Source organism: Oncorhynchus tshawytscha, linkage group LG08, assembly GCF_018296145.1.
Source record: "Oncorhynchus tshawytscha isolate Ot180627B linkage group LG08, Otsh_v2.0, whole genome shotgun sequence".
Classification (NCBI taxonomy): Eukaryota; Metazoa; Chordata; class Actinopteri; order Salmoniformes; family Salmonidae; genus Oncorhynchus; species Oncorhynchus tshawytscha.
The window spans coordinates 26,236,199-26,357,168 of NC_056436.1; the positions used below are offsets into that span (position 1 = coordinate 26,236,199).

Sequence of the window (120,970 nt, forward strand, 5' to 3'; positions counted from 1 at the left end):
CTCCAACCTATCAGAGCTCTTGCAGTATGAACTGACATGTTATCCATCTAATCAAACGATCAGAGAATGAATCTAGTACTGAAAGTATAAGCTACAGCTAGCTAGCACTGCAAAAAGAGAGAAAGACAATAGTTGAACAGTTTTGAACAAATACATTTGTGAAATTGAGGAGAAGCAGCAGAGAGGGAGAGCAAGAGCGAGATATATCTCTAGCCTAATCAACAACCTGACTCATAGAGGAAGGCTTTTAGCTAGCTGGCTAAGGCTATCCAACACTGCAACTCTTCCAAGTCAAGGTAAGCTTTCAATTTTATTCATTTATTGCCACTGGGGCCCACTTAGCTGCTAAACTGTTTGCTGTACACTACTTCTTGATTATACACATGACTTGGATTATGGGTTTACTAAAGTGTTGGTTCTAGTTTTTAACTATAACGTTAATATCATTAAAACAATGTAGGCTGTGTAGCAGTTAGTGGTAATGGTATGAAGGTTTGGCTTGGAGAGTTTTTGAGCATGGTCACAGAAAGCTGTTTTGGTGTGCAATCAAGTCCACAAGTGAAGGGAAAAGGTGAGAGAAGGAGAGCGCGTAGATGGGAGAAGGAATTATACAAGAAGCAAAGTGATGATGCTGTATGTGGCTGCAACGAAAGTAAACTGTGTGTGTGGGTGATCAGAGGTATTCATTCTGCCAATTCTCTTGCAGAACATTTCTTAAACGGAGGCAAACGGAACGAAACGAGGAGGGACCGACCTGAATTTGTCCAACAGAAACTCTTGTTTTAGTTGTAAAATGGTTTTACAACTGTTTGGACCAACAATCACACCCCAGATCTGCTAGATGCAGGCAAGAGTGTGTAAGGCGGTATTGAATGTATCACTGTCTGTCACCTTGACTACTACAATTTATCTCTCGACTTGTGCACCTACATTATAAACTTTAAGGTGTAGCTAGGTTGTAGCAACCTCATGATTAGTAAAGGGCAAATTCTAGTATCATGTAGTACCCTAAACCTATTGATGTTACAATGAACTGGCTGAATGGAATATGAATGAGTCATCCAATATGCTGTAATAGAAATCCCTAATTTTAAAATGGCACCGGCTGCCATTGCTACAGAAGGTTAAGGGCACCGACAGTAGGCCTTGCCGGGGCTCGAACCCCAGTCACCAAGGGAACATGTGTTGTCTGGGAGATTAGACAGCTACACCAGACTAATAAAATCAAATCACTAATATTGGCCTGCTGGTGTTACAGGACTCTTATCATACTTGGCCTCACGCCTTGTCTCCGGATGTTGCCCTCCATGTCTCGGATGCTGGTGGTTGGGGACAGCCTCTGCAGCCTCTCTATCTCTGGCAACACTAGCTCTGGCAAGACTCCGACATGAATCGTTTACTAATAAAATAAAATCACAAATGTTGGCCTGCTGGTGTTACAGGACTCCTATCATACTTGGCCTCTCACCTTGTCTCCAGATGTTGCCCTCCATGTCTCGGATGCTGGTGGTTGGGGACAGCCTCTGCAGCCTCTCTAGCTCTGGCAACATGTGGCCCAGCCAAGAAGTGATCTCATTGAAGTCATAGTTCAGCTTCTGCCACTGCTGCAGGTCCTGTTTGAAGCACAGCTCGTCACTGAGTGCCTTGGCCTGCAGAAGCTTCCAGTGCTCAATCACACATGCACAACAACAGGTTAATACAGGTTATTAACAGGTCACAATGGTTAAAAAATAATAATAACAATAATTTCACCTTTATTTAACCAGGTAGGCCAGTTGAGAACAAGTTCTCATTTACAACTGCGACCTGGCCAAGAAAAAGCAAAGCAGTGCAACAAAACAACAACACAGAGTTACATGGGATAAACAAATGTACAGTCAATAACACAATAGAAAAATCGATATATAGTGTGTGCAAATGTACAGTCGTGTCCAAAAGTTTTGAGAATGACACAAATATTAATTATCACAGTCTGCATGATGGCAATTTGCATATACTCCAGAATGTTACAAAGAGTGATCAGATGAATTGCAATTAATTGCAAAGTCCCTCTTTGGCATGCAAATTAACTGAATCCCCCAAAAACATTTCCGCTGCATTTCAGACCTGCCACAAAAGGACCAGCTGACATCATGCCAGTGATTCTCTTGTTAGTGTTGATGAGGACAAGGCTGGAGATCACTCTGTCATGTTGATTGAGTTTGAATAACAGACTGGAAGATTCAAAAGGAGGGTGGTGCATTGAATCATTGTTCTTCCTCTGTCAACCATGGTTACCTGCAAGGTAATACGTGCCGTCATCATTGCTTTGCACAAAAAGGGCTTCTCAGGCAAGGATATTGCGGCCAGTAAGATTGCACCTAAATCAACCATTTATCGGATCATCAAGAACTTCAAGGAGAGCGGTTCAATTGTTGTGAAGAAGGCTTCAGGCGCCCAAGAAAGTCCAGCAAGTGCCAGGACCGTCTCCTAAAGTTGATTCAGCTGCGGGATCGGGGCACCACCAGTACAGAGCTTGCTCAGGAATGGCAGCAGGCAGGTGTGAGTGTATCTGCAAGCCTTTTGGAGGATGGCCTGGTGTCAAGAAGGGCAGCAAAGAAGCCACTTCTCTCCAGGAAAAACATCAGGGACAGATTGATATTCTGCTAAATGTACAGGGATTGGACTGCTGAGGACTGGGGTAAAGTCATTTTCTCTGATGAATCCCCTTTCCGATTGTTTGGGGCATCCGGAAAGAAGCCGGAAAAGACAAGGTGAGCGCTACCATCAGTCCATCAGTACCATCATGCCAACAGGAAAGCATCCTGAGACCATTCATGTGTGGGGTTGCTTCTCAGCCAAGGGAGTGGGCTCACTCACAATTTTGCCTAAGAACACAGCCATGAATAAAGAATAGTACCAACACATCCTCCGAGAGCAACTTCTCCCAACCATCCAGGAACAGTTTAGTGACGACCAATGCCTTTTTCAGCATGATGGAGCACCTTGCCATAAGGCAAAAGTGATAACTAAGTGGCTCGGGGGAAAAAACATCGATATTTTGGGTCCATGGCCAGGAAACTCCCCAGACCTTAATCCCATTGAGAACTTGTGGTCAATCCTCAAGAGGCAGGTGGACAAACAAAAATCCACAAATTCTGACAAACTCCAAGCATTGATTATGCAAGAATGGGCTGCCATTAGTCAGGATGTGGCCCAGAAGGTAATTAACAGAATGCCAGGACGGATTGCAGAGGTCTTGAAAAAGAAGGGTCAACAGTGCAAATATTGACTCTTTGCATCAACTTCATGTAATTGTCAATAAAAGCCTTTGACACTTATGAAATGCTTGTAATTACACTTCAGTATTCCATAGTAACATCTGACAAAAATATCTAAAGACACTGAAGCAGCAAACTTTGTGGAAATTAATATTTGTGTCATTCTCAAAACGTTTGGCCACAACTGTAGTAAGATTAGGGAGGTAAGGCAATACATAGGCCACAGTAGCGAAATAATTACAATTTGGCATTAAAAATGTTGTCACGACTTCCGCCGAAGTTGGCTCTCCTGCCTGTTCGGGTGGTGCTCGGCGGTCGTCGTCACCGTCCTACTAGCCACTACCGATCCCTTTTTCGTTTGTCTGTTGGTTTTGTCTTATTAGTTTCACCTGTGTGTATTTTAGTTTAATTAACGTCCTTATATGTAGTAGGTTGTCCCGCCCTTGTTTTGTGCGGGATTGTTTTTGTATTCATGTCATTTGGTGTAGTACTTGTGTTTTATTCTCCGGTCTATTTTGATCCTGTGTTGGATTATTCACCCTGTGTGTTGGGTTGACCGTGTTTTTTGTGCGCTGGAGAATAAACTGTCGAATCACTGAAACCTGCTCTCTGCGCCTGATTCCACCCACCTTGATAAAACATGACAGAATCCCGCACCACCATGGAATCAGCAGGAGCAGCTGCGTCTCCTCTCCCATCGATGGAAGAGAGGGTCCTCCATCACACCAGCGTGCTTCACCGGATTGGTTCTGCCATGGACCAAATGATGGAGAGGATGGATCAATGGGAGAGGAGGGGCCCTCCCACCTCATCTCTAGCACCCCCTTCTCCAGCACCTCCTGTTCCTGCGACCACATCTGGCTCCGGGGCTCTTCGGCTGACACTCCCACGGGAGTATGACGGAACGGCGGCTGGGTGCCAGGGTTTCCTCCTTCAACTGGAACTATACCTGGCTACCGTGCGTCCTGCTCCCTCCGGAGAGGAGAGCGTGAGCGCCCTCGTCTCCTGCTTGACTGGGCGAGCCCTCGAGTGGGCCAACGCAGTGTGGAATGGTCCGGACTCGGCGAGGGATAATTACCCAGAGTTCACCCGCCGATTCCGAGCTGTTTTTGACCATCCACCAGAGGGTCGGGTGGCGGGTGAACGGCTGTTCCACCTGCGTCAGGAGACGAGGAGCGTGCAGGACTTTGCTCTGGAGTTCAGGACCTTGGCCGCAGGAGCAGGATGGAATGACAGGGCCTTGATCGATCATTTCAGATGCAGACTCAGGGAGGACGTCCGCAGGGAGCTGGCATGTCGGGACACCACATTCACACTGGATTAACTCATTGACTTGGCTATCCGTCTCGACAACCTGTTGGCTGCCCGCGGGCGTTCGGATCAGGCCCTGTCGTTTCCACTTCCCAGCCCTCCTGCCCCTATCCCTATGGAATTAGGAGGGGCGGCTTCGAGGGGGACCGGAGGAGGAGTGTCCTCCTGCACCAGTTGTGGTCGACGAGGGCACACGTCCGACCGGTGCTGGAGGAACTCGTCTGGGAGTCGGGAGGGCAGGCAGAGCACTGCTCGATCACCCCAGGTGAGTAAGCACCAGACTCACCCAGAGCTTCCTGTCGGTCATGTGTATGTGTTGACTTCTTTCCCTGGGTTTTTTCCCTCTCTACAGCATAAGGTGCTAGTCGATTCAGGCGCAGCTGGGAATTTCATGGATCGTGGGCTTGCGTTAAGGCTAGGGATTCCCCTGGTGTCGTTAGACCTACCTTTCCCCGTGCACTCCTTAGATAGCCGACCATTAGAGTCAGGAGTAATTAGGGAGGCTACGGTGCCGCTGGACATGGTAACGCAGGGGGTTCATAAGGAGCAGATTAGTCTGTTCCTTATAGATTCACCTGCGTTTCCAGTGGTGTTGGGGGTTCCCTGGTTAGCTCAACACAACCCGGTGATTTCCTGGAACAGGGGGCTCTTAAGGGGTGGTCAGAGGAGTGTTCAGGTAGGTGTATAGGAGTTGCCGTTGGTGCGACTACGGTGGAGAGTCCAGACCAAGTTTCCACCGTGCGCATTCCCTCTGAATATGCTGATTTGGCTATCGCCTTCAGTAAAAGGAGGGCGACCCAATTACCACCTCATCGTCGAGAGGACTGCGCGATAAACCTTCTGGAGAACGCTACACTTCCTAGGAGTCACGTGTATCCATTGTCCCAGGAGGAGACGGTAGCGATGGAAACATATGTTGCTGAATCGCTGGGACAGGGGTACATTCAGCCCTCCGCATCACCCGTCTCCTCGAGCTTCTTTTTTGTGAAGAAGAAGGATGGAGGTCTGCGTCCGTGCATTGATTATAGAGGTCTAAATTCCATCACAGTGGGGTTTAGTTACCCACTACCTCTCATCGCTACGGTGGTGGAATCATTTCAAGGGGCGCGCTTCTTCACAAAACTGGACCTGAGGAGCGCGTATAATCTGGTGCGTATCCGGGGAGGAGATGAGTGGAAAACCGCATTTAGTACTACATCTGGTCATTATGAGTACCGCGTCATGCCATACGGGTTGAAGAATGCTCCAGCCGTCTTCCAATCCTTCGTAGATGAGATTCTCCGAGACCTGCTCGGGCAGGGAGTGGTAGTGTACATCGATGACATCTTGATCTATTCTGCCACACGCGCGGCGCATGTGTCTCTGGTGCGTAAGGTACTTGGGCGACTGCTGGAGCATGACCTGTATTGCAAGGCGGAGAAATGTGACTTTTTCAAACAGTCTGTTTCCTTCCTGGGGTATCGTATTTCCACCTCCGGGGTGGTGATGGAGGATGAACGCGTTACAGCCGTGCGTAATTGGCCGACTCCGACCACAGTGAAAGAAGTGCAGCGTTTTTTAGGGTTTGCCAATTACTACCGGAGGTTTATCCGGGGTTTTGGTCAGGTGGCTGCTCCCATCACCTCACAGCTGAAGGGAGGACCGGTGCGCTTGCGCTGGTCAGCAGAGGCGGGCAGAGCCTTCAGTCGTTTGAAGGAGCTGTTCACCAATGCGCCCGTGTTGGCGCATCCGGACCCCTCTTTAGCGTTCATAGTGGAGGTGGATGCGTCCGAGTCTGGGGTCGGAGCCGTGCTGTCCCAACGCTCGGGCGTGCCACCCAAGCTCCGCCCGTGTGCTTTCTTTTCGAGCAAGCTCAGCCCAGCGGAGCGAAACTATGATGTGGGGGACCGGGAGTTGTTAGCTGTAGTCAAGGCTCTGATGGTGTGGAGACATTGGCTTGAGTGGTCTAAACACCCTTTTCTCATCTGGACTGACCATCGTAATCTCGAGTATATCCGGGCAGCGAGGAGACTAAATCCACGTCAGGCTAGATGGGCCATGTTTTTTACCAGGTTCCGGTTTACCCTCTCATACCGACCAGGCTCCCAAAACACCAAAGCCGACGCGCTGTCCCGCCTCTATGATACCGAGGAGCGGTCCGTTGAGCCAACTCCCATCATTTCACCGTCATGTCTCGTGGCACCGGTGGTATGGGAGGTGGACTCGGAGATAGAGGAGGCCTCACGGTCAGAGCCGGCCCTCCCTAACTGTCCAGTGGGGACTCAGTACGTGCCGAGGGGGGTCCAGGACAAGCTGATCCGGTGGGCTCATACTCTCCCTCCTTGGGTCATCCTGGCATCAAGAGGACAGTGCGGAGTCTGAGAGGGAGATACTGGTGGCCCACGCTGGCTAAAGACGTGAGATTTTATGTCTCCTCTTGCTCAGTGTGTGCTCAGAGCAAGGCTCCTCGGCACCTGCCTAGAGGGAAATTACAACCCCTCCCCGTTCCACAATGGCCGTGGACACACTTTTCGGTGGACTTTCTTACCGACCTTCCCCCGTCCCAGGGAAGTACTACGATCCTGGTCATTGTGGATCGGTTTTCTAAGTCCTGTTGTCTCATCCCATTGCCCGGTCTCCCTAAGGCCCTGCAGACTGCGGAGGCCTTGTTTACCCATGTCTTCCGGCACTATGGGGTGCCTGAGGACATCTTTTCTGATTGGGGTCCTCAATTCACGTCCAGAGTGTGGAGAGCGTTTATGGAGAGACTGGGGGTCTCGGTCAGCTTAACCTCAGGTTTTCACCCCGAGAGTAATGGGCAGGTGGATTGCGTAAACCAGGATGTGGGCAGGTTTCTGCGGTCCTATTGCCGGGACCAGCCTGGTGAGTGGGAAAGGTATGTTCCCTGGGCTGAACTAGCTCAGAACTCCCTACGCCACTCCTCAACTAACTTGTCCCCTTTTGAGTGTGTGTTAGGTTACCAGCCGGTCCTGGCCCCATGGCATCAGAGCCAGACGGAGGCTCCTGCGGTGGAGGAATGGGTACAGCGCTCCAAGGACACCTGGAAAGCCGTTCAGGACTCACTACGGTTAGCGGGAGAACGGCAGAAGAGGAGCGCTGACCAGCACCGCAGCGAGGCCCCCATGTTTGCACCGGGGGACAGGGTCTGGCTCTCGACCCGAAACCTGCCCCTCCGCCTGCCCTGTCGGAAGCTGGGGCCGCAGTGTGTGGGGCCGTTCAAAGTCCTGAGGAGAATAAACGAGGTGTGTTACAGGTTACAACTTCCTAGGTATTACCGTATTAACCCCTCGTTTCATGTGTCTCTCCTCAGGCCGGTGGTGGCTGGTCCCCTGCAAGAAGGTGAGGTGCCTGAGGTCCCTCCGCCCCCTCTGGACATTGAGGGGTCCCCGGCGTACACAGTTCGGGGCATTCTGGATTCGAGACGCCGGGTGGGGGGCCTACAGTACCTCGTGGACTGGGAGGGGTACGGTCTGGAGGAGAGATGCTGGGTTCCGGTGGGGGACAGTTTGGACCCTTCTCTCCTGCGCGCTGCGGGGGCTGCGTGTCAGAGGGGGGGTACTGTCACGACTTCCGCCGAAGTTGGCTCTCCTGCCTGTTCGGGTGGTGCTCGGCGGTCGTCGTCACCGTCCTACTAGCCACTACCGATCCCTTTTTCGTTTGTCTGTTGGTTTTGTCTTATTAGTTTCACCTGTGTGTATTTTAGTTTAATTAACGTCCTTATATGTAGTAGGTTGTCCCGCCCTTGTTTTGTGCGGGATTGTTTTTGTATTCATGTAATTTGGTGTAGTACTTGTGTTTTATTCTCCGGTCTATTTTGATCCTGTGTTGGATTATTCACCCTGTGTGTTGGGTTGACCGTGTTTTTTGTGCGCTGGAGAATAAACTGTCGAATCACTGAAACCTGCTCTCTGCGCCTGATTCCACCCACCTTGATAAAACATGACAGAATCCCGCACCACCATGGAATCAGCAGGAGCAGCTGCGTCTCCTCTCCCATCGATGGAAGAGAGGGTCCTCCATCACACCAGCGTGCTTCACCGGATTGGTTCTGCCATGGACCAAATGATGGAGAGGATGGATCAATGGGAGAGGAGGGGCCCTCCCACCTCATCTCTAGCACCCCTTCTCCAGCACCTCCTGTTCCTGCGACCACATCTGGCTCCGGGGCTCTTCGGCTGACACTCCCACGGGAGTATGACGGAACGGCGGCTGGGTGCCAGGGTTTCCTCCTTCAACTGGAACTATACCTGGCTACCGTGCGTCCTGCTCCCTCCGGAGAGGAGAGCATGAGCGCCCTCGTCTCCTGCTTGACTGGGCGAGCCCTCGAGTGGGCCAACGCAGTGTGGAATGGTCCGGACTCGGCGAGGGATAATTACCCAGAGTTCACCCGCCGATTCCGAGCTGTTTTGACCATCCACCAGAGGGTCGGGTGGCGGGTGAACGGCTGTTCCACCTGCGTCAGGAGACGAGGAGCGTGCAGGACTTTGCTCTGGAGTTCAGGACCTTGGCCGCAGGAGCAGGATGGAATGACAGGGCCTTGATCGATCATTTCAGATGCAGACTCAGGGAGGACGTCCGCAGGGAGCTGGCATGTCGGGACACCACATTCACACTGGATTAACTCATTGACTTGGCTATCCGTCTCGACAACCTGTTGGCTGCCCGCGGGCGTTCGGATCAGGCCCTGTCGTTTCCACTTCCCAGCCCTCCTGCCCCTATCCCTATGGAATTAGGAGGGGCGGCTTCGAGGGGGACCGGAGGAGGAGTGTCCTCCTGCACCAGTTGTGGTCGACGAGGGCACACGTCCGACCGGTGCTGGAGGAACTCGTCTGGGAGTCGGGAGGGCAGGCAGAGCACTGCTCGATCACCCCAGGTGAGTAAGCACCAGACTCACCCAGAGCTTCCTGTCGGTCATGTGTATGTGTTGACTTCTTTCCCTGGGTTTTTTCCCTCTCTACAGCATAAGGTGCTAGTCGATTCAGGCGCAGCTGGGAATTTCATGGATCGTGGGCTTGCGTTAAGGCTAGGGATTCCCCTGGTGTCGTTAGACCTACCTTTCCCCGTGCACTCCTTAGATAGCCGACCATTAGAGTCAGGAGTAATTAGGGAGGCTACGGTGCCGCTGGACATGGTAACGCAGGGGGTTCATAAGGAGCAGATTAGTCTGTTCCTTATAGATTCACCTGCGTTTCCAGTGGTGTTGGGGGTTCCCTGGTTAGCTCAACACAACCCGGTGATTTCCTGGCAACAGGGGGCTCTTAAGGGGTGGTCAGAGGAGTGTTCAGGTAGGTGTATAGGAGTTGCCGTTGGTGCGACTACGGTGGAGAGTCCAGACCAAGTTTCCACCGTGCGCATTCCCTCTGAATATGCTGATTTGGCTATCGCCTTCAGTAAAAGGAGGGCGACCCAATTACCACCTCATCGTCGAGAGGACTGCGCGATAAACCTTCTGGAGAACGCTACACTTCCTAGGAGTCACGTGTATCCATTGTCCCAGGAGGAGACGGTAGCGATGGAAACATATGTTGCTGAATCGCTGGGACAGGGGTACATTCAGCCCTCCGCATCACCCGTCTCCTCGAGCTTCTTTTTTGTGAAGAAGAAGGATGGAGGTCTGCGTCCGTGCATTGATTATAGAGGTCTAAATTCCATCACAGTGGGGTTTAGTTACCCACTACCTCTCATCGCTACGGTGGTGGAATCATTTCAAGGGGCGCGCTTCTTCACAAAACTGGACCTGGGGAGCGCGTATAATCTGGTGCGTATCCGGGGAGGAGATGAGTGGAAAACCGCATTTAGTACTACATCTGGTCATTATGAGTACCGCGTCATGCCATACGGGTTGAAGAATGCTCCAGCCGTCTTCCAATCCTTCGTAGATGAGATTCTCCGAGACCTGCTCGGGCAGGGAGTGGTAGTGTACATCGATGACATCTTGATCTATTCTGCCACACGCGCGGCGCATGTGTCTCTGGTGCGTAAGGTACTTGGGCGACTGCTGGAGCATGACCTGTATTGCAAGGCGGAGAAATGTGACTTTTTCAAACAGTCTGTTTCCTTCCTGGGGTATCGTATTTCCACCTCCGGGGTGGTGATGAAGGATGAACGCGTTACAGCCGTGCGTAATTGGCCGACTCCGACCACAGTGAAAGAAGTGCAGCGTTTTTTAGGGTTTGCCAATTACTACCGGAGGTTTATCCGGGGTTTTGGTCAGGTGGCTGCTCCCATCACCTCACAGCTGAAGGGAGGACCGGTGCGCTTGCGCTGGTCAGCAGAGGCGGGCAGAGCCTTCAGTCGTTTGAAGGAGCTGTTCACCAATGCGCCCGTGTTGGCGCATCCGGACCCCTCTTTAGCGTTCATAGTGGAGGTGGATGCGTCCGAGTCTGGGGTCGGAGCCGTGCTGTCCCAACGCTCGGGCGTGCCACCCAAGCTCCGCCCGTGTGCTTTCTTTTCGAGCAAGCTCAGCCCAGCGGAGCGAAACTATGATGTGGGGGACCGGGAGTTGTTAGCTGTAGTCAAGGCTCTGAAGGTGTGGAGACATTGGCTTGAGTGGTCTAAACACCCTTTTCTCATCTGGACTGACCATCGTAATCTCGAGTATATCCGGGCAGCGAGGAGACTAAATCCACGTCAGGCTAGATGGGCCATGTTTTTTACCAGGTTCCGGTTTACCCTCTCATACCGACCAGGCTCCCAAAACACCAAAGCCGACGCGCTGTCCCGCCTCTATGATACCGAGGAGCGGTCCGTTGAGCCAACTCCCATCATTTCACCGTCATGTCTCGTGGCACCGGTGGTATGGGAGGTGGACTCGGAGATAGAGGAGGCCTCACGGTCAGAGCCGGCCCTCCCTAACTGTCCAGTGGGGACTCAGTACGTGCCGAGGGGGGTCCAGGACAAGCTGATCCGGTGGGCTCATACTCTCCCTCCTTGGGTCATCCTGGCATCAAGAGGACAGTGCGGAGTCTGAGAGGGAGATACTGGTGGCCCACGCTGGCTAAAGACGTGAGATTTTATGTCTCCTCTTGCTCAGTGTGTGCTCAGAGCAAGGCTCCTCGGCACCTGCCTAGAGGGAAATTACAACCCCTCCCCGTTCCACAACGGCCGTGGACACACTTTTCGGTGGACTTTCTTACCGACCTTCCCCCGTCCCAGGGAAGTACTACGATCCTGGTCATTGTGGATCGGTTTTCTAAGTCCTGTTGTCTCATCCCATTGCCCGGTCTCCCTAAGGCCCTGCAGACTGCGGAGGCCTTGTTTACCCATGTCTTCCGGCACTATGGGGTGCCTGAGGACATCTTTTCTGATTGGGGTCCTCAATTCACGTCCAGAGTGTGGAGAGCGTTTATGGAGAGACTGGGAGTCTCGGTCAGCTTAACCTCAGGTTTTCACCCCGAGAGTAATGGGCAGGTGGATTGCGTAAACCAGGATGTGGGCAGGTTTCTGCGGTCCTATTGCCGGGACCAGCCTGGTGAGTGGGAAAGGTATGTTCCCTGGGCTGAACTAGCTCAGAACTCCCTACGCCACTCCTCAACTAACTTGTCCCCTTTTGAGTGTGTGTTAGGTTACCAGCCGGTCCTGGCCCCATGGCATCAGAGCCAGACGGAGGCTCCTGCGGTGGAGGAATGGGTACAGCGCTCCAAGGACACCTGGAAAGCCGTTCAGGACTCACTACGGTTAGCGGGAGAACGGCAGAAGAGGAGCGCTGACCAGCACCGCAGCGAAGCCCCCATGTTTGCACCGGGGGACAGGGTCTGGCTCTCGACCCGAAACCTGCCCCTCCGCCTGCCCTGTCGGAAGCTGGGGCCGCAGTGTGTGGGGCCGTTCAAAGTCCTGAGGAGAATAAACGAGGTGTGTTACAGGTTACAACTTCCTAGGTATTACCGTATTAACCCCTCGTTTCATGTGTCTCTCCTCAGGCCGGTGGTGGCTGGTCCCCTGCAAGAAGGTGAGGTGCCTGAGGTCCCTCCGCCCCTCTGGACATTGAGGGTCCCCGGCGTACACAGTTCGGGGCATTCTGGATTCGAGACGCCGGGTGGGGGGCCTACAGTACCTCGTGGACTGGGAGGGGTACGGTCTGGAGGAGAGATGCTGGGTTCCGGTGGGGGACAGTTTGGACCCTTCTCTCCTGCGCGCTGCGGGGGCCGCGTGTCAGAGGGGGGGTACTGTCACGACTTCCGCCGAAGTTGGCTCTTCTGCCTGTTCGGGCGGTGCTCGGCGGTCGTCGTCACCATCCTACTAGCCACTACCGATCCCTTTTTCGTTTGTCTGTTGGTTTTGTCTTTTTAGTTTCACCTGTGTGTATTTTAGTTTAATTAACGTCCTTATATGTAGTAGGTTGTCCCGCCCTTGTTTTGTGCGGGATTGTTTTTGTATTCATGTCATTTGGTGTAATACTTGTGTTTTATTCTCCGGTCTATTTTGATCCTGTGTTGGATTATTCACCCTGTGTGTTGGGTTGACCGTGTTTTTTGTGCGCCGGAGAATAAACTGTTGAATCACTGAAACCTGCTCTCTGCGCCTGATTCCACCCACCTTGATAAAACGTGACAAATGTAGTGACAGATGTGCAGATGATGTGCAAGTAGAGATACTGGGGTGCAAAAGAGCAAAAAAAAATACACAATGAGGATGAGGTAATTGGGAGGGCTATTTACAGATGGGCTGTGTATAGGTGCAGTGATTGGTAAGCTGCTCTTACAGCTGATGCTTAGAGTTAGTGAGGGAGATATGAGTCTCCAGCTTCAGTGAATTTTGCAATTTGGTCCAGTCATTGGCAGCAGAGAACTGGAAGGAAAGGCGGCCAAAGTAGGAATTGGCTCTGAGGGTGACCAGTGAAATATACCTGCTGGAGCGCGTTCTACGGGTGGGTGTTGCAATGGTGGCCAGTGAGCTGAGATAAGGTGGGGATTTACCTAACAGAGACTTGTAGATTACCTGGAACCAGTTGGTTTGGCGACGGATATGTAGCGATGGCCAGCCAACGAGAGCATACAGGTCGCAGTGGTGGGTAGTATATGGGGCATTAGTGACAAAATGGTTGGCACTGTGATAGACTACTCAGAAAATTGGATGTAGAGTGTTGGAGGCTATTTTGTAAATGACATCGCAGAAGTCAAGGATCGGTAGGATAGTCGGTTTTACGAGGGTATGTTTGGCAGTGTGAGTGACGGAAGCTTTGTTGCGAAATAGGAAGACGATTCCAGATTTAATTTTGGATTGGAGATTTAGCTAAATGTGAGTCTGGAAGGAGAGTTTACAGTCTAACCAGACACCTAGGTATTTGTAGTTGTCCACATATTCTAAGTCAGAACCGTCCAGAGTAGTGATGCTAGTCGGGCGGGCAGGTGCAGGCAGCGATCGGTTGAAAAGCATGCATTTAGTTTTACTAGCATTTAAGAGCAGTTGGAGGCCACAGAAGGAGTGTTGTATGGCATTTAAGCTCGTTTGGAGGTTAGTTAACACAGTGTCCAAAGAAGGGCCAGATGTGTACAGAATGGTGTGCTCTGCGTAGCAGCAAGTGAGACATCACTGATATACACAGAGAAAAGAGTCGGCCCGAGAATTGAACCCTGTGGCACCCCATAGAGACTGCCAGAGGTCCGGACAACAGGCCCTCCGATTTGACACATTGAAATCTGAGACGTAGTTGGTGAACCAGGCAAGGCAGTCATTTTAGAAACCAAGGCTATTGAGTCTGCTGATAAGAATGCAGTGATTGACAGAGTCGAAAGCCTTAGCCAGGTCAATGAAGACGGCTGCACAGTACTGTCTCTTATCGATGGCGGTTATGATATCGTTTAGGAACTTGAGTGTGGCTGAGGTGCACCCTTGACCAGTTTGGAAACCAGATTGCATAGCGGAGAAGGTACGGTGGGATTCGAAATGGTCGGTGATCTGTTTGTTAACATGGCTTTCAATAACTTTAGAAAGGCAGGGCAGGATTGATATAGGTCTATAACAGTTTGGGTCTAGAGTGTCTCCCCCTTTGAAGAGGGGGATGACCGTGGCAGCTTTCCAATCTTCAGGGATCTCAGACAATACGAAAGAGAGATTGAACAGGCTAGTAATAGGGGTTGCAACAATTGCGGCGGATAATTTTAGAAAGTGAGGGTCCAGATTGTCTAGCCCAGCTGATTTGTAGGGGTCCAGATTTTGCAGAACTTTCAGAACATCAGCCATTTGGATTTGGGTGAAGGAGAAGTGGGGGGGGGGGCTTGGGCAGGTTGCTGCAGGGGGTGCTGTTGGCCTGCGTAGGGGTAGCAGGTGGAAAGCATGGCCAGCCGTAGAAAAATGCATATTGAAATTCTTGATTATCGTAGGTTTATCGGTGGTGACAGTGTTTCCTAGCCTCAGTACAGTGGGCAGCTGGGAGGAGGTGCTCTTATTCTCCATGGACTTTAGTGTCCCAGAACATTTTGGAATTAGTGCTACAGGATGCAAATTTCTGTTTGAAAAAGCTAGCCTTTGCTTTCCTAACTGACTGTGTATATTGGTTCCTGACTTCCCTGAAAAGTTGTATATCGCAGGGACTATTTGATGCTAGTGCAGTCTGCCACAGGATGTTTTTGTGCTGGTCAAGGGCAGTCAGGAGTGAACCTGGGGCTATATCTGTTCTTAGTTCTACATTTTTTTGAAAGGGGCATGCTTATTTAACATGGTGAGGAAAGCACTTTTAAAGAACAACCAGGCATCCTCTACCGACGGGATGATGTCAATATCCTTCCAGAATACCTGGGCCAAGTCGATTAGAAAGGCATGCTTGCAGAAGTTTTTTAGGGAGCTTTTGACAGTGATGAGGGGTGGTCGTTTGACTGCGAACCCATAGCGGATGCGGGCAATGAGGCACGGATCACTGAGATCCTGATTGAAAACAGCAGAAGTGTATTTGGAGGGCAAGTTGGTCAGGATAATATCTATGAGGGTGCCCATGTTTATGGATTTAGGGTTGTACCTGGTGGGTTCCTTGATGATTTGTGAGATTGAGGGCATCTATATTAGATTGTAGGACTGCCGGGGTGTAAAGCATATCCCAATTTAGATCACTTAACAGAATGAACTCTGAAGATAGATGGGGGGCAATCAATTAAAATATGGTGTCCAGGGCACAGCTGGGAGGTAGAGGTTCTATAACAGGCGGCAACAGAGAGAGACTTATTTCTGGAGAGATTGGTGTCTATAGTCAAACCGTGTGTTTAGACAAATGAGAGTGATGGGTTCTGACTTCTAAACTTGAAAATATGAAATATCCTTATTCATGTCATTGAGGGAGAGAGGGGAATGTAGAACGTTTACATTCTTTCAGAATATGTTATTGTTAGAAATCAGGGATCCAATGAGAAGGAGAAGGGCCACAGTCTGCTACAAGCCAACAGGACAGCTGTGAGTTGGTGAGAAATTTGGGCCGAGGTCAGGTCAGATGAAGTGAGGAAGAACAGATATCACTAAAGTTCTGTCTAGCAACATAGGTGTATTGGCTGTTCAGCTGTGGCGGCAGGGTAGCCTAGTGGTTAGAGCGTTGGACCGGTAACCGAAAGGTTGCAAGTTCGAATCCCCAAGCTGGTGAGGTGCAAATCTGTCGTTCATTGAAAATAAGAATTTGTTCTTAATTGACTTGCCTAGTTAAATAAATAAAACAAAGGAGGAGACTCAGGAGGAAGGGTTAAATATCAGTGCTTGTGTGAAATGTCATTGTCTGGAGGGCTGGATATGGCCTGCAGGCTGTACTTTGCCAACCCCTTATTCTAGAGGGTAAATCCAGAGTGGGTTGGTTCCTGTGAGTACCATAGAGAATAGGTTAAGTCCCGGTAGGTAAGCATGAGCAGGGTGGTACCTGCATATGGTAAATTCAGAGTGGGGTTGGTTCCCTACTAGACCTGTAAAGGGGGGGTGAAAGTCCCAGCCGCGGTGGCCGTAAGGTGTGTATGGATAAATTGTTATGCTTCTGTACTAGTACAGTAGGTTGAATGAAGTAGTCCATGGAGAAGGACAACAGGAGGGAATGTGGATGGTGATAAGAAGGTTGCCTATAAGTTCTGGAGAGAAGCCACATTCATGGTTAAAAAAAAGCAAAAAGAGATTCAAATGTGCGAATATGTTGTGTGTATAAGGAGAGAGGTTGGTTTATGCCCTATCGGGGCAGGGACCCATGACAGACTATGTGGAAATAGGAAGACAGCTGTGAATAATTTTGTTAATGTGTGTTATCAACAACAATGTTATTTGAGGCGTAACACTAGAATAAGACATTAGGACACCCATATTCTCCTGTAATAAATTGGCAGACACTTTGTGATATCAGGTCCCGTGACCAAATTACTAGGCACCTATGCCATAAGTACTCTCCAGGAAATGGATATCACTACCTGAAAAATAGTTACATTTTTAAAATAGCAGCAGTCAACAGGATTCCCAACACAGACTGACGAACTCAAATAATCATCTTGATAAAAAAATATGCTTTACATTCAAACGGCTCTCCTGTGAAGTCATGACTAGCGACACACGTCTAGTTTCCTGAATCGGGTCACAAATGTACTCAGCTGCAAAAAGCCTGGGTATGTGAGTACATTGATGGAATTTGTACGTCTTCTTTGATGGCAGGTTTGAAACCTGTTATCAAAACCGCAACTGCGGGGGTAGTGGTTGAAAAAGTGCAGGATGCTTTGAAAGTGGAATCTAACTCTGCTCACTCCGCAGTCATGCGAGGGATTAATACAGCCACTGTGAAAGTCACTAACAGTAGTTTCAATGACCAAGGTAAGACAAAGAAACAGGAAGGGAAACGTAGTGGAAAAGCATCATAGCATAGAGCAATAGATCCCGGTGTTAGATGTGGAGCCATTGGTCATTGGAAGAATGAGTGCAGAGTGGTAATGGAGCCTACTGCACCCGCTGCATTCAGGGGGGAATGCTGCGATGCAAGCCTTTGCATTTTTTAAAATAAAAGAACCAGCAGCGAACACTCTTGAAAGCAGCGTGGCAGGAAACTCTCACATAGCCTTGGTTCGATCGACAGTGGTTCATAGATATGACAGTTTAAATGTGAAGGGAGACACATAGGAGGCCACGTTTCACACAACTTTCTAATAGATGCATGGGATCAAATATCGCTGATTCCTTATGATGAGAAATATGCTAAATTTAGGACAGGGGAAAGTGTTACATTCAGCAAGGTAACAGGGGCAGCATTGAAAGCAATACGATTACTACTCCTTGCAAACTCAGTAAACCTTGGGGGTTTTAATCTTGTGAGACATTTTATTTTGTCTTATTCAGAAAAATATTTATAGAATTGACACGAGAAATTAGAGTTGGGGTTACCAAACCTAAAATTTTCTTTTAAATGTTTGTTCATGAACATGAAGTGAATTGTGGTGCGGTGAATATGGAAAATCATGGGGAAAAGAGAGACCAGTCATATACAGGAGTAAATTGTTAGACTCGGTGGTGAGATAAATGTTGTCGTGTCTACATGCTAAATAAAGGGTACATAAACGTTGGGGTGGATTAAAACAAACAATTAATGATTGGAGGGAGGGAGGAAGTGGACTTACCATTATCATGTTTGGTTTGTTATTAAAACTTTTGGGTTGCTGTTTAAGATGTAGCATAGTGAATACTAACGAAAGGTACACTTTATCTTCCAGGAGAGGAGTGGGTGTCATTATCTCTCTGAAATGTTTGAAATGTTTCCCATGACAGTTGTCTTGGGAGAGCAGTTAGTGAAATTCCGCAGTTTTATAAGTATTGTTGGGTTCTGAGAATATGAAATACACATATGTCACTGAGGTGAGAGGGTAATGTATAACATACAGAGTGGGGAGAACAAGTATTTGATACACTGCCGATTTTGCAGGTTTTCCTACTTACAAAGCATGTAGAAGTCTAATTTTTAGCATAGGTACACTTCAACTGTGAGAGATGGAATCTTAAACAAAAATACTGAAAATCAAATTGTATGATTTTTAAGTAATTAATTAGCATTTTATTGCATGACATAAGTATATGATCACCTACCAACCAGTAAGAATTCCGGCTCTCACAGACCTGTTAGTTTTTATTTAAGAATCCCTCCTGTTCTCCACTCATTACCTGTATTAACTGCACCTGTTTGAACTCGTTACCTGTATAAAAGACACCTATCCACACACTCAATCAAACAGACTCCAACCTCTCCACAATGGCCAAGACCAGAGAGCTGTGTAAGGACATCAGGGTTAAAATTGTAGACCTGCACAAGGCTGGGATGGGCTACAGGACAATAGGTAAGCAGCTTGGTGAGAAGGCAACAACTGTTGGCGCAATTATTAGAAAATGGAAGAAGTTCAAGATGACGGTCAATCACCCTCGGTCTGGGGCTCCATGCAAGATCTCACCTCGTGGGGCATCAATGTTCATGAGGAAGGTGAGGGATCAGCCCAGAACTACACGGGACTACACGGCAGGACCTGGTCAATGACCTGAAGAGAGCAGGGACCACAGTCTCAAAGAAAACCATTAGTGACCATCTGGATGATCCAGAGGAGGAATGGGAGAAGGTCATGTGGTCTGATGAGACAAAAATAGAGCTTTTTGGTCTAAACTCCACTCGCGTGTTTGGAGGAAGAAGAAGGATGAGTACAACCCCAAGAATACCATCCCAACTGTGAAGCATGGAGGTGGAAACATCATTCTTTGGGGATGCTTTTCTGCAAAGGGGACAGGACGACTGCACCGTATTGAGGGGAGGATGGATGGGGCCATGTATCGCGAGATCTTGGCCAACAACCTCCTTCACTCAGTAAGAGCATTGAAGATGGGTCGTGGCTGGGTCTTCCAGCATGACAACGACCCGAAAAACACAGCCAGGGCAATAAAGGAGTGGCTCCGTAGGAAGCATCTCAAGGTCCTGGAGTGGCCTAGCCAGTCTCCAGACCTGAACCCAATAGAACATCTTTGGAGGGAGCTGAACGTCCCTTATGCCCAGCGACAGCCCCGAAACCTGAAGGGTCTGGAGAAGGTCTGTATGGAAGAGTGGGCCAAAATCCCTGCTGCAGTGTGTGCAAACCTGGTCAAGAACTACAGGAAACGTGTGATCTCTGTAATTGCAAACAAAGGTTTCTGTATCAAATATTAAGTTCTGCTTTTCTGATGTATTAAATACTTATGTCATGCAATAAAATGCAAATTAATTACAAAAAAATCATACAATGTGATTTTCTGGATTTTTGTTTTCTCTCACAGTTGAAGTGTTCCTATGATAAAAAAAGAAGGATGAGTACAACCCCAAGAATACCATCCCAACTGTGAAGCATGGAGGTGGAAACATCATTCTTTGGGGATGCTTTTCTGCAAAGGGGACAGGACGACTGCACCGTATTGAGGGGAGGATGGATGGGGCCATGTATCGCGAGATCTTGGCCAACAACCTCCTTCACTCAGTAAGAGCATTGAAGATGGGTCGTGGCTGGGTCTTCCAGCATGACAACGACCCGAAAAACACAGCCAGGGCAATAAAGGAGTGGCTCCGTAGGAAGCATCTCAAGGTCCTGGAGTGGCCTAGCCAGTCTCCAGACCTGAACCCAATAGAACATCTTTGGAGGGAGCTGAACGTCCCTTATGCCCAGCGACAGCCCCGAAACCTGAAGGATCTGGAGAAGGTCTGTATGGAAGAGTGGGCCAAAATCCCTGCTGCAGTGTGTGCAAACCTGGTCAAGAACTACAGGAAACGTGTGATCTCTGTAATTGCAAACAAAGGTTTCTGTATCAAATATTAAGTTCTGCTTTTCTGATGTATTAAATACTTATGTCATGCAATAAAATGCAAATTAATTACAAAAAAATCATACAATGTGATTTTCTGGATTTTTGTTTTCTCTCACAGTTGAAGTGTTCCTATGATAAAAAATTACAGACCTCTACATGCTTTGTAAGTTGAAAACCTGCAAAATCGACAGTGTATCAAATACGTTCTCCCCACTGTACATTAGGTCAGGATGTGTTATTGTTAGCCATCAGGGATCCTATGGGAGGGATCCTCTGGGAGGAGAAGAGACACAGTCTGGTACCAGGCGTCATGACCGCTGTGAGTTGGGGAGGAGTGAGCATTTTGTGGTAAAGGTCAGGTCAGATGAAGTGAGGAAGAACAGATATCACTACACATAAAGTCCTGAGCAGGATAGTTCCCATGGAGCGTAAAATTCAGAGAGAGGGGAAGTCCTGAACAGGGTAGCCCTGTGGAGGGTAAAAACCTAGTGTAACGGTATATTGGCCAGACCCGTAAGAAGGGTGAACGTCCCAGCCACAATGGCCGTGAAGCCAGAGGTGTGTGTGGGTGTACGAATGTTTGGACAACCATAGTCTGTAGTAACAATATCAGGAAAGAGAGAAGGTGGTTCAAGGACAAAGAGTGACCAAATTCCTAATAGGCTTAACGCCATTGGGGGGTGACACCTAGTCAATAATAACTGAGAAGGCTTCTAGAGGCAAGGATACTCCCGGGAAGGGATGAGTAAAAAAGGAAAATGCATATGACCAACACCAAGAACCAAATAAATGGTGGGGATAATTAGCCAAATTGGACAAAATTGGTACACATTTTCCGGTAGATAGAAAGTTCAAAACCAGCCAAGAATGTATGGATGCAATCGTAATGTGGAACACTGAGATCAGAGAACAGTCCAAACCACAATACACAGGCATCCTAATCACAGGATTTTATCAGCAGCAGATGAAACTAGAAAAAGAGAAAAATAGAGATCTGTGAGGTCAAATGGAGCAAGCAGTAGACAAGAATGAGGCATGCGCATAGATTAGATGAACAGAAACAGGAACTGGCTAATGTGCTAGAAAAGAGTCAAAACCTAAATCAAGAGTTAGAGAAAGTCCTTGAGGATAGGCAAAACCAAATTAAAACAACTCAGAGTTAACCTCTCTTGGGTAGGGGCAGCATTCGGAATTTTGGATGAAAATCATGCCCAACTTAAACGGCATGCTATTCAGGCCCAGAAGATATCATATGCATATACCTGGTAGATTTGGATAGAAGACACTCTGAAGTTTTCCAAACTGTTAAAATAGTGTCTGTGAGTATAACAGAACTAATATGGCAGGCGAAAACCTGAGAAAAATCCATTCAGGGAGTTTTTTGGGGGGTTTTGTAGTTCAATGCCATGACAGTATCCATTGACTTAGGACTCTGCGCAGTTCCTATGCCTTCCACTAGATGTCAAGTCTTTAGACATTGTTTATTAACCTCTGGGGCTAGGGGGCAGAATTTTCACTTTTGGATAAATAGCTTGCCCAATTTCAACTTCCTGCTACTCATGCCAAGAATATAACATATGCATATTATTCATAGATTTGGATAGAAAACACTCTGAAGTTTCTAAAACTGTTTGAATCATGTCTGAGTATAACAGAACTTATGTAGCAGGCAAAACCCCGAGGACTAACTGTTCAGAATTATTATTTTTGCCTCTGTTCCCTGAGTTGTCATTGCCAAGGGATATCAAATCAAATCAAATGTATTTGTCACATACACATGGTTAGCAGATGTTAATGCGAGTGTAGCGAAATGCTTGTGCTTCTAGTTCCGACAATGCAGTAATAACCAACGAGTAATCTAACCTAACAATTCCAAAACTACTACCTTATACACAAAAGTGTAAAGGGATAAATACTATGTACATAAAGATATGAATGAGTGATGGTACAGAACGGCATAGGCAAGATGCAGTAGATGGTATCGAGTATGTAAACAGGTTCCTAGTTATTAGGAACCTGTTTTCAGTTCCTACCGCTTCCACCAGTCTTTGGAATTTGGTTGAGGTTATTCCTTTGTGCAATGAAGAAGTAGGCCAACTAGGAACTGGGTACACTGTTGAGAGTTGCGCAAGATGTGAAAAGTATCGCTGGTTTGTTTTTATTCCTGTATTGAACACAGAAAGACCAGTCTACAATTTGATCGATTATTAACGTTTAAAAATACCTAAAGTTGTATTACAAAAGTAGTTTGAAATATTTTGTAGTGACGTTGTGTTTTTTGTAAGCTGTTTTTTTCTTGATTAAATGTGCTTTATAAATGTAAATGGACTTAATTAATTAACATCCATGGTTGGATGATATCCTTTGCTTTATGGGAATATTCAGTACTGCCAGCAGGCAGAAGATGTTACTGTATCATAATCCTACACAGATGCGCTGAGTTTAGAAAACCTGTCTTGAGATGTATTTATTTTACCTGTTTACCTGTTCAGGGGCAGAACGACAGATTTGCACCTTGTCAGCTCGGGATTTGAACTTGCAACCTTCCGGTCACTAGTCCAACGCTCTAACCACTAGGCTACCCTGCCGCACTTTAGGAGTGTGATGTCAAGGAAGGGAGGAGGGTGCTTAGATGACTGAGATCAGGTGGAGACCTAAACTCCTAGGGAAAAAGGTGGTATCTAGAACCAAAAAGGGTTCTCTGGCTTTCCCAATAGAATAACCTTTTGAATAATCCTTTTTGGTTTTAGGCAGAACCCTTTTGGTTCCAGGTAGAACTCTTGAATTCCATGTAGAACCCTTTCCACAGAGGGTTCTACATGGAACCCAAAATAGTTCTACATGGAACCAAAAAGGGTCCTCCTATGGGGACAGCTGAATAACCCTTTTGAAGCCCTTTTTTCTAAGAGTGTATCCCAGACTCATCCTCCCTTCCTGCTATTCTAATCTAACTATAATTGGTTGGAGGTTGAGGTTAATCTCCTAAAGTACTTGAGTTACTCTGCTTCAATCCCCAGTATCCCGAGGGCTTTGGGAAATGGTAATTTAATGATGAGTGAAGTGCTTACTCACCCAAATAAACTCAGCCCTCTTCTCGCTCTACCCCTGCTCTCATCTCCCCTACTGTGACCTCCACACATCAGACCAGACGTGAATTATTCCTCTGTCTCCATGGGCTCCACACAACAAACATATTAGAGCTACAGTAAGTGCTCTGTGAAAGTGTGATAGCAGAAAAAAACATCTAAATTATAACAGACTTGCACTGAACTGAATAGTACAAGTTAACGCTCCAGGGCAAGGTTCTCACCTGTAAGAACAGTTCCTGAGGTCAATCAGCTAAATGTGTCTAATCTACAGGTATGAGGGTTTTCTCCCCTCTTCCATGTGGATTGCTATGAACAAAGGAGCAGTCTCAATCCCTAATCAGGCTAATGGTCTGTAGTTGATTGGTGACTGGGCTGATGGGTGAGATAGAGTAGACAGGCCTAAGGGGGATCAGACAGGAGCCTGACTCTCTGGCAGGAGCTAGAGACATGGTGGATAGTAAGGCCTTAAATGGCTCCTGATTGACATGAGATGCTGAGTTAAATAGCTGGGAGTTCCTCACTGGGATCCATTATCAGGTGATTCTGCTGTCAGAGACATCACAGCTACTGGAGTTACTGTAGCTCCTGATTCAGAGGTTCAGTAGTTGCAGTTTTCTCCAGTGGAGAACCACTGCAGTGAGACCAGTTGTGAGCCCAGATGACCCAGAGGAGAGGTACTCAGTGGTGAGTTATAACACTTTAGTTAGATCAGTACTCTGTATGAAGTTAGGGTCAGGAATCACTGAGATCTCTGGAATATTTCATGTTTTAGTTGTTGTTTTTAGTTTCATCAACAATCTATGTTTTCTTAATTTGATTGTTTTCATTACAAATGCCAAAAATATTGTCTAAAAATACTAATGACACTAACTTGCCATACTCTAACTATTTGAAGACTTTGCTAAAAGTGAGATATAGAAAGAGCATAATATGTTAGGCATTAGAGATAACCATGTGATGTGTGGTGTCTGTGTGGAGGTGGTGTGCTGTGCTGCTGTGCTGTACAGGGCTGTGGTCATGGCTTCACCCAGAGACACTGAGCCAGGCTTCAGCCGTCAACCTGCGCCGCTTCATTGGCTGTGCCGTCCGGGAGTTCACCTTCCTGGCCAGGAAACCAGGCTGTGGAGGGCTGCACATCACCACTGACGCCTGCTGGGGACGCTGTGAGACCTGGGAGGTGAGGGCAGAGAGAGGGAGAGAGTGTTAGAAATCAGTAGATGTTAACAAAATCAATCAATTGGAAAATATAACAGTAACTAAACTATGACGATTATTGAAGAAAAATGCATCACTGTAGCATGGCTAAAAGCTAAATCTACCCCTGACATAATAACGTAATAAGTCAGTAATAAAGTACTTTACTATAAAGTCATAATTGTGGAACTTATTGAAATAAATGAACAGATGTTAATGTAAATGAACCCTGTTCTGTGTGTCTTTTCAGAAGCCTGTCCTGGACCCTCCCTACATAGAGTCATACCAGCGTGTGTGTACCTACAACGAGACCCGCCTGGTGACGGTGCGGCTGCCTAACTGCTCATCCAACGTGGACCCCATGTACACCTACCCTGTGGCCCTGAGGTGTGATTGTGGAGTGTGCCTGACCAGTACCACTGAGTGCATCACCTCTGTCTGACTGCAGCACCATCACTGGCACTGGACAGGGAGAGCAGCAGCGCTGGACGTTTACTCTGTGGAGAGAATGGAAATCCCCTTTCTATTTCAAGTCATTATACAGCTTGGAAAAACTTGAAACATGTTAATAAATAATGTCATCTGAATCTGAATATTTTATTTAAATTAGATATAGATCCCTCAGCTCTCTTCAGTAAAAAAGAAGATGAGAAGAAAGAATAGTCAAGACATTCAGAGCATAGTGGTTGATGATGAACTTAAAATCATTCATAAAAAGCATATAAACGTGTTTTTCTCAGCGTTATGAATATGCATGACAAGGAGTATTATATAATATATGCCTTCTCAACTGTCACTAAGGTGCTTCAGGGCTGTTTGAGCTCTCATGCTTCAGGCAACTTCACTGTGCGGGTGGGGTTAGGGAGACTGTGGAGCACTCCCTAGACACTGTCACACACACTCGCTCACTTTGTCACACGCATGCAAAGACGCACGCACACAAACGCACACGGGCACACACCTACTCCCTATGGTGTCAGTGGTGTCATACTCCCTTATGGTTCATCACAAAATATTCAAGCCTGGGAACATAAACACACATCACCCCCTCCCCCCAGATATTAATCGTACAATCTTCCTTGATTCATGCTTTTTTTGGAGGTTTCATGTTGTGGCACCAGGATCATTCAAAATGTCACATTCAGGGGTCAACCGAGTTCCACCATCTTAGGATGGGAGACGTTACGGAGAGGGAATGTAAAATGTTGTTAAATATGGAAAAGCAACCAACTGTTCTTCCATCTTCAGTTCCTGTTTGACTACTCCTGACATCAGTAAAACCGGACAAAGTTGCCTTACTTAAAAAATACATAGTGCAAACACGTTCGACCCAGTACACCTAACTTGAAGCAGTGACCAGACCTGGGCCTCTGTGCACTGTCAGCTGGCCCGGTCTCCTGAGTCTCCCTCTCAAACACATTGACCATCTACAACGCTGCCACTGTCAAAGAAAGAGGTGAGGTAAGAAGACTTACAATAGTTGTGTGTCTCAAGAGAGTACAGTTTTGTGGACCTGTCAAGAGCTGCTGTAACAGCCCCTGTTGTTGTAATTGTTTGCGCCACTTCCTCCTTGGGCTGGGGGAGGAGGGGGGGGTGTAATAGCTCCTGGCATGAGGACTGAGGGGGACACTGCAACATCCTAATGGAAAAAGAGGTAGCAGGATCTGAGAGGAAGGTGCAGATGATGATAATGATGTTGATAAGTATGATGATGAAGATGATGACAACCTGGTCCTCCAGACCTCAGTCACAACAGTGAACCCCTCCTCTGTCACACCTGCTGAGAGCCTCCATGATGAAACCACTGAAACACAAGATGTACAATTTTCACTCAAAAGGAAAATTCTAACCAAAAACATAAACATGGTTACCCTAAGCAGATAACATGCTAAACCCAAATCCACCTCTAACTGACTGCTGTGAAAGAATGACCACATAATGTAGCTGGTAGTTTTGCTGGAAAATCTATAGTGGTCTATATTGAGTGTAAGGGGTTCCTGGTGTCTTGGTTTGTCGATCTAAGAAGTCTGATCATCTATGTGCTAATACGAGAGTATGCCAAAGATAAGAAACCCCGCTCAGTTTTTAAGAGCACTTAACCAAGGGTATTAGGGTTGAATTCTGTGGCCAAAAACAATAACGACAAATAGGAATAGTCATAACGTCTTACATTTTCACACTCCCAGGAGTGATCAAGTCAATGACTTTATAAAGCTTTATTTTTAGTAGCTCTTGACAAGCTAATTTATCTCGACTGTTCTCTTTGGCGTGGTGTCAGTATACACAAATGATGGTAAATTAACTATAATAATTTTTCTGTCAACCTGCTCAGTCTTAATTGGTGAACATCTGATTCCAAAATCATGGGCATTGATAAGGACTTGTTCCCCCATTTGCTACAATAACAGCCTCCACTCTTCTGGGAAGGCTTTCCACTAGATGTTGGAACATTGCTGCGGTGACTTGCTTCCATTCAGCCACAAGAGCATTAGTGAGGTCGGGCACTGAAGGTAGTGTGCTCCTGGCATCCTCCAAAGCCAGATTCGGCTGTCGGACTACCAGATGGTGAAGCGTGATTCATCACTCCAGAGAACGTGTTTAAACTGCTCCAGAAACCAATGGCGATGAGCTTTACACCACTCCAGCCGATGCTGGCATTGCTAATGGTGATTTTGTGCTGACGTTGCTTCCAGAGGCAGTTTGGAACTCGGTACTGAGTGTTTCAACTGAGGACAGATCATTTTTAGGTGCTACTCTCATCTGCACTCGGCGGTCCCATTCTGTGAGCTTGTGTGGCCTACCTCTTTGCGGCTGAGCCGTTGTTGCTCCTAGACGTTTCCACTTCACAATAACAGCACTTGCAGTTGACTGGGCAGCTCAAGCAGGGCAAAAATGTTACGAACTGATTTGTTGTAAAGGTGGCATCCTATGACAGTGCCACACTGAGCTCTTCAGTAGAGCCATTCTACTGTCAATGTTTGTCTGCGATTTCATGGCTGTGTGCTCGATTTTATACACCTGACAGCAACGGGTGTGGCTTCAAATAGCAGAATCCACTAATTTGAAGGGGTGTCCACATACTTTTGTATTTATAGTCTATCTCAATTTCTAAATACAACGTAAAAACAAAAATATTTTTTAAATACCTAAAAACAATTTATGTTAATGTACTAAAATGGGTTAAACTCTACCATTTCAGACTGCTCATAATCAGAACCATGTACCCGGCCATTTGTATTCCAATCACACATCAGAGACATGAAGATGTTGGGGGATAGGGCTAATAGCAGACAGATAGTATCAGTTTTGCAAATCACATTTCTGGGAGTTCCGATGTAACTACTATACGGTATCATAAATTTAACTTTGAGGTGAAACTTTGGCTTCTTAGTCATTTGAAAGTATAAAGAGAGAATACATTGAATGATTGATTCTGACATCCTGCAGGTATCCCAGTAATAATGCATTCCCATTCCTGTAGAGAAGCACATTTTCAAGATGACAATTACACTAGACAGTACTGTCCCAGACAGTAGTTTATTTAGCTGACGCTACAGTCAAGGTGTGCAACTGTAAAACAATACATGAACCATAGTAGGAATGATCAGTGTTTGCCATTGCTTTACCAAACATTTGAAAGCCATATTCCAGTAGAAAAGGATTGGACCTTAAAGTCCAGGTGTAAAGAAATGCTTCCCAATAAGTCTGTCCTGTACCTATGGGGAGAGGTATCCAGCTAGCACACCAACAGAGAGATAGAGGCTAGATATTAGTATGCTCAGGAAACAGTCAGAGTTTCAATAGAAGTTATTTAGAGAGAGGAGAGAAGAGAGAGGTAGAGAGAGAGAGAGTATGCGAGAGAGAGAAGAAGAAATGAGGGATTGAGAGAAAGCGAGAGGCCAGTGTGAGGTGTGAGAGAGAGAGAAGAGAGGAGAGAGCAGTGTCAGGTGAGACAGGGATGGAGGATGCAGCAATACATTCAGGTGACTGAGACTGAGCTAAGACGTGATTAGTTCTCTCCCTGTAATTAAGGGAAGACTGGACATGCTCTCTCTTTCTCTCTCTCCTGCTGTGGACCACAGTCGATTGTCAAATAAAAACACTGCTCCCAGTCGCTCCATCCCTTTATGAACTTCAGAAGTACATTTGAGAGATACTTTCAAGAAATGTGTTACTGCATATGTTACAGCATAGATGACTTATATGCACACAGATCCCTTGACTGAATGCTACCACTGCATCCTAATGTATCTCTGTATTATTACATTGTAGTAGGCCAGGTTCCCTTTGTAGCAGACAGGTATTCATACCTGAATAAATCTGTTCACATTCACCAGAAAATCACAGGTTGCATAGCTTGCAATATTCAAAACATCTTCATAACCATAAACGTGGCCATAAAATGGACAGAAGACATCCACATTGGTACTTCACAAACCAGGCATGTATCTCTATTGGAATAGCTGTGCCACAGTGGGTTTTATACAGCCCAGCCCAGTGCTTCAGTGCAGTTGAGTTGAACTGGGGAGAGGCTAAGTGGCAGGCAGGCACCCACAACATAATGAGAGATAAGCTGGTGAAGGTGCTCTCAACAAATTAATCTTCAATAATAGAATTTGGAGCAGGCTTTGTGATACACCATGTAACTGTGTGGCTCGTGTCAAGAGTAGGGACAGTGGGACTGTGTGTCACTGGATGGGACTCTATGTCCCAGAAGCCATGATATCAGTCTGTTTCAGACTTCCCTACTTTATTTACCATAGTGCAGTCGATCTGCACATCTAGTTCATGCTGCAGGGTGAACATAAAAAGCCTTCTTTAGACATCATGGCAACATAAAGTCGATACACAACATGTATCTAAATTATGCATAGACATGAGGAAAATCAACTGTTATGCTATTAACACTAAAATATCTCTGGAAATAATATTTTTCTCTACAGGAAATCAGACAGTGATAGGAGATATATAGGGTGATCATAAAAAATATAAATCATTATAAGTAGCAACAACTAACTGGAACAGACCAAGGCTTGGGAGAAAAAAAAGGACGAATGCCTTCAAATCATGACATTGCTCAATAATTAATATCAGTTGTCACTTACTTGCATGGACACTCATATCATCAAGAAAGGGCCAGATAATAGTATAGACTACAGCTTCTGGACTTTCTTTCTGTGGGAAAACCTTAACCTCCCGGATTTCCCAACACACCAAGTATCAATGCAGTTTCGGAATCCATTGGTAACTCATGGTTAATAGTGTTACCTCTATGCATACCCTGAATGTCAACATTGGAAATTGTCAATACTTAAAACATAATTATATACAGAGTAGATCCATAAAATCTTGGTTCTCTTTAAGAACTGACTTTCAGCACGCTTATAAAAAAGAGCACTCAACATTTACGGCACTTACACAAATGACTGATGATTGGCTGAAAATAAATGTATAATAGCAAGATTGTTGGAGCTGGTTTGTTAGACTTCAGTGTAGCTTTTGACATTACCGATCATAATCTGCTTCTGGAAAAACCATTTTTTATGGCTTTACGTCCTCTGCTATATCATGGCTCGAGAGTTGTGTGTCTAACAGAAAGCAGAGGGCGTTTTTTAACGGAAGCCTCCAACATAATCCAGGTAGAGTTGGGCATTCCCCAGGGAAGCTGTCTAGGCTTGACCTGCCACTGGCTCTGAGTAAAGCCTGTGTGTCTATCTATGCTGATGACTCAACATTATACACTTCAACTACTGCAGCGTAGTGTACCTGCCCGCACCCAACCCTAACCTGCAAATATCGAAAATGCGCTATAGGCTACAGTCAAACAAATTTGACAAGGGGTGCAGGATTTTGTTTTGCATGACTTAGATATGTTTCTACTTATAATTTCAGACATTTTGGTAGGCTATTTGTTAGTCAACTTGTCTATAATTAGATACATGTAACTTCTCTTTTGTCATTAGAATAATGTAATAGATTGATAGAATAAATGCTTTAATCTAGTTGACATCGGCAAAGTTCTCTGTCATCTTTTGCGGAGCAAAGACGTTTAGGGACTGGGGAGAAAATACAAACGGGAAAGTGTTTTTTGTGCAAAATGTCCAAATGACATCACTTTGACAGGTTGTAAGGAAAAAGAAAGCTGTGAAAACCATCCATCGTTTTTCTGATAAGATTTCAGTTCAGCTTTGATGCATATTTTATGTGGTTGAAATACTGTCAGCTTTTATGATGCTTTTATGTTGAAGACAGCACCTCTACAGATCATATCTAACTGAGCATTGCATTCAATCAAGATGAAGAAAGAAAGAAATCATATTTCTCCACTCCTGTTCCCAAGACCAAATGTTGCCTACATTTGGTGTATAATTTTACTGCAAGAAATGATTAATTCTACAGGAGTTAAGGCTATAGGCCTATTCGCACGGGACTAGTATTACTAGAGCACGTTGGTTGTGTATTTATTACGCCATAATGTCCGTTATTCCAGAGGACAATTTGGACGGGATTCGTTTTTTCCAAATGTCCCCTGTAATTATATAACATTTTTAAGAAGACAGTTTTGAAGGAAGCCTGGGGGTTTGTTTTCTAGTTGTTAAGATATTTCAACAAGTCCAGGTGAAAACAGGCTACACTGATAACTCAAGCTTGGTTCCCAAGTTTCTAAAACACACCAAATCATCTATAGTATACTGTAGTGTCGCTATTATATTTGAATTGGGGAAGTGTTATCATAATCATTAGGATATTTTAACGATCCGCAGTAGAAGACATCCTAAATAACCTCCAGCCTTCAGATGTGAGCTAAACATCTACCTTGCACTTGATATGCGTTTTCAGGATATGGATGAGAAAGCGAATTTGTTCCAAACGTTTAGCTCAGTTGTATGTTGCTTTGTGATCTATTAACAGCAAAGGTTGCAAAACAAATGTGCTATATTTTTTAATGATGCATTTGGTGACGCTCAATTAATTAGCACAAAATGTATAAACAATAACATTCCCTGTGAAAGTTGATACATGCAGGCCCTTCATATACAGGATAGACTATGTGCAGCACTTCCTTCAATTTATCGAATCAGGTATTGTTTTCTTGCTCAAACCACATGCAACACCTGTAAAACTCAGACATTTATCTCAAAACACAGGGATATCGATTCACACAGGACTAGTGTTATCAAAGGACATTGGAGTTAGCCGGCCCTGCTTTCATGCTCTTTTATCACTTCACCAAATATTTTCCAAACAATGCTTTTCTGGCCCTCTCTCGTCTTTATTTTCAACTTTTCTTTCGCAGCATTTGTCTTATTGAGATAAACTTCGACAATGTCCTTTTTGCCTTGCAAAACATTATTTGGCGATTGGCTGTGTAGGCAATTTTGCACGCTTCCAGTTAAGCCCTAAAGTTTAGGATTATGCACTAATACCAGATAGCCTAAAATAATGAAAGAAAAACCTCAGTGTAGACTATATAAATTCCACCATAATTAGACATTTCTGGATTTTTTTTAGGCATTCTTTCTCTTTATTTACCCACCACCCAACTGCCCAAATGCGGGGACTGCGGGTTAGGAGTCAACCTGCACATCATAATAGCACACAGCTCAGACACCCATGCATACCCCACTAGACATGCCACCAGGGGTCCCTTCACAGTCCCTAAGTCCATAACAGACTCTGGAAAACGCACAGTACTACAAAGAGCTGTGAAGAGACACACATATACAGGCACACACACTCTACACACACGCATGTATGGTGGTAATTTAAAGGTTGTTGTCACGTTCTGACCTTTATTTCCTTTGTTTTGTCGTTATTTAGTATGGTCAGGGCATGAGTTGGGGTGGGCAGTCTATGTTTATTTTTCTATGATTTTGCGATTTCTATGTTTCGGCCTAGTATGGTTCTCAATCAGAGGCAGGTGTCGTTAGTTGTCTCTGATTGAGAATCATACTTAGGTAGCCTGGGTTTCACTGTTTGTTTGTGGGTGTTTGTTTCCATGTCTGTGTTTTTCACCACACGGTACTGTTTCGGTTTTCGTTCGTTTCACGTTTATTGTTTTTGTATTCATAGTGTTCAGTTTATGTTTTTTAAATAAACAACCATGGACACTTACCACGCTACGCATTGGTCCTCCGATCCTTCTTGCTTTGGTCCTCCGACCCTTACAGTTGTAGTGTGTGCGTATTCAATGTAGTGGTGTAATAATGTTATGTACTGTTTTATTTTATTATTTGCCTTATTTTGTTTGGACCTTAATACATAAAAATACAAATATACAGTGCCTTCGGAAAGTATTCAGACCCTTGACTTTTTTTAAAATGTTGTTATTTGAACATATTCAGACCCCTTGACCTTTCGCAGCCTTATTCTAAAATGTATTAAATTATGTTTTTCGTCATCAATATACACACAATACATATAGATTCAATGGTTGTAACGATGGGGAGAGGTCAAGATATGCAGGTTCTAGTTTAGTCTAATCTTGATTATTGTCCAGTCGTGTGGTCCAGTGCTGCAAGGAATGACCCAGCTGCAGCTGGCCCAGAACAGAGCGGCACGTTTTGCTCTTCATTGTAATCAGAGGGCGGATATAAATACAATGCATGCCAGTCTCTATTGGCTAAGAGTTGAGGAAAGACTGACTGCATCACTTCTTCTTATAAGAAACGTGTTGAAAATCCCAAATTGTTTGCATAGTCAACTTACACACAACTCTGACACACACACTTATCCCACCAGACATGCCACCAGGGGTCTTTTCACAGTCCCCAAATCCAGAACAAATGAAAGAAAGCGTACCGTATAATATAGAGCCCTTATTGAATGGAACTTCCTTCCATCTCATATTGCTCAAATAAACAGCAAACATATCACAGCACAACGCCTCTCCCCTATTTGACCTAGATAGTTTGCGTGTATGCATTGATATGTAGGCTGTGTGCCTTTATAAAACAAAATGTATGTAGTTCTGTTCTTGTCTATTGATGTTCTGCATTGTCATTCTCTATGTTTCATGTTATGTGTGGACCCCAGGAAGAGTAGCTGCTACTTCTGCAACAGCTAATGGAATCCTAATAAAATACCAAATACCCCATGGTAATACAAATAAACTGATAAGTATTACATAAGTATTCAGACCCTTTACTCAGTACTTTGTTGAAGCACCTCTCGCAGCGATTACAGCACTGAGTCTTCTTCGGTATGACGCTACAAGCTTGGCACACATTCGGGGAGTTTCTCCCATTCTTCTCTGTAGATCCTCTCAAGCTCTGTCAGTTTGGATGTACATTTTTGGGTACCCTTTCCCAGATCTGTGCCTTGACACAATCCACAATCCTGTCACAATTCTTTCGACCTCATGGCTTGGTTTTTGCTCTGACATGCACTGTCAACTGTGGGACCTTATATAGACAGGTGTGTGCCTTTCCAAATCATGTCCAATCAATTGAATTTACCACAGGTGGACTCCAATGAAGTTGTAGAAACATCTCAAGGATGATCAATGGAGACAGGATACACCTGAGCTCAATTTCGAGTCTCATAAATGGTCTGAATAAATATATATATATCTATATATATATATATATATATATATATATATATATATATATATATATATAGATATATATATATATATATATGCATATATATATTTTTTTTAACATTTGCTATAGGTAAAAAAATAAACAGTTTTTGCTTTGTCATTATGGGGTATTGTTTGTAGATTACTGAGGAAATGTTTTTATTTAATCCATTTTAGAATAAGGCTGTAACGTAACAAAATGTGGAAAAAATCAAGGGGTCTGAATACTTCCCGAGGGCACCGTAGACCGTTTCAGAAAAATCTTTAATTGTATTCTCATGAATAGTCACTGCCTCCCCATTAACCCACAGGCTAACCTGACTGACAATTCCTCTCTGTCCCCGTCCTTGTCCCCACACTAGCCCACTGACCCAGCAGGGGACTTGATACAATGACATTAAGTGATGATATGCAGCCTCTTCCAACAGAGGTGCCGGGTACAGAGGAGAAGGGGGCATGTCCTGACAAGGCTGGCAGAAAGAATGTGAGGGAATAATATAATAATATACTGTATTTCCACCATGCTAAAAAGCCACATGCCTAGACTGTCAGCTGCAGAGGGACCATTATTATTTTAACTAATAATAACACTTTGGTCTTCTGACTGAGATCCTTGTTATTCCTTATGTAATTAGTGTCTAAGGAGCGCCAGGAGAGACCAGGCTGGCAGCGCCAGGCAACACAGGTTGAATAATAGAGGAAGACACAGTTAGGAGCACTGATAGATAATTTAACAGAGATCCTCCCTAAAGCCAGCTGCAGTAGAGGGCCTGCAGTGTCAATGGGGCAATGGGGCACATGACAAGTGGATGGATAGATGGACAGATACGCAGGCCGACAGGTGATTTAAAAAAAATACGAATATAAGACTTGTCATGTGCCCCATTGACACTGCAGTTTTGGGGGGGGTATGATATTTGTGTGTCTAACTTTCTCACTTGTCATTATTCATGATTCATTCAGGATTATCCGTAATCATGGTAGCATCCACATGAATGTAGAAGTGTTTATGGGGCACATGACAAGAGGATGGATAGATGGACAGATACGCATGCTACCATGATTACGGATAATCCTGAATGAATCATGAATAATGACGAGTGAGAAAGTCATACCCCCAAAAAAAATGCTTACCTCCCCTGTATTGTAATGGTGAGAGGTTAGCATGTCTTGGGGGTATGATATTTGGGCGTCTGTAACTTTCTCACTCATCATTATTCACGATTCATCAGGATTAATTTAATCATGGTAGCAGCCACATGGATAGGAGTCAACTTCCGGTGAAACTGGAGGGCGCGGAATTCAAATAAATAATCATAAATATTATGGATTTTAAACATTTATGTTCATATGTGTCTTATATCGACTGAAACCATAAATTCTTGTTAATCTAACTGCAATAGGAAACTAATTTTAGCAGATGTGTAATGTCTTCATGGTGTGCACAAACACACATTTATAAGACAGTGTCCCACTATTAAAAGTGATATTTCTTATTATTTTTTAAAATTACAAGCCTGACTCCATGAACATAGACTGCTGACATCCTGTGGAAGCCATAGGAATTTCATCCAGGGAGCTAATGTTCAATATGCATTTCTAAGAGGATGGTCATTCTCTCAAAAACAATTCTGGTTGGTTTTTCTTTTGATTTTCTCCTACCATATATATTGTGCTATACTTTCCTACATTATTTTAACATTTCTACAAACTTCAAAGTGTTTTCTTTCCAATGGTACAAATTATATGCATATCCTGGCTTCAGGGCCTGAACTTTGGGCATGTCATTCAGACAGGAAGTGGAGAAAAAAGTGGCCTAGCCCTAAGCAGTTGTAGAAGTGTTTAGAAATATATTCTATTCTTACTTACAATAAAAGTGTAGAGTGACAGGCTTGATGTAGTTATTGTGTGCTATGAATATGGGACAGAATACTTCACTTTAATACACATATACAGTATAATGATATAAAAAGCATGGGGTCTCAGGGATGCCTTTGATGCTGTGAGAGAAGAGGGGATGAGAGGAGAGATGAGAAGAGAAGAGGAGGGACGGAGGTGAGGCGATGATGGGGATGGTGGCATGTTAGTTAGAGCTGCCCACAGTTACAGTACAGCTCCTCCACTGACTTTTTGAATGTCATATTAGTGGATAGAAAGTTTGTCTTTTATGTACTTTCATGTCGCTGTAATACTTAATTCGACAAAAGCAGCATATGGAGATTCATGTTTGTAAACATTTGTAAACATTTCACTATCTCTGGATGTTGTTTTGTTGTTGCCTTGTGGAGACTCCCCTGCCTTCCACCTGTGCTTCAGTTTGTGCACAGATAATGTTAGATACAGTAGCACAATTTACTTCGTTTTTTCCCCTCTTTTCCATATTAACAGAATCCTTTTGTTTGTTGTCTGCTTGTTTTCTCAGCCATCTGCTTTTGTGTCCTCTCTCTGGGAAAGTTGTGTTATTACAGAGACAGTACACAAGTACTTTGGAGAACATGTGTTGCTTACATCAGAAGAGAGAACTTAAGGCGAGCTGTTTGATTCAGAGACATCAATTTTGTGTGAATTGAGATATGAAGGCTAAATGACATCTGCATTCAGTTTTTTGAGGCATTATATTCTGTTTTATATAGTGGGAAAGCTGCAATTATGACTACTTATACCCTATTCAGCTCCACCCATCCCTGAAAACCCCATCCACCCCTCCTACCTCCCACCCCCTTCAAATATCCCCTCTTGTCCTCCCTACTACCCTTAGAAGCCATCCCTTCCACCTCAAATACCCCCACCCCTCCACGCACCGTTCTGTTCTATGCATCCCATAACATTTAAACATGGAAATAGCTGTTCTGTCATTCAGCCTACAGTAGCAGCCAATGTGTGGTGTTTAATATAGGCCAACATTCTATTAGACTTTTGAAATAAACATGCAGGACTTGACATTAACTTGTTTATGCACTTGTCTGTCAGATAAGGAGGTGACTGAAAATGTTGTTGTTTGATGCAAGAAAGCAAAGAAAAATGCATTATCATACCATTATTATAGAGAATCAGTCAAATTATGCTACTTAGCTTATTAAAGCCTGTCTCAAAATACAACACTGCCCCTTTAAGACAAAAAAAGCTCTTTACCTGACTCACTTTTCAAAGATGTCTAAACATGTACACATTTTGTGCTCTTGTAGTTAGCAATCACTCCCCCATTAATGACTACACATGATCTATAACTGGGATAATAACTCAGTAACTAGCAAAGGATATGAAAAAATGTTCACACCTGGCTAGATAAAACTCTCACTTTGATCTCAAATCAAGCTCATCTACTCACAACCGCTGATGCTGTAAAAACAGTCCAGTTCAATGTTAATGGTACAGATCCATATATGGCAATGGTCTATTTGCATATAGACCTACTGCAGCTCTGATTGGATATGGCACACAGGTGTGTGTAGAGTAGGTGACTGAGTCGTGTCTGTCAAACCTCACATATCCAAGCTTCAGATATTCAGGTAGAGTCTCCTCAAACAACAATAATACTGATAGGCTTTTCTCCTTCCTTCCTATTATACAATGTAGAAAATATTAAAAATAAAGAAAAACCCTGGAACGAGTAGGTGTGTCCAAACTTTTGACTTTTGACTGGTACTGTATATCCAACGAGACTGGATATAACGAGACAGCTTTAACTCCTTTGGCAGGTGCCCTGCTCCGAAGATCAATACATGTTACTTCTGACGTGGACAATTTTGCCAGATCCAGTGCACACTTCTGTTTTTCATCAACACAATGAACCAAAACAAGGCTGCTTCTAGTCACCTTGAGTCAATTCACAGATGTTGCCATGGTGAAAGTGTGGCTTAGAACCTCACCCTCTGCTTCCTTTGGAAATGAACCTACAGCACCAGGTGATAAGGGACTTTCTGACTCCTAGCTGAATCAAGCTTTTTTGTTACCACTGTAAGGTCAACATTGTTGAAGGCTTTGGCACAATATTATGTTATTATAGTACGTTTATAATGGTCTTACTTGCATCAGTGGATTTGACATCATATCTAGGAGGCTGACCAACACATCTGTCATCGACCTGCCCTTTTTACATTCAAGCTGTCGTTGGTCAAGCTTGTGGACGATGTCTTCCAGCATACAATTGGTGGCAATGCTGTCAGCCACCTTAGCTCCAGTATTCCAGAATTGTTCCAGTGTTCAACAGCTGTAATGCCTGTAGAACCATTCAGACTGTGTTCATGATGTTTCTTAATTATGGTTCTTAATTATATTTACTTATATCTCCAAGAAACCCAAGTTCTGACCGAGAAAAGAGGACCTGAAAAGTGGAGATTTAATTTCTCAACTGGCAGTCTATTGAAAAAAAGGTAAATGTAATTATGTCCATTTCAATTCCACAGTAGCCTTTAAGTTCAATATTATAGTGACAATGTAGGTCTGTAAAGAAAAAGTATAAATGAAGGCTAACAGAACATCAGTGGTGTAAAGTACCTAAGTAAAAATACTTGAAAATACTACATAAATATTTTTTTGTGGTATCTGTACTTTGCTATTTATACTTTTGACAACTTTTACTTTTTCCTCACTATATTCCTAATGACACCCAAAAGTACTCATTACATTATTTTGAATGCTTAGCAGGATAGGAAAATTGTCCAATTAACATCCCTACTGCCTCTGATCTAGCGGACTCACAAAACACACATTATTTGTTTGTAAATTATGTCTCAGTGTTGGAGTGTATCCCTGGCTATCTGTAAATAAATAAATAAAATAAACTGGTGCTGCTTGGTTTCCTTAATATAAGGAATTTGAAATAATGTATACTTTTACTTTTGATACTTAAAGAAGAAGTTACAGGTCTGTGAGAGCCAGAAATCTTGCTTGTTTGTAGGTGACCAAATACTTATTTTCCACCATAATTTGCAAATTAATTAATTAAAAATCCTACAATGTGATTTTCTGGATTTTTTTTTCTGATTTTGTCTGTCAAAGTTGAAGTGTACCTATGATGAAAATTACAGGTCTCATCTTTTTAAGTTGGAGAACTTGCACAGTTGTGGGCTGACTAAATACTTTTTTGCCCCACTGTATGTAAACATCATTATTAAAATGGCATTAATAAAGTAACTAGTGGCCAATGATTTCAAGTCATTATGTAGGCAGCAGCCTCCCTGTGTTTGTGATGTCAGTTTAACAGTCTGATGGCCTTGAGAAAGAAGCTATTGTTCAGTCTCTCAGCCCCAGCTTTGATGCACCTGTACTGACCTCGCCTTATCGATGGTAGCGGGGTGAACAGTCAGTACTTAAACCAGGGGTAGTGATGGGGGAAAATACCGATACAGTTACACATCGGGATATTATCACAATATTGTTTTTGCACTAGTTTGATGTACCTGCACCAAAACTCCAGTATTTTTTCTTCGTAGCTTGTTCTCCATCTTCTTTTTAAATAGGGAGACAATTAGTTTTCAGCACTATTATTTCCATGACTGAACAAAACTTGTATTCTCATGGCTCTCTCTTGTCCTTCTGCAAGAGATAGAAGAAAAAGAGAGCGAGATAGAGTGATAGAGAAGGTGTAGTACCCTTGACACTATAGTCCACACTGGTCTCATGGCCAGCATCACAGTGAGGCAGTAATCCATCAGACGGAAGTTCTGCAGAGATTAGACAATATAAACAGACTGAAGGAATGAGTGTGTGTGTGTGAGTTTCTCACCTGAGAGGTAGAGGCAGCAGGTGGTTGTGTGTGTGTGACTGCGTGCAGGTGTGTGTGTCTATATTATTATTATTAACCAGAGATGTTGAGGCTGCTGGATGACTATAGGGTTACCACAACATAGTCCTTCATATATCAATGTACTGTGTGTCTGTCTACTACAACCCACCAGAGATATGGAGGTGGCAGGATGACTGCAAGGGTACCACCACACGGTACTTTAGATGTTGTTGTACTAAATGAACACCATCACTGGGGCGGCAGGTAGCCTAGCAGTTAAGAGCCTTGGGCCAGTAAGCGAAAGGTTGCTGGTTCAAATCCCAGAGCTGGTAAGGTGGAACAAAAATCTGCTGTTCTGCCCTTGAGCAAGGCAGTTAAACCCCCAACCACACCTGGGTGCTGATGACATGGACGGTGATTAAAGGCAACCCCCCTGCACCTCTCTGTTTCAGAGGGGTTGGCCTAAATGCAAAAGACACATTTTGGTTGAATGCATTCAGTTGTGCAACTGACTCGGTTTTCCATTTCCCCACCAGCAGGTAGAGGAAGAGCAGGAACTCAAACAGCAGGCTGCTGTTCAAATAGGAGATCTGGGAGTGACGGACCGGTTCTGGTGTGATGAGGGCCGACAGACCCACATAGTTATTGCTCCGAGACGGAGGGGTACATAGTAGGGTTAGTGTTTGTGGTGCAGTGTGAGTTGGCTACAGGAATTAGCCTAGGTGTCTGTAGCCTAGTCATAGATTTGTGCTCTTGCCAACTCCACAAAAAGCCTTTCATGGCTACAAATGAGTGCTACGGGGCGATAGTCATTTAGACAGGTGACCTTGGCATTCTTGGGCATAGGGACACCATTTCAAATGCCAAAGCAGCAGCTACTCTTCCTGGGGTCCAGCAAAAATTAAGGGAGTAATATACATTATAATAAAAATGTTCAATGTTAAAATACATTTTACAACAGATTTCACAATACTTTAAGTATTTGCCCTCCAGCCACTACAACACACAATCCAGATTAACGTGTGTATATTGTGTATGTTATGTGAGTTTGTATGTGTGTGTTTGTACCTGTGTATGTGACTCTTCACAGTCCTCGCTTTTCCATAAGGTGTATTTGTGTCTGTTTTTCAAATCTGATTTTACTGCTTGTGTGAGTTACTTGATGTGGAATAGAGTTCCATGTTGTAATTGCTCTATGTAGTACTGTGTGCCTCCCATTATCTGTTCTGGACTTGGGGATTGTGAAGAGATCTTTGGTGGCATATCTTGTGGGGTATGTGTGGATGTCCGAGCATTGTGCTAGTAGTTTAAACAGACAGCTCGGTGAATTCAACATGTTTATGTAAGAAGTTTTGACAAGTAGTGATGAGGTCAATCTCTCCTCTACTTTGAGCCATGAGAGATTGACATGTATATACACTGCTCAAAAAAATAAAGGGAACACAAACAACACAATGTAACTCCAAGTCAATCACAATTCTGTGAAATCCAACTGTCCACTTAGGAAGCAACACTGATTGACAATAAATTTCACATGCTGTTGTGCAAATGGAAGACAACAGGCGGAAATTATAGGCAATTAGCAAGACACCCCCAATAAAGGAGTGGTTCTGCAGGTGGTGACCACAGACCACTTCTCAGTTCCTATGCTTCCTGGCTGATGTTTTGGTCACTTTTGAATGCTGGCGGTGCTTTCACTCTAGTGGTAGATTGAGACGGAGTCTACAACCAACACAAGTGGCTCAGGTAGTGCAGCTCAAACAGGATGGCACATCAATGTGAGCTGTGGCAAGAAGGTTTGCTGTGTCTGTCAGCGTAGAGTCCAGAGCATGGAGGCGCTACCAGGAGACAGGCCAGTACATCAGGAGATGTGGAGGAGGCCGTAGGAGGGCAACCCAGCAGCAGGACCGCTACCTCCGCATTTGAGCAAGGAGGAGCAGGAGGAGCACTGCCAGAGCCCTGCAAAATGACCCTCGCCACTGGCGCCCTGTGCTCTTCACAGATGAAAGCAAGTTCACACTGAGCACATGTGACAGACGTGACAGAGTCTGGAGACGAAGTGGAGAACGTTCTGCTGCCTGCAACATCCTCCGGCATGACCGGTTTGGCGGTGGGTCAGTCATGGTGTGGGGTGGCATTTCTTTGGGGGGCCGCACAGCCCCCCCATGTGCTCGCCAGATGTAGCCTGACTGCCATTAGGTACCGAGATGAGATCCTCAGACCCCTTGTGAGACCATATGCTGGTGCGGTTGGCCCTGGGTTCCTCCTAATGCAAGACAATGCTAGACCTCATGTGGCTGGAGTGTGTCAGCAGTTCCTGCAAGAGGAAGGCATTGATGCTATGGACTGGCCCGCCCGTTCCCCAGACCTGAATCCAATTGAGCACATCTGGGACATCATGTCTCGCTCCATCCACCAACACCACGTTGCACCACAGACTGTCCAGGAGTTGGCGGATGCTTTAGTCCAGGTCTGGGAGGAGATCCCTCAGGAGACCATCCGCCACCTCATCAGGAGCATGCCCAGGCGTTGTAGGGAGGTCATACAGGCACATGGAGGCCACACACACTACTGAGCCTCATTTTGACTTGTTTTAAGGACATTAAATAAAAAAAGTTGGATCAGCCTGTAGTGTGGTTTTCCACTTTAATTTTGAGTGTGACTCCAAATCCAGACCTCCATGGGTTGATAAATTAGATTCCCATTGATAATTTTTGTGCGATTTTGTTGTCAGCACATTCAACTATGTAAAGAAAAAAGTATTTAATAAGAATATTTAATTCATTCAGATCTAGGATGTGTTATTTTAGTGTTCCCTTTATTTTTTTGAGCAGTGTATTAATCTTAGCTCTACCTGTACATTTAAGGGCCAGCCATGCTGCCCTGTTCTGGGCCAGTTGTAAAGTCCCTCTTTGTGGTACCTAACCACACGACAGTAGTCCAGGTGCGACAAAACTAGGGCCTGTAGGATCTACCTTGTTGATATTGTTAAGAATGCAGAGCAGCACTTTATTATGGACAGACATCTCCCCATCTTAGATACTGTTGCATCAATATGTTTAGACCATAGCAGCATAATTTAGGTCGGACTGTGTCTTGAACGTACTGAAGTCGAAAACTTCAGAGTACCCAGTTCCGAGTTCCCAGTTGTTTTGAAAAAGGCATTAGTCTCAGCGGCGGGAGAGAGAGAGCAACTGAGTGTCCGTCACTCATGGTCCCTGCTCTCTCCTTCCTTTCCTCCGTTGAGACGGACCAGAGAGAGGGGACATCGTCTCCACATCGTCGCGTAACTCGTATCGCATCTGCCTCATGCACAAATTAATCTTGTTACTATGACCTGAGAAAGAGAAATATTCCTCGATATTAAAATTGACACAACCAGCTGCTAATAATAATAAAAACGCAGGGCTATCTACATCACCGGTCAAAAGTAAGAACACCTACTCAATCCAGGGTTTTTCTTTATTTCTACATTGTAGAATAGTGAAGACATCAAACTATGAAATAACACATGTAGTCATGAATCATGTAGTAACTAAAAAAAAGTGTTAAACAAATCATAATATATTATATATTTGAGATCTTTAAATATCCACCCTTTGCCTTGATGACAGCTTTGCACACTCTTGGCATTCTCTCAACCGGCTTCATGAGGTAGTCACCTGGAATGGATTTTAATTAACAGGTGTGCCTTCTTAAAAGTGAATTTCTGTCATTTCTTTCCTTCTTAATGCATTTGAGCCAATCAGTTGTGTTGTGACAAGGGAGCCCTATTTGGTAAAAGACGAAGTCCATATTATGGCAAGAACAGCTCAAATAAGTGAAGAGCTACAACAGTCCATCATTACTTGAAGACATGATGGTCAGTCAATACGGAACATTTCAAGACCTTTGAAAGTTTCTTCAAGTGCAGTCGCAAAAACCATCAAACGCTATGATGGAACTGGCTCTCTTGAGGACCGTCACATGAATGGAAGACCCAGGGTTACAGTACCTCTGCTGCAGAGGATAAGTTAATTAGAGTCACAATGAGCTGAAACAAAACAAGTACTAAAGGACACCAATAAGAAGAAGAGACTTGCTTGGGCCAAGAAACACGAGCTATGGACACTGGAGCGGTGGAAATTTGTCCTTTGGTCTGGAGTCGAAATTGGAGATTTTTGGTTTCAACCGCCGTGTCTTTGTGAGATGCAGTGTGGGTGAACCGATGATCTCTGCATGTGTATTTCCCACCATAAAGCATGGAGGATGTGGTGTTAATGGTGCCTTGCTGGTGACACGGTCTGTGATTTATTTAGAATTCAAGGCACACTTAAATAGCATGGCTACCACAGAATTCTGCAGCGATACACCATACCATCTGTTTTGGACTTAGTGGGACAACAGGACAATGACCCAACACACCACCAAGGAGAGTGATGGAGCGCTGTATCAGATATCCTGGCCTCCACAATCCCTCGACCTCAACCAAATTGAGAGTCGAACTGCAGAGTGAAGGAAAAGCAGCCAACAAGCGCTCAGCATATGTGGGAATTCCAAGACTGTTGGAAAAGCATTCCAGGTGAAGCTGGTTGAGAGAATGTCAAGCGTGTGCAAAGCTGCCATAGGCAAAGGGTGGCTATTTGAAGAATCTCAAATATAAAATACTTTTAGCTTTAACACTTTTTTAGTTTCTACATGATTCCATGTGTTATTTCATTGTTTTGATGTCGTCACTATTATTCTACAATTTAGAAAATTGTATAAAAAAATAAAATAAAAACCCTTGAATGAGTAGGTGTTCTAAAACTTTTGACCGGTAGTGTATACACTTTGCTATTTATTCATTGCAATGTGAGTGGAATAAGGAGAAGATTTTTTAAATGTTTTGTAAGTGTTGAATAAAAACAGTGACAGGGATGAATTAAAAAAAAGTAGGGTACTGGGAGGTAACTGCCCTCCCACCTCCAACTGAAATTCACATCAAGACCACAAGATGTCACCAAATTATTTCCCCAACACGTTCCCTGGCTGCCACTGATCTTGCTCATCAAAAAAGTAATCTGTGTCTTCACAACTTTGAGATATTTCAACAAAACGATTTTGTGGTGAATTGAAAAAGTTGACAAAATATTTTGATGAAGTTAGATCTATAATTGTTTTTTAAATATGCAAGTAGGTAAGATAAATAATCCACTTGTTTAGAGAGCAATTTACATACTTTCTTTATAAAGTGTTGTAAACTGTACAGTACAGTGGAATATCCCATCCCTGCATTTAGGTACGTTTTCCGACTCCACGGTGTCTTAATGTACCCAATGTACCCTACAACAGTGCAGCTCGGTGTAAACAAGCGTAACTGTAGGGTCAGTATCTTCTGGGAAAAGTGTGTGTGTCAGGTCAACATTAAACCCACCTTCAAAGGGGTCACACACAGGTCAGATCACATCACACCCTGAGTAACAAATCGAATACAGATCTCGTAAAGGAAGGGTTTTCATAAACTTGGTCCAGAAATATTCTTCATTGATATTGGAACAGTACTGAATAAAAGCTCACAAATAACATCAGATACAAATCAACTACATGGTGACTCAATGGCTGCTTTGGGGTCCGTCAGATTTGAAGTCTTGCTGCCCTCCTGTGGCACTTCAAGGTAGCATTATATTTGTGGTATTGTAAATTAGCTTTACTTAAAATTTCTTTGGGAACAGGGGGCAGTATTGAGTAGCTTGGATGAATAAGGTGCCCAGAGTAAACTACCTTTTACTCAGGCCCAGAAGCCTGGATATGCATATAATTAGTAGATTTGGATAGAAAACAATCTAAAGTTGCCAAAACTGTTAAAATAATGTCTGAGTATAACATTAGTCATATGGCAGGCAAAAAACCTGAGAAAAATCCAAACAGGAAGTGGGAAATCAGATTTGTAGTTTTTTTAAAAGTGATTGCCTATCCAATATCCTGTGTCTATGGGGTCAGATTGCACTTCCTAAGGCTTCCAGTAGATTTAGTTTAGTCTCGCACGAGGTTCTTTCCCTTTCTAATGAAAACAGTATTGTCCGCTTGGAATATTATTGAAGATTTATCATAAAGACATCCTAGATTGATTATATACACATCGTTTGACATGTTTCTACGAACTTTAATGGAACTTTTTGGACTTTTCGTCTGGGCTTTGTGCATTTGGAATACTGGACTAAACGCGCAAACAAAAAAAGGAGGTATTTGGACATAAAGATTAACTTTATCAAACAAAACTAACTTTTACTGTCTAACATGGAGACCTGGGAGTTTCATCAGATCATCAAAGTTAAGTGATTAATTTTAACACTATTTCGGACTTTTGTGACACCTCTTCATGGTTGGAAAATGACTATGGTTTTCTGTGGCTAGGCGCTGACCTAACAATCGCATTGTGTGCTATCACCGTAAAGCTTTTTTGAAATCGGACACAGCGGCTGCATTAACAAGAAGTTTCTTTAATCCTATGTATAACACTTGTATCTTTCATCAATGTTTATGATGATTATTTCGGTAATTTGATGTGGCTCTCTGCAATTTCACCGGATGTTTGTTTGAGAATGCATTTCTGAACATAACACGCCAATTTCAAATGAGGTTTTTGCTTTCGCCGTAAAGCCTTTTTGAAATCAGACACTGTGGCTGGATTAACAAGAAGTTTCTTTAAAATGGTGTAAAATACTTGTATGTTTTAGGAATTTTAATAATGAGATTTCTGTTTGAATTTGGTACCCTGCAATTTCACTGGCTGTTGGCGAGGTGGGACACTAGCATCCCAGAGAGGTTTTAAAAACTGAAAAACAAAACTCACATTCTGCTAATTATTGGTGAACCAAAGCAATTTAACAAACAGTGAGTAAACTCCTGTAATCGATCATTCATCATACCAAAGGATATTGAGACGGTCTATGTTGACTGCAGACTACTTTAGTTGTTGCTGACTTGCTTGAGTAGCCAAGTGACAAGCAGAATCAATTAGTCATGAAATTCATAGCGGAGTAGCTAAGCAACAATCAAAAACCCATGACGCCTTCATGTGTTTTTCACCTCTCCATCACATACACAAAGTAAACAGTGGTATGCTGTCTGAAAATAAAGTAATCCAGCATCTGAGCTTTCATCACAAAACAGGTTTAATTATTATTATTTTTTTTTAAATAAACGTGTATTTCTTCAACCCTTTTTTTCTTATTTTCATTCATATTATATCTGGGCCACCCTAAAGCACAAATTCTTTAAGGGGGCAACAATGCTGAACTTAATGTAAATTTAAACGGGATATGAACTGGGCCAAGCCATCCCTCTCTGCAATTCCCTCTTCCACTCCACAATAAAAATATCTGATGGTCAAAGAAACAATAAAAATCCCCAAATGAGAGATTAAAAACCAAGAAGGAAACAGAAAAAACTAAATCATAAATACCAGATAGTCTTGTTCCATATTAACTCATATACAGAATACTTATTGGCTGTTCCTAAGCAAAAATATATGCAAAATTACTACAAGATACAATATATCAGTGTACTGCGTTTAATAACAATATACAGGTTTGTAATACTGTGTAAAGCACACTTGGGAGTGACACTCCTTTTCACAATAGGCGAGTTTGGTGCTCCTCTATAGCTCGCAATCGTTTTTTATTTTTTTATCCCATTTTCTGTGTGGCTGGAGGGTACCAGTACCAGACTGATACCAGGCTACCTGGTACTGCAGGGTCAAAGTCCATAAAACCAAAGAGAAAACTGAACTGACAGAAACCAATCAAATCATTGGGGAGACACACACACACACAAGTGAAAAGAAACAAATGTGGAAGTGGGGAGAAAAATGGTGCGAGAGAATGAATGTAAGTATGTGTATGGAGATCTTCCCTTGTTTTTTAAAATTTTAGTCCCTGTACATACAGGACCTTAACATGTTCGCCTCTTGGAGGAGGGGTTGAGAGGGACGAGGGGTTATTTCATTTCCTCATGGCTAATGGGTCCATATAATATAATACCAGCATGGCTTCATCATGAGTCAGGTCAGGAGGGGTCAGAGGGTGGTCCTTACAGAGAGAAGGGGTGCCCTCTTGGTCAGGGCGGGGCCTCCCAGGTATCTCATTCAGTCAGGACGTCCCACAAAAGGGAGAGAGGTACAGAAGCACCAAAGTGTGAGAGGGACAGAGAGGAGAGAGAAAGAGCAAAGAGTAGAACCAGATGGAAAATGGGTTTGTATTCAAGGACAGTGGGTAGGGTTCTCAAATAGGAGGGAAGTTAACAGATTGTTTTAACTTTGCTGTTCATTTCAAGTCTTAATGTCCAAAGTATATTTTTACCCCCACACAAGTTCCTTATCGCGTTTTATTTTATTTTTTTTACAATTTTTATTTCGCAATAATAGCAGTTTAAGGATAAAAGTTATTTACAGTGCTGTTGAAATAATGAAACAACGTGTGAATCTACCATAAAGTAAGTCGCACAATACAGAAAAAAAAACAACAAAAAAAACACGGTCGCTCCATGCCGTTCCAGATGGCCATACAGGATCCACGGGGCGTGCTCCGGTGGACATGGATGGGAGAGGAGCGTGGCGCTTCGTTAAGTGGGAATTATCCCGTCACGCCTAAGGCTCCTCTTCAGCTCCAGGTCCTCTAACTTCTTCCAAAGCTCCTCCCTCTCCTTCTCCTTCTTCTTCTCACTGCAGACAGTACGGGGGGAGGCAGGACTAGCTGCAGATTACTGAGATATTACTACTGGGTTTTCCACCACTAAGTACATATCCTTATCCTGCTAGAGTCAAGAATCACAATATTACACACACCAGACAGTGTATGAGGAAAAAAAAGTGTTATTCTGCATAAAAACAAACAGTAATTTTTCTGTACAGTAATTTTCCGTGTAGTGAGCATGGGCCTATTTGAATAGGTGTCTAAAACTATACACGCTTAATTCAACAGCACTATGCAGGACCACACCACAGAGCCACCATTAATGATGCAGCATATCTTACCGCTGGCGATCTGACTTGTAAGTAGCTGTGAGCTCATCAAACAAGGTACTGTTCATCTCCATGAAGGCTTTCAGTACGTTGTACACCAACGCCACTATCGCCCTTCAAGGCAAAATAAAAAATATGTAAAAAAACAGCCAATTTCAACTCTTTCACAACTTATGTTCTCTCTAATGAAAACAAATACAATCAAGTTTTTTGATAGGACCAATCTGTGAGGGTGTTGAGGTGGACTCACGGGTTCCAGTGTTCTTTGGAGATCCTGTACAGGCTGGCGAACATGATGGGTAAGACAACGCTGGAGTTCTCCTCAATCAGACTCATGATGTACTCGTTGTTCCAGTAGTACAGGGCCCTCTCTGCCACCTGCCAGGGACACAGACATTTAATACACAATACCTACACCCATACGCACTAGCCTCTTTTCAGATTTATTTTGTGATCCTATGGTTGTTGTCATTACAACGACCCTAGAAGTTAGCTATACAGAACAAACAAATCTGGGACAAGGCTAAACCCTCCAACAACAACCATGTACTTATAAGAGCACCATAGATATGCTGTGACTACCACTAAAAACCAGGGTCCGTGCTAGCCGGGACCCTTGGGACTTCCCTAACCCTTTGAAGATTAAATAAGGGAAGTGGTAGGTCAGGGACAGGTTATGGTAAGAGTATGGGTTAAGATTAGGGTTTAGGGTAGGGTCAGACAGCATTGACATCCTTCTCTATAGACTGACCTGGAAGTGTGGGCTGGATACGCATCTGGAGATCTGTTTGAAAAGCGGCTCCTGGATCTTGACGAACTGTGTCGGTTCAATCACGTCTAGGATCTCCTCCAGCTCCCCCAGGTACATAACCTGAGAATACACACAGTTACAAACACACCTGAGGTACATCACCTGACAACGTTTGACATTCAGGTAAATTAGATTGTGGAACACCAGGCCAGTAACAAGTAAAAACTACTGTCCCGAATGAGAAAATGACTGGCCTGGGCCAGATCACAGGAAAGCAAGTCATGCATGCAGAATTTCAATCATGGGGGGGGTTTCATTTGCAGTCTGGGCAAGTACCTTATAGGCAATTATAGCCAACCATACAATCTGATATTTATACTGATTGGAAAACAAAAATAAAACCATGCCAACTCTCAATGAGGACATACAAATCTGTTGTTCTGCCCCTGAACAAGGCAGTTAATACACTGTTCCTAGGCAGTCAGTGAAAAGAAGAATTTGTTCTTAACTGACTTGCCTAGTTAAATAAAAGTAAAATACAATTACTATTTTTTAAACACTGAGCGCACAACACATTAGGAACACCTCTTTCCATGACAGACTGACCAGCTACGCCACCTGTTAAATCCACTTCAGTATAGATGAAGGGGAGACACAAGTTAAAGAATCATTTTTAAGCTTTGTGACATGAATAGTGCATGTTTGCCATTCAGAGGGTGAATTTTTATTTAATTTAACTAGGCAAGTCAGTTAAAACAAATTCTTATTTTACAATGATGGCCAAACCTGGACAACGCTGGGCCAATTGTGCGCCACCCTATGGGACCCCCGATCACGGCCGGTTGTGATATAGCCCGGGATCGTACCAGGGTCTGTAGTGACACCTCTAGCACTGAGATGCGGTGCCTTGCGCCACTCAGGAGCCAAAAGATTTAAGTGCCTTCGAACGGAGTATGGTAGTAGGTGCCAAGCGAACCGGTTTGAGTGGGTCAAGAACTGCCAAGCTGCTGGGTTTTTCCACTCTCAACAGTTTCCCGTGTGTATAAAGAATGGTCCACCACCCAAAGGACATCCTACCAACTTGACAACTGTGGGAAGCATTGGAATCAACATGGTCCAGCATCCCTGTGGAACGCTTGACACATTTTAGTCCATGCCCCGACAAATTGAGGCAGTTCTGAGGGCAAAAAGAGGGTGCAACTCAATATTAGGAAGCCGTTACTAATGTTTTGTACACTCAGCCTTAACATATGACACTTCATAAAATGTAATATTCCTCCCTAGAAAGGAGCCCAATAGCATATTGAAGGTAAATTTATTTATTTAGGGCCTATACATGGTCCATATTCCAGGCAGGTGTGCTTTTTTAACAATAAACATCATCACATGTAGCCTGATGCAGCATCGTGGCTACATGGCTGAATGCTGCATCTGCATTGTTTACCCCAACGGGATAATCATTAGGTAGATCATAGACTTGATATGTCCTTGCTGCTTGTTTAATGTCCTAAAAACTGCCACTAGCCTAATAAAATTGTGATTTGTACAGTGTTTATAAATACAGAGATATTCTGTGAATTTCAGTGAATATAGGCCTACTGTTTATGCACTCGAATGGTAGTTATGTAAATGTAAACAAAATGCTCATTTTTTTGTCATGCTAGACACTCAGATTGTAAAACTGAATCTTATTATTTACACAAGTGACGTGTAAATTATGTTTTAACAAGCAAGCGGCTACATAGTGTAGGCCTATGTAAACCTTTCTTTGCAATTATGGCATTGCTGTGTAGGATGTCTGATATGAGAAACGGCAGGTGGAGGTCTTTTATTCTGCGATTGTGAAACGCCAATGCCAATCTCTAACTCTGCTTCCACTAAGATGGGTCTGGGGCAAGTACTGTGGCAAGAAAAAGTATGTGAACCCTTCGGAAATACCTGGAGTTCTGCATAAATTGGTCATAAAGTTTGATCTGATCTTCATCTAGGTCACAACAATTTGTTTGTCTAGTCTGCTTAAACTAATAACACACAATTATAATGTTTTCATGTCTTTATTGAACACATTGTGTAAAAATTAACAGTGCAGGGTGGGAAAAGTATTTGAACCCTTGGATTTAATAACTGGTTGACCCTCCCCTTTGGCAGCAACAACCTCAACCAAACGTTTTTTTGTAGTTGCGGATCAGACCTGCAAAACGGTCAGAAGGAATTTTAGACAATTCGTCTTTACAAAACTGTTTCAGTTCAGCAATATTCTTGGGATGTCTGGTGTGAACTGCTCTCGAGGTTATGCCACAACATCTCAAATCGGGTTAAGGTCAGGGCTCTGATTGGGCCACTCCAGGTGGTGTATTTTCTTCTGTTGAAGCCATTCTGTTGTTGATTTACTTCTGTGTTTTAGGTCATTGTCCTGTTGCATCACCCAACTTCTGTTGAGCTTTAATTGGCGGACAAAGAACCTAATATTCTCCTGCAAAATGTCTTGATAAACTTGAGAATTAATTTTTCTGGTCGATGATCGCAAGCTGTCCAGGCACTGAGGCAGCCCCAAACCATGATGCTCCCTTCACCATACTTTACAGTTGGGATGAGGTTTTGATGTTGGTGTGCTGTGCCTTTTTTTCTCTACACAGTGTTGTGTGTTTCTTCCAAACAACTCAACTGTAGTTTCATCTGTCCACAGACTATTTTGCCAGTAGCGCTGTGGAACATCCAGGTACTCTTTTGCGAACTTCAGACGTGCAGCAATGATTTTTTGGACAGCAGTGGCTTCTTCTGTGGTGTCTTCCCTGAGCCCCATTCTTGTTAAGTTTGTTAGGTATCGTAGACTCGTTAACAGAGATGTTAGCATGTTCCAGAGATTTTTGTAAGTCTTTAGCTGACACTCTAGGATTCTTCTTAAACTCATTGAGCATTCTGCACTGTGCTCTTGCAGTCATCTTTGCAGGAAGGCCATTCCTAGGGAGAGTAGCAACAGTGCTGAACTTTCTCCATTTATAGACAATTTGTCTTACCGTGGACTGATCAACATCAAGGCTTTTAGAGATACTTTTCTAACCCTTTCCAGCTTTATGCAAGTCAACCATTCTTAATCTTAGTTCTTCTGAGAGCTCTTTTGTTCGAGGCATGGTTCACATCAGGCAATGCCTCTTGTGAATAGCAAACTCAAATTTTGTGAGTGATTTTTTTTATAGGGCAAGGCAGCTCTAACCAACATCTCCAATCTCGTCTCATTGATTGGACTCCTAATTCAATTTAGCTTTTTGGACAAGTCATTATCCTAGGGGTTCATAAAATATATTGATTTGTGTGTTATTAGTTGAAAAACACTGTCTATTGTTGTGACTTAGATGAAGATCAGATCAAATTTGACAAGCAATTTATGCAGAAATCCAGGTAATTCCAAAGAGTTCACATACTTGTTCTTGGCACTGTATGCTGACCATACTGAGGCTTTGACATTCTTGCCCCAGCTTGGAAACCGAATGCTGGTTGATAGCAAGAGTGAAGCGTCAGACATCGGTTAGATTGTGAAAGATGAAATATAAATAATAATTAGTCTGTTTTGGAGTTTGAAAATGTACTGACCCAAGCGGGCCATGTGAAAGCTTGATTAACTGGCCAGGTTAGCTTGGCAGAAGTTGCCGGGCAAGCGGGCAGCCCTGAATTAGTTACTAACACACCCTAACCCAGGTACACCACCTGAGAACACACCGGAGGTACATCACCTGAGAACACAGTTACAAACACCTGAGCAGGACAACACATCAGGTCGTTACTATCTAGATAACAGATCTAAACTCCCATTAACATTAGCAGCTCAGTGCTCCAGACCAAGGAAGGGAAACTTCCAGTGCTCTTACCTCTTTTTGACTGCAGGTTTTTGGCCAGAACTTCAGTAAGCCCCTGATGACCTATAGATAGATTAGATTAATAGATGTGAGAGCGATAGATGCAAGAGAGAAATGTGTGACTGAAGGGAGACGGTGACTGATTAAAAGACCCTTCTGATTACAAGGTGGTGTGACCATGGGGGAGATAACACTTACTGGTTCTGTTAACGCTGGGTCTTTCTCTAGGAACTGTACAATGCAATACGCCAACTGGAAAAATAAGTCGCAATAACGAAAAACATAACACATTGTCAATGTCATAGTTGGAAAATGTGGAATACCAATTAGGATCGACTCACTGGAGAGACTCAATCATGTAGACCAGGGCTCTCCAACCCTGTTTCTGGAGAGCTACCATTCTGTCAGTTTTCTCCAACCCTAATCTAGTGCACCCAATTCTAATATTTAGCTGGTTGATAAGTTCCAATTGGGGTTGGAGAAAAAACCAACAGGAGGGTAGTTTTCCAGGAACAGGGTTGGAGAACCAAACTCGGATGTTGAACATCAACAAAATTATGATTGCACACAGTCATACACACAGTACCTGTGCGTGGAAGAGGGACAGACTCCTGACAGTGTGGAGGGGGATCAACACTTTGACCAGAAACTGTTTGTGCTCTGCTTTGAGCGGCAGGGCAAAACCATTGATTATGCTGCAAGAGAGAGAAACGCATCGCTAAGCCAGGATGGCAAATTACACGTCAGTACAAAGAGACAAGAATTTAGTATAAAGCTTACTGGAGAATCAATGTTAACAAGACTGAGGCAAAGATACATTAAGGATCAATAGCTTTTACATGGGCCAATGGAAATTACACAGGTACTGTAGCTACTTTATGCAAAGTTACCAACAAGTTTTAGCCTGGGCTACAGAACTAAGACCCACCGATGATGAAATGGTAAATCCTAACCCTTTACACTTGGACACTAATAAGCACCTAAATAGGATCGCAGTGGCTGTACAGTAAAATGCTATAAAACTACAGAGCTCAGGCTCTGCGCTTCACATGGCTGTATGGGTTTTTGACTGACAGAGTTTCGGAAGTTGAGCACCGCACGTGGCAAGATGTTGCTCTCAACCCTCCTCCTGCTAATTGGGCAAATTGCGCACTTTTTTGTTGTCCGAGTGAGGAAAATGCTGTAAATTAAGAGGAATCAATCCATTTTGAATGATGCGACATTGAGGATTATAATAAATAGTGCTTTGGATGTCATACAAGCATGTCAAACACCCGTAAGTCTAACGTTGTCTGTCCCCAACTCCAAAAAATCTTGGTCGACCAAGAATTGTCTGTTCTTTAGACCAATCGATTGGTCAAAATGTTTAAACATGTCATTTTCCATAGACACATCCTACGTGTTTTAATCAAATCAACTATATTCACTGAGCTTGACTGATGCTTTAAGCACACGGTTTGATTAAATAATTAAGACACACAAATGAGAAGAGGGAGTGCGACCAGCAATTGATTTGATTGTACCAGCCTCAGACTTGCTACTTTGTGTTAAAAGAAAAAGACTGAGTAATTGTGTGACTAGCACCGCTCTCTCTTCCATGCTGTAGCGCCTACCAGTGTTTATCGCACAGTTCGTGTTGCTGAAACTGCAATATAATTACAGAATACTGACAGAAAAGTAGTGTTAACGAAAGCCCCCATTTGTTTAGAAAAAAAACATTCCCTATTCCCTCAACCCTTGATCTCTTTACGTGACACATGTATGCATTAAATGCACTTGACCAATAGGGCCTGACCAATAGCATAAGCACATCAATAAATTGGTTATAACAAACTCCGAACATTAACAGCAAAATGGATGCAGAGGACGTGACAAAAACTCAAAATGGGGGAATGTTTACTGGTTGCTCATGAGGTAAAGGGGAAGTCAGATGTGTGAAATTTGATTAATTGTGGAAAAGACTGGAACTCAAGAAAAATAAGGTAAGGAGCAAGCACTGCGTGCATATTATGTGTGCCAAACAGGTGCAGTTAAATTACAATATAATTTTTCTGACCATTGGGAACAATGTAAACACTAAATAAATTCTAAGCGTACCAGAGTCTGTTGTAACTTTTTTGTTAAGCCTTTATTACAGCAAAGACTAAAAACAGCTGCATTGTGAATGCAATTTCCATAATAGAACGGTTTATTTATTATTTAAGCTAATTATTCAAGGCTAGCTTTATTTTAAACTAAAATGCTTGATTGCATTTCAACTCTTGAATGACTCGTATACGATGTGATGACATGAACAAATTAATGACTGATTGATACAGTAGCCTATAAAAATATTGAAATATAGGCAGGCCTAAGTAAGTTACAGTATAAAGACTAAACAGGATGCGCTCTTAGGCCTACAGCTCAATGGTGGTTGTACAAGGCTGCTATACTAAGCCTACTAATGATGACATTACTTATTACGATAATGATCATAAAAGTAATAATAACAATAATTAGATCAAGAAAAAAATAGCATTATTATGAATATAATCTTTTGGACAATATGGAACAGGGTCAACACTAAATACATTGTATAATACCAGAGGCTCTTCTAATGAAATAAAGTACAACGCCTTTATTACAGCAAAGCAAAGATAAAAACAGCAGAATGTCAAATGTTTTACTTAACATGTTGCGAGGCTTGATGCTCACAGAATCAGTAGGCTATTAAACACTCAAAACAGCAACAGAAGCAGGACCTGTCTTATTTATGTAGATATACAGTGCATCCGTAAAGTATTCAGACCCCTTGACTTTTTCCACATTTGTTAAGTTACAGCCATATTCTGAAATGGATTAAATTGGTGGTGTCAGAGGAAGGCCCTAAAAATTGTCAAAGACTCCAGCCACCCTAGTCATAGACTGTTCTCTCTGCTACCGCACGGCAAGCGGTACCGGAGCGCCAAGTCTAGGTCCAAGAGGCTTCTAAACAGCTTCCACCCCCAAGCCATAAGACTCCTGAACATCTAATCAAATGGATACCCAGAATATTTGCATTGCCCCCCCCTCTTCAACGCTGCTGCTACTCTCTTATTATCTATGCATAGTCACTTAAATAGCTCTACCTACATGTACATATTACCTCAACTAACCGGTGCCCCCATATTACCTCGACTAACCGGTGCCCCTGCACATTGACTCTGTACCGGTACCCCCTTTATATAGCCTTGCGATTGTTATTTACTGCTGCTCTTGAATTATTTTGGACTTTATTATTTTTCTTAAAACTGCATTGTTGGTTAAGGGCTTGTAAGTATTTCACTAAGTTCTTCACCTGTTGTATTCGGCACATGACAAATACAATTAGAAAGTTTTTCCCCTTTGCCCAGTCTACACACAACATCCCATAATGACAAAGCAAAAACAGGTTTTTAGACATGTTTGCTAATTTATCAAAAATGTTAAACGGAAATATCATATTTACATAAGTATTCAGACCCTTTATTCAGTACTTTGTTGAAACACCTTTGGCAGCGATTACAGCCATGAGTCTCCTTGGGTATGACGCTACAAGCTCGACACACCTGTATTTGGGTAGTTTCTCCCATTTTTCTCTGCAGATCCTCTCAAGCTCTGCCATGTTGGATGGGGAGCGCTGCAGCAAAGCTATTTTCAGGTCTCTCCAGACATGTTTAAATCAGGTTCAAGTTCGGCTGGTCCACTCAAGGACATTTAGAGACTTGTCCCGAAGCCACTCCTGCGTTGCCTTGGTTGTATGCTTAGGGTCGTTGTCCTGTTGTAAGGTGAACCTTCACCCCAGTCTGAGGTCCTGTTTTCATCAAGGCTCTCGCTGAACTTTACTCCATTCATCTTTAACTCAATCCTGACTAGTCTCTCAGTCCCTGCTATTGAAAAAAAAAGTCCCTGAAACACTTCAGCGAGCAGGCCTTTCTAATCGACCTGGCCCGGGTTTCCTGGAAGGATATTTACCTCATCCCATCAGTAGAGAATGCCTGGTTATTTTTTTAAAATGCCTTCCTCACCATCTTAAATAAGCATGCCCCATTCAATAAATTTAGAACCAGGAACACATATAGCCATTGGTTCTCTCCAGACCTGACTGCCCTTAACCAACACAAAAACATCCTTTGGCATTCTGCATTAGCATCGAACAGCCCCCATGATATGCAACTTTTCAGGAAAGTTAGAAACCAATATACACAGGCAGTTAGAAAAGCCAAGGCTAGCTTTCTCAAGCAGAAATTTGCTTCCTGCAACACAAACTCAAAAAAGTTCTGGGACACTAAAGCCCATGGAGAATAAGAACACCTCCTCCCAGCTGCCCACTGCACTGAGGATAGGAAACTCTGTCGCCACCGATAAATCCACTACAATTGAGAATTTCAATAAGCATTTTTCTACGGCTGGCCATGCTTTCCACCTGGCTATCCCTACCCCGGTCAACTGCACTGTACCCCCCACAGCAACTCGCCCAAGCCATCCCAATTTCTCCTCATCCCAAATCCAGTCAGCTGATGTTCTGAAAGAGCTGCAAAATCTGGACCCCTACAAATCAGCCAGGCCAGACAATATGGACCCTTTCTCTCTAAAATGATCTGCCAAAATAGTTGCAACCCCTATTACTAGCCTGTTCAACCTCTCGTGTCGTCTGAGATTCCCACAGATTGGAAAGCAGCTGCGGACATCCCACTCATCCCACGATATCTTAACCGCCATCGATAAGAGACAATACTGTGCAGCCGTACTCATTGACCTGGTCAAAGCTTTCGACTCTGTCAATCACCACATCCTCATTGGCAGACTCTATAGCCTTGGTTTCTCAAATGATTGCCTCGCCTGGTTCACCAAGTACTTCTCTGATAGAGTTCAGTGTGTTCACCCCCAAAACCATTTCTTCCTTTGGACCCTCTCCTTCCAGTTCTCTGCTGCCAATGACTGGAACATACTACAAAAATCTCTGAAACTGGAAACACTTATCTCCCTCACTAGCTTTAAAAACCAGCTGTCAGAGCAGCTCACAGATTACTGCACCTGTACATAGCACATCTATAATTTAGCCCAAACAACTACCTCTTCCCCTACTGTATTTATTTATTTAGCTCCTTTGCAGCCCATTATTTTTATTTCTACTTTGCACATTCTTCCACTGCAAATCTACCATTCAAGTGTTTTACTTGCTATATTGTATTTACTTCACCACCATGGTCTTTTTTGCCTTTACCTCCCTTACCTCATTTGCACACATTGTATAGAGACTTATATTTCTACTGTATTATTGACTGTGTGTTTGTTTTACTCCATGTGTAACTGTGTTGTTATATATGTTGAACTGCTTTGCTTTATCTTGGCCAGGTCACAATTGTAAATGAGAACTTGTTCTCAACTTGCCTACCTGGTTAAATAAAGGTGAAAAAAAAGAAACTTACAGCATGATGCTGCCACTGCCATGTTTCACCATAGGGATGGTGCCAGGTTTCCTCCATACGTGACGTTTGGCATTCAGACCAGATAGTTCAATCTTGGTTTCATCAGACCGGAGAATCTTGTTTTTGGGTGCCTTTTGGCAAATTATAAAAAACACCATGTGTTTTTTTTTTTACTGAGGAGTGGCTTCCATCTGGCCACTACCATAAAGGCCTGATTGCTGGAGTGCTGCAGAGATGGGAGAACCTTCCAAAAAGACAACCATCTCCACAGAAGAAATCTAGAGCTCTGTCAGAGTGAACATCGGGTTCTTGGTCACCTCCCTGACCAAGGCCCTTCTCCCACGATTGCTCAGTTTGGCCAAGCGGCCAGCTCTAGGAAGAGTCTTGGTGGTTCCAAACTTCAATTTAAAAACGACGGAGGCCACTGTGTTCTTGGGGGACTTCAATGCTGCAGACATTTTTGGTACCCTTCCCCATCCTGTCCTGGAGCTCTATGGACAATTCCTTCGACCTCATGGCTTGGTCTTTACTCTGACATGCACTGTCAACTGTGGGACCTTATATAGACAGGTGTGTGCCTTTCCAAATCATGTCCAAACAATTGAATTTACCACAGGTGGACTCCCCTCAAGTTGTAGAAACATCTCAAGGATGATCAATGGAAACAGGATCCACCTGAGCTCAATTGAGTCTCACAGCAAAGGGTCTGAATAATGGTCTGAATAATTATGTAAATATTTTTAACACAATTGTAAACATTTCTAAAATCCTGTTTTCGCTTTGTCATTATAGGGTATTGTGTGTAGATTGCTGAGGGGGAAAATGTATTTAATCCATTTTAGAATAAGGCTGTAAAGTAACAAAATGTGTAGGGGTCCGAATAGTTTTACGAAGGCACTGCATATTATTTATAAAGCCAGCAACATTTAACAGTTAGTCTGTTGATTATAGACCTAATTAAGTTGGGGTTTCCTTCCTCCTCACTTTTCATAGACAATAAGGCAAGGGCTCCACTACACCAATAAGCTGGTTAACTTTGCTATTGTGCACATAGCAATATAGTCTAGGAAAAGGCACTAATTCAACAGCGCACTGATGTGTTTCAGAACCATGGACAGCGACTACTATTCAACGTGGGAAAAGTGCATTTTTTATTTAAAAAAAAGATGTATTAGTGTATGTGCCCATAGGTAACGTTGTTGTCGGTGATGTCTGGTGAGGACCGGCCTTATAACAGGCCTACAAGCCCAGTCCAGCCTCTCTCAGCCTATTGCGGCCAGTCTGAGCACTGATGGAGGGATTGTGCGTTCCTGGTGTAACTCGGGCAGTTGTTGCCATCCTGTACCTGTCCCGCAGGTGAGATGTTCGGATGTACCGATCCTGTACAGGCGTTGTTACACGTGGTCTGCCACTGTGAGGACGATCAGCCGTCCGTCCTGTCTCCCTGTAGCGCTGTCTTAGGCATCTCACAGTACGGACATTGCAATTTATTGCCCTGGCCACATCTGCAGTCCTCATGCCTCCTTGCAGCATGCCTAAGGCACATTCACGCAGATGAGCAGGGACCCTGGGCATCTTTCTTTTGGTGTTTTTCAAAGTCAGTAGTAAGGCCTCTTTAGTGTCCAAAGTTCTCATAACTGTGACCTTAATTGCCTACCGTCTGTAAGCTGTTAGTGTCTTAACAACCGTTCCACAGGTGCATGTTCATTAATTGTTTTCAAAAGGCCTTCAGGGCCGACAGAGAAGTTCTCCAATTTTTCTCCCTTCCATTTATTCCCAAAGTAATTCATTATGGTTTGCATTGCAAATGAAGACATAAACTGGGTCAAGACACCAGCAGAGTAAGTAGACCGTTAATTGGTAGAACAACTAAAATGTAGTAGAAATAATCTGCATGTTTGCCTGGCATGGATTGTGACTCCATCTTGTTCTTCGCCCTCTCCAACTCCGCCAATGCTGCCCGACTCTCCGCCAACGATGTGACTCTCCGCCAATAACAACATTTGGAGGATTGGAGGAGTCTAAATAAAAATCTAATCTGTGAGAATATCTAAGGGGCTTTTATATAATTATAATGCAGGGTTAATAATAATAATAATAATATTTTGGAGATGGTTGTTTCAAATAACCAAAAGTGAACACTTAAAGGGTAAAAGGCCATTCTTGAACATGGGGTGAGACATTCTTAATAATTTGTAAATAAAGCCAGTTTGTTACTTAGAATGATTTCTGTTTTTAGCGGGAGAGAAACTAAAAGCTCACCACGCCTATTTTTTCGGAAAATCGTTAGTCCAAATGTCAAGTGAAATACCCCCATGTTATTTACCCAAGTTCTCTCTTAGCTCCAGGACCAAAGATAGTTTTTGTTATTGACTCTAGTGCAAGAGGAGAGACTCTCAGATGGAAAACGCCTCCATTAATTGCCACAGTTTAGACTTCCGATAGAGCAGAGTTTTAACTCCCCCTTGTGATAGTGTGGTGCAATGACAGAATGCCACCGTCTACCACAAACGGTCACGGCATAAACTCGTAACTTTTAAAGGAAGAACCACTATAGGAGAGCAAAATAAAAAATAAAAATCACCTTAATTGAATACTGAGTCATAAAATGCATTGAAAATACTTAGGAACTGTGCACATTTGAGAGTTGTGTGACCACTGAGACACCAGTTAGTCCTCTCACTCAAACCCTTGTCATGTATTTGTCTTGTGTTACACCTATTCTTATAATGTTAGTGAATGTATCCAGAATATTTCTAGATTTCGTATTATCGACAAATGCGACAAAAAGTACAGTAAATGTAAAATACACAGTGTAATGTTTGGATTCAGTCTTGTGTCAGGTGAACCTGTTACGTCCTCAACTTTGGTCTAATACGTTTCCCATAATCTCCAAACTGTTCCTTTTCAATTGCTACCATGCTTAGGCATATTCCTTTCATATTTATTTTGTAAGAAACACTTCAATTTATCCCTATAGTCCAATTCCCACAAGTGTAAAGGGTTAAGACAGCGCCTGAGAACAAAGGCATCAGAACAAAGCATAAATTAATCCAGGGTCACATACCTTCCCAAGATCTCCAGTAACTCAGCAACCCCGTTAAAGTGCTCAGTCTCATAAACAAAACTTCACGAGAGAGGAGAGAGTGGATAAACGTTAGTGAAACATCAGTGAAAGTACCACAACGGTCTGAGTAGAGGAGAATGAGGAGCGCCGTCTTACCGTAGAAAAATATTATTGATCTGTTTTCGTATAAAAGCCCTCAGCCCCAGGAATTTCCCATAGATTCTGTGTAAGACTGTTTTCAGGTAGTCTCTCTCCCGAGGATCCTCACTGTCAAATAGCTCCAAGAGCTACAGAGAGCCAGGGAGAAAGAACAAAAAGGGAAAGAAAAACATATGAAACAACTACAAACTCCTCAAACTTGACCAACACTAGTCTACATTTTTTAAAGTGCAGCCTCAATGTAACAGTCTCACTCACCTGTAGAACAAATTTCTGGTCTATGTACTTTTTGGCAATGCTGGGCTGGAATTCTTGACTCTCCAAGAATCGTATGAAGAACTCATACACCAGCTATGATACAGTGAAAGAAAGAGCGAGATGGAGATGTTAAGGGATGGAGATTCATAAAACAAAGGTAAGGCTATGGAGCAGAGGAGGTCAAAGGTCACAGAGGCAAAACATGGGTAGGGTCACTAATACCTTAAGTGGTAACCATGGTTACAAGAAGGCCTAGGGGAGGGGCTTATGACTAGGCGGGTTAATCTCAAAATGTGGTCAAATTAACTTGGCTGTTGCTTTGGAAATGTAATAAAGAAAATAAAACTTTTACCAGGAAGAATTTCCTTGAGATAGGCATCGAATTTCTTAACATTTCTTATGGCTTGGGGGCAGTATTTTGACGTCTGGATGACAAGCGTGCCCAAAGTAAACTGCCTGTTACTCAGGCCCAGAAGCTAGGATATGCATATAATTGGTAGATTTTGATAGAAAACACTAAAGTTTCCAAAACTGTTAAAATAATGTCTGTGAGTATAACAGAACTGATATGGTAGGCGAAAACCTGAGGAAAATCCATCCAGGAAGTGGATTTTTTTTTTATGTGGGTGGTTTTCAATTGAATGCCCATTGAGTATCTAATGGGTTAGGACCCAGATTGCAGTTCCTATGGCTTCCACTAGATGTCAACAGTCTTCAGACATTGTTTCAGGCTTGTTTTCTGAAAAATTAAGAAGAATGAGACCTTTGTCAGTGGACTGAGGAAGCATGCAGTACTGGTTTGCGCGCGTGACCATGTGCGCGCCCTTTGTTGTTTTTCCTTTCTATTGAATACGCTATTGTCCGGTTGAAATATGATTGATTATTTAGACAATTGACAACATGAGGAGTAATTATCAACATCGTTTGACATGTTTTGACAAACTTTACCAGGACTATTAGGATGTATTCGTCTGCATGCTTTGTCAGCCTTTGAGCCAGTGGATTACTGAACAAAACGTGCCAACAAAACTGAGTTTTTGGGATATAAAGAGGGACTTTATCGAACAAAACAAACATTTGTGTAGCTGGGACTCTTGTGACTGCAACCAGATGAAGCTATTCAAAGGTGAGCGATTCATTTTATCGCCATTTCTGACTTTCGTGACTCCTTTACTTGGTTGGAAAATGTTTGTATGCTTTTGTAAGCAGGGTGCTGTCCTCAGATAATCACATGGTATGCTTTTGCCGTAAAGCCTTTTTGAAATCTGACAAAGCGGCTGGATTAACAGGAAGTTCATCTTTAAGCTGTTGTATAACACTTGTATTTTTATGAATGTATATTATGACTATTTCTGTATTTTGAATTTGGCGCTCTGCAATTTCACCGGATATTGTCGAGGTGGGTGGCTAGCGGCACGTCTGCGCCAGAGGGTTTAAGGAGGCAGAGCAGCAGTTCCAAAGAAACGGTGGTGAGAGAATGAGCCCCTGACAATAGACCCGTAATAAAATCTTACTAAATCAGGGACCGAGAAACAGAACACGCTCAACACCAGCTCAAATGTCCACATACAAAAGAACATTATATCTATGACACCAGGAAGGTTCTCAAGGGGGGGAGACGAAACTCAGTCTCCAATTGAAGACAGAACGAATACTCACAGAAACTTATACATCAATTCTAGCCTATGCTGTTACCTGTAAGTGCGGCCATGAGGCCTCGAGTGTGGGTTCATCTTCCTCTGGGTCAAACTCATTACTGTCGGTGGGCGGAAGGGTCCGGAATATGTTGTAAGACACCTGGACGACAGGGTAAAGGGGTAAATCAACAGATTTCAAAATCAACTGATTTCACTGGAAAGTAAGGCAATTGACACAGAGTAATATAACAATCCGTTTTATAGCCAACTCAGGCACTTCAATACTGATGTGAAACAAAAATGTTGACTAATGAGCATTGTTCTTGTCAACTAGCTAAATGAAATTAAATACCAACAGCAGAAAATTCCCCACCCTCTTCCTCTCCACCTACCATCCGTCACTCCTACTTCCTGAAGATCGGGACTTCCTTCCCCCACACCTTAAGTAGGCTCACCTGATTCCAATCAAGGTGGTTACCTGATTGAATTGTTTTGAGAAGTTTTTAAAATTAAGTTTATAGTCCTCTCCTTTGAAGTACATCTCCCTTCAATGGATGTGTTATTGATTAAGTTTATCCTCTCTCCTTTATACCTACGCATTTGGTGTCGACTTTCTATAGAGTTTTACATGGTTTGACATGTGTTAGCCACTAGCCGAGTCTTATCTTTTTTTGTAGTCCTTGGTTCTTGAGACATAACTGATCAAAAATATGAACGCAACATGCAAAGTGTTGGTCCCAAGTTTCTTGAGCTCAAATAAAATATCCCGGAAATGTTCCATATGCACAACTTATTTCTCAAAAATCTTTGTTTACATCCCTGTTAGTGAGCATTTCTCCTTTGCCAAGATATTCCATCCGATTAAACAGCATGATCATTACACAGGTGCACCTTGTGCTGGGAACAATAAAAGGTCACTAAAATGTGCAGTTTTGTCACAAAATACAATGTCACAGATGTGTCAAGTTAAAGGCTCCAATTGGCATGCTGACTGCAGGAATGTCCACCAGAATTGTTGCCAGAGAATGGAATGTTAAATTCTCTACATAAGCCGCCTCCAAAATTGTTTTAGAGCCTTGCATACTCACCAGACATGCTACGCATTGAGGAGTGGTACAATATTCCACAGGCCACAATCAACAGCCTGATCAACTATGCGAAGAAGATGTCGCACTGAACGAGGCAAATGCTCATCACACCAGATACGGACAAGTTCTGCTACACCCCCCTGCCTTTAAAAAAAAAAAGGTATCCGTGACCAACAGAAACATATCTGTATTCCCAGTGATGTGAAATACATAGATTAGAGCATAATGAAAAATCAAATCCAAATAACATTTTATTGGTCACATACACATGGTTAGCAGATGTTATTTGAGTGTAGCGAAATGCTTGTACTTCTAGTTCCGACAGTGCAGCAATATCAACAAGTAATCTAACAATTCCACAACTACCTAATACACACACATCTAAGTAAAAGGATGGAATAAGAATATGTACATATAGAAATATGGATGAGCAATGACCGAGCAGCATAGGCAAGACGCAATAGATGGTATAAAATACAGTATATAAATATGGGATAAGTAATGCAAGATACATAAACATAATTAAAGTGGCATTAATGAAGTGACTAGTGATCCATTTGTTAGAGTGGCTAATCATTTCAAGTCTATGTAGGAAGCAGCCTCTCTGTGTTAGTAATGGCTGTTTAACAGTCTGATGGCCTTCAGATAGAAGCTGTTTCTCAGTCTCTTTGATGCACCTGCACTGACCTCGCCTTCTGGATGATAGCGGGGTGAACAGGCAGTGGCTCAGGTGGTTGTTGTCCTTGATGATCTTTATGCCCTTCATCTGACATCAGGTGCTATAGGTGTCCTGGAGGGCAGGTAGTTTGCCCCTGGTGATGCCTTGTGCAGACCGCACCACCCTCTGGAGAGCAATAAGATAGTGGGCGGTGCAGTTGCCATACAGGAAGCTCTCAATTGTGCATCTGTAAAAGTTAGTGAGGGTTTTTGGGTGTCAAGACATTTCTTCAGCCTCCTGAGGTTGTATGTGTGGGTGGACTATTTCAGTTTGTCCGTGATGTGTACGCTGAGGAACTTAACTTTCCACTGCTGTCCCTTCGATGTGGATAGGGGGGTGCTCCCTCTGCTGTTTCCTGAAGTCCACAACCTTTGTTTTGTTGACGTTGAGTGAGGTTGTTTTCCTGACACCACACTCCGAGTGACCTCACCTCCTCCCTACAGTCTGTCTCGTCGTTGTTGGTGTTGAAGCCTTGTCACGAGAATGTTCAATCCCAATGATAATAACAATCAATCAAAAGCTTTGACCAATCCCCGAGGTCTGTAAAACCATGGGTTTAATAATAATTAGTCAAAGACTCAGCTTATGCAAAAGGTCAGTACAATTTATTCACGAGAACGTTCTGAAGTCCACAATACAAAGACATCCATTTTATAGCGGCGCACATACTTCCACAAACAGTAGATATCATACACACATACATACACATCCTACGCACATACTGTATCACTACCCAGCCGACAAAGATTATGGAGACCGTGAGAAGCACTCCCTGTCATAGCCCAAGATTAGGGAGGCCGTGAGAAGTACTCCCTGCCCTCTCCCAAATCTGTGGCCCCTAGCCAAGGTCGGCACTGAATTTTTCTCAGACAGTCTGTGTTTAAGATACTATTAACAATATATTGTACAGATATATTGTTTTACCGTAATTCTGACTAAAACTACACACATTATTAATTACAATTTTACTGACTATAATCAATTTCGTACAATTATATGGTTTCAGGGTGGAATATTCGAATCATTAATTTAAACAAATTCTATTATCAAGCCTACTACTGTGTCTGCAAACTTGATAATTGAGTTGGAGGCGTGCATGGCCACGCAGTCATGGGTGAACAGGGAGTACAGGAAAGGGCTTTAGCACACACCGTTGTGGGGCCTCAGTTGAGGGTCAGCGAAGTGGAGATGTTGTTTCCTACCTTCACCACCTGGGGGCGGCCCGTCATGAAGTCCAGGACCGAATCGCACAGGGCGGGGTTGAGACCCAGGGCCTCCAGCTTAATGATGAGCTTGGAGGGTACTATGGTGTTGAATGCTGAGCTGTAGTCAATGAACAGCTTTCTTACATAGGTATTCCTCTTGTCCAGATGGGATAGGGCAGTGTGATGGCGATTGCATCGTCTGTGGACCTATTGGGGTGGTATGCAAATTGCAGTGGGTCTAGGGTGGCAGGTAAGGTGTGAGCTGACGTCAATGAACAGCATTCCTACATAGGTATTGCTCTTGTCCAGATGGGATAGGACGGCGTGCAGTGTGATGGCTATTGCATCGTCTGTGGACCTATTGGGTTAGTGGGTCTAGGGTGGCAGGTAAGGTGGAGTTGAAATGATCCTTGACTAGTCTCTCAAAGCAATTTGTGATAACAGAAGTTAGTGCTACGAGGCAATAGTCATTCAGTTCAGTTACCTTTGCCTCCTTGGGTACATGAACAATGTTGGCCATCTTGAAGCATGTGGGGACAGCAGACTGGAATAGGGAGAGATTGAATGTCCATAAACACACCAGCCAGCTGGTCTGCGCATGCTCTGAGGACGCAGCTAGGGATGCCGTCTGGGCAGGCAGCCTTGCGAGAGTTAACATGTTTAAATGTCTTATTCACATCGGCCACGAAGGAGGAGAGCCCACAGTCCTTGGTAGCGGACCACTTCGGTGGCATGGTGTTATCCTCAAAGTGGGCAAAGTTGTTTAGTTTGTCTGGAAGCATGGCGGTGTCCGTGACGTGACTGATTTTCTTTTTGTAGTCCGTGATTGTCTGTAGACCCTGCCGTATACGTGTCTGAACCATTGAATTGCGACTCCACTTTGTCCCTATACTGACATTTCACTTGTTTGATTGCCTTGCGGAATGAATAACCACATTGTTTGTATTCGGCCATATTCCTGGTCGTCTTTCTTTTACATTTTTTCTTTTTACCCCTTTTTCTCCCCAATTTCGTGGTATCCAATTGTTTTTAGTAGCTACTATCTTGTCTCATCGCTACAACTCCCGTACGGGCTCGGGAGAGACGAAGGTTGAAAGTCATGCGTCCTCCGATACACAACCCAACCAAGCCGCACTGCTTCTTAACACAGCGCGAATCCAACCCGGAAGCCAGCCGCACCAATGTGTCGGAGGAAACACTGTGCACCTGGCAACCTTGGTTCGCGCGCACTGCGCCCGGCCCGCCACAGGAGTCGCTGGTGCGCGATGAGACAAGGACATCCCTACCAGCCAAGCCCTCCCTAACCCGGACGACGCTAGGCCAATTGTGCGTCGCCCCACGGACCTCCCGGTCACGGCCGGTTACGACAGAGCCTGGTCGCGAACCCAGAGTCTCTGATGGCACAGCTGGCGCTGCAGTACAGCGCCCTTAACCACTGCGCCACCTGGGAGGCCCTGGTCATCTTTCCATGGTTAAATGCGGTGGTTTGCCAATGCCACCATCTGTCCATGGTTTCTGGTTAGGGTAGATTTACTAGTCACAGTGGGTACAACATCTGATGCACTTCCTTAAACTCACTCACAGAATCAGCGTATAAATCTATTATTCTCTGAGGCTACCCGGGAACATATCCCAGTCCACGTGATCAAAACATTCTTGAAGCGTGGATTCTGATTGGTCAGACCAGCGTTGAATGGTCCTGGTCACAGGTGTGCATCCTGTTTGAGTTTCTGACTATAGGAGGGGAGAAGCAAAATGGAGTTGTGGTCAGATTTGCTGAACGGAGGGCGGGGGGAGGGCCTTGTATGCATCGCAGAAGTTAGAGTAGCATTGATCGTGTTTTGCCAGCCTGGGTACTACAATCAATATGCTGATAGAATTTAGGTAGCCTTGATCTCAAATTTTCTTTGTTAAAATCCCCAACTACAATAAATTAAACCTCAGGGTACATGGTTTCCAGTTTGCAGAGTCCAGTGGAGTTCCTTGAGGGCCGTCGTGGTATCGGCTTGAGGGGGATATACACGTCTGTGACAATAACCGACGAGAATTGTCTTGGGAGATAATGCGGTCGGCATTTGAGCGTAAGGAATTCTTGGTCAGGTGAACAAAAGGACTTGAGTTCCTGTATGTTACAATTACACCATGAGTCGTTAATTATCCCGGTGGCTGTACAGACTCCCGACAGCATGTCCCCAGAAAGTATGTTACAGAGTATGTTACAATCCCGGATGTCTTTCTGGAAAGCAACCCTTGCCCTAATTTCCACTACCTTGTTATCTAGAGAGGGTACATTAGCGAGTAATATACTCGGAAGCGGTGGGTGGTGTGCGCGCCTCCGAAGTCTGACCAGAAGGACGCTCCGTCTACCTCTTCTGCGGCGACGTTGTTTTGGGTCAGCCTCTGGAATCAGTTAGAATGCTGTGGGTGGTTTGAACAAAAGATACGTTTTGGGAAAGTTGTATTCCTGGTATGTTGACGTCGCTCTGATATCCAATAGTTCTTCCCGGCTGTATGTAATAACACTTAAGATTATCTGGGCTAACAATTTAAGAAATACATAAACTAAATACTGCATAGTTTCCCAAGGACTAGAAGCGAGGTGACCCTCTCTGTCGGCACCATCTTCCCTTATAAGAGTCAACTGACTGATTTCCTTATGAACTAACTCAGTAAAATCTTTGAAATTGTTGCATGTTGCGTTTATTTTTCTTCGGTGTAGTTATCCTTTGTATATATTTGATGTTGAACTGACATCTATTCCGTATTATTTACTCCCAGAATCCTAGGCTAGCAACCATCATACCCGATTACATCCCTTTTCTAAATAAATGGTAAACTAGGAGATGGGTCCTAGTGTTCTTACAGACTACTCAGCTTCAGAGTAGTCTGTAAGAACCAGAAACCCTCCAGTATTTTACAAACTAAGATTGTAGCGTGGCTAGGAGTTAGTTTACTTTAAGGCACAATGTGTTGTGGCCTCACCATTTTGACAACCTCCGGGTAGGCCTGTTCTGTCAGGTAGCCCCTGCTGACGGTGACATAGTCCACCAGTTCGTTGAGCGTGGAGCGCTTGTACTCTTTCATCTTTAGGTCAGACAGCGTGTCCATGAAGTCAAAAACAGTACAGCACTGTTGCAGCTTCTTCAGGAACAGCTCCGGCTGCTCCGGCGCTGGCACGTCTACACACATAGGGAGAGAACGAGAAACGGTCAGTAGAGGCCTACTAGTATAGGGAGACTTCCAGTGGAGAGGGGGAGGACAACATTGGAGTAGAGATGGAGAGTGAATGAGGAAAGGAAAATGTGAATTTAAGGACCTTCACTTGTTAATTTTTTATATATTCACCCTGATGAACCAATCCAACTAACTCAGTCTTCCATGATTACGTAAGAGATGAGCTGCTATAGAGGCAACGGACCACACGCCACACGAACCTACAGGTCCCTCATTACTGCAGCATGTCACTGTAGTCAGATTACTGTGGATGTTGCTCACGCTGTTAACAGCGTAGTACAGGTAGAAGCGCAAAGACCATACATACAATACAAATCAGAGGAACCTGATCCAGACATGAAATCGCTTCCATCAGGGACCAGTTTGCACAAGATCTTAAATCCAGGCTATATGTACTTGTACTTACGGTATATCTATATAGTCAGTCAGTGCCTGCAGTTTAAACAGGTGGTATAAAAAGTGGATAAAAGTGACCTCACAGGCCATCCCTAAGACTAAGTATCTACACTAAACTATCTATGGTCTTCTCAGCCAAGCATCTGTCAACATGGCATAACACAGGGCAATACAGGTAACTGCCAAAATAAAGGCAAACCCAACATAGTGCCTGAATAGGGTGTTGGGCCACCACAAGCCACCAGAACAGCTTCAATGTGCCTTGGCATAGATTCTAAGAGTGTCTGGAACTCTATTGGAGGGATGTGACACCATTATTCAATGGGAAATTCCATAATTTGGTGTTTTGTTGATGGTGGTGGACGCTCCAGAATCTCCCATGTGTTCAATTGGGTTGATCTGGTGACTAACACACCCCTTTAAAGCCCCTATGCTCCTTTCAAGACCCCTCTTTCAAAGTCACGAGATCTCTTCTAGACACGGTTGCCAAAATAATGGGCAACTGGGCATTTTTTACATGGCCCTAAACATGATGGGATGTTACTTGCTTAATTAACTCAGGAACCACACCAACTGCACCATGCTGCAGCTCCTTACCAAGAAGGGCCGAGAGCCCAGGGACCAAGATGTGGCCATCATAGAGGAAGGCCACACGCCCATCAAGACTGTGCGTTAGTGTGCACGAGCATTCTTATAACCCTAACATTTCTCCTATTATTGATCCTTTGCTCTCTCATGATTGGCTCACGGTCTGCTTCACTCGGTCTGATTGGTCTAGAGAAGGTCCAGTTGGTCCTGATTGACACGCTGATGTCACTGGCTGCCATAGAGACTGTTGGCAAGGTGAAGAGGGCAACGGAGGCAGAGCAGATGGGGGGGGGGGCTCCATGGAATAACACCCTCTTTTGGGTTAACCAGGTAAGACCAGAGCACAACCAGGTTATTCTAGAACACAACTAGAACATTCTAGTACATGAACTGGTCATTGTAAATTACGACCATCGTACTGTTAACAACGTGATCGTCTCACTCTCTATCTGCAGTTAAATCAGAAGTTGAGAGCGAGCACTGAGGATGAGGCGGCTCCAACCTGCACAGACCTACAGCCTGTTAAACCAACAGTTACGAGTACACACACACACACACACTAAAGGTTGAATAGCAAAAACCCGGATACTGAGATTTACCGGTCAAAACCAGTCCCTTTTCCCAGGATAAATAACTGCGAGAAACCCATAAATAATTAGTCATACCGAGCAAAAATAAATGCAAGAACTAACTTTAGAGTTACAGTTCATATAAGGAAATCAATTGAAATAAATTAATTAGACCCTTATCTATGGATGTCACATGACCCCCCAAAAGGGCTTTATTACAAGCAGAAATACTCCTCAGTTTCATAAGCTGCCCGGGTGGCTGGTCTCAGACAATCCCGCAGGTGAAGAAGTCGGATGTGGAGGTCCCTGGGCTGGTGTGGTTACACATGGTCTGCAATTGTGAGGCCGGTTGGAAGTACTGACACATTCTCTAATAAGACGTTGGACGCGGCTTATGGAAAATAAATTACCATTAAATTCTCTGGTAAGAGCTGTGGTGGACATTCCTGTAATCAGCATGCCAACTGCACGCTCTCTCAAAACTTTAAACATCTGTGGCATTGTGTTGTGTAACAAAACTGCACATTTTAGAGTGGCCTTTTATTGTCCCCTGTGCAATGATCCTGCTGTCAAATCAAGCTTCTTGATATGTCTCACTTGTCAGGTGGATGGATTATCTTGACAAAGGAGAAACGCTCACTAACAGGGATGTAAACAAATTTGCAAAAAATGAAATACTTTTTCTGCATATGGAACATTTTGAGCTCTTATTTCAGCTCATGAAACCAACACTTATGTTGCGTTTATATTTTTGTTCAGGATATAAGAACAGCATGGCGTGAAATGATATGAAATGTTTAAATATGGCTTCTCTGCGGCCTTTGTATGATGAACCATCAAAGCTCAGGGTGGGAACAGACAGCCCATCTCAAATTGGAGCGCAGTTCACAGTGCATGTAGATCTATCATATCATGGTAACTTTTTTTTCTTGTCATAGTTAGGCCTACATTTGCTGCAGCATAGTCTATAATATAAAGACCGAATGCGTGTCTAATTTACCCATCTCAATCTGGCTTGAGCAGTCACTTTATTTTTGAACACAGCCTCACTCGAATATCGTTGCTTTAAAATCGGTGCACGCACAAGCACTCCCCCTCAATTCCATTCAGACAACAAAATAGACAATCCTGCTCTAGATTCAGTGTCAAACGTTTAGACACTACTCATTCAAGGGTTTCTTTATTTGTATTTTTTAACATATGGAATGTAGTAACTAAAAAAGTGGTAAACAAATCTAAAAATATTTTATATTTGAGATTCTTCAAAGTAGCCACCCTTTGCCTTAATGATAGCTTTTCACACACTTTGCATTCTCCCAACCAGCTTCATGAGGAATGCTTTTCCAACCTTATTGAAGGACTTCATACATATGCTGAGCACTTGTTGGCTTCTTTTCCTTCACTCTGCAGTCCAACTCATCACAAACCAAAGCACCCCCACACTTCTTCATCCATGCTTCACAGTGGGAACCACATATGCGGCGATCATCCATTCACCTACTCTGCATCAAAGACACAGCAGTTGGAAACAAATAGCTCTCAAATTTGGATTCATCAGACCAAAAGACAGATTTCCACCAGTCTAATGTCCATTGCTCGTGTTTCTTGGCCCAAGCAAGTCTTCTCATTATTGGTGTCCTTTTGTTTTTTTTTGCAGCAATTCGACCATGAAGGCCTGATTCACGCAGTCTCTTCTGAACAGTTGATGTTGAGATGTCTGTTACTTGAACTCTGAAGGATTTATTTGGCCTGCAATTAATTCTAATGAACTTGTCCTCTGCAGCAGGGGTAACGCTGGGTGTTCCTTTCCTGTGGCAGTCCTCATGAGAGCCAGTTTCATCATTGCGCTTCGTTTTTTCGACTGCACTTGAAGAAAATGTCACATTTTCTGGATTGACTAACCTTCATGTCTTAAAGTAAAGGACTGTTGTTTCTCTTTGCTTATTTGAGCTGTTCTTGCCATAATATAGACTTGGTCTTTTACCAAATAGGGCCATCTTCTATATACCACCCCTACATTCTTACAACACAACTGATTGGCTCAAACGCTTTAAGGAAAGAAAGAAATCCCAAATTAACAAGGCACACCTGTTAATTGAATGCCAAGAGTGTGCAAAGCTGTCATCAAGGCAAAGGGCAGCTACTTTGAAGAATCTCAAATATAAAATATATTTAGATTTGTTTAACACGTTGTTACTACATGATTCCATGTTTTATTTCATAGTTGATGTCTTCACTATTATAATTTAAAAAATGAATGAGTAGGTGTGTCCAAACTTTTGACTGGCACTGTGTGTATATAGAATATTTTTAGATTGATGTCCTGGCCTACCTCTTTCAGGTAATACATTCAACGCAGTATAAGCCTCATATTTAGCTAATTAAAGATGGGGTATGCATAAAAATCAAACATTGCCTCTTGCGTAATACGCCCATACCTGTGCTCCACTGGCCTCTCTCCTTAAAAAAAACACTCCTTAGCTTTTGGAGTCCCATGCATGAAAAGTTAGACTAGAATAGCATCTCTGGACATAAAAAAAAAAAAAAAAAGTATTTCTTAGACTATTTGAAGAGGTACCCAAGCTCTTGTTTGTGGAATTTTAAATATAGCAGCCAATAGAAATCACGGGCAGTTTGAAAGAAGAGCGAACTCGCACTGGCAGTAGGCTATAGCAGTTAATTTCAGACCCATAACCATTCAATCTTCGTGAAGAGAAGTGAAAGCCTTCTGCATCTAATTCTAGTACTATAATATGGATGTCATTAGAATGATTAAGGACAAACTTGATATAATTTAACAGTTGAAAGCGAGGAAGGAATGAAGCAACAAGAGAGAGCAAAAGAGCCAAATAGGCTTAACATTTGGAAAATATATCAGCCTATCAATTATACAAATAGGCCATATACTTCAACATGTCAATGTAATTCACTAGCCTATACTTGTAACTTTGTAGGCTGCATGTGCTGCATCAGAATCCCATGTTCTCTCCCTGCTTTATCATGGTTTCAACGCTGTGCGTAATTCCAGCCCATATAATTTAATGCAGTATTACAGTTCATGTGCAGTAGCCTATATCATATATGTATTGGATAACGGCAATCAGTTGGGCTTGGGCTCATTCAATATAGGGCTCAGGTCGCATCAGTTTTGAATTTACGATCAAAGTTCTAATCGAATCCAGACATAGGTCTATATATATGCTTTAGAATGACACTACTGGTTTTGGCGGGAAATACAGGGTTACCCGGGAGAAAGGTGATTTACTCTTGGGAGGGAACATTGTTTGTGAATATTTTACCACACACACTTCTAAAACATTTCTAAAACTCCCGCTTCTCCTCTCTCACAACCCTCGCTTCTGTATGGCAGTGTTCCATCCGCTGTTACTGGAAACTGGTCCCGGTAAGTGTGCCCCTTTTACCTGCATCTCAGCTGGTCGGCAAGTCAGCAGAGCTAAAAATTAACACAGGAGAGGCCAGGTCCACAGGAATCTGACTCGCTATACACATCCCTGTTTAAAGCAGCACAGATAACAGAGACCGTCAGGATGAGCGTGTGGTTAGGCAAGTCTAGTACAATGCCTGCTATTAGACCAGCCCCAGTGTTTGTGTCAGCTAAATGTTCCCTGTCCCATTCCTGGTTGATTAATGTAATTTGTGCGCCAGTCCAGCCAGTGATGGTCTTCCTCCATCCATCCAGCATCATCATGATATGGCCGGTGACACTTTCCTTCTTGAAAGTGCAACACTTGACTCCTGACATGCAAAACATTTTTGGGTGGACGAATGAAAAAAAATACCAAAAAGATAGTTTGACAAGACTTTCCCTTTAAAAGGAAGCAATTAACAGAGCATGTAATCGATCCAGGGAGGAGAGACAGCCCGGATCCACACACATGCACACCCTTCAAGACATGCCACTAGAGGTCTCTACAGTCCAGAACAGACTATGGGAGGCACACATTACTAGATAGAGTCATGACTACATGGAACTCTATTCCACATAACTCATGCCAGCAGTAGAATTAGATAAAAAAACAGATATAAATACGCCTTATGGCCTTGGCAGCAGCTAATGGGGATTCATAAAATACACACAAGCACACTCCGCAACTGCAGAGCTCTCCAGAGGGTTGTGCAGTTAGCACAACGCATCCCACAGGGGCACACTTCCTTCCCCCTTGGAAATCCACAGCACCTGGTGTCACAGGAAGGCCAAGAAGATCATCAAGGACCTCAGTCTTCCGAGCCACAGCCTCTTCACCCATCTAGAAGGCAGAGACAGTACAGGTACATAAAAGCTAGGATGGAGACACTGAAAAACAGTTTATATCTCAGGCCATCAGACTTAGTCACCACTAGCCAGCCTCCACCCAGTACCCTGCCCTGAATTTGTGTCACTGTTACTAGCCAGCTACCACCCGGTACTCAACCCTGCTGCCCTATGTACATAGTCATTGAACACTGGTCACTAATGTTTGCATACTGTTTTACCCACTACATGACCAAACGTATGTGGACACCTGCTCGAAGAACATTTATTTCCAAAATCACAGGCATTAATATGGAGTTGGTACCCCCTTAGCTGCTATAACAGAATCCACTCTTCTGTGAAGGCTTTCCACTAGATGTTAGAGCATTGCGAGATTTGCTTCCACTCAGCCACATGAGCAAAATCCCCCCCAAAATTGTTACATGCGGTGAATATAACAGGTTACCGTGAAATGCTTACTTAAAAGCCCTTAACTCCTAGTTTTCTTAAAATTGATTTGTTGGTTAACTTCTTCGATATAGGGGGCGCTCTTTTAATTTTTGGATTAAAAAACGTTCCCGTTTTAAACAAGATATGTCACGAAAAGATGCTCGACTATGCATATAATTAACAGCTTTGGAAAGAAAACTCTGACGTTTCCAAAACTGCAAAGATATTATCTGTGAGTGCCACAGAACTGATGCTACAGGCGAAACCAAGATGAAATTTCAAACAGGAAATGCCCCAGATTTTGAAGGCGCTGTGTTCCAATGTCTCCTTATATGGCTGTGAATGCGCCAGGAATGAGTTTACACTTTGTCGTTTCCGCAAGGTGTCTGCAGCATTGTGACGTATTGTGACGCATTGTGACGCAAGATTGACCATAAGAGACTACATTTACCAGGTGCTCGCTTGGTGTCCTCCGTCAAAATTATTGCTTAATCTCCAGCTGCGTGTATTTTTGCATTTGCTTCAGAGGAGAAACCAAACTGCCACGAATGATTTATCATCGAATAGATATGTGAAAAACACCTTGAGGATTGATTCTAAACAACGTTTGCCATGTTTCTGTCGATATTATAGAGTTAATTTGGAAAAAAGTTTGGCGTTATAATGACTGAATTTTCGGGGGTTTTTCTTAGCCAAACGTGATGAACAAAACGGAGCGATTTCTCCTACACAAATAATCTTTTAGGAAAAACTGAACATTTGCTATCTAACTGAGAGTCTCCTCATTGAAAACATCCGAAGTTCTTCAAAAAGGTAAATTATTTTATTTGAATGCTTTTCTTGTTTTTGTGAAAATGTTGCCTGCTGAATGCTAGGCTTAATGCTATGCTATCTATCAATACTCTTACACAAATGCTTGTGTAGCTATGGTTGAAAAGCATATTTTGAAAATCTGAGATTACAGTGTTGTTAACAAAAGGCTAAGCTTGTGAGTGAATATATTTCTTTCATTTCATTTGCGATTTTCATGAATAGTTAACGTTGCGTTATGGTAATGAGCTTGAGGCTTTGATTAAGCTCCCGGATACAGGATTGCTCGAAGCAAGAAGTTAAGAAAAAAATATTTACTAAATAAAGTAAAAAAGAGCAACAATAATGAGGCTATATACAGGGGGGGTACCGGTACCGAGTCAATGTGCGGGGGTACAGGTTAGTCGAGGTAATATGTACACGTAGGTAGGGGTAAAGTAACTATGCATAGATACAACAGCGATTAGCAGCAGCGTTAAAAAAGTGGGGAGGGGAAACGTAAAAGGTCTGGGTAGGCATTTGATTACATGTTCAGCAGTTCTATGGCTTGAGGATAGAAGCTGTTAAGAAGCCTTTTGGACCTTAACTTGGCACTCCGGTACCACTTGTCGTGCGATAGCAGAGAGAACAGTCTAGGACTAGGGTGGCTGGAGTCTGACAATTTTTAGGGCCTTCCTCTGACACTGCCTGGTATAGAGGGCCTGGATCGCAGGAAGCTTGGCCCCAGTTACGTACAGAGTCGTAACCACTACCCTCTGTAGCACCCTGCGGTCGGAGGCCAAGCAGTTGCCATACCAGGTGGTGATGCAACCAGTCTGGATGTTTTCGATGGTGCAGCTGAAGAACAATAAGGATATGAGCACCCATGCCAAATCTTTCCACGATCCTGAGGGGGAATAGGCATTGTCGTGCCCTCTTCACAACTTTCTTGGTGTGTTTGGACCATGTCGGTGATGTGGACACCAAGGAACTTAAAGATCAACCTGCTCCACTACAGCTCCGTTGATGAGAATGGGGGTGCGCTCGGCACTCCTTTTCCTGTAGTCCACGATCATCTCGGCCACGCAGCCATGGGTGAACAGGGAGTACAGGAAGAGACTAAGCACGCACCCATGGAGACCCCCACGTTGAGGATGAGCATGGCAGATGTGTTGCCTACCCTTACCACCTGGTGTCAGACCGTCAGGAAGTCCAGGATCCAGTTGCAGAGGGAAGTGTTTAGTCCCAGGGTCCTTAGCTTAATAATGACATTTGTGGGTACAATGGTGAAGGCTGCGCTGCAGTCAATGAACATAATTCTCACGTGTTCCTTTTGTCCAGGTGGGAAAGGGCAGTTTTGAGTGCAATAGATATTCTGTCAACTGTGGATCTGTTGGGGTGGTATGCAAATTGGAATGGGTCTAGGGTTTTGGTAATAATGGTGTTGATGTGAGCCATGACCATGATGTGAGCCATGGCTACAGACATGAGTACTACGGTTGAGTAGTGATTTAGGCAGATGACCTTGGTGTTCTAGGGCACAGGGTCTATGGTGGTCTGCTTGAAACATTAGGTATTACAAACTCAGAAAGGGAGAGGTTGAAAACGTCAGTGAAGACACTTGCCAGTTGGACAGCGCATGCTCGCAGTACACGTCCTGGTAATCCGTCTGGCCCTGCGGCCTTGTGAATGTTGACCTGTTTAATGGTCTTACATCAGCTATGGAAAGAGTGATCACACAGTTGTCCGGAACAGCTGATGCTCTCATGCATGCTTCAGTGTTGCTTGCCTTGAAGCATGCATAGAAGTCATTTAGCTCATCTGGTAGGCTTGTGTCACTAGGTAGCTCGCGGCTGTGCTTCACATTGTTGTCCGTAATAGTTTGCAAGCCCTGCCACATCCGACAAGCGTCGGAGCCATTGTAGTAGGATTCAATCTTAGTCCTGTATTTACACTTTGCCTGTTTGATGGTATGTCTGAGGGCATAGCGGAATTTCTAATAAGCATCCGGGCTAGAGCCCCACTCTTTCAAAGCGGCAGCTCTACCCTTTAGCTCAGTGCAGATGTTGCCTGTTATCCATGGCTTCTGGTCAAGGTATGTACGTACGGTGACTGTGGGGACAACGTCATCGATGCACTTATTGTTGAAGCCGGTGACTGATGTGGTGTACTCCTCAATGCAAACAATGTGAAATAACATAAAGTGACACAATTAGGAGCCCGTAAAATGGCAGTCATCTCCTCCGGTGCCATTCTGTCAGGACGGGCACTGATGTTGGGGGATTAGGCTTGCAGTTGGCATTCAAATAAAATATTATTGTCACATAACATATTTAGGAGATGTTATTGCAGGTGTAGGAAAATGCTTGTGTTCCTAGCTCCAACAGTGGATCTAACAATTTACAACAAAATACAAATCTAAAAGAATGAAATTAAGAAATTTCGGAGTGGTATTGACCAAAATACAGTATAATACAGTATATACTTATGAAATAATTAAAACTATGTAAACATTAAAGTGACCAGCGATTCCATGTCTATATAGATATGGCAGCAGCCTCTAGGGTGCAGTGTTGAGTAACCTGGTGGAAGCCAGCTAGGGATGGCTTTTTAACAGTATGTTGGCCTTGATAGACTAAAACAGCTTCTTAGTCCCAGCTTTGATGCACATGTACTTAACTCACATTCTGGGTGACAGCAGGGTGAACAAGCCGTTGCTCGAGTGGTTGATGTCCTTGCCGATCTTCTTGCCTTCCTGTGACATCCAGGTGCTGTAGGTGTCCTGGAGGGCAGGTTGTTTGTCCCCGATGATGCGTTGGGCGCAACACCCTCTGTAGAGTCCTGCGTTCAATGATACCGAATTCCTAGCTGCAGACTAGTAATTAATATCAAAGACTTGTTCTTATTCTGTCGGTATCGATAGTCTAAGAGTTTAACTTCTTGACGCTACCCATCCCTTTAGCAGGATAATTGTCATCAACAACCGCTGAATTGCATAGCGCCACATTCAAATATTAATCCACCTGTCGTCTCAGATTTTGAAAATATGCTTTACATCGAAAGCAATCCAAGAGTGTGTAAATTTGTCGATTACTAGACAAAACATTATGAACACCTAGCATCAAAGTAGCTTGGTCACAAAAATCAGAAAAGCAATAAATTAAATTGCTTACCTTTGATTATCTTCGGAAGTTATCACTCACGAGACTCCCAGTTACACAATAAATATTCCTTTTGTTCCATAAAGATTATTTTTATATCCAAAATACCTCAGTTTGTTTGGCGCGTTATATTCAGAAATCCACAGGCTTGAGCGGTCACGACAACGCAGACGAAAATTCCAAATAGTATCCGTAATGTCCACAGAAACATGTCAAATGTTTTAAATCAATCCACAGGTTGTTTATAAAATATATAAATCGATAATATATCAACTGGCACGGTCTCTTTTTCAGTAGGAGAGGGAGAGACTATGGCTGCCCCAATGTGTTACGCAAGCAAAACTCGTGCGAACACCCAGCTATCCACCAACGCGATGTTATCTTTCTTGCTCATTTTTCAAAATAAAAGCCTGAAACTATGTCTAAAGACTGTTGACACCTTGAGGAAGCGATAGGAAAAGGAATCTGGTTGATATCCCTTTAAATGGAGCGAAGGCAGGCTATGGAACATGGAGCTTACAAAAATAGAAGCCACTTTCTGGTTTGATTTTCCTCAGGTTTCGCCTGCAATATCAGTTCTGTTATACTCACAAACAATATTTAGACAGTTTTGGAAACTTTAGAGTGTTTGCTATCCCAATCTGTCAATTATATGCATATTCTAGCATATGGGCCTGAGAAATAGGCCGTTTACTTTGGGAATGTTATTTTTTCAAACATAAATAGTGCCCCCACAGCAGTGGTTAAGCTGTGGCATCAGAGCCTCCGGGTTCACGCCCAGGCTCTGCCGTAACCGGATGCGACCGGGAGGTCCGTGGGGCGACGCACAATTGGCCTAGCGTCGTCCGGGTTAGGGAGGGCTTGGCCGGTAGAGATGTCCTTGTCTCATCGCGCACAAGCGACATATGTGGCGGGCCAGGCGCAGTGCGCGCTAACCATGGTTGCCAAGTGCACAGAGTTTCCGCCGACACATTGGTGCAGCTGGCTTCCGGGTTGGATGTGCGCTGTGTTAAGAAGCAGTGCGGCTTGGTTGGGTTTTGTATATAAATTGTATTTTTTATTTTTTTACAAGTGCCCCCTAGCTGAAAGAGGCTAAGTAAGTTAATTTATTGATAAGGTGACGGGGAACCATATTTAGAAGCTTTCTGCCGTGTTTGAGAAGTCAAAGCCCCTGGGATGAGTTCTGTACCGCTGCCATCATGATTTCCTTTCCTTTCTCGCCACGGCCGGTCTGCTCCTCTCTTCTCCAAGCAGAGCAGGTAGGCCCCTTGCCCTACTGACTCCAGACTCAACACAGCCTATAACCTTAACATGCTGTTTCAGAGCCAGTACTGTTCTTCCTTCAGACAAGCATGTGTCCAAATTTTGTTCATTTGCACAATGTATCTGGTTCACTTTCATGTAAAACGTGTAAATATTTAGATGAACATAAGATTCAACAGACAAATTGAACAAGTTCCACAGACATGTGACTAACAAATTGAATCATGTGGATTTGAACAAAGGGGAGGGATGTCAAAATCAAAAGTCAGTATCTGACTGACATCAGATTGACATCTCACATCAGATTTGCCAGTTCTTGCTGTGAGATGTAACCCCACTCTTCCACCAAGTTCTCTGACATTTCTGGGGAGGAATGGCCCTATCCCTCAACCGCTGATCCAACAGGTCCCAGGCGTGCTCAATGGGATTGAGATCCGGGCTCTTTGCTGGCCATGGCACAACACTGACATTCCTGTCTTGCAGGAAATCATGCACAGAACAAGCAGTTTGGCCATGTCAGGATGAGCCTGCAGGAAGGGTACCACAGGGAGGAGAATGTCTTCCCTGTAACGCACAGCATTGAGATTGCTATGACAGCAAGCTCAGTCCGATGATGCCATGACACACCGCCCAGACCAAGACTGACCCTCCACCTCGATCCCACTCCAGAGTACAAGCGTCGGTGTAACGCTCATTCCTTCGATGATAAACGCCAATCCGACCATCACCCCTGGTGAGACAAAACCACGTCTCGACAGTGAAGAGCACTTTTTGCCAATCCTGTCTGGTCCATTGACGATGGGTTTGTGCCCATATGCGACGTTGTAGCCGGTGATGTCTGGTGAGGACCTGAATTACAACAGGTCTACACAAGCCCTCAGTCCAGCCGCTCTCAGCCTATTGCAGACAGTCTGAGCACTGATGGTGGGATTGTGCATTCCTGGTGTAACTCGGGCAGTTGTTGTTGCCATCCTGTACCTGTCCCACAGGTGTGATGTTCGGATGTACCGATCCTGTGCAGGTGTTGTTACACATGGTCTGACACTGCGAGGATGATCAGCTGGCCATCCTGTCTCCCTGTAGCGCGGTCTTAGGCGTCTCACAGTACGGACATTGCAATTTATTAACCTGGCCACATCTGCAGTCCTCATGCCTCCTTGCAGCATGCCTAAGGCACATTCACAAAGATGAGCAGAGACCCTGGGAATCTTTCTTTTGGTGTTTTTCAGTCAGTAGAAAGGCCTCTTTAGTGTCCTAAGTTTTTATAACTGTGACCTTAATGCCTACCGTCTAAGCTGCTAGAATCTTATTGACCGTTCCACAGGTGTATGTTCATTAATTGTTTATTGAACAAGCATAGGAAACCGTGTTTAAACCCTTTACAATGAAGATCTTAAGTTATTTGGATTTTTATGAATTATCTTTGAAAGACAGGGTCCTGAAAAAGCTATTTTATAGCTGAGCTTATGTATAACTTTATGAGCTGTATTGCCTGTCTTTGCAATTTGATGATTTTTTTGCACTCATTAGCACATTTAGATAGCAGCCTACATGGAATTGCACTATTAGTTGGTTTAATTTTGTTAGCATTCTGGTAACAGATGCCCAATGGTATTTTTTGCATTTTGTATTATGCCGGTCATATCGTATATCCCAGGATGAGAGGACGGTATTAAAACATATAAATAAATAATAAAATCAGGAAACCACCCAAACCTACTGCTCTACACCTTTTCTATTCATATACTTATTTTCCACCATAAAGTTGCAAATAAATTCATAAAAAATCCTACAATGTGATTTTCTGGATTTTTCCCCCTCATTTGGTCTGTCATAGTTGAAGTGTACCTATGATGAAAATTACAGGCCTCATCTTTTTAAGTGGGAGAACTTGCACAATTAGTGGCTGACTAAATACTTTTTTGCCCCACTGTACCTTCCATGTCTATACACTGTGGTGTACAACAGGTCAGTCACCAGGGGGAGACTCGTCGAGGGAGACTCGTCCAACCGTATGGACTAACATAGTGACGCCACAAGGGAGCTAGATGATGGTGGGTGCAGTACCAGAGTTGCCGGTACCTCTCCTAGTTGGACAGGAATGTCCGCTGTTCAAAGCCCTATGGGGGCAGGAGCTGAAGAAAAAGATATGAGTAAGCCTAAGAAGAAAGCAGGGACGACCCATCGCCTGAACGGCCCAGAAGCAATCGGTTGACCAACCTGTATCTACGGGTCCGGAGTCAGAAGGAGTCCAACCTCCCCCTCCTCGATTCCGAGGGGCCAGTCGAGACACCCGCTGGGGGCCAACTGAGGGGACAATTCGGATCTGAACTTGAAAGCCGCCGCAGCCCAAGGGATAGCAGTGGATGGACAGCTACTTCTGGGGGTGAGTGTCTGGCAATACCCCCATTTCCAAATCAAGAATAACCTTTTGTATCAGGTGTCGCACTAACAGGGGGAACTTCGAGGGTTTTTTGTTGCTGCCCCGACGGTACATGGGAACCGTTCTTCAGCTGCCCCACACCCACCTGTTGGGGGCGAACCTGGGAATGGAGAAGACCCGGGAAGGGATCGCCACCCGGTTACACAGACTACTGTCGCAGTGTCAACTCATTGCCCCAAAAGCACATATCCGAAACCCACTGGTCCACCTACCGATCATCGGGGTGCCCTTTGAATGTATCGCCATGGACATAGTGGGACCCCTGGTAAAAACAGCACGAGGACACCGGTGCATCCTGGTGATAGTAGATTATGCCACCAGGTATCCCGAGGCTATTCCCCTACGTGCGGCAGTATCCAAGGGAATCGCCCGGGAGCTGTTCCACCTCTTTAGCTGGGTGGGCATCCCGAACGAGATCCTGACAGACCAAGGTACTGAGTTTATGTCCCGCCTAATGAAAGATGTGTGTGCTCTCCTGCAGATCCGGACCTCTGTCTTTCAAATGCAGACGGATGGGCTCTTCGAGCAGTTCAATAAAAACGCTCAAACAAATGCTGCGGAAGGTCATCGAGCAGGGCGGGAAGAACTGGGACCAGATACTACCCACCTAATGTTCTCAATCCGAGAAGTACCCCAGCCCTCCACTGGGTTTTCCCCTATCGAACTCCTCTACGGGAGGAGGTCACGCGGCCTACTGGACCTCGCCAAGGAGGTGGGGGAAGCCCAACCAACCCCCTTACGCAGCATGGTAGGGCATGTGGAGACGATGAGGGAGCAGATGACAGTCTTTTGGCCAGTGGTAAGGGAACCTATGGAGAAGGCCCAACACGCCCAAGCCTACAATCGGGGAACCCAGCCCCGAGAATTCCAGGTGGGAGAAGGGTGTTGGTCTTAATCCCCACGGCCGAAAGTAAGTTCCTGGCAACATGGGACGGGCCATACGAGGTGACAGAGAAGCTGGGACCTGTCAATTACCGGGTACGGCAGCCAGGGAGACGGAAACCAACAGTTTTACCACGTGAACCTATTGAAGAAGTGGCACGAGAGGACAGCCTTGGGCGTGTTATGGTCGTGACCCAGGACGCCAACGGTACCAGTGGTGGTCCCGAGCAATGAGGACCTCAACCCGGCCCAGAAGCAAGCGCTCAGGGAGCTCATAGATCGGAACATGGCGGTTCTCTCCGAGAAGCCCGGGCCCGGGGAAACGGCACAAAAACGTCCATATCGGATTCCAGAGGCCCAAAGGAAGGCCGTGAAACAAGAAGTGGAGGCTATGCTAAGGATGGGGGTAGATGAAGAGTCCCACAGTGCATGGGGCAGCCCCATCGTGTTGGTGCCCAAACCGGATGGTAGCCTGAGCTTCTGTAATGAATTCCGGGGTGTGAACGACATCAGCTTGTTCAACACCTACCCCATGCCAATGGTGGATGAACTCATCGACCGATTGGGAAAGGCCCGGTACATGACCAAAGGATATTGGCAGGTACCGTTGACAGACTCCTCCCGGGAGAAGAGAGCGTTTCCGACACCAGACGGACTATATCAGTACCAGGTGCTCCAGTTCGGTCTCCACAGAGCCCCACCCACATTCCAGCGCCTGATGGACAAAGTACTTCGACCCCACCAGTAGTACGCAGCGGTCTACTTGTATATCATCATCATCCACAGCCAAGGTTGGGAAGAGCACCTGACGCACCTCCAGGTGGTGTTGGACGAGCTCAGGCAAGCCGGGTTGGCAGCGAACCCCAAGAAATGCAAACTAGGGTTCAAGGAAGTAGAGTACCTGGGGTATTTGATCGGACGGGGGAACGTCCCTTCTTGTCCCTTCAACGCTTCTCTTTTTCTGTTGTGCACAGGTCAGGGGCGAAGCTTGGAAACGCGGATTACCTGTCGAGAACGGAGACACGTCGCACCGACGACAGCCCCCTCCCCGACTGGTCGAGGCCTGGTGGCAGACGGAGTCTACATCACGAAGCAATGGCTCCCTCTGTTGGACGTGCCAGGTCTTGACGGGCTCTCCGGCCAGGACTAATTGGGTCTGATCGTGGTTGGTGGGTAATCAAGGGCTGATTGCTCACCAGCTGTACCAGTCCCATAAAGCTGGCAGAAGGGGAAGGACTGGGGGAAGAAAGGTGACTTCCATATAGTTGGAGACGGTGCCCGAGCTAACAGGAGGGAGTTCAGTTTTTATGCCCGACAGGATACAGCAAGACCCAGAGCCCAGAAGACGGTATCCCAGAGAGGGTCTCATGGGGGAGACCTATCCAAGGTAAGCAACTAGATTTGGCCTTGTTTTAGGTCATTGTCCGGCTGAAAGATGAATTCATCTCCCAGTGTCTGGTGGAAAGCAGACAACCAGGTTTACGTCTAGGATTTTGCCTGTGCTTAGCTCAAGTGTTTTTTTTATCCCGAAAAAAAAGAAATAAACTCCAACCCTTAACGATTACAAGCATACCCATGACATGATGCAGCCACCACTATGCTTGAAAATATAGAGAGTAGAACTCCGTAATGGTGTTGTATTTGGCCCAAACATAACACTTTGTATTCAGGACAAAGAAATGTATTGCTTTACCACATTTTATGCAGTATTACTTTAGTGAATTGTTGCAAACAAGATGCATGTTTTGGAATATTTGTAGTCTGTACAGGCTTCCTTTTCACTCTGTTGACTCCTGACTTTTCATAATTTGTAAAAAATTCTAAAAACATAATTCGACTTACATTATGCGATACTGTGTGTAGGTCAGTGACAAAAATCTAAACGTAATCCATTTTAAATTGTCTAAAAGAATAATTTGGGGAAAAAAATTCAAATTGTGTGTTACAGCCCTAATTTAAAATTGGATTAAATTGAGATTTTTACAGTGCCGTGAAAAAGTATTTTTCCCCTTTCTGATTCTCTCTATTTTTGGAACTGAATGGTATCAGATCTTAAACCAAAACCTAATATTAGATAAAGGGGAACCTGAGTATACAAATAACAAAATGGATACTTATGTTATTTATTTAATTAACAGTTATGCAACACCCAAATCTCATGTGAAAAAGTAATTGCCCTCTTACACTCAATAACTGGTTGTGCTACCTTAACTGCAACCAAATGCTTCCTGTAGTTGTTGATCAGTCTCTCACATCGCTTTGGAGGAATTTTGGCCCAAACTTGCACGTAGAGCTGCTTTAAATCAGCGACATTTGTGGATTATCAAGCATGACCTGTTCGTTTCAAGTCCTCCCACATCATCTCAATTGGGATTAGGTCTGAACTTTGACTAGGTCATTCAAAACCTTCAAATGTATTGCTTTTTTTTTTAAATCATGTAGACTTGATTGTGTTTTGGATCATTGACTTGCTGCATGACCCAGCTGCGCTTCAGCATACAGATGGATGGCCTGACATTCTCCTGTAGAATTCTGATACAGAGCAGAATTCATGATTCCTTTTATTACGGCAAGTCGTCCAGCTCCTGAGGCAGCGAAGCATACCCAAACCATCCCACCACCATGCTTAACCGTTGGTATGAGGTTCTTACTGTGGAATGCAGTGTTTGGTCCTATTATGTCTGGCGAAAACCAATCGGGACAACCAGTCAAACGAAAGTCAGTTATATTTCTATGGCAACAAATCCTTCAGAACAAACTTGCTCCAGGGCAGGCCAACTCAATTTAGCTTGAATGAAGTGAGAGTTGAGGATCAATGAAATTAGATACCCTCCCTCTCGCAAAGATTGTGTCATTGTCCTTAGGGGCTGGGTTAAATGCATTCAGTTTACAACTGATTAGGTATACCATTTCCCTTCATTTTAGGAAGAAAACTGATTAAATATTTAATTTAAATGATTTTTCTATAAATGTTAAAAAACAGTTCACTTGACATTTAGTAATGACAGCATTTGTTTTTCCAAACTGTAGACAATCCATAGATGGTAGTTCCCATTCAAGTAAAGACTGGCAGCCATTGCGAGCATACGAGTTTAAAAGGCAAATTATCAGGGTTAGAGGTCACAAAACCAGTCTATGGATTATGTCTACAGCCACAACGCAACAAGCTATTCCACAAATAGAAGGAGCGATAGGAGTGGAGAAAAGTGGCTTTTGTTTGCACTGATAAGCACACCAAAGATCGCATTAACGATAAGTAATCAAATTAAAGACGGCACTTCTAAATGCCTAATTCACACCACAGCCCGCTGAATTTCGAAGCTCTCTCAATGAAAGAAAAGTTCTCAGCACAAATGAAAATGTGGCACTCGCCCATGAGATTGATGCTTCAACATTGCCTCAATGAAGAGTTCAGAGTTGGACTAGCCTGAGTAGAGCTAGCATGCTTCGTAGGATACCCCTCTGACGTAGTACACCAAACCACACTGAACAAACCTACACATGACAGCCCTGCCCACAACACAGCACACATTGTCCACCCAGCAGTGGGAACACCGCTCAGCTAACCACAACAGTGCCGCAAATGACAGGGAGCACAGCCTAGAACGGCATGGAACGCCTAGAATGGCATGGAATGCCCAGACTTGGCAAGCAACACCATTCAGATACCAGCTCTACCATCTCAGGTTATTACAATACTGAGTATGTTTCTCTGCCCAGGACACAGCCCAACACAGTACATTCCAGGAGTCCAATGTGTAACAAAGTATATATTTAGTTGTGGAAAATAGGTGAGAGTCCAAGTCTAACCCATCCCTGCCAGACTATCCTAACACAACCCTGGGCTGGGCCCAGATTCACACCACTGAAGATAAAGCATTCAGCATGTCTTAATCCCAATTTTCCCCAATAAACTACATAGGAAAGATCAGCGCCATGTAAACATTTAGCCCATTTGTGTTGTACCCTATTTGTGCATCTCTGAGTGACGTTCTATCGATTCCTGGGGTCCTTAATTGTTTTGATGTGTATTGTAGCTATTCAAGCAACCAGAAATACAGCTGGTATGACGATGCAAAAGTAGTCCAACTGTGCTTGAACAGCAAATGGTTTCGATACACATTGAAAACCGAATCTATAGAACATTCCTCAGCACTTACACAAATACGGTGAAACTTTCTTTTAAAATGACATTGACATTTTTCAGATGTCAAGCCAATACCAGCAGAGCACAGCAATCCTCAGCACCCTGCCCATAGCCCAGCCCAGACTAGGTCAGCACAAGGAGTTGAGCTCAATCCAGTGCAGTGAACTCTAGAAATCTGACAAGTCCCAGCACAGGGATGGGAGCATCATCTTAGCTCCCGTTGCAGACTAAATGAAGACACTGGTGTTATATTCATGTGGAGAAAGCTGAGCTTCTCAAAGATGGAGAACGAGAGTAGTTTAACAGTTCACCACAGGAAATGTTCAAAGTTAATGTGATAGTCACTTAAAGCTATTGAGCAGAGTGACTAAAAAATATGGGTTAAACAGAGAGACCTGCAGGCTGAGAAAAGCTAGAAGCAAAAGGCAGAAGCAACATTGCTAAGTAAAAGTACAAGTACTCATACTGAACTGTTCGGTACGGGGACCTCGGTTCGGTCCGCACTGTGAACCCGAATGAATACGTTTAAAAAATGTAAAAGATAAAAACACTAAGCCTATAGGCTATGCCTACTAGAGGTCGACCGATTATGATTTTTCAACGCCGATACTGATTATTGGAGGACCAAAAAAAGCAAATACCGATTACATTGGACAAATGCATTTATTTATTTGTAATAATGACAATTACAACAATATGGAATGAACACTTATTTTAACTTAATATAATACATCCATAAAATCTATTTAGTCTCAAATAAATAATGAAACATGTTCAATTTGGTTTAAATAATGCAAAAACAAAGTGTTGGAGAAGTAGAAGTGCAATATGTGCCATGTAAAAAAGCTAACGTTTAAGTTCCTTGCTAAGAACATATGAAAGCTGGTGGTTCCTTTTAACATGAGTCTTCAATATTCCCAGATAAGAAGTTTTAAGTTGTGGTCATAGGAATATTTCTCTCTATACCATTTGTATTTCATATACCTTTGACTTTTGGATGTTTTAGGCACTTTAGTATTGCCAGTGTAACAGTAGAGCTTTCGTCCCTCTCCTCGCCCCTACCTGGGCTCGAACCAGGAACACATCGACAACAGCCACCCTTGAAGCATCGTTCCCCATCACTCCACAAAAGCCGTGGCCCTTGCAGAGCAAGGAGAATAACTACTCCAAGTCTCAGAGCGAGTGACATCACCGATTGAAACGCTATTAGCGCGCACCCTGCTAACTAGCTAGCCATTTCACATCGGTTACACCAGCCTAATCTCAGGAGTTGATAGGCTTGAAGTCATAAACAGCTCAATGCTTGAAGCACAGCGAAGAGCTGCTGGCAAACGCACAAAAGTGCTGTTTGAATGAATGCTTACGAGCCTGCTGCTGCCTACCACCAGTCAGACTGCTCTATCAAAATCATAGACTTAATTATAACATAACACACAGAAATACGAGCCTTATGTCATTAATATGGTCAAATCCGGAAACTATCATTTCAAAAACAAAACATTTATTCTTTCAGTGAAATACAGAACCGTTCCATATTTTATCTAACGGGTGGCATCCATAAGTCTAAATATTCCTGTTACATTGCACAACCTTCAATGTTATGTCATAATGACGCAAATTAGGTCGCAACGAGCTAGGCGGCCCAAACTGTTGCATATACCCTGACTCTGCATGCAATGAACGCAAGAGAAGTGACACAATTTTCCTAGTTTAATATCGCCTGCTAACCTGGATTTCTTTTAACTAAATATGCAGGTTTAATAAAATATACTTCTGTGTATTGATTTTAAGAAAGGCATTGATGTTTATGGATAGGCACATTCGTGCAATGATTGTGCTTTTTTCGCAAATGCGCTTTTGTTAAATCATCACCCATTTGGCGAAGTTGGCTGTCTTTGTTAGGAAGAAAGTCGTCGTCACAGTTCGCAACGAGCCAGGCGGCCCAAACTGCTGCATATACCCCGACTCTGTTGCACAGAACGCAAAAGAAGTGACAATTTCTCTAGTTAAAAGAAATTAATGTTAGCAGGCAATATTAACTAAATGCAGGTTTAAAAAGATATACTTGTTTATTGATTAAGAAAGGCGTTGATGTTTATGGTTAGGTACACATTGGTGCAACGGCAGTGCTTTTTTTCGAGAATGCGCTGGTTAAATCACCCGTTTGGCGAAATAGGCTATGATTTAATGATAAATTAACAGGCACCGCATCGATTATATGCAACACAGGACAAGCTAGATAAGCTAGTAATATCAACCATGTGTAGTTAAATAGTGATTATGTGAAGATAGTTTTTTATAAGATTACGTTTAATGCTAGCTGGCTCCTTGCTGCACTCTCATAACAGGTAGTCAGCCTGCCATGCAGTCTCCTCGTGGAGTGCAACGTAATCGGCCATGATCGGTGTCCAAAAATGCAGATTACAGATTGTTATGAAAACTTGAAAAATCGGCCCTAATTAAATCGGCCATTCCGTTTAACCGATCGACCTCTAATGCCTACACTGCATTGTATGCCATTGCCTCAAGTAAATCTGAGCTGAAAAAAACAGGCCATTTCGTTAAAACAACTATAGCCTATGCGCACGTGGTAATCATAATTCTCATCGTAACTGGCGTATTTCAAAATATCCTTTTGTGAAGCTCAGCCGGGAAATAGTTCTGTACGATGGCGAGTGGTGGAGTCGATAAACCAGAATTGGAAGATCCTACATCATTTAAATCTCCAGTTTGGGAACACTGGCTTCACAGAAGATTTCCATGCCGATGGATAAAAAGTTTACAGCATGTCGTCACTGTTCAGAATAGCCAGAGTGGCGCATGTAAATTGTTGTCGGCAAATCACAAGTAATCAACAGGGCATTACAGTCAGGGCTGCCATGTGAAGCAAGGCAGGAGACCATCAATGGAAAATGGAATTAAAAGTTAAATGAGAAGGACACACTACAATGACGCACACAGAGACACGCAAAGTTCCGGGCCACTCAATAAAAGCAGTGTGTGTGACTGGCTGGTCAGGCTTGAGTTACGGCTGCAAGAGAGTGTGAGAGGCTCCAACAGATGGGCTCAGCAGGTGACCAGGCCAACACCGTGCCAGAGACTGAAGGTTGATATGTACTGTATGTATGTATACAGAGAGAGGTAGACCATCACAACACAGAGGGAGAACCACACACAGTCTCCATAATCTCTGAGCTGCAGATAAGACACCCAGCCAGGTAAGGGTTAGGGAGGTGTGTTTGAGTGAGAGGATTGCGCCCCAGTCTCGTATAGACCGGTCGTACTTAAAATATAGGTTGCGGCGTGTCAGTAAATGTATCAATAATTACCGGAATTGATTTAGCCAAGTGCAAATGCATTCTTCAGTGCGCTCTCTACTTAGCAGCGGTGTCTATGCTCAGTTTGGCAGCTGCACGAGTGGGTGGGAGATGCCTGTGTGCTTCGTGGTTTACTGGATCTTTTAAAAATCGTCAGTTATCTTGAAGATCACTCTGCGATCCACACGCTGCAGTGCTGTCCTTCAGCAGCAGATGATGCGTTGTCAGCCACTGACTTGTCATTCCCACTCGCCATCACTCACCACGGTCATCAAATGGACTCAAGCTAGCCACAAGTCCTGACAGATCAATCTCGATGAAACGCAAATACAGAGACGAGTTTCTCTTGGCTTAAAACAAACAGAAATAACGAGGAGCACCCACAATGGGTTTTGTGCGGGGAAGTGCTTAGTAATGAGTCTCTCAAAATTAACAAATTAAAACATCCTGACCAAACATCCACAGCATGGCGGTAAACCCAGGGAGTTCTTTCAGAACAGGACAGAATGCTTCAGGAAACAGTGCTTCGACAGTGGAAGAGTAAGTCAGCTAGCAAGGAAGGCATTGTCGTTGTCATTTTATAACCGGTGATAAGCAGCAAGGAGGGAGTACTCCCTCTCTTAGTAGTAGATGCGAGTTGCTCTTTAAAAAAAAAAATCCCCATGTAGCTAGCTAACGTTAGCCAAAGCTTGCTAGCTACTGATGGTGCAACACTAAGTAACAGTACATGAGACTGACCAGCTCAAAATGTTCTTAAGTAAAAAAAATTACATGTTTTTTTACATTGGATAAAAGTAGAGACTCCGAGCTAGAAAATGTTAACATACACTACAGTTGAGGAAGAACCTATGCGGAGTGGAGCAGCGGTCTAAGGCACTGCATCTCGGTGCAAGAGGCATCACTACAGACCCTGGTTCGATTCCAGGCTGTATCACAACTGGCCATGATTGGGAGTCCCATAGGGCAATGCACAATTGGCCCAGCGTCGCCCGGGTTAGACTGGCATAGGCAGTCATTGTAAATAATAAATTTGTACTTAAAACTGACCTGCCTAGTTAAATAAAAGGTTTAATAAAATGAATGTTTTGGTACTACTACTAGAGAGCGCTTCTTGATCTACACCCATTCAGCATCGTTCACACCCTCTTAAGCTTTAGCCCTGCCCATCTCTTTAGGGGTTGAGTTGAGGGTTCTGTACTAACAGCAGCAGTCAAGCACCCAAGCTAACTTGCTAGATACTTCCAGACACAAATGAGAGAAAAGCTCACTGTACATTACTAACCCAAGTAGAGCTGGTTAAGCTGTTAAATTATCCAGAGCGTTGGTGACTGCAACTGTGCTATCAGGTTGTCCATTCGTAAAATCAGAGCGTACACTGGACCCTCTGGCCGATGTGTAGGGTTGAGCCATTGGCTAGCTTATTAGCTACTTCCAAACAGAAATTAGAGAACACCCCACTCTGACCATTTTAGCCACCCTAGCAGAGCTGGTTAGGCTGTTATTTAATCCAGAGCGATGGTGACCAACTGTGCTGCTGGCAACAATTTAATAACGCTATTTTGCCAATGTTTACCGACACCGGTCATATTCAACGGGTGTTGAGCGTTCATAAATTCGTTAGTTATTCTGCGCTCTGGCACAGTCAGACGAGAGTAGACATAGAAACGCACCTGAAATGGTTACTTGCATACTAGTCTTTTAACTTCTTGGTGCCAGGGGGTAGTATTTCCACGTCCTGATGAAATGCATGCCCAAACTCAGCTGCCTGCTACTCATCCCCAGAAGATAAGATATGCATATTATTATTAGTGTATTATTAGTAGATTTGGAGAAAACACTCTGAAGTTTCTAAAACTGTTTGAATCATGTCTGTGAGTATAGAACTTATTTAGCAGGCAAAACCCCGAGGACAAACCATTCAGATTTTATTTTTTTAGGTCACTCTTTTCAATGGGATTTCATTGGGAATCCAGATTTCTAAGGGACGTTCTTGCAGTTCCTACCGCTTTCACTGGATGTCAAAAGTCTTTAGAAATTGGTTGAGGTTTTTCCTTTGCGTAATGAAGAAGTACGGCCATCTAGAAGGAGGGTAACTTGAAGTGTACTGTTAGATAGAGGTACGTGACCAGACAGCTAGCTACAGTTCGTTTTCTCCTGTATTGAACACAGATCATCCCGTCTTCAATATGATCAATTATTTACATTAACTTCTTGAGTGTTGGGGGCAGGATTTTTGTTTTTGACTAAAAAACATACCCATTTGAAACTGCCTATTTCTCAGGCCCAGAAACTAGAATATGCACTCTTGATTGATTAGGATAGAAAACACTAAAGTTTCCAAAACTGTCAGATATTGTCTGTGAGTATAACAGAACTGATATTGCAGGCAAAAACCTGTTGAAAATCCATCAAGGAAGTGCTGTTTTTCCTGAAAGCTCTGTTCCATTGGATACCTTGCATCCATTTAAAGGGATATCAACCAGATTCCTTTTCCTATGGCTTCCTCAAGGTGTCAGTCTTTAGACAGTTTCAGGCTTTTATTTTGAAAAATGAGCGAAAAAGATCACATCGCGTCACTGGATAGCTGGGTGTTCAGAATTTTGTTTGCGCAACAGAGTGGGGGCAGCCAGTCTCTACCGCTCCTATTGAAAAAGCTACAGTCCCGGTTGATATATTATCGATTATATATTTTAAAAACAACCTGAGGATTGATTATAAAAAAACACTTGACATGTTTCTGTGCACATCACAGATACTATTTGGTATTTTCGTCTGCGATGTCGTGACCGCTCGAGCCTGTGGATTTCTTAACATAACGCGCCAAACAAATGGAGGTATTTTGGATATAAAAATAATCTTTATGGAACAAAAGGAACATTTATTGAGTAACGGAGTCCTGTGAGTGCAAACATCCAAAGATCAAAGGTAAGCGATTTCATTTATTGCTTTTCTGACTTTCGTGACCAATCTACTTGGCTGCTAGCTGTTTGTAATATTTTGTCTACTGAGAGAGATGTTCTTACATAAACGCTTGTTATGCTTTCGCCGAAAATCTGTATTGAAATCTGACACGCCAGGTGGATTATCAACCAGCTAAACTGTGCTTTGCTATATTGCACTTGTGATTTCATGAAAATTAAATATTTTTAGTAATTTAATTTGAATTTGGCGTGCTGCAATTCAGCGTGTGTTGATGAAAATGATCCCGCTAACGGGATGGGTGTGTCAATAAGTTAAAAAATACCTAAAGTTGTATTACAAAGGTAGTTTGAAATGTTTTGGCAAAGTTTACAGGTAACTTTTGAGATATATTGTAGTCACATTGCGCAAGTTGGAACCGGTGTTTTCTGGATTAATGCGCCAAATAAATGGATATATATTGACGGAGTTAATTGAACAAAAAGGACCATTTGTGATGTTTATGGGACATATTGGAGTGCCAACAGAAGAAGCTCGTCAAAGGCAAGAATTATATTTTTATTTCTGCGTTTGGTGTCGCGCCTGCAGGGTTGAAATATGCTTCTCTTGCCTCCCGGGTGGCGCAGTGGTTAAGGGCGCTGTACCAGAGACTCTGGGTTCGCGCCCAGACTTTGTCGTAACCGGCCGCGACCGGGGAGGTCCGTGGGGCGACGCACAATTGGCCTAGCGTTGTCCGGGTTAGGGAGGGTTTGGCCGGTAGGGATATCCTTGTCTCATCGAGCACCAGCGACTCCTGTGGCGGGCCGGGCGCTGTGCACGCTAACCAAGGTTGTCAGGTGCATGGTGTTTCCTCCGACACATTGGTGTGGCTGGCTTCCGGGTTGGATGCGCGCTGTGTTAAGAAGCAGTGCGGCTTGGTTGGGTTGTGTATCGGAGGACGCATGACTTTCAACCTTCGTCTCTCCCGAGCCCGTACGGGAGTTGCAGCAATGAGACAAGATAGTAGCTACTAACAATTGGATACCACGAAATTGTGGAGAAAAAGGGGTAAACTAAAAAAAAATGTTTACTGAGGTGCTATCCTCAGATAACAGCATTGTTTGCTTTCGCCGAAAAGCCTTTTTGAAATCTGACATGTTGGCTGGATTCACAACACGTGTAGCTTTAATTTGGTATCTTACGTGTGATTTCATGAAAGTTTGATTTTTATAGTAATTTATTTGAATTTGGCACTCTGCATTCTCACTGGCTTTTGTATCCACATTTACAGACGGCATACAAGTTTGTTATTAAGATACATGAAAGTTCACATGTTCCAGAAGGCATTTTTTTTATATATATTTTTTTATAGTTTCCGTTCAAACGGCTCTCCTGTGAAGTAGTGACCCGCGACATACGCCTAGTTTCCTGAAATGGGCCACATACGAAAAATGATCAGGCCTATTATACATCTTACTCTAGAAATGATTGGTGAAAACAAGTCTAGGCTGGAACTGTTGGTGTTAAAATACAACTAAACAATTTAATTCTGAACTGGAATGAACGCATTGAAGCAAGATGCTATTTTGCAGCACACACACAGTTCTGGATTGCTTATCTACAGCAGGAAGCGGTCTCCTTGCCTAACAGAAAGCAGTAGATGTTCTGGTCCTGTTTGGCACCACATAACTATGCGAGTCAGGGCTCTCAACACTGGCATACTTTAAAAAAACAAGTACAGAAACAGACTGAATGCTAAGCATGACCTCAGGGTTGCACTGTCAAAAACTGAGCCCAGAATAGACTTGTTGAAAACTTCAACCAGCCACACACACACACACCTCTCATTAGGAGTGTGTGTGTTTTCTGGTCTACATCTGTGTGATGTGATCAGTTTATTTCAGTTCACAATGAAAATGATTTATTGTATTTTAACAGCAACAGTTCCAACCTAGAAAGATGTTTTTAAAAATGGGGGAAACATTTACATGAAATGCTATTTCTATGGGTATGTCATTGTTATTTGTCTATATTACATTTGTTTCAGGCATAAGGGCAATGAAATGTATAGATATTTGTTTTTATAAGCTTGGTGCCCAGTAAAACACCATTTCTAATTTGGGTCGCAGGCTGGAAAGGTTTAACCTCTAGCGACGAGCAATCCCGTATCCGGGAGCGTAATCATAGCCTCAAGCACATTACCATAACACAACGTTTCCTATTCATGAAAATCGCAAATGAAATTAAATAAATATATTCAGACACAAGCTTAGCCTTTTGTTAACAACCACTGTCATCTCAGATTTTCAAAATATGCGTTACAGCCAACGCTAGACAAGCATTTGTGTAAGTTTAGCATGGCATAATGCTATGCTAGGCTGTGCTGGCAGCAGGCAACATTTTCACAAAAATAAGAAAAGCAACCAAATTAAATCATTTACCTTTGAAGAACTTCAGATGCTTTCACTCAGGAGACTCCCAGTTAGATAGCAAATGTTCCTTTTTTCCAAAAAATAATATTTTTGTAGGCGAAAAACGTCACGTTTGTTCATCCTGCTTGGCTGAGAAATCGACAGAAAAATACTTCAACTATAACGCATTAGCATAACGCAACTTTTTCAATTTATGAAAATCGCAAATGAAATAAATATATTGAAACAAGCTTAGCCTTTTGTTAACAACACTCATCTCAGATTTTCACAATATGCTTTTCAACCAAAGCTACACAAGCATGTGTGTAAGAGTATTCATAGCCTAGCATAGCATTAAGCCTAGCATTCAGCAGGCAACATTTTCACAAAAACAAGAAAAGCATTCAAATAAAATCATTTACCTTTGAAGAACTTCAGATGTTTTCAATGAGGAGACTCAGATAGCAAATGTTGATTTTTTCCCAAAAATATTATTTGTGTAGGAGAAATCGCTCCGTTTTGTTCATCACTTTTGGCTAAGAAAAAAATACGAAAATTCATTCACCACAACGCCGAACTTTTTTCCAAATTAACTCCATAATATCGACAGAAACATGGCAAACGTTGTTTAGAATCATCCTCAAGGTGTTTTTCACATATCTATTCGATGATAAATCCTCCGTGGCAGTTGGGTTTCTCCTCAGTAGCAAACGGAAAAGTACTTGCAGCTGGAGATTACGCAATAATTGCAACGGAGGACACCAAGCGACCACCTGGTAAATGTAGTCTCTTAGGGTCAATCTTCCAATGATATGCCTACAAATATGTCACAATGCTGCAGACACCTTGGGGAAAACGTGGAAAAGGTAAGCTGACTCCTAGCTCCTCCACAGCCATATAAGGAGTCATTGCCATGAGGCGGTTTCAAAAAATGCAGCACTTCTTGATTGTATATTTATCTGGGTTTTTTCTGTAACATCAGTTCTGTGGCACTCACAGACAATATCTTTGCAGTTTTGGAAACGTCAGTGTTTTCTTTCCAAAGCTGTCAATTATATGCATAGTCGAGCATCTTTTCGTGACAAAATATCTTGTTTAAAACGGGAACGTTTTTCATCCAAAAATTAAAAGAGCGCCCCCTATATCAATGAAGTTAAGAACCCCTAGCCTAGTTGAAACAACCAACTGAACCACACATCCCCTTTGCAACAGGATTACAATTCTCACCTGAGCCCTTTGTCTGTGTGCCCCTCTTAGTATCTATGTCCTCTCTACATTGACCTTTCTATATAATAAAATACCAAAGCAGATTGGAATTTTTTTTTTAAATAAAAATTCAGTCAACCACTATACAAACGAATGACTAGAGTAAATGTTGTTACAAGCCTACATATTTGTAATATTTTCAGCTATTTGCCCATTTATGTGTCCTCATATGGAAGCTTCCCTGAAGTATCATTATGAACTACTGTCAATCATTGACTGATGTAATCATCCTATGCAAACTTGGCTCCCCACTATGGTAACACTAAATGACCAGTCAATATAATTTGTTTTAACTTAGGCCAATGAAAGCATCTTAGGCATTGTAAAGCAACTGTTCATTTGTTATCACTAATAAAAATCACATCACCTCTTAGTAGAGACATTTCACTGCACCTTAGGGCTGGGCGGTATACTGTATTTTACGATATACCGGTATTGATGCGCCTGATGCGTAAAAACTGGTTTGGGTTTTCCATAAAAAGGTATTTGAATGTTTGGTTTGTTAAATGTGATACGCCGTGTGTAACGTCCATTTTTATAGATTACTCCTCTACTTTAGTCATCCCTCTCCGCTCTCTCTCTCTCCATTCTCCACACAGATCTACAGTAGGCCCGCCCCGTCACACAAGTTTGCACGGTCAATGCAGCACGTGCAACAACATTAATGACAACACTGTTTTCACTTTGCTTCTTAATATAAATCCACTAGCGTTCTATAATTATACTATTAGTTTGTGTTTCTTACATCTGCAAATGGCTAGTTTGTCTTTTCTTAGCAAGTTGGGCCCTTAATTGGTTTGGCCGCTAATGCTAATCGCTAGTTAGCTGGCTAGCTAGCTAATAAATGTACTGAGTCAGAGCAAACGTAACTAGCTATATATACACTGCCTGATAATACCAGTGATGGTGTAGAGCTAAATCAGTATCTTCTAAATCAAAGAATACGTTAAGCATGAATGTGTTAGCTACATGAAGTAGCTAAGAGAAAACATTCAATCTAGCCAAAGATTATAGGGTCCCCAAGGAAACACTTGTTCGTACCCTGTCACAATAACTCTTCCTCCTCTCGTAGCATCGTTGTACCATTAGGTGCAAAAACTCGATGTACCCAGTTGCTGCCCACTTTTTGGAAGCGAACCACGACTTCGATGCCGATACAATGTAAGGACGAACACGTCACCCTCCCTAGGAGAGGAGGTGACCTTGACAATTCATTTTTTAAACGAGAGGCTGCCTGGATATTTAATTTAAAGAGCCTTGCTCCCTTCGGTCTCAACATCGACTTTGATCCAAAGCCATTCTTGCGAATGTGACTTTGCTATACATTGTAAATGTTTGCAAGCTTATGTAGCCAAATTGTATCTATGATTGTATGCTACCCATTCATGTGTTTTATATGTTCAGTTTATATCTGTAAATAACCATTGCTATCAAGCCACAACCAGGCATGATTACAGACACCTATGCATGTCCTTTGAAACAATATAAACTAGTGACCCGCAGTGTTTGTCATTATACCCTGATGACAGCTTGTCTTTCAAAACGCTGGAAATTATTGCATCTGAGCTCCTACAGTGTGCAGCACTCCTTTTCTTTTTCCAAGTGTTCCACTCCACTAGCCAGCACCTCGCCTGAATAGGTGTGTTTCTTTCACCTCCACAATAACTCTTCCTGGCATTTTTCATTCGTTGTCACGTCAAACACTATATTCATAGCGCACACGATTATATTCTAACTATAGAATTTGAACAATCATTCCATTTCCATGATTACAACAGTTCACACAAGTATTTTTCTCTAAAATCGTGAGTTAAATAGTAATTGCAACATTTAGTTAAAAATAAAAGGCCTAGATTGTTTGCTCATATTGTGCAGCTCTAAGTGGCAATGTGGAAATAACCTCAAATTAATACAGGAAGTTGAGAAATGGATCATTTATTTGTAGTTGAAGTTTAATTAAACAGAATAAAACCATCAGAATAGAGAAAGACCCATTGAAATCACTTAGAATGTATGTGTTGCCACCCTAGGGTGATATGATATTTTGGACATATAGTCCAGCCCTACTACAACTATCCAGTGTATGTGATAAATATGTTTCCTCTCTTTTCAAAAAGGCACTAATCTAGGGCTGTCCCCACAAAGGTTCTCTTTACACACAGCAACAGCTGAGAGGGGCAGCGAGATCTGGGAAAATCACATAGCAATCATTCCACGAGCCATAGGCACCACACTATGTCCTTAATAACAAGCACAACTCTGAAAACACCTGCAAGCAGCAGCCCTGCCTGCAGCAACACCTGCCTGGCTACCACAACATCCTCTGGCAGACAGACAGCCAACAGGAGAGGAAGGTTGCTGTGTGGCAAACAGAGAAGCTACTGCCCATCCACAGTACGTACGACTCACCTCTACACCAGCACTCCTTAGAGATGCTTGCTGTACAGGCAGATCCACCTTTCTCCTACGTCCCACTTAAAAGCTCAGTCAAACCCTCTTTCGTTCTTTCCATTCTCCATCTCTACTATAGCCTAGTAAACCATGTCCCTCTGCCATTTCCACTCCATTCTCTCCACAGACAGACCAGCCCTGCTGGCCAAGTCGTAGAGGGCACCTAGCAGACCAACTAAGGCACTCTTACCCCCAGCAGCACCACGGACACTCACTCAAGCAGGTTTCCGTACCGCTGGAAAATCAATCAGCAAAAAATCTTTCACAAAACATATAAAAACATGATTGTGTAAAAATCAGTTTGTTGTTGTAGTGGGCCCACGCTCCCCTGTGCTGCTTGTTTGGAGCAAGTCGGTCTGGAAGTCTAAAGAAACACCTCGTGGATCAGGTTACCCCTGAGGGGAGGGTGTGGAGGGGGCATGGGGCAGAGCCCAGGAAACAGCAGTGGGGGGCTCTACGGCCGGTGCTTTACACCCACCCCACACCATGTTCCAGTCTTCATTCTATTTCTGCTCACCTCTTTTTAAAATTCTGCTCACGAGGTCAGAGACAGCAATCCAGCATACGTATTACACAGAGACGTGGTCCTAAAAACAGGCATCTCCCCAGCTCTCTTCCTTAAAAAGGTGCAATGCAGCCTTTTATCTCAATATAAAATCATTTAAGTACCTTACTGGGATTGTTTTCAATTAAAAATGGTCCAAAAGAAACAATTACCTTCTTAGCAAAGAGCAATTTCTAAAGCAAGAATTAAGCTAGGACATGTCAGTGGTCTGAGTGGGGAGGGGAAAACAAAAATTGGCAGAGCGGTTTGGAACTCTTTCTTATTGGTCTATTAACCAAGGCAAGTCACCTATCCCACCAAAATAAGCTGTCATTTCACGTGGTCTTTTCAAACAGCTCTTACACTAAAAAGGGCATTATCATTATTTTTCCAACCTCAATGTGGAAATATATTTAAAACACAGGAAAATCAAGTTTGACTGCTTTTAACCTTTAACATTGGCATCACACCACCAAGACTTCAGTAAAAAGAGGAAAAAGGGATTCTCAACTTCATCTAGGAAATGTGGACTGAGGGAAAAGGGTTTGCCCTGACCTGGCCAAGTGTTGGAAACTCCTCTTCCTCCCTCTGCCATGGAGCATTAGAACACACTAATCCTTTCTCCAGGCGCCATGTTAGGCTCATACTACTTCTTTCTCTGTCACCATCACCATCCCTCTAACTCTCTGTGTAGTGGCTCTTAAAGTACTACCACAACAAAACTCCTGACTTGCACACTGACGGAGGCATCCATAACGGGAACAAAACATCTAGGAATAAAAAGGTGCTCTTGTTGAGGACATGGGCTCTGCAGCCTAGCAAATAAAACTGTGTATCATTGTTGATGCGGAGTGAAAATCTGTCCCCTTTCCACTTTCAAGAAAACTCAAAAGAACTGAAACATTAGGAGGTTCTGATAAAGTTCCAGGAAAACCATATAATTTCCCTGGCTGTCACTAGCAGGTGAAGTCTGATAGGCCTCCTTCCCAGTCTCACCACTCTCCAGAGTACAAACTAAAGCACTCTGCCACTATGGGTCAAAGGTCAGTCAGTGGATGATTAAAGAGGGCATGTAGCGGAGCAGCGTGGAGGGACGAGGCATCGCCAGTCTCCACAACCTAGTTGGATAGATTAACCCAGGCCCTGCAGCTCAGCTAACAGGCCACAACACACACACACCATTTCAATGCATTTAAGCTCTGCTGCTGCATTTCACTGGTCCTTTTAACTGGCCCTAAAAGACTATGATTTGAGACAACTTGCTGGAAGTTAATAAACCACTGGACTCCTAGATCTACATCTACTTGGTGTGCTCCTTTGAGGAGTTATAGAAATGGAGGAGATTAGAAGTAAAAAGCTGTCACTAAAATGGAATCGGATATATCTATTTAACTTTTTAAAGCTAGAGGGCAGAATTTTCACTTTTGGATAAATAACGTGCCCAATTTCAACTTCCTGCTACTCATGCGAAGAATATAAAATATGCATATTATTCATAGATTTGGATAGAAAACACTGAAGTTTCTAAAACTGTTTGAATCAGGTCTGTGAGTATAACAGAACCTATGTAGCAGGCAAAACCCCAAGGACTAACTGTTCAGATCCCCCCCTCTCTGTTCACTATATTGTCTTTGCCATTGGATATTTAATAGGAACCCATTTTCAGTTCCTACCGCTTCCACACGATGTCGCCAGTCTTTGGAATATGCTTGAAGTTAATCATTTGTTCTATGAAGAAGTAGGCCAACTCGGAACTGGGGACACATTTGTGAGTTGCGCAAGACGTGAACAGCAGTGCTGGTTTGGTTTCGTTCCTGTATTGAATACAGATTGCCCGTCTACAATTTGATCGATTATTAACGTTTAAAAATACGTAACGTTTTATTACAAAAGTAGTTTGAAATATTTTGGCAAAGTTTATAGGCAACTTTTGAAATATTTTGTAAGCCGTTTTTTTCTGGATCAAACGAGCTTTATAAGTGGACATTTTCGATATATATGGACGGAATTAATCGTACAAAAGGACCAATTGTGATGTTTATGGGACATATTGGAGTGCCAACAAAAGAAGCTCGTCAAAGGTAATGCATATTTTATATTTTATTTCAGCGTTTTGTGTAGCGCCTGCTACGCTAGCTCCTTTGTTTACTGCTGGTGCAGATGGATGCAGGCTATCAGATAATAGCTTCTTATGCTTTCACCGAAAAGCATTTTAAAAATCTGACATGTTGGCTGGATTCACAACGAGTGTAGCTTTAATTAGTGTAACTTTAAGCTTTGATTTGGCAGTTTTTTTTTACACCCTTATTTAACTTTGCAAGTCAGTTAAGAACACATTCTTACTTTCAATGACTGCATAGGAACGAACGGTGGGTTAACTGCCTTGTTCAGGGGCAGAACGAAAGATTTTTACCTTGTCAGCTCAGGGATTCAATCTTGCAACCTTACAGTTAACTAGTCCAACGCTCTAACCACCTGATTACATTGCACTCCACGAGGAGACTGCCTGTTACGCAAATGCAGTAAGAAGCCAAGGTAAGTTGCTAGCTAGCATTAAACTTAACTTATAAAAAACAATCATAATCACTAGTTAAACTACTAATAACATCAACCATGTGTAGTTTTCTAGCGTGTCCTGCGTTAAATATAATCTATGCAACTCAGGGGATTATTTAAAGAAAGCGCATTTGCAAAAAAAGCACAATCGTTGCACGACTGTCAATACACAGAAGTATATATTTTTAAACCTGCATATTTAGTTAAAAGAAATCCAGGTTAGCAGGCAATATTAAACTAGGGAAATTGTGTCACTTCTCTTGCTTTCATTGCACGCAGAGTCAGGGTATATGCAACAGTTTGGGCCGCCTGGCTCGTTGCGAACTAATTTGCCAGAATTTTACGCAATTATGACATAACATTGAAGGTTGTACAATGTAACAGGAATATTTAGACTTATGGATAACACCCGTTAGATAAAATACCGAACGGTTCCGTATTTCACTGAAATAATAAACATTTTGTTTTCGAAATGATAGTTTCCGGATTCGACCATATTTATGACCAAAGTCTCGTATTTCTGTGTGTTATTATGTTATAATTAAGTCTATGATTTGATAGAGCAGTCTGAGCGGTGGTAGGCAGCAGCAGGCTCGTAAGCATTCATTCAAACAGCACTTTCGTGCATTTAGCCCGCAGCTCTTCGCAATGCTTCAAGCACTGCGCTGTTTATGACTTCAAGCCTATCATCTCCCGAGATTAGGCTGGTGTAATCGATGTGAAATGGCTAGCTACTTAGCAGGGTGCGCGCTAATAGCGTTTCAAACGTCACTCGCTCAGACTTGGGAGTAGTTATTCCCCTTGCCCTGCAAGAGCCACGGCTTTTGGGTAACGATGCTTCGAGGGTGGCTGTTGTCGATGTGTTCCTGGTTCGAGCCCAGGTAGGGACGAGGAGAGGGACAGAAGCTATACTGTTACAGGCACTTTAGTATTGCCAGTGTAAGAACATCCAATAGTCAAAGGTATATATGAAATACAAATGGTAGAGAGAGAAATAGTCCTATAAATACTATATTAACTACAACCTAAAACCTCTTACCTTGGAATATTGAAGTCTCATGTTAAAAGGAACCACCAACTTTCATATGTTCTCATGTTCTGAGCAAGGAACTTAAGTTAGATTTTTTTACATGGCACATATTGCACTTTTACTTTCTTCTCCAACACTTGGTTTTTGCATTATTTAAAGCAAATTGAACATGTTTCATTATTTATTTGAGGCTAAATTGATTTTTATTGATGTGTTATATTAAGTTAAAATAAGTGTTCATTCAGTATTGTTGTAATTGTCATATCAAAAAAATTAATCGACCGATTAAATCGGTATCGGCTTTTTTTTTGGGGTCCGCCAATAATCGGTATCGGCTTTGTAAAATCATAATCTGTCGACCTCTATTAGGAACCCCTGCTCCTTCCTTGACACACTGACCAGGTGAAAGCTATGATCCCTTGACGTCACTTGTTAAATCCACTTCAAATCAGCGTAGATGAATGTAACGAGACCTGTTAAAGATGGATATTTAAGCCTTGAGAAAAGGTGTGTGTGTGCCATTTAAAGGGTAAATGGACAAGACAAAAGATTGAAGTGCATTTGAACGAGGTATGGTTGTAGGTGCCAGGCACACCGGTTTGAGTGTGTCAAGAACTGCAAGAATAGTCCACCACTAAAAGGACATCCAGCCAACTTGACACAACTGTGGGAAGCATCGGAGTCAACATGGGCCATCATCCATGTGGAACGCTTTTGACACCTTGTAGAGTCCATACCCAGACGAATTGAGGCTGAGGTTGAGGTGGGGGGGTCTAGGCTCTGGCTCCTGTTGGGGAGCATTTCACATGTCACTAGTCTCACTAACAGATTGTATAGAGCCAGGCCTGAAGGAGAGGACTGACCTGCCTGTGAATCAGCAGGCTTCCTCCCTGTCTTGGCAGGCAGGTCACACAGGGAAGGGATCCCTGCTGCTACCTCGCTTTCCAAACAAGGTGCATGAATTGAGTAGCAAACTGAAGGACAGGAGAATGAACAACCCCTGGAGGACAATGGAATTCAATTTTTTTAAATTACACAAGATTTATTGCTGAAAGTAAAATCAATGCGTCTTGGCATTCAGGGTTTTTACAGACATACAAATAAAACAGAACAGGGCTTTCTGCCCCATTCTTTAAAATCCCTGATAAAGTCCAAAACACGAAATGCGTTGGTTCTACTTTCAGCAATAAAAACATGTTGAATTCCATAGTCATGCATGTCACACAAACAACAGCATGCATACACATTGACGTATATAATGCATGAGCATAGAGAGACTCAAACACTCGCCCCACACACTGGGATTGGCCCAGGCTTTCATGAAGAAATGACCTGGCAGAACTGATGAGCAGGAACTAGGCTGACTGCTCGCTTCCCACCATGCTGGTATCGACATTCACTACTAAAACACACCACAACACAACACTCACAGGTTAGCACTACAGTTGTGATGTTTGGTTGAGAGGAGGGTTAGGGGTAGAGACTAAGTAGTAGGGTTGAGGTAGTTGATATTAGATCCTTACCCTTGAGCAGGGGCAGGGGCGTGAGCTCGATGGGTTTGCCCTGAGACCGGAATTGGGACGAACTCTGCGATCGCTTCTGCTTGGCCTTCCTGACAGACTTCCGTGAAAATCCGTCCACTTTGTCCACAGATGGAGGTGTGGTTGCTGCCGAGGACATAGCCCTGCTATAGGAGGTGAGACAAGGACAGGTCTCAGCTTAACATCTAGCCACAACACAAGACAGCTTCCTCACAGCGGTGTCTGTACTAAGGAAATGTCCAGTTGTGTGTGCTGCTGATTATGCCTCATAGCCATTGATTAGGAGCCCCTGGAGGGGAAGCCGGAAAGTCCCACTGTACACAACTAACCGCCTGCTCACAGCCATAAGAGGTGAATACCAACTGCACTGAACTACAACTAAACCGAATAGCGCATATGCGCCACATTTTATCCACCAATTAAGGCAATTCATAATTAGATGATTTACTACAGGTCTCAGAGGCCGTGTGTATAAGAAGAAAACCACAGTTTAGCAGCGAGAGGGCCAGCACTGACAGAAGGATTGCAGCAGAGTTAACAAGAATCCATCGATCAGGTCAAATGTACACAATGTCTCTAATGCATTATAACTGGTAAAGTGCCAGGCAGAGGGAGACAGAGTATAAGACATAGTAAAGACACTCAGCCCTGAACCTAGACACACAATCATGTCATGTAGCCTGCCCTGAGGCTGTGGGTGGCATTGTTAGCCATGGCTTTATCAGTCTGTTCACTGATCCAAGGGTGAAATATAGTTAATCAGAAGTCTCATTGCTGCTTACCTGCATAGCCCCACAGGTCGTGTGTTAATCATGGCAAAAAAACTAAACAAAATCTAGACAGCACAAATACTTCCCTTTCCCCAGAAAACTATTGTGATAGTTTGCCATTCAAAACTGGACAGGCCAATTCAAATGTTATACAAAGTGAGTCCCTGGAGCCAGAAAGCCCTATCACCCCTATTACAAAAGCCCTATCACCCGTATCATGAAAACACAAGACATGCAAATAGCATCACCACCTGCCACCATGCAGACAAGACAAAGGAGCTACATGGTCAATCTGACTTCTGCATTGGACAAGCAGCATTTACAGTGATGCTGCCTCTGCAAAAGTAAGGACATTCATACTTCATGGAGCAGAGCTGTTGTCAAGGAACTGAGAACGTGTTTATACAGGACCTCCCGCACCCACCTACAGTCAACCAATCATGTCAATGCGGAGCTTTACGGGAAACCTCCGCAGAGCTCAATTACCCCTCTGGAGGCTCCACAATTGAGTTACACCTCCATATGGCACCACCAACCACATTTTCTAATCAAGTACGAATCTGCTTTTAGGCTACAGACAATGTAAACCCAAGCACACAGAGGTGTATGCTATTCCACAGCACACTCACATGTGCACAGTGGCACAAAAGTCCACAAACATATCACAAAACAAACCAAGCCCTAATGGTTGAGGAACGGAAGCTGCTGCTACACAAGGGACAGTGCTGGTCGGGCATACAGCACAGTACAAAGCCTCCTAGATAAGAGACCTGATGACAACCACAGTCTAGGGATTGGAGGGGGAGGAGAGAGCGAGCAGCGCACAGAGGGGGGCGAGCGAGAGCCACAGAGGGGGAAGAGAGCGGCGAGAGCTACAGAGGGGGAGAGAGCCAGCGCTAAGCAGAGTGGGGGAGAGAACGACGAGCGCTGGGGGAAGAGGGCGGCGAGGCTGGGGAAGAGGGCGGCAGCGCTGGGGGGAAGAGGGCGCTACAGAGGGGGGGAAGAGGGCGGCGCTACAAAGGGGGAAGAGGGCGGCAGCGAGCGCTACAGAGGGTGGGGGAGAGGGCGGGCGAGCGGCGAGCGCTACAGAGGGTGGGGAGAGGTCGGGCGAGCGAGCGAGCGTTAGAGAGGATGGGGAGAGGGCGGGCGAGCCAGCTACAGAGGGGAGGGGAGCGAGCCAGCTACAGAGGGGGAGGGAGAGAGCGAGCGAGCGAGCGAGCCTACAGGGGGAGAGAGAGCGAGCGAGCTACAGAGGGGGAGAGCGAGCGAGCTACAGAGGGGGAGAGCGAGCGAGCTACAGAGGGGGAGAGCGAGCGAGCTACAGAGGGGGAGAGCGAGCGAGCGAGCTACAGAGCGAGCGAGCGAGCTACAGAGCGAGCGAGCGAGCTACAGAGCGAGCGAGCTACAGAGCGAGCGAGCTACAGAGCGAGCGAGCTACAGAGCGAGCGAGCTACAAGCGAGCGAGCACAGAGCGAGGAGAGCTACAGAGGAGCGAGCTACAGAGCGAGCGAGCTACAGAGGGGGAGAGCGAGCGATTACAGGGGGAGAGCGAGCGAGCTACAGAGGGGGAGAGCGAGCGAGCTACAGAGGGGGAGAGCGAGCGAGCTACAGAGGGGGAGAGAGAGCGAGCTACAGAGGGGGAGAGAGAGCGAACGAGCGAGCGAGCTACAGAGGGGGAGAGAGAGCGAGCGAGCGAGCTACAGAGGGGGAGAGAGAGCGAGCGAGCGAGCTACAGAGGGGGAGAGAGAGCGAGCTACAGAGGGGGAGAGAGAGCTCCAGAGGGGGAGGAGCTCCAGAGGGGGAGAGAGAGCGAGCGAGCTCCAGAGGGGAAGAGAGGAGCGAGGGAGCCAGCTCCAGAGGGGAAGAGAGAGCGAGGGAGCGAGCTCCAGAGGGAGAGAGAGCGAGCGAGCTCCAGAGGGGGGAGGGAGAGCGAGCTCCAGAGGGGGAGAGCGAGCGAGCTCCAGAGGGGGAGGGAGAGCGAGCTCCAGAGGGGAGGGAGAGCGAGCCCAGAGGGGAGGGGAGAGAGAGCGAGCGAGCTACAGAGGGGGAGAGAGAGCGAGCGAGCGAGCTACAGAGGGGGCGAGAGAGCGAGCGAGCGAGCTACAGAGGGGGAGAGAGAGCGAGCGAGCTACAGAGGGGGAGAGAGAGCGAGCGAGCGAGCTACAGAGGGGGAGAGAGAGCGAGCGAGCTACAGAGGGGGAGAGAGAGCGAGCGAGCTACAGAGGGGGAGAGAGAGCGAGCGAGCTACAGAGGGGGAGAGAGAGCGAGCGAGCTCCAGAGGGGAGGGGGAGAGAGCGAGCGAGCCCAGAGGGGGAGAGAGAGCGAGCGAGCTCCAGAGGGGAGGGAGAGAGAGCGAGCGAGCTCCAGAGGGGGAGGGAGAGAGAGCGAGCGAGCTCCAGAGGGGGGAGAGAGCGAAAGCGAGCTCCAGAGGGGGAGAGGGCTCAGAGGGGAGAGAGAGCGAGCGAGCTCCAGAGAGGGGGGAGAGAGAGCGAGCGAGCTCCAGAGGGGGGAGAGAGCGAGCGAGCTCCAGAGGGGGGGAGAGAGAGAGCGAGCGAGCTCCAGAGGGGGAGAGAGAGCGAGCGAGCTCAGAGGGGGGGAGAGAGAGCGAGCGAGCTCAGAGGGGAGGGAGAGAGAGCGAGCGAGCTCCAGAGGGGGGAGAGAGAGCGAGCGAGCTCCAGAGGGAGGAGAGAGCGAGCGAGCTCAGAGGGGGGAGGGAGAGAGAGCGAGCGAGCTCAGAGGGGAGGGAGAGAGAGCGAGCGAGCTCCAGAGGGGAGGGAGAGAGAGCGAGCCAGCTACAGAGGGGGAGAGCGAGCCCAGCTACAGAGGGGGAGGGAGAGACTACAGGGGGAGAGATAGCGAGCGAAGCAGCTACAGAGGGGGAGGGAGGCGAGCGAGCGAGCTACAGAGGGGGGAGATAGCGAGCGAGCGAGCTACAGAGGGGGAGAGCGGCGAGCGAGCTACAGAGGGGGGAGAGCGAGCGAGCTACAGAGGGGGAGAGCGGGGGCGAGCTACAGAGGGGAGAGCGAGCGAGCTACAGAGGGGCGGAGCTACAGAGCGAGCGAGAGCTACAGAGGGGGAGCTACAGAGAGGGAGAGGAGCGAGCGAGCCAGGGGGAGAAGCCGAGCAGCCACAGGGGAGAGAGAGCGAGCGAGCACAGAGGGGAGAGCGAGCGAGCTACAGAGGGGAGAGAGCTTGAGCTACAGAGGGGAGAGCCACAGAGAGCTGACAGAGGGGAGAGAGAGAGAGAGCGAGCGAGCCACAGAGGGGGGGGAGAGAGGGAGCGAGAGCGTAGGGGAGATACAGAGGGGGAGAGAGAGCGAGGGGGAGGAGCGAGCTACAGAGGGGGAGAGAGAGAGAGAGGGGGAGAGAGCCAGAGGGGAGAGAGAGCCACAGAGGGAGCGAGCGAGCTACAGAGGGGGAGAGAGAGAGACAGGAGCGAGCGGAGCTACAGAGGGGAGAGAGAGCGAGCAGAGGGGGAGCTAAGGTAGAGGGAGAGGGGGGGGAGAGCGAGCGAGAGAAATAGAGAGCCACAGAGGGGGAGAGAGAGCCACAGAGGGGGGAGAGAAGCCACAGAGGGGGAGAGAGAGAGAGGAGAGACGAGCCACAGAGGGGAGAGAGTAGGGGGGAGAGAGCGAGCAGAGCGAGCTACAGAGGGTGGAGAGATGAGCGAGCACAGAGGGGGAGAGAGAGATGAAATTCAGAGGGTGAGGGGGAGAGAGAGCTCCAGAGAGGGAGAGCGCTCCAGAGGGGGAGAGAGAGCGAGCTCCAGAGGGCGAGAAGCCACAGAGGGTGGGGGAGAGAGAGAGAGTGAGGGAGCGAGCTACAGAGGGGGAGAGAGAGCGAGCGAGCGAAGCCAGCAGAGGGGCGAGAGAGCGAGCGAGCGAGCTACAGAGGGGGAGAGCCCAGAGAGGAGAGCGAGCCCAGAGGGGGGAGAGAGAGGGAGAGAGAGCTCCAGAGGGGGAGAGAGAGCTCCAGAGTGGGGAGCGAGCTACAGAGGGGGAGAGAGAGCAGAGGGGAGCGAGCGACAGAGGGGGAGAGAGCGCAGCGAGCGAGCTACAGGGGGAGGGGGAGAGAGAGCGAGCGAGCTACAGAGGGGAGAGAGAGAGCTACAGCGAAATGAGCCACAGAGGGGAGAGAGAGCGAGCCACAGAGGGGGAGCTAGCCAGAGGGAGGCCACAGAGGTGAGACAGAGAGGGAGCGAGCAGCTACAGAGGGGCGAGAGAGCGAGCGAGGGAGAGACAGAGGGGAGAGGGGAGAGAGCGAGTGCCACAGAGGGGAGAGAGCGAGCGAGCTACAGAGGGGGAGAGAGAGCGAGCGAGCTGCAGAAGCCACAGAGGGGAGAGGAGGGCGAGCGAGCTACAGAGGGGGAGATGAGAGCAGAGGGGGAGAGAGAGCGAGCTACAGAGGGGGAGAGAGACAGAGCGAGCTACAGGGGGGAGAGAGCGAGCGAGCCACAGAGGGGGAGAGAGAGCGAGAGCGAGCCACAGAGGGGAGAGAGAGCGAGCGAGCGCAGACAGAGGGGGGAGAGAGAGCGAGCGAGCCAGAGGGGGAGAGAGAGCGAGCGAGCTAAGAGGGGGAGAGAGAGGGAGAGAGAGCTACAGAGGAAAGAGCTCCAGAGGAGCCAGAGGAGAGAGAGAGCGAGCTAGCGAGCCCAGAGGGGAGGGAGAGAGAGCGAGCGAGCCAGAGGGTGAGGAGAGCGAGAGAGCTCCAGAGGGGTGAGGAGAGAGAGGAAGCGAGCTCCAGAGGGGGAGAGAGGGAGAGAGCGAGCGAGCTACAGAGGGGAGGGGAGAGGGCGAGAGAGCCACAGAGGAGGAGAGAGAGCGAGCGAGCAGAGGGGAGAGAGCGGGGTGAGGGAGAGAGCGACGAGCTAGCCACAGAGGAGGGCGGAGAGCGAGCCCAGGAGGGAGAGGGAGCTCCAGAGGAGGGAGAGTCCAGAGGCTCCAGAGAGGGGAGAGCTGAGCCCAGAGGGGGAGGGAGAGCGAGAGAGCCAGGGGAGGGGAGAGAGGAGCGAGCGAGCTACAGAGGGGGAGAGAGAGCGACAGCTCCAGAGGGGGAGAGAGAGCGAGCGAGCTACAGAGGGGGAGAGCTACAGAGGGGGCAGAGAGGAGGGAGCAGAGGGGCGAGCTCCAGAGGGGGAGGAGGGAGCGAGCCCAGAGGGGGAGAGAGATGAGCCCAGAGGGGAGGGGAGAGGAGAGGCCCAGAAGGGGAGGGAGAGAGCCTCCAGAGGGGGAGGGAGAGAGAGCGAGCAGGAGGGGGCTCCAGAGCCACAGAGGGGGAGAGAGAGACAGAGAGAGCTCCAGAGGGGGAGGGGAGAGAGCGAGCGAGCTCCAGAGGGTGAGGGAGAGAGAGCGAGCGAGCCCAGAGGGTGAGGGAGAGAGAGCGAGCGAGCGAGCTCCAGTGGGGGGGGAGAGAGAGGGAGCGAGTCCAGAGGGTGAGGGAGAGAGAGCGAGCGAGCTCCAGAGGGAGAGGGAGAGAGAGCGAGCGAAGCCCAGAGGGTGAGGGAGAGAGGGGAGAGCGAGCGAGCTCCAGAGGGTGAGGGAGAGAGAGGGAGAGAGCTCCAGAGGGTGAGGGAGAGAGAGCGAGCGAGCCCAGAGGGTGAGGGAGAGAGAGGGAGCGAGCTCCAGAGGGGGAGGGAGAGAGAGCGAGCGAGCCCAGAGAGGGGGAGGGAGAGCGAGCGAGCTCCAGAGGGTGAGGGAGAGAGCGAGCGAGGCCCAGAGGGTGGGAGAGAGAGCGAGCGAGCTCCAGAGGGGGGAGGGGGAGAGCGAGCGAGCTCCAGAGGGGGAGGGAGAGAGAGCGAGCGAGCCCAGAGGGGGAGGGAGAGAGAGCGAGCGAGCTCCAGAGGGGGAGGGAGAGAGATGAGCTTGGCTCCAGAGGGGAGGGCCCAGAGAGAGATGAGAGAGCTCCAGAGGGGGAGGGAGAGCTCCAGATGAGCGAGCCCAGAGGGGAGGGAGAGAGAGGCGAGTAGCCCAGAAGGAGAGGGAGAGAGTGAGCGAGCGAGCTCCAGAGGGGGGAGAGAGAGCGAGCGAGCGAGGTAGCAGAGGGGGGAGAGAGAGCGAGCGAGCGAGAGCTACAGAGGGGGAGAGAGAGCAGCGAGCTTGGGAGCTACAGAGGGGAGAGAGAGAGCGAGCGAGCGAGCCACAGAGGGAGGGGGGAGAGGGGAGAGCGAGCGAGCGAGCCAGAGGGGGAGAGAGAGCGAGCGAGCTACAGAGGGGGGAGAGAGAGGGAGCGAGCTACAGAGGGGAGAGAGAGCGCAGCGAGCTACAGGGGGGGAGAGAGAGCGAGCGAGCTACAGAGGGGGAGAGAGAGCTTGAGCAGCCACAGAGGGGGAGAGAGAGGGGAGAGAAATAGTTTAGCCACAGAGGGGAGAGAGAGCAGAGGGGGAGCGAGCGTCACAGAGGGGGGAGAGAGCGAGCAGAGAGCGAGCGAGCAGAGGGAGACAGAGGGGGAGAGAGAGGTGGCGAGCGGACAGAGGGGGAGAAGGAGCTACAGAGGGGGAGAGAGCGGAAGCAGCGAGCCAGAGGGGGAGAGAGAGCGAGCGAGCGAGCTACAGAGGGGGAGAGAGCGAGGGGGAGAGAGCTACAGAGGGGGAGAGAGAGCGAGTGGGGAGCGAGCTACAGAGAGGGCGAGAGAGCAGAGCGAGCGAGCTACAGAGGGGGGGGGAGAGCGCAGAGCTACAGAGGGGGGGGGAGAGAGAGCGAGAGCGAGCTACAGAGGGGGAGAGAGAGAGCGAGAGCGAGCTACAGAGTGGGGAGAGAGAGCGAGAGCGAGCTACAGAGAGGGCAAACTACAGAGGGGGAGAGAGAGCGAGAGCGAGCTGAAACAGAGGGGGAGAGAGAGCGAGCGAAGAGGGAGAGCGAGCCAGAGGGGGGAGAGAGCGAGCGAGCGAGCCAGAGGGGGGAGAGAGCGAAATGACGAGCTCAGAGGAGAGGGGGAGAGAGAGCGAGCGAGCTACAGAGGAGGAGAGAGAGCGAGCTCGAGCTACAGAGGGGGGGAGAGAGCGAGCGAGCTCAGAGGGGGAGAGAGATGAGAGCTACAGAGGGGAGAGAGCGAGCTCCAGAAGGGTGAAGGACAGAGGGGGAGAGAGAGCGAGCGAGCGAGCTACAGAGGGGGAGAGAGAGCGAGAGAGCTCATGTGAGGGGAGAAGAGCGAGCGTGAGAGAGCTACAGAGGGGGCGAGAGAGAAGAGAGCGAGCGAGCCAGAGGGAGGGAGAGAGAGCGAGCTCACAGAGGGGGAGAAAGATGCGAGCTACAGAGGGGGAGAGAGCAGCGAGCTCCAGAGGGGAGGGAGAGAGCGAGCGAGCTACAGAGGGGGAGAGAGAGCGCAGCGAGCTACAGAGGGGGAGGAGAGAGCGAGAAGGAGGAGAAGCCACAGAGGGGGGGAGAGCGAGAGCGAGCGAGCAACAGAGGGGAGGAGAGAGCGAGCGAGCTACAGAGGGGGGAGGAGAGAGCGAGCGAGCCACAGAGGGGGAGAGAGAGCGAGCTCAGAGAGGAGGGGAGAGAGACGAGCTACAGAGGGGGGAGAGAGAGCGAGAGGGGAGCTACAGAGGGGGAGAGAGCGAGAGAGAGAGCTAACAGAGGGGAGAGAGAAAGCGAGCAGAGGACGAGGGAGAGAGAGACGAGGGCAGCTCCAGAGAGGGGAGGGACAGAGGGAGAGAGACAGAGGGGGAGAGAGCGAGGGGGAGAGAGGGGAGAGAGAGCAGGGGAGAGCTACAGAGGGGGGAGAGAGGGAGCAGTCAGAGGGGGAGAGAGAGCAGCGAGCAGCTCCAGAGGGGGGAGAGAGAGCGAGCGAGCTCCAGAGGGGGAGAGAGAGCCAGCTCCAGAGGGGGGAGAGAGCTTGAAGAAATGCAGCTACAGAGGGGGCGAGAGAGCGAGCGAGCTACAGAGGGGGCGAGAGAGCGAGCGAGCGAGCTCAGAGGGGAGAGAGAGCGAGCGAGCGAGCTACAGAGGGGGAGAGAGAGCAAGCTACAGAGGGGGAGAGAGAGACAGAGGGGGGAGAGAGAGAGAGGCCACAGAGGGGGGAGAGAGCGAGAGAGCTACAGAGGGGGAGGAGAGAGAGAGCGAGCTCCAGAGGGGGAGGGAGAGAGAGAGCGAGCTACCCAGGGGGGGAGAGAGAGAGCAGCTCCAGAGGGGGAGAGAGAGCGAGCGAGCCCAGAGGGGGAGAGCGAGAGAGCGAGCGAGCCCAGGGGGGAGAGAGCGAGCGAGCTACCAGAGGGGGAGAGAGAGCGAGAGAGCCCCAGAGGGGAGAGAGAGCGAGCCCAGAGCGAGCCACAGAGGGAGAGAGCGAGCCCAGAGCGAGCTACCAGAGAGAGAGCGAGCGAGCTCCAGAGGGGAGAGAGAGAGCGAGCGAGCCAGAGGGGGAGAGAGAGCGAGCGAGCTGGTTCCAGGGGAGGGAGAGAGAGGAGCGAGCTCCAGAGGGGAGAGAGAGAGAGCGAGAGCGAGCTCCAGAGGGGGAGAGAGAGAGAGCGAGCTTGCAGCTCCAGAGGGGGAGAGAGGGAGAGAGCGAGCTCCAGAGGGGAGAGAGAGCGAGCTCCAGAGGGGGGAGGGAGAGAGAGCGAGCGAGCCCAGAGGGGGAGAGAGAGCGAGCGAGCTCCAGAGGGGGGAGAGAGGGAGAGAGAGCGAGCGAGAGCAGAGGGGAGGGAGAGAGCGAGCTCCAGAGGGGAGAGAGAGCGAGCGAGCCCAGAGGGGGAGGGAGAGAGAGCGAGCGAGCCACAGAGGGGGGGAGACAAAGAGCCCAGAGGGAGAGAGAGCGAGAGAGCTACAGAGGGGGAGAGGAGCCAGCGAGCACAGGGGGAGAGAGAGCGAGCGAGCCAGCAGAGGAGAGTGGGGAGAGAGAGAGAGCGAGCGACAGAGGGGGCGAGAGGGGGAGGGAGTGGGGAGAGAGAGCTGAGCTCCATCTGGGAGGGGAGAGAGCGAGCGAGCTACAGAGGGGAGAGAGGGGGAGGAGGAGAGAGGAGCGAGCGAGCTCCAGAGGGGGAGCCGAATCTTGCCCAGAGGGGGGAGAGAGAGGAGAAAGCCCAATGGGGAGAGAGAGAAGCCCGAGCCTATACTCCAGAGGGGGGGAGAGCTACAGAGGGGAGCGAAATCAGAGGGGGGAGATCAGGGGGAGGGAGAGAGATCCAGCGAGGGGGAGGGAGAGCTTGAGCTTAGCCCAGAGGGGGAGGGGAGAGCCACGAGCCCAGAGGGGAGAGAGAGAGAGCTCTCAGAGGGGAGAGGAGAGAGCCAGGCGAGCCCAGAGGGGGAGGAGAGAGCGAGCGAGCTCCAGAGGGAGGAGAGAGAGCGAGCGAGCCCAGAGGGAGAGAGAGCGGCGTGAGCTCCAGAGGGGAGAGAGCGAGCGAGCCAGAGGGGAGAGAGAGCAGAACCACAGAGGTGGAGAGAGAGCGAGAGCGGCGAGCTACAGAGGGAGAGAGAGAGCGAGCCAGAGGGAGAGAGAGAGAGAGAGCGAGCTCAGAGGGGGAGAGAGAGAGCGAGCGAGCCCAGAGGGGGGAGAGAGAGAGAGCTGACGAGCTCCAGAGGGGAGAGAGATGAGCTCAGAGGGGGAGAGAGGAGAGCGAGCGAGCTCTCAGAGGGGGAGAGAGAGAGCGAGCGAGCTCCAGAGGGGGAGAGAGAGAGAGCGAGCTCAGAGGGGGACGAGAGAGAGCGAGCGAGTCCAGAGGGAGAGAGAGAGCGAGCGAGCTCCAGAGGGGGAGCGGCGAGCTCCAGAGGGGAGCTCTCAGAGCTCAGAGAGAGAGAGCGAGCGAGCTCCAGAGTGGGGGAGAGGGGGAGAGAGCGAGAGCGAGCTCCAGAGGGGGAGAGAGAGAGCCCAGAGGAGCTACAGAGGGGGAGATGAGAGCGAGCGAGCCAGAGGGGGGAGAGACGAGCTTGAGCGACGGAGCTACAGAGGGGGAGCTACAGAGGGAGAGGAGGCGAGCTCCAGAGAGAGAGAGAGAGCGAGCTCCAGAGGGGGGAGACTAAGAGGGGAGAAGAGAAACGAAACGTTTACAGAGCTACAGGGGGAGAGAGCTAGAGGGAAAGAGAGCGAGCGAGCTACAGAGGAGAAGAGAGCTCCACAGTGGGAGCGAGAGCGAGCTACCAGAGCTACAGAGGAGAGGCTAGAGGGGAGAAAGAAAATGACCCAGAGGGGGAGGGACTAGAGGGGAGAAGAGCGAAGCTCCAGAGGAGGGAAGAGCGAACTACAGAGGGAGGGAGAGAGCGAGCGAGAGTCCAGAGGAGGAAGGGAGTCCAGAGGGAGAGAGAGAGCGAGCGAGCTCCCAGAGGGGGGGGAGCTCAGGAGAGCGAGCGAGCTCCAGAGGGAGAGAGAGGGAGAGCGAGCGAGCTCCAGAGGGGGAGAGAGAGACGAGCGAGCTCAGAGGAGAGAGAGAGAGCGAGCGAGCCCAGAGGGGAGAGAGAGAGACGAGGAGCTCCAGAGGGAGGAGGGAGAGGGAGCCAGAGCGAGCTCAGAGGGCCCAGAGGGAGAGAGAGCGAGCGAAGCGAGCCCAGAGGGAGGGGGAGAGCGAGCCCAGAGGGGGGAGAGAGAGCTCCAGAGCGAGCGATCTCCAGTTCAGAGGGTGAGAGGAGAGACGCGAGCGGTCTCCAGAAGGGGGAGAGAGAGAGAGAGCGAGCGAGCTCCAGAGGGGGAAGAGAGAGAGCGAGCTAGCTCCCAGAGGTGGAGAGAGAGAGAGCGTAGCGAGCCCAGAGGGGAGAGAGAGAGAAGCGAGCGAGCTCCGAGGGGGAGAGAGAGAGGGCGAGCGAGCTCCAGAGGGGGAGAGAGAGAGAGCGGCGAGCGCTAATGGGAAGAGAGAGAGTCGTCGAGCTCCAAGGGGGATAGAGAGAGAGCGAGCGAGCTCCCAGAGGGAGAGAGGAGAGCGTAGCGAGCTCCCAAGGGGAGAGAAGAGAGAGCGAAGCGAGCTCCAAGGGGGAAGAGAGAGGCGAGCGATGCTCCAGAGGGGATGAGAGAGAGAGCGAGCGATCTCCATAGTGGGAGGAGAGAGCGAGAGCGAGCCGAGCCTCAGAGGGGAGAGAGGAGCGAGAGCGAGCGAGCTCCAGATGGGAGGGGAGCGAGAGCGAGCGAGCGGCTCCAGAGGGGGAGGAGGAGGGAGCGGCGAGCTGAGCTACAGAGGGGGAAGGGAGCAGAGGAGCGAGCGGCTCCAGAGGGGGAGATAGAGTAGAGCGAGCGAGCTCCATAGGGGGAGAGATAGAGAGCGAGCGAGCTCCGAAGGGGAAGATGAGAGAGAGCGAACGCGAGCGCCAGAGTGGGTGAGAAGATAGAGCGAGCGGCTCCAGAGGGGGAGATAGAGCGAGAGCGAGCGAGCTACAGAGGGGAGAGAGAGCGATAGCGAGCGAGCTCCAGAGGGGGAGAGGAGAGCGAGAGCTAGCGAGCTCCAGATGGGGAGAGAGAGCGAGTAGCGAGCGATCTCCGAGGGGGAATGCGGAGCGAGCGAGCTCCAGAGGGGGAGAGAGCGATGAGCGAGGCGAGCTCCAGAGGGGGAGGGAGAGATAGCGGCGAGGCGAGCTCCGTAGGTGGACGGAGAGAGAGCGCGCGAGAGCGAGCGAGCGAGCGAGCGAGCGAGCGAGCGAGCGAGCGAGCGAGCGAGCGAGCGAGCGAGCGAGCGAGCGAGCGAGCGAGCGGAGCGAGCGAGCGAGCAGAGCGAGCGAGCGAGAGAGCGAGCGAGCGAGCGAGCGAGCGAGCGAGCGAGCGAGCGAGCGAGCGAGCGAGCGAGCGAGCGAGCGAGCGAGCGAGCGAGCGAGCAGGAGCGAGAGAGCGACAGAGGGGGAGAGAGAGAGAGAGAGAGAGGGAGAGAGAGCGACAGAGGGAGAGAGAGAGAGAGGAGGGAGAGAGAGAGAGAGAGAGAGAGAGAGGAGAGAGAGACGGAGAGAGAGAGAGAGGGAGAGAGAGAGACAGAGGGGGAGAGAGAGCGAGGAGAGAGAGACAGAGGGGGAGAGAGAGAGAGAGAGAGGGAGAGAGAGACAGAGGGGGGAGAGAGAGGAGAGAGGGAGAGAGAGACAGAGGGGAGAGAGCGACAGAGGGGAGAGAGAGAGAGAGAGAGAGAGGGAGAGAGAGACAGAGGGGGGAGAGAGAGAGAGAGAGAGCGAGAGGGAGAGAGGGAGAGAGAGAGAGAGGGAGAGAGAGAGAGCGGGAGAGAGAGACTTGAGAGAGAGAGAGGGAGAGAGAGAGAGGGAGAGAGAGACAGAGGGAGAGAGAGAGAGGGGAGAGAGAGACAGAGGAGAGAGAGAGAGAGGGGAGAGAGAGATAGAGAGGGAGAGCTCAGAGGGGGAAGGGGGAGAGGCTCAGAGGGGAGAAGGGAGGGAGAAGCGGCAGCTCCAGAGTGGGGAGAGGCGGAAACTCCAGAGGGGAGGCCCAGAGCGAGGGAGAGAGGAAAGCGGCTCCAGAGGGGGAGGGAGAGAGCGAGCGAGCTCAGAGGGGGAGGGAGAGCTCAGAGGAGCCCAAGCTGGGGGAGGGAGAGCGAGCGAGCTCCAGAGGAGGGGGGAGGGAGGGCGAGCGAGACGAGCTCAGAAGGGAGGAGAGCTCCAGAGGAGGGAGAGGGGAGAGCGAGAAGCAGAGGGGGGAGGGAGAGCGAGCTCAGAGGGGGAGGAGAGAGCGACGGAGAGAGAAGGGGAGAGGAGAGAGAGCGAGCTACAGAGGAGAGAGAGAGGAGACAGAGGGAGAGAACCGAGCGAGCTACAGAGGGAGAGAGCTAGGGGAGGAGGAGCGAGCTACAGAGGGAGGGAGAGCGAGCTACAGAGGGAGAGACAGAGGGGGAGGGAGAGAAGGAGCGAGCTACAGAGGGAGAGCGAGCTGGAGGGAGAGGAAAAGCGAGCTACAGAGGGAGAGAGAGCGAGCGAGCTACAGAGGGATGAAAGAAGCTACAGAGGGAGAGAGTTTGAGCTACAGAGGGGGAGAGAGCGAGCCAGAGGGAGGGAGAGAGCGACGGCGAGCTCCAGGGGAGAGCGAGCGAGCTCCAGAGAAGGGAAG

At 45.7% G+C, this 120,970-nt stretch overlaps 2 protein-coding genes across 6 annotated transcripts; one reads left to right on the forward strand and one right to left on the reverse strand.

The window, feature by feature from the left end:
* Nucleotides 1–23,918: 23,918 nt before the first annotated feature.
* Nucleotides 23,919–25,188, forward strand: LOC112246862 (glycoprotein hormone beta-5-like). Its single transcript, XM_024415436.1, has 3 exons — nucleotides 23,919–24,091; nucleotides 24,386–24,584; nucleotides 24,852–25,188. The coding sequence occupies exons 1-3, from the start codon at nucleotides 24,066–24,068 to the stop codon at nucleotides 25,041–25,043; spliced, it is 417 nt and encodes a 138-aa protein (XP_024271204.1). The 5' UTR covers nucleotides 23,919–24,065; the 3' UTR covers nucleotides 25,044–25,188.
* Nucleotides 25,189–47,433: 22,245 nt separating this feature from the next.
* On the reverse strand, nucleotides 47,434–108,261 carry LOC112248704 (serine/threonine-protein phosphatase 2A 56 kDa regulatory subunit epsilon isoform). 5 transcript variants are annotated; one of them, XM_024417956.2, is made up of 13 exons: nucleotides 107,235–108,258; nucleotides 70,047–70,243; nucleotides 64,112–64,213; nucleotides 62,417–62,509; nucleotides 62,156–62,286; nucleotides 62,000–62,059; nucleotides 54,090–54,198; nucleotides 53,702–53,755; nucleotides 53,516–53,566; nucleotides 49,650–49,769; nucleotides 49,149–49,276; nucleotides 48,911–49,012; nucleotides 47,434–48,629 (listed from the first exon to the last, which is right to left on the reverse strand). In XM_024417956.2, exons 1-13 carry the CDS (start codon nucleotides 107,389–107,391, stop codon nucleotides 48,626–48,628), a joined length of 1,308 nt encoding a protein of 435 aa, XP_024273724.1. In that variant the 5' UTR covers nucleotides 107,392–108,258; the 3' UTR covers nucleotides 47,434–48,625. The 5 variants fall into 5 exon arrangements, with proteins under 5 accessions (XP_024273724.1, XP_024273722.1, XP_024273726.1 ...); XM_024417954.2 differs by having other exon boundaries at nucleotides 47,434–48,598; nucleotides 107,235–108,253; XM_024417958.2 differs by lacking the exon at nucleotides 107,235–108,258 and adding an exon at nucleotides 101,797–101,935 and having other exon boundaries at nucleotides 47,434–48,598.
* Nucleotides 108,262–120,970: the final 12,709 nt, after the last annotated feature.

Bases quoted from the DNA above. Each gene is read 5' to 3' on its own strand.
- LOC112246862 (XM_024415436.1), top strand. From the start codon at position 24,066: ATGACCCAGAGGAGAGGTACTCAGTG. The intron at 24,092-24,385 runs GTGAGTTATAAC...GTCTGTGTGGAG, and splicing joins CAGAGGAGAGGTACTCAGTG to GTGGTGTGCTGTGCTGCTGT. The intron at 24,585-24,851 runs GTGAGGGCAGAG...GTGTCTTTTCAG, and splicing joins GACGCTGTGAGACCTGGGAG to AAGCCTGTCCTGGACCCTCC.
- LOC112248704 (XM_024417954.2), bottom strand. From the start codon at position 107,391: ATGTCCTCGGCAGCAACCACACCTCCATCTGTGGACAAAGTGGACGGA. The intron at 70,244-107,234 runs GTAAGGATCTAA...CTATGTGTGTAG, and splicing joins GCCCCTGCCCCTGCTCAAGG to ACGTGCCAGCGCCGGAGCAG. The intron at 62,510-64,111 runs GTAACAGCATAG...ACTGTATCATAG, and splicing joins CCTCATGGCCGCACTTACAG to CTGGTGTATGAGTTCTTCAT.